Source organism: Marmota marmota, unplaced genomic scaffold, assembly GCF_001458135.2.
Source record: "Marmota marmota marmota unplaced genomic scaffold, marMar, whole genome shotgun sequence".
Lineage (NCBI taxonomy): Eukaryota > Metazoa > Chordata > Mammalia > Rodentia > Sciuridae > Marmota > Marmota marmota.
In genome coordinates this window covers 34,663,420-34,788,392 of record NW_025999900.1, presented here as the reverse complement: position 1 = coordinate 34,788,392, position 124,973 = coordinate 34,663,420, and the positions used below count along the sequence as shown (strand labels likewise).

The 124,973-nt window shown below is 45.8% G+C and overlaps 5 protein-coding genes across 15 annotated transcripts; 2 read left to right on the top strand and 3 right to left on the bottom strand.

Annotated features, from left to right (window-relative positions):
• The first annotated feature begins 15,580 nt into the window (after positions 1-15,580).
• Positions 15,581-24,557, top strand: Ngdn (neuroguidin). Of its 4 annotated transcripts, none has more exons than XM_015492561.2 (11): positions 15,581-15,674; positions 16,221-16,280; positions 16,994-17,065; positions 21,022-21,159; positions 21,521-21,605; positions 21,688-21,740; positions 21,981-22,104; positions 22,200-22,368; positions 23,469-23,625; positions 23,765-23,822; positions 24,398-24,557. In XM_015492561.2, the coding sequence occupies exons 1-11, from the start codon at positions 15,615-15,617 to the stop codon at positions 24,415-24,417; spliced, it is 996 nt and encodes a 331-aa protein (XP_015348047.2). In that variant the 5' UTR covers positions 15,581-15,614; the 3' UTR covers positions 24,418-24,557. The 4 variants fall into 4 exon arrangements, with proteins under 4 accessions (XP_015348047.2, XP_048654759.1, XP_015348053.1 ...); XM_048798802.1 differs by having other exon boundaries at positions 15,648-15,683; XM_015492567.2 differs by lacking the exon at positions 15,581-15,674 and adding an exon at positions 15,752-15,917.
• A 27,176-nt stretch (positions 24,558-51,733) lies between these two features.
• Positions 51,734-100,554, top strand: Thtpa (thiamine triphosphatase). Of its 7 annotated transcripts, XM_048798799.1 has the most exons (7): positions 52,671-53,506; positions 53,682-54,371; positions 55,177-55,296; positions 60,080-60,279; positions 93,513-93,607; positions 94,435-94,986; positions 96,537-100,554. In XM_048798799.1, exons 6-7 carry the CDS (start codon positions 94,440-94,442, stop codon positions 96,644-96,646), a joined length of 657 nt encoding a protein of 218 aa, XP_048654756.1. In that variant the 5' UTR covers positions 52,671-53,506; positions 53,682-54,371; positions 55,177-55,296; positions 60,080-60,279; positions 93,513-93,607; positions 94,435-94,439; the 3' UTR covers positions 96,647-100,554. The 7 variants fall into 7 exon arrangements, with proteins under 7 accessions (XP_048654754.1, XP_048654756.1, XP_048654757.1 ...); XM_048798797.1 differs by lacking the exons at positions 53,682-54,371; positions 55,177-55,296; positions 60,080-60,279 and adding exons at positions 51,734-51,964; positions 52,313-52,430 and having other exon boundaries at positions 53,347-53,506; XM_048798800.1 differs by lacking the exon at positions 60,080-60,279.
• On the bottom strand, positions 61,161-91,573 carry Zfhx2 (zinc finger homeobox 2). Its single transcript, XM_015492550.2, has 10 exons — positions 91,495-91,573; positions 72,224-74,304; positions 71,512-72,029; positions 70,746-70,986; positions 69,411-69,485; positions 68,960-69,018; positions 67,272-67,472; positions 66,616-66,742; positions 62,971-66,441; positions 61,161-62,712 (listed from the first exon to the last, which is right to left on the bottom strand). The coding sequence occupies exons 2-10, from the start codon at positions 74,253-74,255 to the stop codon at positions 61,733-61,735; spliced, it is 7,704 nt and encodes a 2,567-aa protein (XP_015348036.1). The 5' UTR covers positions 74,256-74,304; positions 91,495-91,573; the 3' UTR covers positions 61,161-61,732.
• On the bottom strand, positions 97,365-105,177 carry Ap1g2 (adaptor related protein complex 1 subunit gamma 2). 2 transcript variants are annotated; one of them, XM_015492525.2, is made up of 22 exons: positions 105,066-105,177; positions 104,460-104,664; positions 103,891-104,015; positions 103,610-103,751; positions 103,369-103,465; positions 103,121-103,197; positions 102,901-102,996; positions 102,414-102,494; positions 102,003-102,101; positions 101,779-101,834; positions 101,514-101,627; positions 101,193-101,333; positions 101,052-101,106; positions 100,850-100,972; positions 100,055-100,144; positions 99,837-99,964; positions 99,498-99,602; positions 99,059-99,185; positions 98,843-98,978; positions 98,049-98,212; positions 97,743-97,841; positions 97,365-97,654 (listed from the first exon to the last, which is right to left on the bottom strand). In XM_015492525.2, the coding sequence occupies exons 2-22, from the start codon at positions 104,661-104,663 to the stop codon at positions 97,553-97,555; spliced, it is 2,361 nt and encodes a 786-aa protein (XP_015348011.1). In that variant the 5' UTR covers position 104,664; positions 105,066-105,177; the 3' UTR covers positions 97,365-97,552. The 2 variants fall into 2 exon arrangements, with proteins under 2 accessions (XP_015348011.1, XP_048654753.1); XM_048798796.1 differs by lacking the exons at positions 103,121-103,197; positions 104,460-104,664 and having other exon boundaries at positions 103,838-104,015; positions 105,066-105,167.
• Positions 105,178-105,377: 200 nt separating this feature from the next.
• On the bottom strand, positions 105,378-115,996 carry Jph4 (junctophilin 4). Its single transcript, XM_015492516.2, has 6 exons — positions 115,018-115,996; positions 113,946-114,495; positions 112,456-113,227; positions 109,045-109,163; positions 108,193-108,725; positions 105,378-107,026 (listed from the first exon to the last, which is right to left on the bottom strand). The coding sequence occupies exons 2-6, from the start codon at positions 114,322-114,324 to the stop codon at positions 106,943-106,945; spliced, it is 1,887 nt and encodes a 628-aa protein (XP_015348002.1). The 5' UTR covers positions 114,325-114,495; positions 115,018-115,996; the 3' UTR covers positions 105,378-106,942.
• Between the last annotated feature and the right edge of the window lie 8,977 nt (positions 115,997-124,973).

The window sequence follows — 124,973 nt, the reverse complement described above, 5'->3', positions numbered from 1 at the left end:
CCCCAAATCTGGCCTAAATGTTTTAGGGGAAGGAAGGAAGACAGAGGTAAAAGAAGACAAATCTGGATCCTACAGCAGAAGACAGCAAGACTCCTAGCAAGAGACGGGGTGGACAAAGGCACCAGGAAGGGCCAGAGGTGGACAAAGAAAATCCTTCGTTGAAGGACATTGTAGGAAGTGGTGGGAAAAAGTGGATCAAGGCAGAGAGGTAGGGCGATGGGTGCAAGGGACCAGAACACAGAGAGAAAGGGATGAGGAATTGGGTGGGGGACAGAAGGAAGGTAAAGGAATGGATGAAGGTTGACAGAAAAGCAGAGGAAGGAGGGAAGAGAGAGAAGGAGTGAAAGACAGGACTACTCTTGCAGCCACAGGGGCAGGGCGGTGGCACAGCTCTTGGAAAAGCTTGGGAGAAGTCTCTCCAGCAAGCGCCATTCCTGTGAGATAACAATGCAATTCAAATCCCTCCCTAATCTCCTCTCCTATTATTAGCCCTGCCTCCTCTCAGTGGAGAGGCCACAGGTGCTGGGGCCCTGTCCTTTCCCCCATGCCCTTGGCTAGAATTAAACAGTCACAGTCATGCCTGCATGGTCATCTGCTAAGCATGGTCCTTCTGGCTTCTGGGCAATGTCACTAGAGAAGGGTGTCAAGAGATGACAGAAAGGGGATGGAAGGTCACTGGACACCCTCTGTGGATGAAGCAGTACCCAGATACCCCAGTGGGGTAAAGAGGCCTGGCACAGCCTGTGCTCAAAGTTTTCAGATCAATAAAATAGACACAAGACCAACACCATAACAAGGTCCAGGAACAGTTAACACGTGGAAAATAACTGAAAAAATGAGCACATAGACATGAACACAGAAGCCCTGTTGCTAAAGGACAGAGCAGAGAGGGAGGGTTCCTAGGCAGGTAAGTTTGGCCATGGGTCTTGAAAAATTTGACCTTGAGGATTCATGTCCTCAGCTGCTGGCCAGTGCTGTGCACATTCTGGAGGGAATGAGGGAGACCCTGAGGCAGTGATTTCTGTGTCTACTTCTCTGGCCTAGCCTCTAGAGGACAAGGTTGCTGTAGCAGAAACAGGATGGAGCGGAATCCTGGGATTTCTAAGGACTGGGACTTACTGCCCTTTCCTCGAGACTGCTGTTTTTTTTTTCTTGCCCAATTTTTTATTTTTATGTTTTCCCTCTTGTCTTCAGTCTCCCCAAAATAATGTTCATTGTTTTTATTTATTTTTTATGTTGGTAGTGTTGGGGATTGAATCAAGGGTGCTCTACCATTGAGCAACATCCCAAGCCCTTTGTAGTTTTTATATTAAGACAGGGTCTTATTAAGTTGCCTAGGTTGACCTAGAATTTGAGATCCTCCTGCCTCAGCCTCCCGAGTAGCTGGGATTACAGGCATGTGCCACCATGCCCAGTGATTGCTTTGATTTTTCAAATGGCCAAAAGTTATTGTGTGTATTTTTATCTTGAGCTCTCTTGACTCTGACAAATCTCATAAAATAAATGGATGATGAATAATGCACCAAAGAGAGTGAACAGCTGCTGTTTCTATGAGGGCTCCAATTGCTCCTGCAGGACAGGACATAGATGAAATTCCCTGGGTCTTATTCAGGCAGAGGGTGGAGGAGGGTGGACACAGCCTTGCTTTCTCTCTCTCTCTCTCTCTCTCTCTCTCCATCTATATTTCCATCTCTCCTTCTCAAATCTCTTTCTCCCTCCTTCTCCATTCCTCCTTCTTTATCACAAATCATAAAAGTAATGCTCATTACCTTAAAAATTCAAGCGCATTTTGCCTTGTAGGAGGTAAAAGATACAAAGCCCTTCCCGCTATGCAATCTCATCCTAAAGATAACTATAGTTAATAGCTGAAGTGTATCCCTCTGGAGTCTTTTATGTATATGTAAAAAAAAAAAAATACATGTTGTGAGAGTTTTTTTTTGTTTGTTTTGGACTGAGGTATTGGTATGTTGCCCAGGCTGGCCATGAACTCCTGGGCTCAAGTGATCCTCCTGCCTCAGCTTCCCAAGTGGCTTAGACTGCAGGCATGCACCACTGTGCCTGGTATGAAATTGAAAAACAACAACAACAACAACAACAACAAAACAACAAAACTGGATTTTATATAAAAATTAAATGTTTATAGCCTTTGGAAGTTTCTCATGTCATGGATGATCCTAGCAGGGACTCTTCATTTGGACTTGCATTTGACAGTCACCAGCAGATAGAGGGGCTCAACAGTAATCAGGTCTCAAAAAGGAATCAAAATGAATTTTAAAATGAATCAAAGAGGCAAAGGAAGGATAAGTAAATAAGAGGATGTCAACAGTTCCCTTTCTGCATCAGCTCTTCTTTTGCCCCCAGACGTTCCTCCTCTTGATGGAGGAGGTCTCTTGGACAAAGAGACCCTGCTTGGGGCAGAAGTGACAGTAGGCATATGGTGGGGTCCTAGGTCATGGTAGAGAGGTTATTACCTATCTCTGCCTGTGAAAAAGACTTTTTTTTCCCACAACAGTAACTTGGATATAATTTCTTTTGTAATGTTACTTTGGAAATGTCATTTTTTTTTTTATGGTAAGAAATTTATTTGATCACTTTCTCTTTTGAACACTGTAACTTATGCCAACATTTGTACCTGTTCTTGGTAATGGAAATACTGAAGTGGACTTTAGCCAAAAGTCAATCAAAAGTTCCGACCAAGAGCCTAATATAGTCACTGACTCTGAAGCAGCTCTTGAGCTGACAGCTGGTGTAGCGAGGACAGCTGGACTCCTGATGTGAAAAAGCATGGGACAAGAACCGTCAGAAACACCCAGCTCTCCACTCTCCTGCTCTGTGCTCCTCCTGGCTGCATACTCCATACAGAGCCAATAATAGCTCCCCTGCACCTTCCCAGAGACCTACCCTATGCCCTGGCCAATCAAAGGGAACAAAACAGACTGGGAAAAAAGATAGAAAAACATAAGGCAATTATTATGGATCCTGAGAGTGCTTAATCAACAGAATAAGGGTCTGAAACTTAGACCCATCCTGTTCTGCAATGAGGGAGCATGCAAACAGAGGACTGAGGGTGGGAGGGAATCAAGAGAATGGAGGATGGAAAAGGGGAGTGCAGGAAGTGGGGTCTACAGCCCCAGAGGATACTACTGAGCCTTACAAAAGGCCTCACCTCTCTGGGCAGCGCCAAGGATCCCGGGGAGAAGAATATGAAGTAGTCACACTCTCAACCCCTGTGTCCTTTTCTCCCATGTTCATTGCAACTTTAGGGCTAGTCCTGCTCTGGTCACTGGCACCATTTCAGGATCTAGGAGGGATCCAACCAGCTCTGGCCCACACCTGGAAATTCAGCTTCGGTCTTGTTCCTAAGACTTGGGCCCCACCCTGTGCCACAGTCTGGTAACTGAGCTCTAGTCTTATTCCCTGTCAGAGGACCTGTCTTGGTAACCCTTTTAGTATTTTTACTTCATGTCTATTTCCCAGAGATTTGAATTTTCTTTTAAACCCCAGCCTGGAAGCTGGGGGTCCTGTTCCCTTCTAGGAGAAGGAGACAGCATATTTAATGCCTAAGAGCACAGGTTTTGGAGTCAAACAGACATGGATTCAAGAATCCTGGTTTTACCATGGACCAGCTATGTGACATAGGTATACCACTTAAACTCTGAAGAAAAAAGTGAAGTATCAGGGCTGGGGTTGTGGCTCAGTGGTAGAGCACTTGTCTCACATGTGTGAGGCACTGGGTTCAGTTCTCAGCACCGTACATAAATAAATGAATAAAATATAGGTCCATAAACAACTAAAAAATATTTTTTAAAAAATGAAATATCATATATAGTCTCATGACTCAAAATACATTCCATGAACTGGCAGCATCAACATTAGCAGGAGTTTGTTAGAACTGTAGAACCTGTGGCTCTTGCCTAGGTCTATTGCAATATTAACATTTTAAAGAGACCTCCAGATGATTTCATGCACATTAAAGTTTGAGAAGCACTAATGTAGAGGGAAGAGCACAGCTTTTAATCATGAAGATCTTGCTTTATATCCCAGCTCTAAACCTCAGTCTTATCTGTAAAATGTGCCTGGTTATACCTACCTCATATACTTATCTTGAGAATCAGTAACTGATCTTGAAGTTACAGATACAACCCCTCAACAAAAAGTAAGTGCTGAATAAGTAGTATTTATTATTATCTATTACTGCCACTTGCCTGCTAGGCCTTCCAAACTTATTCCAGGGCCCTCTTGTAGAACATCTTCCTATCTTCCTTTTTTTTTTTTTTTTGTATCAGGGATTGGACTCAGGGGCACTTAACCACTGAGCCACATCCCGAGCCCCTTTTTTGTATCTGTTTAGAGACAGGGTCTCAGTAAGTTGCTTAGGCTGGCTTTGAACACATGATCCTCCTGACTCAGCCACCTGAGCTGCTGGGATTACAGGCCTGCACCACCACACCCACACATTTTCCTGATTCTGACTGCTTTAATAGACTAACTCTTTTTATCTGTCATCAGGTTGGTCTGGATGTCCTTCCAACCTCTGCACTGAGAATATTCTCTAGGAACTGCCCCATAGTAGTGGGAGGACCCACTACCTACCCCCTGTCTAGTTCTAGATCACTGCTCCACCCAGGCTGACTGTTCAGCTAGAGTTAATGGGCATAACAGTTAACAGGAACATCGCCCACCACAGCCCAGGAATTGATTCCACCAATATTGATTGATCAAGCACCAAATTTGTGGCAGGCACAAATTCTGACTTTAGAAGCTCACAGAGCTTACTATTGTTAGAAAGGTAAATAGAAGCTCAATAAAATTTTAATGAGCTTTTCTGAATAAACACTGATTCATAAATCAGGCAGCTCCAAACCAGAAATTGTTTGGGAACTGCATAGCTGAGGGAGTGCAAGGGGAGGCTTTTATGGGATGAGGATGGAAGTAAAGCAAAAAAAAATATTTGATTGGCTACAGGTATATAATTGCCATATTTGTTTTTTCCCACTGTCTCTAATGCAATAACTTGTTGGCTGCTTCTGATTGGTTGAGTTTATGTTCTGTTTTTCAAGGGATAGCTCATATTAAGTTTTGCTTATGTTTGCAAATTGAGCAAGGTTAAGGTTACTTAATAGGCCTAACTAACTTCGTCTGCTCATGGATCCTTCAGGTCCGGTTTCCATTATAATTTCTGTTCCATCATAGAGGAGCAGACAGGCAGAGAGGCAGTGGCAATGTAGTGCAACAGGTCCTATGAAGGCTGAAGTACCAAGTGCTATGACACGAGAAATCCTGCATGTCCTGGGAGCAGGATGCAAGGTCACTTTATCTGAAGTAGGGATCAAGGAAGGCTCCCTGGAGGAGACTACACTTACCTGAAATCTTCTAGAGGGACTGGAGTTCATTAGGAAAAGGAGGAGGTAAATGGTGAGACCAGCATATCCAAAGGCCTGAGAGGAGCTGAAATTAATTCCCTGTGGCTAAAATGGGAGTAATCAAGGAAAATACGGTAAGAGAAGGGCCTAGAAGGCAGGAGGCGTCTGGTCATGAAGGACTTTGTGAAGCATGTAAGGGAGTCATGACTTGAACTTATAGTCACCAAGCAGAGGGATGTGTGTGTGTGTGTGTGTGTGTGTGTATGTAGTTTTATTTTTTTTGGGGGGTGTTGGGGGTGGAACTCAGGGCCTTTTGCATGCTAGGGAAGTGCTGTACCCTTGAGCTACATTTCCAGCTCTACTGTGTTTTTTTTTTTTTTAAGAGAGAGAAAGAGAATTTTATTTTTAATATTTATTTATTTTTATTTTTTTTGTTTTCGGCGGACACAACATCTTTGTTTGTATGTGGTGCTGAGGATCCAACCCGGGCCACACGCATACCAGGCAAGCGTGCTACCACTTGAGCCACATCCCCAGCTCTCTACTGTGTTTAAGAGGGAGAAGTGACATTAACTGATTTTATAGGATATGTGCTAAAAACAGTCATTCTTTGAAAAAATAGCATTTAGTTTTATAATACATTTGCATAAGGGATTCCAAATTTGTGGTCACAGGTAAATGAAGAAAACAACCTGCTTAGAGAAATTGGGCATTAGAGAAGAGATGGGGAAAAGGCCCATGGAGAAAGGCACTTCTCATGGTTTCTACTATACTGTAGATCCACCTTAAAATATTTTTGTGTTCCCTTATTTTCCACTCCTAAAAACACTATGCAAGACCCCCTTTAATGCTTGCATATTTGCAATGGCAATTTAACTTAGTCCTCCAGCTGCTCATTTTATCAAATGGCCAGCAGACTTAATTTCTTTAAGTGCCTCTTCTTACATATGTCATTCATATAACTCACTGGGCTCCCAGTTGTCTCCAAGACAAATCCTGGACTCCTATCTGGTGTTTAAAGCCACTTCATGACCTGGCTGATTGCCCCATCTTATTCTGTCACCATCTTTCTCCTCCAGATCTCATTGATCTACAACAGCACCTTCACCCCAGCTTGGGCTTTTCCATTCCCTGACTTTGGTGGGGCTTCTCCTGCCTGCCTTTCCAGGTACAACTCAGTGTCTCTTCCATGAAAGCTGATCTGATACAGAATAAAAACAGACAAAACTTTGTTGAAACTCTATAAGTGCAAAGATGACACCCAAGGTGAGTTCTCCTACACAATCTCTCACTATTCTCATTTCACCCATTCTTTCCAAGGTATGTGTGTGTGTGTGTGTGTGGGGGAATCATATATCTTTCTTTTAATGGCTGATATTTTTAAATTTTTATGTACATAATCTTATTATCAATCCAAATTATATATTTTTAGAACTTCACAATTTTTATAACTTTAGATATTGCACTAATATATATAAAATGGAGGATAATAAGAAGGGGGTATTGTATGATTTTGATTTGTATGATTTTTGATCAGGATACAGAAAAAAAAGCAGAGATCGGGAGACTCTAAACCCTGCTATATGTTATCTACAAGAAACCTATTTTAAATATAGAAAGACAGAGACATTAAAAGTAAAAAGATGCAGAAAGATAAACCATGCTAACACTGATCAAAAGAAAGTTGCAATAACTACATTAATTTTAGACAAGACCTCAGAGAAGCAAAATTATTAGGGACGCAGAGGGGCATTGTGTAATGACAAAGAGGTCAATTCTCCAATAAGATTTGACAATCCTTAGTGTATAGGCACCTAATAATAGAGGTCAAAATACATAAGGCAAAGACTGAAAGGAGATGAGAAATAAACTATCATAGTTGAAGACTTCAACATGGCTCTATCAGTAAATGACAGATCTAGCAGGTAGAAAATCAGTGAAGACATAGTTGACCTGAACAGCCATTAATCAATTGGATCTAATGTATAAAATACTTCATCCAGTGACAGCAGAAGAAACATTTTACTCATGCTCACATGAAACATTACTCAAGAGAGTCCGCATTCTGGGCCATAAACACACCTGAACAGGGCTGGGGTTGTGGCTCAGTGGTAGAGCACTCACCTGGTATGTGCAAGGCCCTGGGTTCGATCCTCAGCACCACATAAAAATAAATAAATAAAATAAAGATATTATGCCCAACTACAACTGAAAAAAAAAATAAAAAAAAACACACCTGAAAAAATTTAGAAGAAAATGCATCATAGAAAGTGTGATCTTGGATCACAGAGGAATTAAAATAGCAATCAATAGCAGAAAAGAGAATGTAAAATTTCAAAAATATTTGTAGATTAAACAACATACTTCTAAATAACATATAGGTTAAAGAATAACTCTCAAAGACAAATTAAAAATTATTTTATAATAAATCAAAACAAAAATACAACTTATCAAAATTTGTGAATTCAGTGGAGATTCAGAAGTTAGTATCACTACAGAAATAGTAAAGAAAAAAATAGTAAAGAAAAAATAGTAAAGAAAAAGTTTGTTGTTTCACTTTGAATAACAATAGCCATTTGCTACTTGCTGTGTGACAAAATTTTAAGAAAGTAAAATGTCTTAGTAAGACATTTTTAATACATGGTGATCTTGATAACAAGTTTCCACTCAACAGTAAAAAAGAATTGATGAAATTAGTTTTGAAATAAAAATTAAATGTCCAAATTTATGGAAAAATATGTTTAAACAGAATCTGAGCTTGTAATTTTGTCCAGCGATAAAATGGCTTAGATTATTGAGCTGGGGATATAGGTCACTTAGCAAACATGGGCCCTGGGGTCAATCCCCAACACTGCAAAACAAAACAAAACAAAAATCCAAACAAATTCATTTTCTAGATGGTATAAGTAAAATAAACTATTATTTCAGATATGAAAATTTTGTCAGAAAGTCATGAGGAAAATGCTAAAAAAGACATACTTTTAAGATGAAATGTTTTAAATTTGAGCTATTAAACTATTGCCCATAGAACTCAGGACATTTCTCACAATACAAAGTTCACTTGGTTGGAAATTTCAAAAATTACAAGTGCCCTTTCTTTCTTTTCTCTTTCTTTATCTTTTGATACTGGGGATTGAACCAAGGGGCCTTGTATCCACTGAATCTCATCCCCAGTTCTTTTTAGTTTTTGTTTTGAGACCCTGTCTTGCTAAGTTGCTGAGGCTGGCCTGAAATTTGCCATCCTTCTGCCTCATCCTCCAGAGTCGCTGGGGATTACAGGCTAGCGTCACCACACCCAGCTCTTTCATTTTTTGGTATTGGCGACTGAACCCAGGGGAGCTTTACCATTAAGCTACATTCCCAGGCCTCTTTTGAATTTTTTTAAAATTTTGAAACAGGGCCTTGCTAAGTTGCTGAGGTTGGCCTTGAACTTTCAATCCTCCTGCCTCAGCCTCCTTAGACTTTAGCTTTAGATGAGTCCTGCAATTTAAGAGACACTGCCCAATTAATAGATTGCTGTTTCTTTTTTGTGTCAAAGGACTTCTAAATTTATAAAGAAATGCTGTCAGGATGTAAGGGTGAGCTGGCTGCAACATCTGTCATCCATTGATCACCAGGGTTGATTTGGCTGATCTGGCTGGCTAGGGGGGTGTCCCCTTCCTCCCTCACTGCTCCACGTGTGTCCCTCCTGAAGACATGCACTGGGTTAAAGAGGAGGACCTTCCTGATCAAGGGTATAAAGTAGTTGCACTCCCCTGCTAGAACCTCCAGTTCTCAAGAAGTGCTCTCAGTTTGTGGCTCTCTCCCACTAAAATCAAACTCATGGCATTAAAAAAAAAATTGTAACATAAAAAATTTAGTTTCTATCAAAATGGATGGTGCTCTAGTCATGTTGTAATGGAAAGCTTGATCCTTGTCCTTGAAGCCAATCCAATAACAAAGACAAGGTCTTGATGTTGCCGAAAGCTTGGTCCTTGCTCCAGATGCCAATCCAATAACTAGGACATGATTTTGAGAAAAAGGAAAAAGAAAGTTTATTGCTTTGCTAGTAAAGGAGAAGAGAAGCACAGGAGACTCCTGTCCCAAAGGCTGTGATTCTGCCCATCAGCAGGAATAGGGGGCTTTTATAGAGATGAGAGAAAATGAGATTAGGGAGGAGAGATCAGGAAGGAGAAGATCATGGAAAAGATCAAGGAGGAGAAATTTAGGGAAAAGAAGATCAGGGAGGAGTTTAGGGAGAAGATAAAGAAACAAACAAACAAACAGGGGGCTGGGATATAGCTCAGTTGGTAGAGTCTTGCCTTGCATGCACAAGGCCCTGGGTTCAATCCCCAGCACCACCACTTAGAAAAAAAAAAAAAAGATATATTAAAAAAGAAAAAGAAAAAACGTGTAAATTTCAAAGCCACAAGGGATATAGTTAAAGCATCAAGTGAAACCCTGTTACATTGAGAAAAAGGAGAAAGGTTTATTGCTTTGCTAGCAAAGGAGAAAAGTGGGGGACTCCTGTCCCAAAGATTCTGTGATTCTGACTATCAGCAGGAACAGAGTTACACAGATGAGTCAGAGAAAAAGAGGTTAGGGAGGGGAGATAAGAAAGGAGAAGTTTAGGGAAAAGAAGATTGGGAAAAAGAAAAAAAAAAGTACCTTTCAAAGCTACAAGGGATATAGTCAAACATCAAAGTGAACCCCTGTTACAATAGTAGGTTAAAAGTATAAATTTACTGGAATTTTAAAACAAGAAACTGGCTGGGTCTGGTGGCACATGCCTGTAATTCCAGTAATCCCAGAGGCTGAGGCAGGAAAATTGCAAGTTCAAAGCCAGCCTCAGTAAGGCCCTGAGTAACTAAATGAGAACCTGTCTCTAAATAAAAAAATTGAAAAAGGGCTGGGGATGTAGCTCAGTGGTTTAGTCCCTAATACCAAAAACAACAATAACAAAACAAAGGCAGAGCTGCATGTGGTGATACATGCCCATATTCCCAGAAACTTGAGTGGTTGAGGCAGGAGGAGGATCACATGTTTAAGGCCAGCCTCAGGCAGTTTAGAAAGACCTTCTCTCAAAATAAAAATTAAAAAGGGCTGGGGGTATAGCTCAGTGGTATAATACCTCTGGATTCAATTCCCAGTAACACAGAAAAACAAAATAACAACAAAAAGCACCAGAGGCAGAGATTTGTCAACACAGAGGAGAAGGCAGTGTTGTTGCCAAAAGCTCTGCCCTTGTTCCTGATGCCAATCCAATAACAAGGACACAGTTTGGAGAAAAAGGGAAAAGACAGTTTATGGCTTTGCAAAGGAGAAACATAGGGGACTCCTGTCCCAAAGGTTGTGATTCTGGCCATCCCCCAGGAACAGGGGGCTTTAAAAAAAATTTATTTGTTCTAAAACAGGGCGTTTTTAAAGAGGTGATTCAAAGGCTACCTTTCATGTGTTCTCTGTCTGAGTTGTAATTCACTTGCTAATTTGGGAGAGTCATTTCTGAGATCATCTGGTACCATCTCCAAAGTCTGGATTATTTTGACCCTATGGTGGATGTGTACTTAGGGACAGATAAATCTGCGTAGGATGGGGAAGAAAGGTAATCCTATTTCCTCTGAGATTAGGGAGGGGGAGAGATTAGGGAGGAACAGGGAGAGAGGAAGAGAAAAAAATATGTCCATTTTAAAAATAAATTGCAGTGGCAGAACATCAACTTATATTCAAAGCATAAAGTGGACCACTGTTACACTATTTATTTATTTAGTTATTGGTTGATCTGTTTATTTATTTTTATGGTACTGGGACTTGAACCCAGGGATGCTGTACTGCTGAACTACATCCACAGCCCTTTTACCTGATTTTTTTCGTTTATGGTTGTCTTTGTTTTTCATACTAAGGATTGAACCCAGATGTGATTTGCCACTGAGCTCCACCCCCATTCCTTTTCATTTTAATTTTTATTTTGAGACAAGAGTTTTGCTGAGTTGCTCAGGGCCTTGCTAAATTGCTGAGGCTGGCCTTGAACTTGGGATCCTCCTGCCTCAGTCTCCTGAGTCACTGGCATTACTGGTGTGCACCACTATGCCCAGCTAGTTACAAACGTACAGAAACTAAGATAGTGTGCTATTGGTATGAGGAAAGAAATATAGATCAATGAAATAGAATATAGAATCCAGATATAAATTTGTACATATACGGTCACTTGAGTTTGCGGAGAGGTGCCAAGGCAATTTCAATGGGGAAAGAATAGTCTATTCAACAACTGGGACAACTGGATATGAACATGCAAAGGAGTGAGGGTGAACTACATCACACAGTGCATAAAATTTATCTCAAAATGAATCAAATACTAAGTGTAAAACCTCAGTTTTTAGAAGAAAACATAAGCACAAATTTTCATGAACTTGTAGCAGGTAACATTCTCTTAGATGTGACATTAAAACACAAGCAACGGGCTGGGGATGTGGCTCAAGCGGTAGCGCGCTCGCCTGGCATGCGTGCGGCCCGGGTTCGATCCTCAGCACCACATACAAACAAAGATGTTGTGTCCGCCGAAAACAAAAAAAAAATAAATATTAAAAATTCTCTCTCTTTAAAAAAAAAAAAAAAAAAAAAAAAGCACAAGCAACTCAAAAAAAAATAATTTTTCACCAATATGAAAAATGAAAAACTTTTCTGTTTCAAATAATACCATTAAGTACAAAGACAACCCACAAGAAAAATATTTGCAGATCATTTGTTTATGAAGAGATTTGCATCCAGAACATATAAAAAAACAATGATAAAATAATAAAATTATAAATAACTTAATTAAAAATGGAAAAATGACCTGACTATACATTTTTTTCAAAGACATGCAAGAGGCCCATCAACACATGAAAATATGTTCAGCATTGTTTACCAATGGAGAAATACAAACCAAATCCACAGACTACTTCATACTCACCATGGTAGCTATGATTTAGAAGGTAGATTATAACAAGTGTTGGCAAGGGCTGGGGACAGAGCTCAGTTGATAGAGTGCTTGCCTCACTTGCACAATGCCCTGGGTTCAATCCCCAGGACCACACAACAAAAACAAAAACAAGTGTTGGCAAGGAAAATTGGAGTCCTTTTATTGCTGGTGAAAGTGTAAAATGGTGCAGTTCTGTTTTAGTCTGTCTGTTCTAAATGGTTATAGAGTTACCATATGATTTAGCAACTCCACCCCTATTATTTACTTAGAATTTTTAATTTTTAAAAAAACTTTGTGTTTTTTAGTTATATATGACATTAGAATGTATTTTGACATATCATACATACTCTGAGTAAGTATAACTTCCCATTTTTATGGTTAGTACATGATGTGGAATTTCAATGGTTGTGTATTCATATAAGAACATAGAAAAGTTACGTCCAATTCATCTACTCTTTCCTATTCCCATCCTCCCTCCCTTCCCTTCATTTCCCTTTGTCTAATCCAGTGAATTTCTATTTTTCCCTCTCACCCCACTCCTGTCCGCTTATTGTGATTCAGCATCTGCACATCAAAGAGAACATTCAGCCTTTGGTTTTTTTGGGATTGGCTTATTTCACTTAGTATGATAGTCTCCAGTTCCATCCATTTACCAGCAAAAGCCATAATTTCATTCTTCTTTATGGCTAAGTCATATTCCATTGTGTATATGTAACACATTTTCTTTAACCATTCATCTGTTGAAGGTTGACTAGGTTGATTCCATAGTTTAGCTATTGTGAATTGAGCTGCTATAAACACTGATATGGCTGTGTCACTGTAGTATGCTGATTTTAAGTCCTTTGAGTATATGCTGAGGTCTACTCCTATCTATATACTCAAAATATACTCAAAAGAAACATGTCCCTACAAAAACTTATATACAATTGCCATAGCAGAACTAGTCATGATAGTGAAAATATTCATATTCTTCTCTCCAATACCATCTTGGAAGCAACCAAAATGTCCATCAAGTGATGAATTGGATAATCAAATGTGGTATATCCATACAATAAAAAATTATTCAGTAATAAAAAAGGAATAACATTCTGATATGTGCTTCAATATGAGTGAACCTTGAAAATATGCTAAGTGAAAGTAGCCAGTCACAAAGACTTTATATTGCACAATTTCATGTTAAAGAAATGTCCAGAATAGGTAGGTCTATAGCAAAACCAAGTAGATTAGTGGTTGTTCAGAGCTGGCATGGGAAGGGGTGGGGAAAAAGGAGGGGTGACTACTAGTGGGTACTGGTTTCTTCTGGAGTGGTAAAATACTCTATAATTGATTATGGTTATATATCTGCACAACTCTGTGAATATAGGAAAAACCTCTTAACTGTATCCTTTAAATGGTAAATTTTGTGATGTGTGTATTAAATCTCAAAAAAGCTATTAAACTTGCTCAGGCTGGGATGTGCCTATAGTCCTAGCAGTGGGAAAGTTGAGAGGAGGCTCACTTGAGCCTAAAAGTTTGAGGCCAGTCTGGGTAGCAGTGAGAACCCCATTTAAAAAAAAAAAAAGTTTTTTTTTTTGTCCAGGATATTGATATATGTACTTGTAAATGTTATGAATGATGGTCACTTTATGGAACTTTTGAAAGAAATAGAAGACAAATAAAATGATCTCGCATTCATTGCTTGTTGGTTTAATCTGCAAGAGCTTTGCTGAGATTTAGTTTATTCTTAACTCCAAGATTTTCTTATAACATTAGGTATGGTTGATAAGCATTTCATAATAGAAAAACAAAGCAGTAGCTGGTGCGGTGGGGCATGCCTGTGCCTGTAATCCCAGCGGCTCAGGAGGCTGAGGCAGGAGGATCTGGAGTTCAAAGCCAGCCTCAGCACAAAGCAAGGCGCAGGCTGGGGATGTACCTCAGTTGGTAGGTAAAGTGCTTGCCTCACATGCACAAGGCCCTGGGTTCAATCCCCAGCACCCACACACAAAAGTGGGGTGCTAAGCAACTCAGTGAGACCTTGCTTCTAAATAAAATATTAAATGGGGCTGAGAATGTGGCTCTGGGGTGGACTGCCCCGGAGTTCAATCCTCCGTACGCCTCCACCCCAAACAAACAAGAAAACAAGGCAGTGAAATTCGTATTTCTCACTAATACTCATAATGCATATAAACAAAATTTCAAGTTCTAAGGAGAGGAAAAGCTTATTTTTCATTTTGCTAGATGGGATTGAGGAATTGTCAAAATAGAAACTGTTCATAATACAAAAGCTGTTGGTTACTGACTACGCTATTAGGGCACCCCAAGCTTCTGAGCTGGAGACACAGAGACTATTAACCCACCATGGCCTTCCGGAGCCCAGCAAGCTCAGAAAACAGAACTTCCCCCACCGGGTTGCCTAGATACGGGGCTCGTCCTTCCTCAATTCCAGAAGACAGCTCCAAGTCAGATCTGATTCTATTGCTAGGTCGGCTACACTGTCGCTATGGGAAAAAACTCAGGGCCATCATCTGCTCTTTTAATGCTTTATTTCTCAATGCAGATGATGGGACTTCACGATCCCGCCAGAAGCGAGTGAGCTGGGAAATACTGAGAAAAGATGAGGGGCATAGGAAATATGCACAGCCTAGGTTTGAAGCGAGTTCTGCCGCGTACCCGTAGGACAGGGGGAAATTACGTAGGTATGAACTGTTTCCTTGTTTGTGGAACGTATTCCTCCTCCTGTGGGCCCTGGCATCTTCCCTCTGCGCTCCCGGGCCCCCACGAGGGGGGCAGGCGAGTGTCCGTGCAGTCGGCTTCTCTGGTCCAACTCTCCTATTTACACATGAAAAAGACTCTTAGAGACCGAGTGACCTTTCCATTATCACACAATGACTGTCTCTAGGGAGTGCAGCAGGCAATGGCGGCTCCGCAACGTGAATTCCTCAGAGCAAAGCCGTGTCCCGCCACCTAGCAGCCAGTCCTGGCACTACAAGAAAAGTGCCATGAAAAAGACTGGTACTGCGGCATCGGCGAGCCAATACACTCTCAGCTCGCTCAGTTGACTCCTTTATCCTATTGGGAGCTTTAAACTTTCAATCAATCACTAAGGCGGTCTTTATTGGTTTGGTTTCAATCATTCGCCACAATTTACCAATCACATTCCTCTTCCCAAGACCATCTTTAGGTCGGTAGATTACCTCCCGAGTCTGACGAATTTAGTCAGTTCCTTTACTCCATTGGCTACATCAGGCCCTGCCTCTCTCCCATCCTGTTCAGGACGGAAGTGAGAGAACGCCTATTCCTATTGGCTGCGGTTGTCCATCGGGTCTAGGAAACCGATGTTAGAGCTCAGGAAATACGACGCCGGAAGGGGTGGGCTCGCAAAGATGGCGGCGCCGGTGAGTGTGGTGTGTTCTTTTACTCGAGCGGCTATTGCGGACTTCTTTCTTTTTAATGGCTCAAAACAAACTGTTGGCACCAGGAAAGGGTGGTGATGAAAGTTGCTTCAGGGAAATGGCCTCTCTGGAGCAGCTAAGCAACAGTAGGGAGACTTAGGGCCGGAGTTACTGCTCCTTTCCAGCAACATGAAGGATTTGCTTTCAGGAGAGGCTGCCGGTGCACCGGGTGAAAAGGCCCAAAGTGTAAGGTGTTCGAAGGAGAGGGGAAGTTTCTTACCCCAGATGTTCGTTTTTTTTTTTTTTCTGGTACCGGGGATTGAACTCAGGGGCACACGACCACTGAGCCCCATCCCTAGCCCTATTTTGTATTTTATTTAGAGACAGGGAGGGTCTCACTGAGTTGCTTAGCGCCTCGCCTTTTCAGAGGCTGGCTTTGAACTCGCGGTCCCCCTGTCTCAGCCTCCCAAGCCGCTGGGATTATAGGCGTGCGCCGGCGCCTTGCTTCCTTCCTCTTAAATAAATATGATTTTTTACTCTCTTCTCTAGGAGGTGCTGGAGTCAGACGTGCCAAGTGCCGTGACACTCTTGAAAAATCTCCAGGAACAGGTGAGCAGGTGTCGTCCCTTTGGAATAGATTAGTCACGAATTGGCTTTGGCTTTGTGTGCCTCACCTCCAAACTTTGGTGTTTTAGGAGCAGATATTTGGATGCTCCCAAATACCCTAAAGGTAAAATAATTTAACAAAACCCTTTTCAGTCAAAGTAATCGATTTCTGCACCCAAAGAAATACATAAAACTTCAAAAAGAAGCCATCACAGTCAGTTCCTTTTATTATTAAAGGTAAGAAAACTGGAATGTGACATGATTTGCACATTGGGTGCCCACCTAACATTCATTTGTATAGTTCAGTCAGGACATGTAAAGTCATAGTCCCTCCATTACCACTGTTCCAGTTCTCATCCCCTCCAGCATTGTTTGATAAAGATGCTCCCCCACCCCCCAATTTTAAGAAATGTCTACCTGTTTTTTTTTTTTTAATTTTTAGTTGAAGATGGACACAGTACCTTTATTTTATTTATTTATTTTTATGTGGTGGTGAGTATCGAACTCAGTGCCTTGCATACTAGTTAGGCAAGCACCCGTCCACTGAGCCACAACCCTAGCCTTTTGAAGAACTGTCAGAACCATCTTTCCTGTTCTTTCCCAGAACTAGGGAGAAAATAGTACTGTCGTTTAAACAGTGTTTCAGATAATTTTTAGGTGGTTGTTTAGACATGACTTGATGTAGCCTAGTCATCTGTTTTATGGTCTAATTTCAGGTGGTGGCTGTAACTGCACAAGTACAAGCACTGACCAAAAAAGTTCGAGCTGGAGCTTATCCTACAGAGAAGGTAAGATGTGTTTAAAGAGTAAACATCTCCTGACTTGATTTTCTCAATAATTCATTCATCATACAATTATTGTTTGTTTTATATCCTGAGTGCTAGAGCTTCAAAGATGGGTAAAATCCAATTTCTGTGCTGGAATCTCATGGGAAAGATGAATTAAAGCAATAGATGTGAGAAGTAGCATTTATATTGCAATGTTATGAGAAGTGAGGTGCCAGCCAAGGAGTGAGAACTTCCAGAAGAGCAGAGGGAGTCAATCAAGGAAGGCTTCTCAGAGGAGGTATCAGACTTTTGAGAAGTAAATAGGAGTCAGAGAAAATATATACAAAGGCACAGAGGTCTGAAAGCATGGTGATGTTCTGGGGGAGGAGGTAAGTAATTTTTGTGGATGAACATACATTTCATGTGTTGTATGTGTGATGGGGATAAGAAGTAAGCCTGGAAAAGTGGTCATTCTGAAGACCCTTATAGGCCAGTGAAGGGGTTACTGTTTGTTTCATCTGATCAAAGATGCTATTAATTAGGGTCGACTACTTAATTTTATATATGGTAGTCCCCTTGTCTGAATTTCACTCTGAAATTTTAGTTACCTAAGGTCAGTTGTGGTCTGAAAATATTAAATGAAAAATTTCTGACATGGGGCTGGGATTGTGACTCAGTGGTAGAGTGCTAATGTAGTGTGGGTGAGGATTGGGTTTGATCCTCAGCACCACATAAAAATAAATAAAAATAAAGGCATTGTTCCCATCTGCAACTAAAAAAATATTTTAAAAAAATTCTGACATAACTTATACCTTTTAAATAACTTTTATTGGGCTGGGGATGTGGCTCAAGTGGTAGCGCGCTCGCCTGTCATGCGTGCGGCCCGGGTTCGATCCTCAGCACCACATACAAACAAAGATGTTGTGTCTGCCAATAACTAACTAACTAAATAAATATTTAAAAATAAATAAATAACTTTTATTATAGTGTGATTATAATTGTTCTATCTTATTAATTGTTGTTAATTTCTGATCGTGCCAAAGTTATAAATTAAAATTTTTCATTGGTGTGTGTGCATAGGATTTAGTATTATCCTCATTGGAGATATTCACTGGGGATTTTGGAATATATCACCTGTGGATAAGGGGAGATTATCTTCTTAAGAAAGAATATTAATCTGTAACAATGCTAAGATACTATTGACTGAAAGATGCATCCAAATTTTAGGGATGTTAAAATATGAAAATGGCGCATCTGAAAATTCAAGTATAATAGTTTTCAAATTAGAGTCAGGTAGAACCTATTTAGGTTCTTGGTATTAGGTCACTGTGGGAGGACAACTCTGGAATTCTTGTTTTACATATTGAGCTTTTGACCTAAAATTATATTTAAGCAAAATATTTCATAGATAACTAAAAACACAAAAGTCATTGTAGTAAGTCAGTAAGAATCATTGAAAAAATTTTGAGCATGAGAGTTACAGCAGACCTGTATTTTTAGGAAGATAAAGACTTTTCTTTCTCATTGTTCACTTTTGTTTTTATTGCATATCTTTATTTTCTCTGATGTGCTCATAACCCCAGTTTGAACTTGACAGTGCCAATGCCCAAGCATTGTCAAAAGAGCCTGTTTCTCAAATTTTACCCATTTATGTCCTGGGTACCTTGCTTTGATAATTTTAGTGCTGGGCTGTCAGCATACCTCTTAGATTAATCAGTATTTGTTTATTCATTGAACAAATATTTATTTTCTTTTATGAGCAAAGAGTGTTACAAGGATCAAAGGTGCTTAATAGGGTTCAAATTTCTTTTCTGTTATTTGTGTCTTGTTATGATTATTTGGACAGGAAATATAGATGAGAAGTCTGAGGTCACCAGGTTAAGTGACTTACCCAATATTTAATTACCAAATGCCTAATTCAGAATTTAAACTCAACTTGTCTTTAAATCCTTTACTCATGCTCCAGAACCACGTTGGGGCTAATAATAAGAATTAGTTATGTTAATTTAAAGATACCCAAGGCCCAGGTAAGTCAAACTGAGTTTGAATTTCACCTGTGATCCTATTTAAGTATTTAACCTGTCTAAAACAGGCTTGCTTTTTAAAAAAATATATACATATTTTTAGTTGTTGGTAGACCTTTATTATTTTTTTATTTATTTATGTGTGGTACTGAGAATCAAACCCCATGCCTCACATATACCAGGCAAGTGTGCTACCGCTGAGCCCCAGCCCTAAAACAGGCTTTCTTAAGGCTGTGGACTTTGTCAGTTTTCATTTTATGCAGTCACAAGACTCATTTGTCTTATTTAATAACCATAACTTAAGTCATGCTCACATGTATTGCATTATTTTGTTTGCATCTTCTGCCTATATACACTTTATTTATTGTTGATGGTATAGATCTAACCCTCATGTGTGCTGGGAAGCACTCTACCACTGAGCTACACCTCAACCCTATAATACAATTTTAATTTTGGATAGTTTGGGAGATACATAAAACCATAAAGAAGAAAATGAAAAGTCATTTTAATCATACTTTGAGATAACATTCTTTTTGAGATTTTTTGTTTGTTTTAATTTTTATTGTAAGGGTGATGTATGTGCTGGGTGCATGGTTGTGTGCACCTGTAATCCCAGTGGCTTAGGAGGCTGAGGCAGTGGAATAATGAGTTCAAAGCCAGCCTCAGCTGGGCTGGGGTTGTGGCTTAGTGGTAGAGCACTCACCTAGCAGCATAACACTGGTTCTAGCCTCAGCAACACATAAAAATAAATAAAGATATTGTATCCACCTACAACTAAAATAAATAAATAAATATATGTGTGTGTGTGTGTGTATGAAAAAAAAAAAAAGCCAGCCTCAGCAGTTTAGTGTAGCCCTAAGCAACTTAGTGAGACTCTGTCTCAAAAATAAAGAATGAAAACAGGCTGAGGATGTGGCTCAGTGATTGAACACCCCTGGATTTAATACTGGTACAGAAAAAAAAAAATCAGGACTTATTTTAATTAAGAATAAGTTAATTTAAAAATTGGCAACACATTTGATTTTACAGTTGGCAACATTTTTGATTGTTACAACTTTGGGAAAGGGCATCAATGAGTTGAGGCCAAGGACAGTTTCTGGAAACCTGCAATAACAGCACAGCCTCCATAACAAAGAATTAACTGACTCCAAATATCAATAGCTCTGAGATGAGAAACTTTGTTACAGCCTTTTTAGAGGGATACTGTATTGATTTTCCTGCTTTTGTTCTAGTAGTTCTCTGAGCTTTGCTTCTCTTGTGTTAGCATAATTTTCTCTGTTGGCAATTTTAGGTATAGCTCCTTCTTCAGCTATGATAATCCCTCCATATCCTTCAGGATATGTTTTGAGAACTCCTGGCAGATACTCTAAACTTTGGATAGTACCAAGTCCTGTGTATACTTTGCTTTCCCCTATGGGCCTCACAGTGTTGCCACATAGTTACAGAGTTAATCTGTCCTTCTACATTTTGTGCCTGATGCCCCCTTTTCATCATTATTCTTGCATGTGGAGGTTGTGAGAAGGGTTACTTGAACAAAAGCTCTGTGATGTTATGGCAGTTGATCTGATAACTGAGGTTACTACCAAGTGACTAATAGGCAAGTAGCACAGACTAAATACTGTAAATACACTAGACCAAGGAATAACTCAACATCCCAGGTAGGATGGAGTAAGATGGCACCAGATTTCAGTATACTACACACAATAGTGGACTATTTAAGACATAAATTTTAAAACATGAATTTTACCTTTATGGAATTTCTACTTAGTATTTTTGGACTGTGATTGGTTGTGAATAACTGAAACTGTAGAAAGCAAGACCACAGTTAAGGAGGGATTACTGTACTCCAGATACTTTATATGAACTGATGGAGGAAAAACTTGAACTTGGAAATCATTATCTTGCTTGCCCTAAGTGCTCCTCCTGATTCTCTTACTGTTTTGTTCAACTCAGGGTCTCAGCTTCTTGGAAGTGAAAGATCAGCTGCTGCTTATGTACCTTATGGATTTGAGCCACCTCATCCTGGACAAAGCCTCAGGAGGATCTCTTCAGGGACATGCTGCAGTTTTGAGACTAGTAGAAATTCGCACGGTATGAGGCCTTTGCTTCTTGGAAATGTAGGTTTCTAAATCCTAAATTCTAAAGTTTAACATAGTATCTCTCATTTAAGTGGTTGTTCTCTCTTTAAGTAAGGAAACCACATTTTAAAAAAATATATATTTATGGGGTTGGGGCTGGGGCTCAGCGGTAGAGAGCTCACCTAGCACATGCGAGGTTCAATTCTCAGCTCCACATAAAAATAAATAAATAAAATAAAGATATTGTGTCCAATTACAACTAAAACAAAAATATTTAAAAAATAAATAAAGTATTTTTCTCCCAACACAAGGGACTCTGGTATGTGCTTGATTTGGGGAAAAGAATGTAATCCTTTTTAACTATTGCATTATAGGTATTGGAAAAGCTCCGCCCTTTGGACCAAAAACTGAAGTATCAAATTGACAAACTGGTTAAGACTGCAGTGACAGGCAGTCTCAGTAAGTGAGAGGACCAGCATAACATCGTGGGGATCATCATAAAATTCCAAATCTTTTAAATCTCTGGGGTTTTGTATTTCAGGTGAAAATGACCCACTTCGCTTTAAGCCTCATCCCAGCAATATGATAAGCAAGGTAAAGGGTTGTATTATCCTCCTAATTTTTCTGAAGGAGCTATATATACATGAACCTTGTGGTGATCACCTGTGACTTGATTTTCTGGTGTTTACCTTAGAATGTTTCAGTATGAGGTTCCTTTTTCCCCTTGTGTTTGTAGTCATCTCCTAAGGGTACTACTACAGCTTTGGGGGGGAGCGTTTCTTCTCACTTGTCTATGAATTCTTCCTAAATTAGCAGACATTGTTTCTTCTGTAGTTGAGCTCTGAGGATGAAGAGGAAGATGAAACAGAGGATGGCCAGTCTGAGGCTTCAGGAAAGAAAGCTACAAAAGGAGTATCCAAGAAATACGTACCACCACGCTTGGTTCCAGTTCATTATGGTATGAATTGTGGCTGCTGCCTTCTTGGAATGAGTTGTGTTCCTCTTTTGCCTTTCTCTGTTTTGGGATAACACCTGTGGATTTTTATCAAATAGATGAAACAGAAGCTGAGCGGGAGAAAAAGCGTCTGGAACGAGCCAAGAGACGGGCATTGAGCAGTTCTGTCATTCGTGAACTTAAGGAGCAGTACTCAGATGCTCCAGAGGAAATCCGAGATGCTCGCCATCCTCATGTCACTCGCCAGAGTCAAGAGGACCAACATAGGTCTGAGCTCTTTAAATTAGAAGTTATTTCCACTTTAGAGACCTGTTCTCAAACTTAGGGTAAATTCTGGTTAATTCTGGTACCAAGACAAACAATATCATATAGAAAGTGGAGTGGAAAATTTGGGATGATAGAAGTTTGAAGTATGGGATAAGAAGTAGAAAATAATTTTTTTTTTTTCCTCCCCAATTCTGTTTAGGCTCAAGCAAATGCTATATGGAGAGGAATAAATGTAGTTCCATGTAGGGCTTTAATAGCCTGTATTTCACTGTCAAAATTCTTACTTTTTCAATGAAGAAAGTAAAAGCAGGTTTTTATAGTGGCATTAAGAATGCTATATAAATTCAGGGAAGAAAAGTAGAAAAGCAGTTGTAACTTTAATACAGGCTCATCAACTTTGCTCGTGTAAGACTCTACATTGAAAGATGTGCATGAAAGGGCCCATTCATGCAATGAATCCTACTTATAGAGCTAAAATAAGGGAATTTTCTTGATTCAGGAGGCTGAGGCAGGAGGATTGCAAGTTTGAATCCAGCCTCAGCAATTTAGTGAAGGCCTCACCAACTTAATGAGACCCCCCTTCTCAAAATTAATATTAAAAAAGGGCTGAGAGCTGGGGATTTGGCTCAGCGGTAGTGCACTTGCCTGGCATGTGTGAAGCACTGGGTTCAGTTCTTAGCACTGCAAAAAAAAAAAAAAAAAAAAAGAGNCCCTTAGGTTCAATCCCCAGTACCAAAATTCTATCACAGACAACATTTCATTCGTATTGAACATTCTGTATGACTTTAGTAAATACTGTGTTGATCTGCTGTGAAATTTCCTCACTACTGTTAAGCTAGGATTGTTAAATGCTCAGGCCCAGGGTTTTCGTGTTGTTGTTGTTTTTTTTTTTTTTTTTTTTTTAATATTTTTTAGTTGTAGTTGACACAATACCTTTATTTTTATGTGGTGCTGAGGATAGAACACAGGGCCTCGCATGTGTTAGGCGAGTGCTCATACTGCTAAACCACAACCCAGCCACTAGGCTCAGGTTTTGGGCTAGAGCTTTCCACTACCATGGTTTGAGTCTGTAGGGATCAGTGTCTGATTTTCTGTGACAGGATTAACTATGAAGAAAGCATGATGGTGCGTTTAAGTGTCAGTAAGCGCGAGAGAGGACGGCGAAAACGAGCAAATGTCATGAGCTCCCAGCTTCATTCCCTCACGCACTTCAGTGACATCAGTGCATTGACAGGAGGAACTGCTCATCTTGATGAGGTGAGATTGAGGTACAGTTGTAGGAGGCAGCTGTCATTCTTTCAGCCAAATATATTTGGAAATTATTACCATAAGGAACTTGGGGAGGGATTCTGGCACTTGGAAATACACTGCCTTTCCTTTGCTTCTCTGTCTCCAGGATCAGAATCCTGTTAAGAAGCGAAAGAAGATACCCAAGAAAGGTCGGAAGAAAAAAGGTCAGTGTAGTACTAGTACTTACGTGATCAAGTACAAGGTAGGGAATGGAAATTGGGATGCCACCCCTCAGGATTTGCCATCCTGATCTCACCAACCCCCATAGTGTCCCTTCCATAATCTCTTAGTGAGGCTTTTCTTTTTCTTCTTTCCCAAGCTGGAACTCCACATCATTCCAAAAGGGATTTCTAGATTCCATCTCTAAGGTCCCATACTCTTATTAGATTTCCATACTATAGGGTCACTTGAGGGAGCTGTTATCCCATTTTAGTTTCATTCTTCTAGTCTTTCTAGTCTTTTGTCCTGGGAAGAAGATACAGAATACTAACCTAAGAACCCCTCCCCTTTAAAATATTTATTTTTTAGTTATAGTTGGACACAATACCTTCATTTATTTTTATGTGGTGCTGAGGATTGAACCAGGGCCTCGCACATGTAGGCGAGTGTTCTACTTCTGAGTCACAACCCCAGCCCCAAGAACCCACCCCTTTTGAACCCTCTCTAAATGTTCTTTTGTTCCTGTCCTTCAGCTTTTCCAACTGTCCTTTGCCTCATTCTTGGTTTCCCTTCCTTTTAGGTTTTCGGAGGCGGCGGTGATTATGGGTGTACATGTTTTATGTATTTTTTGTCATCCTGGGATACGTCTATTTTCACTGTATGTAGGTCTTTTCCTTGGAATTCATTGTTTGCTTTGGACATGTGGAAAGATCTTTAATAAAATTGATTTTACACCTGAATTAAAGCCCCTTTTGCACATGTATTGAGTGATGGAATTGTTGGGTATGTGGGGTATTTTTGTTGAATGGGTGGTGGAAAGGGAAAGATGAAATTTTTCTTGGAGTTTCAAGAAATTTGACTTTATTAATTTTCTTTGATCAGTATTTCCCCCAGAAACTGGAAATTGTTTATTATTTTTTTAAAAATTGACAATATAGAGTAGAATATCAACTGTTTCCAGCCCATGTATGACTTCTACCGTGGGTACAATATCTGAAATATGTGGATCTTATATTTCCTTAATGTATCTAGCCTGGCCACCAGGTGGCATTAGTAGTTCAGGAAACCATTGGTGCTTGACTATAATTGAAAACAAGATAGAACATTTCCACATCAGCAAGAGTTATTTTTGTTTCTGCTACTCTGTTTCTGAAATAACATGAACATAGAGCTGATTTTTGATCAGTTACTGATAGTTTGTAGAGAATAGTGGAATGAATGAGTTGACTAGAGCAAAGAGTTATGTAATCTTGTTTTTCAGTCACCTTAACCTACCCTCATCCAAGGCCTCAGTTACCAGAATCAGTAAAGACCAACTGTTTTACAGAGAACTGCCAAAGGGTACCAGAAAGCTGGCAGACAGAAAATTCTTAGCTTGACAGAGCAAAGAATGTAAGTTCCACAGAAATATTAGTCAAGCTCCAGTCAGGAGACCAGTGGGTTACATATCTGAGATGTTCTATTCTATTTGAAGAATACCTGTGTTTATGAGAGAAAGTGAAAGAAGGGCAAAAAAGAGGAGTTGAGTATACAGAATTAATTCATTCGATTTATTTTTTAAAGGATTTATGTCTCATGAATATCTGGTTTTAGTGTCTGGTTTCCCTGTGCAGTATTATGGACAGGAATATAGTTTGGGGTCATTATATCACTAAAATTTTTGTTTTATTCTAAATTCTGTGAATTTTGGTCATATATACTGGTTTGCCTGATTGAGGCAAGAGTTTATTTTCAGTCAGTGGCCTGCTAGAAATCAGAAAATGAATTTGCAGCCATCTTTTACTAATTCTATGATCTTGGACAAATCATTTAACATCTCTGGCCTTTAATTTTCGTCAGCTGAGAATGAATACATTTGAATTTCTGGGATTCCTTCCAAATCAAGGAGCCTAGAGCATGTATGGATGATGGCAAGATGAGCCTGCTTCTGTGAACTCTAACTTAGTCTGGTAGATCTGAGGGAATCTGACATGTCCTAGGCTCATACTTTTGTTTCTTCAAGTGAATTGAAACAAAGAGCCCAAGAATAGATTTAGAGATTCTTTTCCTTTCTGAATGAATTAATTGGACAAGTGGCTCAGCTAAAAAATGCTTTGATTAGAATCACCACATTCATTTCTTAGGACTACTGTTACTTGTTTCTAATTTATTAAGATTTTTTTGTTTAAAATATTTTTTTAGATGTTGATGAATCTTCATTTATTTATATGAGAATCAAGCCCAGATTGATTCTGGGCTTGCTAGGCAAGTGTTCCACCACTGAACCACACCCCAGCCCTTATTAAGATTTTTTGATTAGGGAATTTCTTTTTATTTTTTTGAAAAGATTTAAGTTTTGTTACCTACTTACCTAAGTGCTTTACACTTAATCTTTACAAAATGTATGACATCTCCATTTTGCTGTTGTGGAAACTGAGACCCTTAGGTTGAACAGTCTGTTGAAGATCTCTTGTCTAGTAAACTGGAGAACCTGTTCCAGAGAAACATGGGAAATGGAGAACTTCAAGTGCCCTGTAATTCTTGAAAGTCTTCAGTGTTTGTGTAGGCAATTTATAATCTCCAACTCCTCCCCATCCCTATTTCTCCATTTCTGTTAGAGGACTGGCCTTCAAATAAACCACAAGCTCCAGACACTATACTGGCCTCTCGGTGGCATAGCAAGTTACAAAACAGATAAAATCCCTGCCTCTGTGAAGAACCTTATGTTAATTTAATTGAGTTTTTAACTCTAAGATATCTTGCTTGCCCTGACCTTTCAACAGGATTAACAATTATTACAGTAATGGTTATAATTATTATTTCTGGGGAATATTGGCACCCAAATCATCAAACAATATTTAGAGTATATTGTTTGATAGAATTTTATGTAGTTTCTTGGTATGTGAAACAGGAATGACTGAGGTTAACTTTGGTTGAAATAGGAATGAAAAGTCTTGGATCTCCAAGGAACCTTTAGAATTCCATAGAACACAGTTTGAGAACTACTGTTAGTATAGTAAAGCAAGAAAACCAAGAATTTTAGGGTTTATGGCTCTTCTGTTGTTCACTCTTCTTCTTTCTCTTACTTGGATTCTGTTCTCTGATACTTCAGAACACATGAATATCAAAAAATAACAGATTATTTCCAGTGTTCACTGTAATGTCATTAGTGCACATGAGCACCTGTTCATTGTTACCACATGATGGTGAGAGAGTCATGGCTTTATTCTAAGCAAGTAATTTAGCATCTCTGTCTTGGCTTTTCATCTTAGGCAGTGGGTAAGGAAGATTGACAAAGGCCTGTTTTTGCCTCAAAAACTTTTGTTTTGTAGGATTTTATGAGGGCTGGGGAAATGTCTGTCAGAAGTTCACAACAATCTTCATGAATACTTTGATGACCTGATTGCAGTTAATCAGTTTTTCAGCACCACGGAGAGTTCATGCTCACATCTCATTTCTTATCTTGGGTTGGTGGAACACACATACTAAACATCCCAATAGAACTCCGTGGTATAAATCTGTCCTTGGAGCCTAGTTTCTTTCTCAGTCCTGATTGGTACAGATTGAGAATTGGCACAGTCTTCAGTGTCCCTCATCTTCCCTGCGATCAGCTAGCTCTGTAAACACCAGTGCAACCCAAGTATTTGGCCAACTTTTTGAAGGCATATGAATGAAATCTGCCTTCTACTGTTCTGGAAATGCTTCACTCATTGTGATGCACAAGATTTTTACCAGTGCTTGGGAAAAATTTTTATCCCCTTTTCTCTTTGCTTGCAGACCCTAGAGGAGGCATAAATTTCCTTTTTCATTGCTTGGGCCTCTTTTTCTGCCTTTGCATAGAGAAAGGCATCATTGCTTTGGCTCTCTGCCCAGTCTTGCTTTTGTATTTCTTTGATCTCATTGTTCAGAGGGTCTCAGAGAAGCCCCAAGAGCCATGCCTTTGCATGTTTAAGCTATTGATGCTTTTGAAATAACAGAGCGTCACTGTGTAAGAAGTGTATTAAAGGTCTATCTTGAACAAATTTGGGTCAATAGGTGGCAGTAGTCACTGAGTCCTGAGGTCTTGCCACCCCCTAAACACAAGCACATTTGATGGCCATTATATTTAAGGGTATGAGAGAGGAGGTCACATTGAGATAAAAATGGGAAAAGGCGTCACTTTTGGTGGAATCCAGGAAATGCTGAGATGTGCTGGACTTCTGTGGAGGGTTTTATGTGGGGAGGTTGCCATTCAGCTAGTGAAGGTCACTGATGGGAAAGAGTGAGGTCTTAGGAGTGGGGGTCAGACCTAATACAGGGCTTCTTCGAGCTAGGGTAAGGCTGTGTTAAATGAGGACTAGTGCTGATACAGATAGGGCTGGGGGAGTAGAGAGAGAAGTGGGGGAGGGAGGGGCAGAGCTGTGTGAAGGGACCATAGAAAGGGTGGGCTGTGAAGGGGAGGACTGCGGTTAGAGGGGGAGGGGAAGGCTGCTGTGATATTGAGCCTATCTAATGGGGGATGGGAGGGGGAGATATTAGTCTGCACTGCAGCTGCATTGGCTCCCCTCCCCCACCCTTCCCAAGGAGCCTGAGCAGTGCTAGCAAATCTGTCTTCATGTATTTATTATTATTAAAAATGTGACAGATTCTTCCTCCCTGGAAGCACAACAAATACTACTGATCACATTTCCCTCTCCCTTCCCTCTGCAGAGCTTTTGCATTCTCTCTTTCATTTTCACTACCCTGTCCTCCCCCTTGGGCTGTTTGACTGGTGGGGGGGAACCCTTTCCTTCCTTTATTTCTCAAGCTTGTTGGCTCCCTGGGGCTTTCTAATGGTGGTTGGGAGTTTCAAGGCTATGCTGGGAGGAAGCAGCTGACTGAGGGGCATCCATTGCCCCAGGGAGGGAGCTGTACTCTCCAACATCCAGTGGGGAAAGGAAATCACTTGGAAATAAAGACAAAATCCTTTCTCTAGCAAATGAAAGAAGAAGCAGACACTTACATTCTTTTCAGTCCCTGGCATTCCTCCCTTCTCATGCCCTTCTCTTTTCTACTCCTGAATTCTGAGGGGGAAACCCCCTTAGAATGGAAAAAGCCAGGAGTCCTCTCTCCTCCCTCCCTTACCTTGTTAAGTCCCTCTCTTCCCAGGAGAGCCATATACAATTTATTCTAGACTGCATGTTGTATTATTGAGAGGTTTGAAGGGCAGAAGCCATGGCTTCTCCTTCCTTATCTGCGTCCCAGACTCTCATGCCCAAGCAGGGGCCTCTTTGTTGCTGTCTGTAACCCTTCACCATACCCATAGGTGGTGCTGATGTTGCTCTGCAGGCTAGGCCCTCCTCCCCAACATCATTCCTTCCCACCCTGTTGCCCTCCCCCTTTCTCCTGCCTGATTGTTATTCCACCAACGTCTCGTCTACTGTTCCCTTCCTCAAATTAATTTTGTGGTGTCCTCCCCCCCCCTTGCAATGCCATCTTCTTCCCCTCCCCCTGCTCCCACTCTTGCTTTCTCTGTTTCTCTTTCTGCATGATCTCTATCCCACTCCCCTACCTAGAATTTATACTGTACCTTAGTACCCACCCCTCCCCCCACTTTTTTTTTTTCAATCTTTTTCACCCTTGGCATTTTCCAGATGGCTCTCCTACTATAAGAGGGCTGTAGGTGAAAGTGGTTTAGAAGAGAATGGGGTGAGGAAAACTGAAGAGGCCAGTATTGAAGACTGGTTGGGAGAATCACGAGACTGTACAGAAAATGGGTGGAAATGTGAGAGGATAGGTATTCTTTGCTATCCATTACCTATTCAGTTCTTGGATTTGGATAGTGAGAGTCTAGCTGGCAGGGATTCTGTGTTATGTGAGTCTACACAATTTGGTTCCACATACTGGGCAAATGAGAATAGCAATAATTCAGATATTAAGGGCCTTATCGAAACTTTTGATTTAGATTGCCAAGGATAGTTGTACCTATGTTATCCTGTAATTTGAAGACTGGAGGAACACTATGCAATTAAAACCTGTTGGTCCCTTAGGAGATATCCTATTATTGATCTTTTGAGTCCTCAAAAGGTCCTTGCTAGAGCAACTGTGACACCTGCATGGGCACCCTAGCTGATTGGTCATTGCTGAGCATGATTCTGTCTTTAAGACCTTGGCTCACTCTTATAGTCTGCTTTCTCTTTTCTCTTTTTATATCTCTCCTTTATCTCAGCTGAATTTACATGGTTTTCCCACTCAGCCTATAGTTCTCTTTATTATTTGGTCTTTCCAGAATATAGCCCAAACTCATCAGATAATTACCTCAATTCTTACTTTACTGTACCTCATAACTTTATCTGGAGACTTCTCATTGAATGACCATTACCCTAGACTCCTCAGCTAATTCAGCAATGTTGTTGATTGAAAAGCTATCCAGTTTCTAAGATGGCTTATTCTCTTATCAAATTATTCTTTATAAATTAATAGATCCCAGTAACTCCCTGAATAGTAGTGCTGAGTCTTTTCCTTGTGTATGTCCTGGGAATTGTCCACAATGTGGACAGTGTGGCTTCTTGTCTGCTGGTGGGAGGAGATTTTCCTTAACTTTAGTGGCAGTCCCAGAATGCGTGACTTCCATTATTCTAGCATATGTGAGACAAAGCTGACTCTCGGACTAAGGAGAGAGTTAAGAGTTTGCCAGAACCCTGGAAAGAGCCAGAGTGAAGAGTATGCTTGAGCACATGTGCTTTGCTTTACAAGCTGAGACTTGAAGGTGCCAGTGGAAATCTATCTCCTGTCTGCCTGCCTTTCTTGCATTCATAAGGAGTATATTTTGGTGGAGTCAGATGGGCCAGTGGCCTCTTCATTTCCTCAGCTGATTTTCTTGCTGCCCTTCTTACTCATCTTTCATGTCCTATTTAGGGGACTCTAGTTAGGGTCTTGTTTCTTGTGTAATATAGATCTCTGTTCTCTGTTAAGAACCCTCTCTTAAAGGCTAGGCTCAGTAAATATTTGTTGTAATGAATGATAGAGACGTTTTAGTTTTAGAATCCTTTGGAATAGTAATAAACTATTCTCTAGGTGCTGAACGCATTATAGCTAAAATGGGTAGATTTTTGTTTTCTTCCACTCACAGGTGCTATAGGGAGAAATGGTTTGTCTTAAGACCATACAAATAATCGTTATTGGAGTTGGCATTAGAACCTATGCCCTCTGACATCTAAGTCTGACTTTTTCTTCATTACCTCTTGGAAACCAATGTTCCCATTTCATTCCTAGGGTCACAGACAGTCTTAAAGTCAGAAGCATGGTCAGGTTGACGATAGTGTGCAGGCCTGGCAGGCAAGAGGCCTGTCTCACCAGGAAGGGGCCAGAATTTCCTGGGCCTTCTACAACCCAGCCTATTAGAGGGACTTTGAGAGAACCAAGGCAGGGGATGAATTCCCTTTTCAGATTGAATTTGACCTTCCAGCTGACTGATATGCCCCTTCTTTTAAGCCTTCTTCCCTAAATGCCTAAGAACTAGGTGGAACTTGTGGATGCTAGAACTCTGGAAACTCCATTCTTTTTTGTTGTTCATTTAGCAAATTCTTCAGTACCAGGACCACTTAAATAATGTAAGATTATCTGAACCACCTCCTCCTTCCCACGAGCTAGCCTTAACTCTTGTAGAATTTCTCTCTTGTGTCAAACCATCATTGTGATTACATTAGTAAATGTTATCATTTCTTATTGTTAATTAAAACCTAGACTAGAAAACAGGCTTAGGAAGCATTTGTATTTTATGCATTGAACCTATGGCAACTTACACTGAGAACTGCTTTGTTTCATCTACCAGTCTTGGTTTTAGCCCGACGGGTGGGCTCTGGAGAATATAGAGTCCTTGAGTTTCTACTGCCTCTCTCCCAATTTTGATGCACTTACTGCTGGCTCTTACAGGAAGCCCTAGGTGGTAAAGAGATCAAATCAGAATTCCTAGCCCAGAAAACCTTGTCTCTTAGCTACAGTGACCCTCCTCTGCCACTGCATTCAGCTCTATGGCAGTTAACACCAGAAAACCTTCATCTGGCTTTACACCCTCCTTCTCAGTTTCTTTCAATTAAATCTTAAATAATCTGTCTCTGATGGCAGGCCTTCTTGCCCTCTTTAGTTAGCCCCTCCCAAGACTTTAAGCCCCAAAGCTTCCTAGATCTAGCCTCCCGCTAGAGGGATGCTTTCTGAAGTAAAGCCTTTTTACTCTTTCTTACTCCTTAAATCCTCAAATCAGTCCCTTAAAGGATGTATTTCCCCTCAGAGCATCAGATGACACTCTTAAAGAGCCAGCTGGGTGCTGCTAAAAAAATCCCATTCCTCACCCATCTCCCTGCTGGAGCTCCTGGAATCCAATTCTGCAGCCTCCTGTCATTCTAGCCTCCTTTTGTGTTCATTTGGAAGCTTTTCTCCATTGCCTTTGATAAATTCCTGGTTTGGCAGAAATATCCAGTATTTAGGTAGGTCCTGCAGGATGAGTTCCCTGTCTGCCGTAGCTTGGTTGATCCACAGAAGGATCTGTTCCTGCCCTCTCTCTGTAGTTCTGCCCTTCCCACTATCTGGCCTTGACTGGGCGGGATCAATAGATGCAAGTCCTCTGCATGAACATCCCATCCTTCTTTATCCATCTTGGCAAACAAAAAAAGCATGCCTCTGTCCCTGACCTTCTCTTCCTTCTCCTCCATTACTTATTTCTTCTTTGCCTTCCCTCACTTCTCCCTTCTCATATGTACCCTTCATTCTTCTTCCTTTATATCTCCCTCTTGTCCATCTGCTCAGCATTGCCCATCTGTGCCCACTCCCTCTTCCCGACCTGTCTTTCATTCTCAATAGCTATGTTCCTTCTCGCCTGCTCATGCTGAGGAGACAGCATGGTATGGGGAGAATGGCAGCAGAGGAACTCCCTGGTTGCCAGAGTGAGCTATCCCTTTTTCTCTAGAGGTTCAGTGGCTATGTTTTTCCATCTTGTCCTCAGTAGTCCTTGGGAGCCAGAGAACCCCATGCAGTCTCTTGGGATGAACAGCTCTGTTCTTGGCTTCTTCCAGTGTGAAGAAGGGAGGAATTACTCGGTTTGTCAGTTTGATGCCCTCTTCTTCAGCTCTTCCTGGTGTGGGTCTGTCCAAGTCTGTCTCTCCCATTCTCTTGTTTTCTTCTTCTCTGTCTCTCCTAACACAAAGCAGCGGCAGGACTGAAGGAGCCTGTCTAGAGACTCTGCCAGCCTATGCCCCTCACTTTTGCCCCTCCCCTCACTGTGCATGCAGGGGGAGTTGGGGGCGGTGGCATGGTGCCAGCCAACCCAGAACCATCTTCGGTGCCTTCTGCACTGAAGCAGTCTCTGTGTCTCCCGCCCTCCTCCTCTCCCACTCTTTCTCTCCCATTTTTAATTAGCTGCTGAATTAATTAAATCCTACATGCTAATTAACATTCCTACAGGGAAGAATGCCAGGACAGAAAAACGGGGGTACTTAAAGCAAGGCTCTGTCCATTCAGGCAAGGAGATTTTAGGAATGGGAAGATAGGGGAAGGGAAATAAGGGGCAAATGAGGAAAGAACAGTCAAAGGGTAGAAAGAAACCTGAGAGAAGAGACATGAAGAAGGGAAATTATGGAACCTATTCAAAAGGAAAATAATTAGAATTATTAACACTGGAGAAATGAATGTCTCTTGAAACCTCGAAAGGGTAGGAGGTAGAGCTGTGAGTCTCAAACATTAGCATGCATGAGTAACCTGAGAATTAATGATACAGAGAATGCTGATTTGCTACTTTCACTGTCTTCTAAAGAAATAAATTTTAATTTTAATAGGAGTGCTTTAGGTTAGAAATGAAGGAGAACTTCCTCCTTGCAAGGCAGTGGATGCTTTACTGAAAGAATTCTTTAGGGGATAGATTTTTATCTGTTAGAATTGGTTCAAGTTTGCCCAAAACCAGGGGAGGTGATGAATTTTGAAAGTTTTGTTCCCCTAGATAGAAAACAATATTAATCCTGTAGTGTGTACTGTGTCCTAGAGGGGAAAAAAAAAAAAATCAGGGTAGGAAATTCAGGATCAGGATTTGATTTCAGTTCTTTCTCTTCATTCTATCCAGGGTGAACTTAGAGTTTGCTTGCTAATTAAATTTTGAGGGATGAACTTTTCTTCAAATCAGATTATTGCTTCCCTGGTAGGTTTAGAGTACTGGTTCCTAGCATGGAATTCAGAAAGATGACTTTTATGACTAGCATGGCTTCTGTCCTTGACTGAAGGATGGGGAGAAAGGAGAATGGCTGGAGTCCACATGGGGCAGGGAAGGGAAGAGGGGATATGGACTGACAGGGCTGTGGCAGGCACAGAGGACTCCACTATGGTCACTATTGTTGTTCAACCTGAAAAAAGTAGGTACAGCTTACTTGTCCTTGCTTTTCTCCTCTGAGAAGCAAAGAAAACTGTATTCAGTACAGAGTTAAGTTTCTCCTCTGCCTGGCCTACCTTCCACCAAGAACTGAAATCTGGAGCCCAACCCAGTGATGCTCACCTGTAATCCTAGCAGCTATGGAGGGTGAGGCAGGAGGATCGAAAGTTCAAAGTCAGCCTCAGCAATTTAGCCAAATCTGTCTCAAAATAAAAAGGGCTGCAGATGTGGCTCAATGGTTAAGTGCCCCTGGGTTCAATTCCTGGTACCAAAAACCAAAATAACTCCCCTCCCCCGAAATCTGGGAGGCCTCTAGCAGGTTAGCAGAGCCTCCCAGTGGCTGCCACTCCAAACTGTTTCAGCCCAAAGAACACCAGGGGCAAAACTACCTTAACTAATTCTGTAACCATCATTCACTTATATCCGCCCCCCTATTATCCCTGCTATCATAATTTACTCAAATATTTGCATATTCACTACAGAGCCTAGAGTGTCTTGATTTATTAAGCACCTACTATCTATCATTAGGCATTATGGTTAGATATAAAAACAAGGAATAAGAGAACTACATCTAATGGGTTTATATTCTAGTTCAAGCGGGGCAATGAAGTACTGAAGCAGGAGTTCACTCTGTATGTATACACATGAATGTGAACTTCCATAGCATTGGTTGCCTATATTTCTTTTGTGTCATCTTATGTTGTTATTTATTCTTTCTCATATTCACAAAGTAGGGTGGCTCCTTGAGATCAGAAACCTAGGACTGGGCTTGCCTGGCATGTGTGAGGCAGTGGGTTTGATTTCAGCACACATAAAATAAATAAATTAATTAGTAGATAGATAGATAAAATAAAGGTATGGTGTCCATCTACAACTAAAAAAATATACTAAGAAAAAAGAAGAAACCTGGGACTTTAGAATGAGGTCCAAGTAGCACTAACTAAAAATCATACATACATTAGTAGCCATTCAGTAAATGTGTTGATTAACATACAACCATGTATCAAGATGGAATCTTTGCTTTCAGGTCTATGGTATACCTACTTGTGGCAATTATTTGTCCTCTGAAGGGATCTCTTCTCCCCCCACCCTCTAACCCAGGACCTTGTGCATGCGAAGCTGGCTCTCTGCCTCTGAGTTTTATCCTCCCCTAAACCTACCAGTTTTTTTGTGGTGCTCTTACTTTTTACAAATTGGCAAAAGGGGCATGCCTGAGGAGCAGCCATGTGAGAGGGTAGATAAAAGGGTAGAAGTGCTGTCTATAGGTGCAGCATTTCCTTTTTTTTTGAGATGAGGTCTTACAGTGTTGGCCAGGCTGGTCTACTGGATTTGCTTCAGCCTTCTAAGTAGCTGAGTCTATAAGTATTCCACACCTTGACCACTTTTCCTTTTCCCTTTTTTTTGGTGAGTGAATGAGTGTGTGGTGTGTGTGTGTGTGTGTGTGTGTGTGTTACTGGGGATTGAACCCAGGGGTACTCTACCACTGAGCTACACTTCAGTCCCTTTTTATTTTTTATTTTGAGACAGGGCCTTGCTTGTGATCCTTCTGCCTTAGCCTCCTGAGTCACTGAGATTGTAGGCATGTGCCACCACACCAAGTGTTAGGTGAACTTTTGAGATACATTTTCCAGTGCTAAAATTTAATGACCAAAACTCACAGAATTGGTAATTTAAAAAAGAGAAATGACTAATATAAAGACTAAATTTAAAAAAGACTAAATCATAATCCATTATATTGATGATTCTCTTTGAAATGATCTTAGGGATTTAATTTTAACACTGAAATTATTATTTTAACACAAATAGCAGCTATCATTTTTTGAATGCTTATCTATGGTGGACTTTGTGGAAAGTACTTTGTATGTTCTCACTTAAACCTCACAGTACCCCGTGAACCAGGTAGAAAGTTCTTAAATTAGGGTTTTGGAGAGATTAAATAGTGTGCGTGTTCACTGGACCTGTGAGTGGCAGGTCGATATCTGAAGTCATGTCTCTGACTCCAAGCTGATGCTTTATCCATCCATTTCTCCTGCTTCCAACCATGAGATTGATTATACTATGCCTGGTATTGGAATGTCTTGAACATCTTTCATTTCATATAGAAAGGTGGCCCTTATATTTTAGTTCATTTTAAACTTTGTGATTATTCACTGTACGTGAATACATTTTCTAAATGAATTTCAGATAATACAGGTAAGAGAAGACCCCCCCTCTGCCAACCTCACCCTTTGATCTTTATTTCCCTCATTTTTTTAAAACCATTGTTCTCTGATTAGAATATGTCCTGTCTAGACTGTTCAGTGAATTTATGTGTGTAAAGGAAAATATGGTTTTGTAAGGTGTTTGGTATTTGTTTTATTTTTACATAAATGGGAGCACCCTATAAATAGAGTTCTATAACTTGCTTTTTAAAAATAATATACATTGAAAATCTATTTCACTACCTAAAGTTCTTACTCTGTTTTTTAACTGGTATAAAATGTCTATAGTTCATGTTTCTATTCCCTAGTGATGGGAATTATAAACATGTTATTATAATGAATGTTGAGCTGGGCACAGTGGTGCCATACCTGTAATCCCTGCTAGCTGGGAGCTCAGTGGTAGACCACCCCTGGGTTCAATCCCCAGTACTACAATAAATAAATAAATACATTAAAAAATATATTTTTAAAAAAGGCCTGGGGATGTAAGCTCAGGGATAAAGCACCCTTCGGTTCAATCCCCAGTACCAAAATAAATAAATAAACAAGCAAATTAATTTTGTTTTTTCAAAATGAAATTTTTAAAAGTGCTGGGGATGTATGTAGTTTAATGCTCGAGTATTTGCCTAGCATATGTGAGTACTTAAAAAAACGAGAATGTTGAATTATTTCTCTACACAATGCCTAGAAATAGAGTTGCTAGATAGAAATTTTAAATGTTAATAGAGATGGAAGTTGTTCTCCAAAAGTCTAAACCAGTTTATATTTCTACTCGCAGCATGTAAGAGTACTATTTCCCTTGCCAGCATGGGACAAACTGCAGCTCTTACCTGAATTTGCTTTATGTTAATTGCTTCTACTGGATGTCTCTTACAGAAAAAGCCAAATATTGACAGATCTCCTTTGATTAAACTCTAGGGTAACTTTCCCCTATTATTTCTAACCTCTACCTGGGCTGTTCTCTGAGTTACATAGTCTTTTTTTTGAGTCTAAGTGTCCAAATCTGTGCTTTTTCTGGAACATCTTCAATGCCTATCTGCATCTCCCTTTGGATAACCTAGAATGGTTTAGACATAGCTCTATAGAGTCAGAGCAACTTCTCTCAATAATCTATTTGGTATGGGGAAAGGCAAGTTGAAAAATTATAAAATGCTTTAACAATTTGCTTATTTTCTGTTTTAATACTTTGTTTGCTAACTATTATTTTGCCCCTTTAGAATGTTGAATCACGCTACCTTGGAGATGAAGCCATTAAGAGTAGAATCAGAGTACATCATGTGCTCATCAGTTCGGCAAAAAGCCTCTTGATTATAGGGCAGCACTGGCTAGTGCACAGTGAAAAAGGGCCTGCCTAGTGATGAGGGGCACAGATAAATTCAATCCCTGCTGACTTTTGGATTACACATATATAAATAAATAAATAATACTAAAAAGGCTTACATATGAGTTTGAGAAGCCTTCTATTCCCTAAAGTTATCTCCTGTGAGTAATGACAAGAGTAAATATGAGGAGTTAGAAGCCTCTTCTAGCCCCAGGGATCTAATGGACCCTTGAATGATTTTAAGTGCCTACTTCAGTGACCTAAAAAAGTGCAAATTGAGCCTGACACTGTGGCACATGCCTGTAATCCCAGCTACTTGGGAAGATGGGAACTAAGAGGCCTGCTTTGGCAAGTTAGTGAGAACTTGTCTCAAAAATAAAAAGGATTGGGGGTATAGATCAGTGGTAGAGTGCCTCAGGTTCAATCCCCAGTACTGGAAAAATAAAAAAAGTACAAATTAGGCAATTGTGCTTCTAGATCTTGATGATGCTATAAACAGATCAATGGAGAAAAACTGAAGTTGAGGGATCATTGAAGAAATTCCAGAATATTCTATCTGAAAGGGCGTTTCTATTATTTTTTTTGTGGGGAGGGGAGGGAGCTACTTGGGATTTCACCCAGTGATACTCTACTACTGAATTACATTTTAGCCCTGTTTATTGTCCACGTTTTCTTTTCTTTTCTTTTTTTTTTTTGGTGCTGGTGATTGAACCCAGGGCCTTGTACCTGTGAGGCAAGCACTCTACCAACTGAGCTATATCCCCAGCCCCTTTATCTATTTTGAGACAGGAACTTACTGAGGCTTACCTTGAACTCAGAATCCTCCTGCCTTATCCTCCAGTGTTGCAGGGATTATATTCATGCACTGCCCAGCTTTTAAAGGAAGTTTGGAGGTCATTTACAATGGCATATGGCTTTAATGGGTTTGGGATCTAAAAAAAAAAAAAAAAACTGACCTTGAAAGTCAGCTACTTAGTAGCTGTACAGCTTTTGGCAAGCCATTTGTCATCTCTGAACCTTAGTTTCTTCATTTGCAAAATGAAGGTAGTAACTACTTCATATAGCTAGGCTTGGTGGCACATACTTGTAATTCAACTACTCCCGAGGCTGAGGCAGGAAGATCACAAATTCTAGGCCAGCCTCAGCAATATGATGAGCCTCTGTCTCAAAACAAAAAATGTTGGGGTGTGGACAGGGTTGGGATGTAGCTCAATGACTCAGCGGTAGCACTTATCTAGCATGTGTTAGTCACCCTGGCTTCAGTCCCCAATATCATTAAAACAAAACAACCAACCAAAAACACTTCATAGGATTTTTATGAGTAATAGAAATAAATGTAAAAAGCTTTAAAGTATTTCTCAAAGTGCCTGGCATATGGAATACAGTATGTGTGGTTATCATTACATTTGGGTGGGGAAACTGGCTTGAGGAAATGAAGTGGCCAGCCTGAGATCACAGAGCTTTATGAGTAGCTAAGCCAGGCCTGGGATCTATATTTCTTTTAGTCTGATTTCCTTTCTGCCACCCCAAGAGGCAGTCTCTCTCTTTTTTTTCCCACTCATTTTTTACTTAAAAGGAAAAAAATTAAAAACATGCACACAGCACCACTACCCCTCCCACCCATACCCACCTTGTCTTTCTTTGTGTATAGGTAAATAATTGGGGCAGGAACCCTTCAAAGGTATAGGATAGAAGAAAGTATTCCTAGGGAAGACTTGGCTGACCAACGTATCAAAATCTGTTGTCAAGCTGACAATAAACCAGAGATCCTGGATCCAACTCTGGCTATAAGCAGTGAAATCCCTCATCTTCTCCCCCTTATTTCTTACTGTCCGTACAGGTTCTGGTTGGCTAAGACTTTCAAATGGATAAGGCTGATTTGAATCAGTATCCTATTGACTTCTTCTTCTTCTTCTTTTTTTTTTTTTTTTTGGTAGTTGTAGATGGACAGTTGTAGTTGTAATTGTATTTTATTTGTTTCATTTTTGTGTGGTGCTAAGGATCGAACCCAGTGCCTCACACATGCTAGGCAAATGCTCTGCCACTGAGCTACAGCATCAGCCCTTCCTATTGACTTCTAACAGGAGCTGCTGAGCGAGAATATAGCAGGTTAACTTTGGTTTTTTTTTTTTTTTTTTTCCCTGTAATCTGGAGGGAAGAAGGAAGAATAAAATAAACTGGAAGGTCCAAGACTGAGCGTCTAACCTCAGTAAAAAAATGCAAGTGCATCTGGGATCCTTGGCTCCCTTATTGATGAATTCTGTGCACAATTTGTTCTGGATGGATTAAGTTGTCAACACTTAACCATTCTCCTTTCAGAGTCAACTTCAGGGACTGTCGGTCCTGTGCTAACCAGCATGGCTGCCAGATTCCTCTTCACTGTGGCACCTGGTGCACTGGACTTTTACCTCCCTTTCTTGATCATATTTTTTTTCCCACTCCCATTCCCAAAGGGCTTTTTTTTTTTTTTTTTCTGTTCAGAGATGGTGAATAAATGACATCAGCTAATCATTGCTAATGAGTTTGATTGCTTATGGTATCCTTCCCAGGTGATTTAATGCCTTAACCTAGGTAAGAGGAGCACATCTGTCTGCAGAAGTCCCTAAGGGAATGACTAGGCATGGTAATTTGTATAGCATGGTGTCTGCAACAGGTAGCATTTGCCAGGCATGCAGTTTCTGAGAATACTTTTTGTATTAGGTACTGTGCTAGTTGCTGGGATAAGGCATGGACCCCCCCTCACAAAGGAATTACAATTTGGAAGGGAATTGGGCATGTTTAAATAGTTATTATGATATAGGTTGTCCTGGGGTGGCCCATTTGTGGAAGATAATATGTAATATCAACTGAACAGATTTGTTAGACATGTCAGATTTGAGGGTTTCAGTCCAGGCCTAGTGGTAGTGGTGGTGATCCTGGTGGTAGGGGCATACTTTAGCTGTCTGTTGACTCTTGGTACAGTGTTGGAGGAAGAACTCTTGAGGGGAGTTTATTGGAGCAGAAGCCTGCATAGCATTATTCAATTGCACCTGAGGGTAAGGATACACTTCACATGCTTTTATCTAGTCTGATGTGCTAAATCAGCAGGAACCCTGCTGGGGAATAATAAAACCTAAGTTCAAGTCCCAGTTCTCTTACCTAGAACTGTACTAGTTAATAACTTTATTGAGTATCTCCCATGTGCAAGAGGGGTATGAGAATCAAACAGAACTCCTTTTCTGACCTCAAGAACCCATGGTCAAAGTCCAGGACAGAGTTTATGGGAGTTAAAAAAGGATGAAAGATAAGCAATTTAGTAATTATTAGTAGAAAAACAGTGGCAGGAATTGAGATACCTATAATTATGTCTGTGCATCCCCCCCACCCCAGTAAGTACTTTATAGCTCCTTGCTTAGAGCTAGGTACTTAACAAAATCCTTGATAATATTTGTTGATTGACTAAGATTTGTCCCTGAGAGATAAGCCATTCTGAGGGCCTTGGTGAAATGATGTTGTAACATTAATGAGATAAAACTCCCTCAGCTCTTTTTTTTTTTTTTTAATATTTATTTTTTAGTTGTAGTTGGACACAATACCAACAGTGAAAATGGGCCTGCCTAGTGATGAGGGGTACAGATAACTTCAATCCCTGCTGACTTTTGGGTTACACATATATGAATAAATAAATAATACTAAAAAGGCTTACATATGAGTTTGAGAAGCCTTCTATTCCTGAAGAAGCTAACTCCCATAGAATTAAGGAAAGACCTGACAAGGTGTTTCCATCCCTGTCTGCATCCTCCTTCTAGATGCTTTCCCCTCTAGGTTCCCAGAGCCCTCATGCTGCACCTTTTATTTATTTATTTATTTTTATGTGGTGCTGAGGATCAAACCCAGGGCCTCATACATGTTGGGCGAGCGCCCTACCACTGAGCCACAACCCCAGCTCCTCCCTCAGCTCTTATGTATAGTGTGTTAAAATTCTTGGAAGGAAATATTGAACTAAATATGGAAATGCCATCATTAGTTTGGCCTATGCCAATGGGAAAACCATGTCCTGTTGTAAGATGTGAGCTGCTTAAGGATTTAGTGCAGGCCACGTAGTGTAAAGTGCCCCAGATAGTGAATCAGAAGACCTAGGTTTCCTCCTACTTCTGCTGCTTATTGACAGAGTTAAATATTGGGGAGTCATTTTGTCTTACATTCTTGTTTATGCGTGAATCATTCACCCTTCATTGATGTGCAGAAGAGGAAATTTTCAAGCACAGCTTAAAGTCTAATGTACTCTCATCTAAACACGCCTTCCTCAAAGGCATTTGTTCCCCTGTCTTTGGGTAGGATCTAAAGTATCTCTACTTCATAGGTAAAGTAACTGAGGCTTACAAAGGCTAAAATGACTCAGACTATGTTTTGAGTTGAATTTGCCTTTATGTCAAGAAAGATCTTTACTTAGTGTTATCTTCTCTATGACCAATCTATTTAAAAATGTCCCTTGTTGGGGCTGGGGATGTGGCTCAAGCGGCAGCGCGCTCGCCTGGCATGCGTGCGGCCCGGGTTCGATCCTCAGCGCCACATACAAACAAAGATGTTGTGTCTGCCGAGAACTGAAAAATAAATATTAAAAAATTCTCTCTCTCTCTCTCTTTTAAAAAAAAAAAATGTCCCTTGTCCCTCCCTGTTTATACGCCCCTACTCCCTTCCCTGCTTTGTTTTTCTCTACAGCATTATATCTAACCTACTGCATATATTTATCTACTGAACACTGCCTTATGGTACATTTTTAGCTGGCAAGTGAGCTCTGGATATTATATGTCTTGTGCCTTGTTTTCTGGGAGAGAAGGAATTCTGCCAAGTTAAAAAATCTTGGAAGGCAACTCAGCTGGCTTTAGCTTCAAGTCAAGGATAAAGCCAGTAGTAACTAATGTTTGGAGAAGAGATCTGGGAAAAAGGATCTTGGATTTCTATGTTGTGATGCTTGGTTACTGGTTCCGTCATGTTGGGGGAGGTTAAGAAGGTTCTGAGGATTCATATTCCCTACAGTGAATCCTCCACAGATTGGTCCAGTTACTAATAAGGCCATTGTATTAAAAATTGAGGTTTATGCAAAATATGGTGATTAATGAAAGAGGGGTTATTTACATATAAAAGGGTTTTGTGACATGTATGTGCTGTAAATGACAAAACGCTGCACTAAGATTTTTCAGCTTTGTGTTCCAATCTTGGTTGGTTTTGTAGCTGATTTTCTATGTGATTGTTGATAAGGCACTTAACTTCTCTGAAGCTGGATTTCCTCCTTTTCTCTCTGGTTGTAAGAATCACATGAGATCATTGGCTTAAAAAGAATGAACATATGTTAGCATTTATTGGGTGACTCTTGAGTGCCAAACATAATGGAAGATATTTTCATCAGCAAAATTAGCTCAGTTAGTCTTCACTTGGGCTTTTTTCTTCTTCTTCTTCTTCAGGGTGCCAGGGATCTAACCCAGGGCCTCGTAGGCAAGCCCCCTACTGTTGAGACTCATGACTAAACCCGTCAGGGCCACTCCAAGTGAATTTTGGCTGACCAAAGAAGACACAGACACAGAAAGTACCTTTTTGGGTTCAGTGATTGCTCCTCAGCCACAGCTCCCACAAGGGGGGGCAAGGCAGACAAGAAAGAGAAAGAACACGCTTCAAACCCGGGTTTTATTGGGGAGAAGCCATTCAAATGAGGCAGGTGTAGAGTTATAACAAACAAGTGGGTGTAATCCAATCCCATCAGCTCTTGGAGCTGTACCTTTTTATCCGAGTGGAAGTAAAGTCCAAATTATATTACAGGGTGCAATATCTGTTCAGTACCTCTTTACTCAGGACTTAAAGGTGTGTACGTAGCTCCTGTCCAGAGCGGCTCCTGATACTCTACCACTGAGCTATACCCTCAGCCCCACTTGGATCATTTTGCAACTCCCTTATAGATGTGGGAACTGAAGTTTAAGGGATTTGTCTTCAGAAAGTGAATAATTTTTTCAGGGTTTTGAGTTTGTTGCATGAACTCCTTCCTCAGTTGTGGGTCAGAAGACATTGCTCCAGTTGTCCTCTTGGTGGTATATTTGTGTGTGTGTGTGTGTGTTTGGCGGAAGTATTATGACATACACACTCTGTTTATCTTTGTATTTCTCTGTTCCTTCTTGGACTCTTTTGCTCAACTACCTTCTCTGTTTCTGGGTGATGTCATTCAAACCATAGTTTTAACAATATCAAGTTCTAATAATTGGCAAGTCTGTCATCATCCCAGAATTCTTCCTCAAGCTTCTAACTCCTATATTTACCTGCTTGACAGGTACTTTAAGTATAACTTAAAGTTAACACTTTAGCTTAACATTTCTAAAGCCAACTTCATCATTTTCCTGTTAAATTGGCTTTTAGTCACTTTCCCAGTAGGTGGATTTCATTATCTTTCTAATCCCCTGAGCATTTCTCTGGATTTTTTTTTTTTAATTTTTTATTTAGAGACCAGGGTCTCACTGAGTTGCTTAGGGCCTTGCCATTGCTGAAGCTGGCTTTGAACTCGTGATCCTCCTATCTCAGCCTCCTGAGCTGCTGGGATTATAGGTGTGTGTCACTGTGCCCGGCTAGATTTTTTTTTTTTTCTACTTATCCCTATATACCATCAGTTAAGGAAGGCTGATAATACTTCATGTTATCTATTACCATTGTTTTTGTTTACTTCAGAACTTCAACTAGCTACAACCTCCTCTTATTTCTGCCTCTGATTTTGTCCCCATTCAAATTTTTCTTCAAGTATCCACCAAAGTCATCTGTCTGCATAAATCTTATAGTACCATTACCCTCTTGCTCAAAATCTTTCACTTGCTTTCAGTAGCCTCTGAGTAACATGTAAGTATCTTAATGTGGCCTGTGCATAAGGCCCATTCTGACTTGTCTTATATACCTTTGCCTTGGATTTCCTACTGCATAGCAATGTCTGTTTCTAGTTCCTTGTGCTCACCATTACTCTTGCAGACCTAGCACAATCACTGGGATCAAGGTGCTCATTAGTTGTATGTTGAATGAGAATGAAATGTACAAATGTGAGACTCACTGGATTACAAGTATTCCAGGTTCAGAGCTTTAAGCATAGGCTCTTAAGAGTACCACCTTACCTAGGGAGCCTAATATTTCCCTGAGGGGGGATGTGAACCCTAGTGGCTTTATCTATAAAGATCATTTTTGCTCTTGATTTGACATTCGGGGACTCAAGTCTCAGCACTGTCCTGGAATTAGGAAGACTTAGAGCTAGTCTTGGATCTGTTACTTGGAGCAACTAAGATCCTATCTCTAGACTCAGAATCAGTTAAGTCTGAATGTACTTGAAATAGTGGGCTTGAGCTCAAGTAGCCTGCTTAGAATCCCAGCAGTTTTTCTCACTAGTGAACTTCTTGCCTCAATTTTTCCATTTTTCAAGTGGGTGTAATAATAGCCCCTGTTTCACAGAGCTGTGAAATTAGATGGTTTAATGTAGCACATGATATAAAGGAAATGCTGTGATGAAGTTGCTCGTTCCTATGATTGTTATCATTGAAGGAAATAAAGCTGGTTTTTGGAGACTTCCAGGTGACAGACTGTTAGGAGCTTAAACTAGTAGCATGAAAGAGAACCCAGGACTCCTTTTCAATCTCTAGCCCTGGGGTCTAATCTTGCTGTTTTACATCTGAGTGATTTAATCCCTGTCTGTGGAATGTGCAGGAATAATGCTTGCCTCTAATAAATTCCTGAAGAATGGAGGAGCTAAAGAGGATAGAATTAAGGAAAGACCTGACAAGGTGTTTCCATCCCTGTCTGCATCCTCCTTCTAGATGCTTTCCCCTCTAGGTTCCCAGAGCCCTCATGCTGCATCTTGGACCCTAGGACAGCCATGATTACCGTCTTGCCTCTGGCTTGTTTCCATCCTCTTAAGCCTCTTAGAGAATCCAGGAGCCTCTGCTACTGTCTGATTGATGCTCATTGTATAACCCTTTGAGGACATCTGCTTCCTGAAAAGGAACAGTTGCTTTAAAGAATAGTGCCCTCTGGGCTGGGGATGTGGCTCAAGCGGCATGCGTGGGGCCGGGGTTCAATCCTCAGCACCACATACAAAAACAAATAAATAAATAAATAAATATTTAAAAATTCTCTCTCTCTCTCTCTCTTTAAAAAAAAAAAAAAAAAAAAAAAAATAGTGCCTTCATTGTTGAGAATGTTGGGTCCTTTTCAGTTTGGTCCATTACAGCCTAATTGGGCAAGAGTCACTGTTGTGCCTGATATGTGGAGATACTCCAGCAGAGCACAGACCCAGGCCACTCCCCTGATTTATGCTGGATTTTTTCATATAAAATGGACAGAAGGAGCTAACTCCCATCGACCCAGACATGCTCATTTTATCTGCTTACTTTCCAAGATGATATATTTAAACTTAGTACCTAAGTGCTGAAAGAAGGCTGTGAAAAATATTTTATAGTATAGAGTTAAGATTCTCTAGCAACACATCCTTGATTGGCCTTGATTGGCATTTAAAAAAAAAAAAATTTTGTAGTTGTAGATGGAGAGAATGCCTTTATTTATTTTTATGTGGTGCTAAGGATCAAACCCAGTGCCTTACACATGCCATGCAAGCGCTCTGCCACTGAGCTACAGACTCAGCCCGATTGGCGTATTCTTGAGGCTGTTATGGAGACAGAAGTGGCTATGGGGTATTCACCAGCCATCTTGCCAGAAGATAGAGAACCCCAAAATGATGACACTTCACTTTGTGTCCCCACGCCCAAATGGTAAAATTAATCAGATGGGTCTGACCAAAGCATGTACACATGAACATGCTTTGTTCATTTAGTGAATATTTATTGAGTACCTCCTCTGTATCGGGCACTGTGTTAGTGTTGGGATACATTATTGAACAAAACAAAGATCCTTGCCCTTGTGAAGCTATATAAACAATAAACACAATAAATAAATTATATAGTATTTTAGAAGGTGATAAATGAATGCAACGTGAAAAAGCAAGAGTAGCTGGGGGTGGTGGAGCACGCCTGTAATCCCAGTGGCTTAGGAGGCTGAGGCAGCCAGCTTCAGCAATGGCAAGGCGCTAAGCAACTCAGTAAGACCCTGTCTCTAAATAAAATACAAAATAGGGCTGGGGATGTGGCTAAGTAGTTGAGTGCCCCTGAGTACAATCCCTAGTACCCTCCCTCCCCCAAAAAAGCAAGAGTAGAGTAGGATAAAAGATATAGGTAGAGGGCAAATTGTAGTATTAAATGGTGTTGTCAGGATAGGCTTCACTAAACAAAGAGCAGAGCAGGTAGCAGCTTTGCAGTTACCTGGGGCAATGCACTCTGAGTTCCAAAATAGCTAGTGCAAAAGCCCAAAGGTAAGGAGCACACCTGGGTCAAAGATCAAATTTGGCTAGTTCATCTGGGGAGGCTGTAGAAATGGTGGGCCCTGAGTCCTTTTTACTTCTCTGCATAGCTTCCCCTCTCCCCTCAGGGCCATCACTAACCAGTCTTTCCCCTTATTTGCTGCTAATGGCAGGAAGCTTAGAGAGTGGCTGTCAGGGAGAGTGATGATTCCAGAAGACAATATACAGTTTATCAATATTGAATTTTGTAGCTTGCCTCTGCCACCAATGTTGTAGGGAGCTGGCCAGGCTTGCAATGTTATTTGATAATACAGTAATCATCATTTATATCGCAGCTCTATAGTGCCTCTACTACTGATAATGGCTCAGTGCCTAGGTTAGAGAGAGGAAACAGGCTCTAGAAGGGAAAGTGAACCATGTTGAAATGCATGACTCTGGCAAGTTGGATTTTGGCCTCTCTCTCTCTCATTGAAAGAGGACAGTTTAGAAAAGATGCCAATCAAGAATAAAAGTAGCTCTGAAATGCTTTCTTTAAAAATATCTTGGTTTTGTCTCTTGCTATTTCTGGTTGGGAAATTGACTCTTCTTTGTCCCCTTTATCCTGTGGTCCTTCAGCTAAAACAGTGATTAGCAGATGGACAGTGGGTCACACTCTGAAGTTTCTCTGTCAGTCCAGTGCCAAGGGGAAAGAGGGAAGGAGGAGACAGTGTCAGTGGTGCATTCATAGACTTTTAGAGCTTGAAGGGACCTCATCACCTGGAAATGTGATGAAGATTTCTGGCAAATCAAATTGATTTAAAACCTATTCTCTCTTTAAAATGGTGTGGTGATCCAGGTACTATGGTATAAACCTGTAATCCCAGCAACTTGGGAGATTGTGGCCTCAAGTTTGAGGCCAGCCTGGGCAACTTAGGTAGACCCTGTTTCATAATAAAAAAGGAAAAGGGCGGGGATGTAGCTTAGTGATAACATGCCCCTGGGTTCAATACCCAGTACCAAAATGATGATGATGATGATGATGATGATGATGAAGAAGAAGAAGAATACCCAGTACCAAAATGATGATGATGACGATGATGATGATATAGTATGATGTATGTGATGATATCTTATGAAGAGATATATTCCCACTTGTTAAAGAATGTATGAAATAGAGCAGGCTCATACCATAGGATCCAAAAAGAAAAAGCAATTGGTTGTGGGAGTAGCACCTTGTGTTTGCTAGCTCTTTTTAAAATTTTATTATAAGACAGGGTCTCACTAAGTTGCTAAGTCTTGAACTTGCTGCCTTTCTGCCCCATCCTCCTTAGTAACTTGGATTACAGGTACATGCAACCACACCCAGTGCAAAAACAATTTAATAATGTTATGCAGCCTTTACAATGAGCCTAGTCTGTACCTATCACAAGTTTTCTCCAGCTCCACAAAGTGCCATGCAAGAAAAAATGAGCAGACATTGTGGCAAGAAGGAAGGGTGATGTTCAAAAGTTCAGCAGGGCCGACTGGGGGTCGGGGGGTGTCTCCTCATCCTAGTGAGTCAGGTGTCCCTTTGGGTTTAGGACAACCTATCTTCTTGAGGATTCTGAAGAAGTTAAATGACCTCAAGGACCCCAGATGCCAAAGTAAGAATAAAAAGGGGAAAATTGGGGCTGGGGATGTGGCTCAAGCGGTAGCACGCTCACCTGGCATGCGTGGGGCACTGGGTTCAATCCTCAGCACCACATAAAAATAAAATAAAGATGTTGTGTCCACCGAAAACTAAAAAATAAATATTAAAAAATTCTCTCTCTCTCTCTCTTAAAAAAAAAAGAAAGAAAGAAAAGGGGAAAATTGCTAGAAATATAGAAGAGAGGACAGAGATGGCTTAGAACTGAAGTTCTGACTTGAGGCTATCAAGAATACTTGGGACAATTTTGTACAACATAGATTTCTAGGCTTCTGCCCTCACATTCCCCCGTCTCACAGGGATACAGAATAGTCTCTAGGGGCAGGTAGATGCTTCAGGGTTCCAAATGTGGGGGTGAAGGTAAAGGGCAGGGGTGAAAAAGACCAGGCCCAAGCTTCAGTAAATGAAAGAGCGGGGCTGGGGTTGTAACTCAGTGGTAGAGCGCTTGCCTAGCACATGTGAGGCACTGGGTTCAATCCGCAGCACCACATAAAAAACAAATATATCAAATAAAGGTATTGTGTCCATCTACAACTAAAAAAATATATATTTAAAAAAATAATAAAAGGAAAGGGGGGTTCTGTGTGAGATTTTTTAAGAACTATATACAACTGATAAATCCCATGCTGGCCTGTTTTTTTTTTTTTTTTTTTTTCCAATAGGAAATGGGGAAACAGTGCTAGGCTAGAGGTCAAAAGATCTTGCTCTTAATGTCAGTGCTGTTATTCAGTGGCTTTGTGACCTTGGACAAATCACTTTACCTTTCTGAATCTCAGTTGCTTCTACTTTAACACTAAGAAGTTAGAATTGATGATTGCTAAGGTCTTTTTCCAGTTCTGAAAATGTGGGTCTGAGATTCAAAAGAGTGATTGGATTAATCCACTATGAGCTGTTTTGGTACCTTCCTGCATTACATTTGGAAGACAGCCTTTCTACTGGCCTTTTATTTAGGGCTAATCCATTTCCAGCTTCCAGGTCAGCACCTCCCCTGCTTACTTGAGTGTGTTTTCCTTAGAGCAGAATACTTCCTCTGTGGGAGTAGAATTAAAAATTAAGGGCTGGTGTGCATTTCAGTGGTAGAGCACTTATCTCTTATGCATTAGGCCCTGAGTTCAATCTCTAGAATGGGGTGGGGGAATTCAATTAAAAAGTAGGGGTCCCATGACCAGATGATCTTTGGGAATCAGTGGGTTAAATTGCTGTCAAGTCTCTCTCTCTCTCATTTTTTTTTTTTTTCCTTTTTTACAGACTTCTCAGAGCCTCTAACATAACAGGGTGCAATGGTGAATCCCCTAGGGGAATATACAGTATTTCCCAAACCAAAAAAAATTTTTTTTTCTTTTTTGGTGCTGGAGATCAAACTTGGCCTCACACTTGCACAGCAAGTGTTTTCCACTGAGTTATATCCCAGCTCTCAAACTAATTTATGGTGGGGGGGGGGTCTGGTCCCTTGCTTTTTTTGAGAGCATCTCATCAGATTAGTGCTTCATAGAGCAGCCCCGGAAAGAAGTTTCATTGTCTTTCTCTTTCTCTCTCCCTTTTTTTTTTTTTTTCAGTGTGGGGATTGAACCCAGGTCTTCACAAATGCTATGCAAACACTCTACCACTGAACTACATCCCCAGTCCTCTTTCTTTCTTTAAAAACAACAACTCAAAGTCAGATGGCCTTTTATTTGTTTTTTCCCAAATTCTTTTTTGATGTATTTGGCACTGGGGATTGAACCTGACAGCATTTCACCACAGCCTCAGCACTTTTTAAACTTTTTTGTTTTAAGACAGACTCTCACTAAGTTGCCCAGGCTGGCCTCCAACTTGCTATCTTCCTGCCACAGCCTCCCAAGTTGCTGTGTTCATTGTGCCTGGCTCTTTTCCCCAAATTCTTGACCTTCCAGATGGGTAGGGGTGACCACTTTTCCCCAAAGACAGGCGGTGTTTTGTCAGTCTTCCCAAGGCATTCTTGCAGAGAATCCTAGCCATTCTCTGCTAATTGCTGGGGAATTCCCATTGAATTGATACTATTGACAGGTAGAAAAGAGCAAGTAAATGGGCCCATTTGAACACAGAATCTTCTCTTGGTGACCTGGACTGGGGATCAGTATTGACAGATATTATCTGTTGTCTCTCTGGTTTGTGTTGGTTTTCTGTAAAGTGAAAGAAAAGCTGTCATCAGAGTCTCTCAGAGCTGGGCTAGGCTGGGACAAAGGTAAGCTTGCAGACAAGGAGTTGGCTATGTCTTATTTGGATGAGAAAGGCTGGATTGTACTCACTTGAACCTCAAGGCAGTTTTTACACCCCATTTTCCGTGTCCAGTCTCCTCCACCCCATGCACTGGCCTGTCCATTGCCACTCTGCCTTCTTTCTCTTTTATCCCTCTTTTGGGTTCCTTCTATCTCCCTGTGTTCTGTCCTTCCTTCTTCCCTCCCTCCCAATCTCCACTTATCTTCTCATCCCCTCTGCCCCCCAGCCTGGCAGCCTGCCCTGTAGGAATGTTAATTAGCATTCACGATTTAATTAATTCAGTAGCTAATTAATGATTAGGGTCTGGGGTGGGGAGCTTGGGTACAGGGGGGTTGGGGGCTGAAGGTGGCAAGGAGAAATAGCGGAGCCTGCAGAAGGCATTGCAGATGGCTGTGCACTGGCTGGCACGGTGCCCACCGCCATGGATGCAAACACACTCGCATACATACACACGTACACACACAGAGACACACAAAAACTGGAAAGGGTGATCGAGGAATAAAATCAAAAGCATGGAGAGAAGGGCACAGGGGCCCTGGGAACTGGGGCTGTGGGACTGGGGGTGGGGAAGGCTCTAGATCTATTTGAATCTGCTCCGGAAGTAGAAGAGCAAGGGAAAAAAAGAACCACAGGCGCAGAGAAAAGAGAGCTCTCCCGGTACCCCACCCTACCCCCACCCCATCCCAGCCACCCCTCCTCCCTGGCATGGGATTCATGGGCACCAGCTGAGGACAGGGTCCCCTCCTTCTGCCTGTCATAAATACTGGCACTGAAGACCCAGACTCCAAAAGACAGGATGTTCCAAAGAAAATAGTTTTTAAGTTGTTTTTTAAAAAATATATGTGTATACTCCCTCTCTCTCTCTCTCTCTCTCTTACACACACACACACACACACACACACACACACACACAAACGTATATTTTAAAATTGCACCCATTTTGGTGTGAGGGCGAAGGCGAGTGAAAGAAGGTGACCGAGCCAGGAGGAGAGCACAGATGGCTTGGTGGTGGTTTGGTATGGTGAGTTGTGGGGAGGAAGAGAGGGGGGTCTGCAGAGGTTGGGGGTGGATGGAATGAGGACCCTGTTTTCCTCTTTTCGTTTTGCTGTGGATGAAGGAGAGAGAGAGAAAGAGAGAAAGGGGGTGGGGAGAGAAGCGAGACAGATGGCAGAGTGGAGAGGCGGCAGCCAGTGCCGGCACTGCCCAGCCTGGGCGGACCCAGCCTCCCCCACCCCCCCGACTGCCAGCTCTCCAAATGCCACCCTTCCCCCATCCTCCCCTCTCCCCATCCCCCCAGCTTGGCACTGATCTCAGGGAGGGAGAGGGAGGGAGGCTGGGCAAAGAGCATCTGTTCCCTCCATTCTCCCAGCTCCATCGGCTGCCAACCTAGGGCCATCGTCTGCCTCCATCACCCCTCCGCCCGCCCGCCTACCCACCCAATCCCAAACGGGTGCTGGATCAGGTGCCGAATCCGGCTGCCTCCTCGGGTACCAGTCACTGTGCATTGCTGTGTGTCTGCCACCGCTGCCTGGCACTCATGGGGCCGTGTGTGTGTATGTGTGTGTGTGCGCGCGCATGTACATGTACTCATAAGTGTGTGCTGTATGTGAGCCTCCTGGGCATGGGTGGGGGTGGCATTGCGGTTGCCAATCTAGTGTCCAACCAGAAGGAAAGAGGGTTGGAGTAGAAGAAGGTGGGGAAGGGTGTAGGGCCTGGGAGGGGAGAAGAGGGTGCATGAGTTGTTTCATGCTGTCTGCTTACGGGCATTGGCACTGCAGCTGCCACCCTAGTGCCCACAGAGATGGGAGGAGGCGGATGGAGGGGGACAGCGGCAGGAGTCCCCATGCTCTGAGAGGAAGGCGCGGCACACAGGAGCTATTGGCATCACATCTGTCAGGCCGGTGCCCAGTGCTGGGGCAGTAGGGAATGGGGGACCCAGAAGGCAGGGAGGAGGAATGGGAATGTGTTGCTGATGTTGCTGTCCTTCTAGACGCTCAGCTCTGAAAAATGGGTGGACTCTGAAGTGGTTGGTTATCTTCCAGCCTGGGGAAGTGAAGTGGTGGACAGAGTAGACAGGGAAGTGCCAGGAATGTGTTCAAGAGCCATGGAGAAGGGTTTGTGCCACCACACGCAGGGAAAACAACTTTGGGATGGCAATATAACCTCTGGTCAGAACAACCTAGGGGACTGGGGCATGAGATGGGGCAATGGGGACACTGGCACTGTCTATGGAGCCTGGCTCAGGCTCTGACATTGTGTGCTACAGGGGAGGGTGATAGTTCCTCCTGCCAATCTGGTTTAGAGGGTTGTGCCAGATGTGAGAAGGAAGGAGGTAGGTGTGGAGGTCTTTATTTGGGAAAACAGACTTTTTTTCTGCCAGGAACTCCTTCTATTCCCTCTTAGGCATAGGGAGTGGAACTACAGATGGAGAGCAGTGTGAGACACAAAGGAGGAAGCACGCCATTCCTAAGACCCTAAGGAAGATGGGTGGAGAGAGGCTGGCAGTTCTGCCTGGCCTCCAGCCAGTTCCCGCTGAAGATGGTCATATCCTCTATCCTGGTCTGTATGTGTCACCATTGCAGGCGTAGGAGGGGAGGGAAGGACTTGATTGCTGAGGCGGGCTCTGGGATGGGAAGGGCACGTTTCTGCAGATCCCAGTTTGACTCTCCACTCTAACAAGTGAGGTGTCTCATTTTTCTCTTTGGTGTTTTTCTTTTCTCCCCCTCCCTTTGCCTCAGCCCTCTTTCATCTTTCCATCACCACCTGGGTCCTACTGCTTGGCATCCAACCAACTAGATGTCGCCACGCTTGGCAGTGCTGTATTGGCATGTGTACAGTGTCTCAGATCCTGGCACTGCGGCAAACCCAAAGCCGCCAAATGTGCTCACGACGCCACTTGGCGGCAGTGAGAGAGAGGGGGCCATGCACAATGGAGTGCCAGGCATTGGGTGGAGCTCTGTGCTGGGAAGTTGCACAAGAGGATGCCCTTAACAACTTGGCTGAGCCAGCACTTCCTAGACAACTCCAACTCTGCTGTCTCCCAACTGGACACTCACCTAGCTCCTGCCCTCACTGCTCTCAAGAAAAGGATTTGGCTGGTACTATACTCTGTTTGAATGGCTATGCAAAGTGAAACTAGAGCACAGAGGAGCAAGGATGCCAGGCCAGTGAACTTTCTAGGCAGCAAGGGCAGAAAAAAATCCTAGGAGAGTGAAAAGCGAGCCTGGAGAATGCCAGCTATATTGTCACCAAGATGGTACCAGAAGAGATTGGAAGGATGAAATGCGACTCAGTGTAGAACACTTGCCCAGCATGCATGAGACCCTCCCTGGGTTTGATCTCCAATACCACAAAAAAAAAAAAAAAAAAGAAAAGAAAAGAAAAAGAAAATAAATACTCTTCAAGAGAGATTGGAGAGGACAAAGTAGGTAGGCCTTACTGCTGTTGGGTAGTGGAGTGGGTTGCACCAATGTGTTGCCTAGTGCCGTATGATCAGTTGAGCTGTGGTTGAACCAAACCAGTTCTTTTTCCTTGGTTAAAATGTTCATATTTAAACTGGGTGTTGTGGCATATGCCTATAATCCTGGTGACTGGGGGGAGGGGGCGGGCAAGGTAGGAGGATTGAAAGGTTGAAGCTAGCCTCAGCAAGTTCGCAGGCCCTGTACATTTTAGCAAGACCCTGTCTGGGGATGGAGCTCATTGGTTAAGCACCTCTGAGTTCAATCCCCAAGAGCCTGCCCCACAAAAAAGTTCATATTCAATAACTCTCCTAGAAAGATGGAGAGGTTCTTTAGACTTAGAGAGGAAGGCAGGTGTTAGGAAAACAAAGCCACCTGGGACTTGTTCTTCCAGAAGCATTGCAAGATTTCGTATTTAGGAATTTCTCAAAGGTACCCCAAATGGAATTGGATAAATTTTGTATCTTTGAAATGTACTCCTGAAAATCAACAATGAACCCTGGTAGAGGGTAAAGCCCCTGGAGAAGAACACCTAGCATCTCTGGTAACACATACCAGCCCCTACAAACCTTAATCTTGAGCCACCCTCTATAAGAATATCCAGTAGAAATGGCTTTCTTTGCTTCTTGGGTAGCTGGAGGTCGGCTATAGGTCAGTGACTTGGAAGATGTGATAGAAAATTTGCTTCTGGGTGACTTCAAGGAGGAGGGTAGGTGGCTCTGGGAGATAAGATTGCCCAGAGGGAGGTATAGTCATCTGTTACCCATGCATGCAGGACTGGGCTGCTCAGGGCACGGGAGTTCTGATTTCAGCATCTCCAGAAGTGGATGAAAGCTTCATGAGAAGCAAGGTGATTTCCACAGAAGAGCAGAAAACAGGAGGCACTCAGCAAGGGGTGAGTGGACAATGTTTCTATCTTCTCCCCTGTTCAAGTGCAGCTATCATAAACAGAAAATACCATCAAACTTCTAGTCTATTGGAGGGTAAGAGGATGGGCGGGGGTTGATGTCAGGGTAATTTAGAAGACAGGTCTGAGGTGGGGAAAAAAGGAGGGGGTGTATCTCAGTGGTAGAGTACTTGCCTAGCATGTGTGAGGTCATGGGTTTCATCCTTAGCATAGGGTGCTGCTAGCCCCCTGTGTGGGAGATACTGGTGTAACAGGACTGGTGCTAGGTGCTAGGCACTGGGGCAACAGATATATATTGAGCTGGACTCTAGTCCAGAGAACATAGATCACTTCATCAGGAGTTTCTGGTTCAGTCACCCAAGGTGTGGTCCAGGAATGTGCATTTTAAACACACACTCAGGTGATGATGATATAGATGGATGAACTTTTGAAAAACACTGTATTAAGAGATGGCAGTCACTTTATAGGACAGTTGATCTAGTCTGGGTTCCCTTGCCTTTGTGTTTCTCTTCTTCCTCAGCCATATTTGTGTCCTTATGCTGTCATGGTCCATATATATACATATATGTGTTGTGGGATGTATGAATGTATGTGTTGGGTGAGGGCAGTAGGCAGAAAAGTAGGGATTGTGAAGTTTAATCAGGGACATAACTTATTCAAACTTATTCATTGGCATTAGTATAGCAGAAGAATCCCTTTGAAAACACTTTCAAATTCACTCTTCTTTTTACCCCCAGATGTTGATTGCCTGACTCCCCAGGTGTTTCTGAAATCTTATCACTGAGAACCACTAGTTTAAGAGCATTGCCACAAGATAGTTCATGGTTCAGTGAGATTTGTATGGATTTTGTATGTGATTTGTATGGTATAGGTCCTAGTCACACATCTGGATCCTGGTTAGTAAAGTAGGATAGGCAGAGTACAGGGCCAAGCCTACTGCTAACACCCTGCAAATTGCAGATGCTGTTGCTGCTTGAGCATTTGGTGGAGATACCCAGAAGTGAGCATAATCTGGGCATTCTTAAGTCCAATTGAGAAGACAAGGTAATATGGGAGAGGGGAGGATTGTAGATGTGGAGCAATGCTGAGCCCCTGCTGATTATTCATTTGAGAATTTTAGTCGTTGTTTAGTCATTGTATAAGAATGCGATATAGCTGGGTCAGCCTGTATTGCCTTTACCCCTTTCCTTGAATAGGTTCAGTTTCTTTCTGGTTCACCTATAAGCACTCATCCTACTTCCACTAGCTTCTAGCCAGGAATTTCTCTGTGGCTGGGGAACTGCAAGAAACACCAGGCTCAAACTGCAAATAGGGAATGACATTTATTCCATGTCTGTGCTTTGTATGGAAGGCTGGCTGGGTCCTCTATGTCAGGGAGAGTCACTGGGTGGTCATGCAATTGAGTCATCTAGTTTTTTTGCCCAGTGTTACATTCTTTCTGTAGTCTCCCAGGCAGGGCTTTTCCTCAGTACTACTTCCTATCTTTCCTCAAACTTCATAGTCTGTGATCTAGGTCTTTTACAAATGTTCTCTCTTGAATTTTATTTTGTCTGATCTTTTCATGTTATATTCAAACTGTAATCCTGTGGACCTGGTGCTGGGTCTTCTGTTTTTCTTGTAGCAAGCACTTCTTATTGGAATATTTCTTCCTAATTCAGTCCTCTAGACATGACACACACATGCCTATAAATTTCTGACTAATTTTTGAGAGAAATACCTCCCTATTATGGGGCTTTTTCAGTTTTCCCTCTTTCAGGATGATAAAAGTGTTTTCCCAAAATCTTCTTCCTACCTTGGTATGGTGGTGTACACCTATAATCCCAGTGACTTGAAAGGCTAAGGCAGGATTACAAGTTGGAGGCTAGTTTGGGCAACTTAGTGAGACCCTGTCTCAAAATAAAGAATAAAAAGGTACCAGGGGTTTAGCAGAATGGTAGAGTGTCCCTGGCTTCAATCTCCAGTACCACAAAACAAAAATAAAAACCCCAAAAGTTTACTCTCTTTTTTTTTTTTTTCTGGTACCAGGGATTGAATTACTCAGGGGCAGTCAACCACTGAGCTATATCCCCAGCCCTTTTTTGTATTTTACTTACAGACATGGTCTCACTGAGTTGCTTAGCACCTCACTGTTGCTCACAACCTTCCTGCCTCAACTTCCTGAGCTGCTTGTATTACAGGTTGTGAGACACCGCACCTGGCTTAAAGTTTACTCTTGATTTTTCCCTTAGCTCTCCCTTCTCTAGAGTTCAGTTATTTAAGGTCCTTTCCCATGGGTTAAAGTTCAACATTTGGTCTCTCTTCCTGCTAATGGTTACATTTTCCTCTTTCTGTTCATAAGGTTTCCCTACCTACTTTTGTGTGAGGAAAATTAGCATATATTGAAGAGTGTTTACACTTACAGGAGTGTGGTTATGATCTGGAGGCATGTTCCTTGTGCCTATGCATATTCCCAGGGTACCATCTTTCTTGCATTCGTGTGTATCCCCATAGATATCTTGGCTGGGGTTTGCTTCTCTTTTGGAGGCTGGACTTTCTTGTTTTACCAGTGCCATTATATACAGAGAGATCTCTGTTTCAGGTGTGTGAATATCTTGTGTGCATGTGTGTAGTACTGGGGATTGAACCCAGTAGTGTTCTGCCTCTAATCTACATCCCCAGCCTTTTTAAAAATTTTACTTTGAAACAGGGTTTCACTAAGTTGCCATGTTGGCCTAAAACTTGTGACCTCCTGCCTCCATAGTAGCTGGAACTAGAGGCATGTATCATTATGCCTGGCTCAGATATGGAACTGTATAGGGATGAATGATTGGATGAGTGAACATCTTAAAATAGATGAGGGTGGTGGTGATTTGGGGAATCAATGATCTATAAGCCTTGAAAGTGGATAAGGAATAAATAGAAGGGGGGTGCTATTATTCCAGGAAAAATTGGCTTTCTTGGTTTGTATATATGCTTCTGTAAGTACACTCCAGGGCTGGGGGTGGGGGTGGGTAAGAACAGTTTTCTTTTTGCAGTCCTGTTGTAGACACTGCCCCATTTGGCCACTAGTGCTTCATATGTTTTTTTTTTTTTTTAATATTCTTTCAGAAAACTTTGGTTTTTGTTCCTAGTTGACAAGTGGGCACCTTAAGCCATCTTCATATAGATTCTAGTTTAGAGCAAGGACAGCCAAGATCATTTATAGGTCCTTTCACCTCCTGCCTCCTAGTAATGATCCTGGTAGTAAGAAGAGACCTGAATTTGGGTACTTCCTTAGGACCTGTGTATGTTAGAAACTCCAAGCTGTGGAAGACCAGTCTTGATCCATCCATTCAGGCTTAACTTTATGGATTGCTGGGGTGATGCTATAGAATAGGTGTTGCTGTGTCAGATGTTTTGAGTTTGTCACTCCACAGGATCCTGGTGACTTAATGGTCACCTCTAGTATTCTGCATAGGACTTGGCCTTCTGTCTACCAGAATGGCCACCATTCATTTCTCTCTGGAGCAGAAGGGCTTCTACTAAGAATATCAGGTCTGAGACAGGGGCTGGGGAGGAATGCTTCCAGCCACTGGAAATGTCAAATATGTACCCTCAAGAAGCATGTTGATTGACGTGTCAGTAGAGTTAGCCAGACTATTTTGCCCCATAAATTCCAGGGTTCCAGGTAAGTACAGTGCTCAGTCAGTTCCTGTTATCATTGTGAAGGACCTGAATGTCTCCCAGCCTGGGGTTGGTTGGGTTTCAGGGGTGTTTGGTGTTGGAAGGCAAGAAGGGAAATTTATGGTTAAATCAAGTCTTAGTGAAAACATTCACAGTTCAAACTAAAGCCAACCTTTCCCAGCTGTAGGTCCCTAAAATGCATGACACCATACCTTGAATTCCATGTCAGGTGTTTGCTAAGGTTTTCTTTTAAAATGTTTCATTTTCTCATTTTTTTGGTCATTGTTTTCAGATTTTATATACAAGTCACATTCCCAGAAAGCACAGAGTGAAAAAGCTTCTTTTCTCATACACATGCTGCTAAGAAAATAGTTTTATACACAGAATTTCAACAGGAGAAAAAGATAGGGAGAGAGGGATGTGAGAGAGATGTTGAAAAGAAGGAAAGGAAGGGTTGAAGCAAGCGCTAGACTTCAGTGTGTTAGTTGTTCTTCCCTTCTAGTGCCTACATTTATGACTGACATTTTTGGTATCATCTGAATAACTAGTTCAGCCAATTGTAGCTTACCTGTAATTGGCTGAAGTTGGAGTTCTGGATTTTAAAACTGAATGGAACAGGATGTGAAATTCACAGAATACATGGGGACTAAGGACTAAGCTGGATTTTCTCTTCCTCAGTCCCCTCCCATGTTTTCTGCACTGCTACTACTACTACTTCAGTATAAACATGTTCAGAGAGCACAGTGTTTGAGAGACTGAAAAACTAAGTCCTGGAACTGGCTGACTTGTGAATATTAAATGGATAATGGTGGTGGAAGCAGTGTGAGGGAAGAGATCTTGGGGATAAGGGAGCAGGAGACATATCTGGAGGACATGGGAAATTTTGCAGGCTTTTCTTGCTAAAATAAAACATTTCATTTTCTACCCTGTGCCACTTTAGCTGGGTTTTGGGGTTGTCAGAATTACCCCCTGATGGTTACAGAGGAAATGAGGTTGGGGTGAGGAAGCTTCTTCTAGGTCATTACTCTTCTGTTGTTTCTCCTGGTGATAGTACCCATCAACTAACATCAGCTCTAGATCTTGAGATCTAGATCACAGATCTTGATTTCTTTGGAATTGTCTCCAGCAGCTGCTGCTTAATGGAGGAGGTGTGCCCTTCTAGGTCAGATGGAGCAGGAGCAAGGGCAGAGGACAAAGGGGAGGAAGGAACATGGGGAACAAAGAACCATGCAGAGGCAAAGGAGGTTCAAGAAATGTCTAAAAATGTGATGGCACCACAAAAGGAAGGAAACTATGTTTATGGAAAAAAGGAAATGAGAGGAAATGGAGGTAAGTGAAAGGGATTCATACCTTGATTTCAGAAACCAAACTTTCCCATCTACCCCTATTTTCCTGGGACTGCCAGGATAACTTCTGGCAATATTGACTTTCTGACAGCTAAAAATGAGGATATTACCTGTTCTGATAAATACTCAGTTCAGGGCACAGGGACATGTCTCCTCAGGGTCCAGGCCCTTTCCCCATTACCAGACCTCCCTCTGCACCTGGGCACTCACTGTAAGGGGAAGGCTGCACTGCTTCCAGTCCTGTGAGAATTGCCAGCCCCCAGAAAGGAATTAAAGCCATCTGGTCTTCCAGAGATGAGGTGGTCTAAAGAAACCCTTATGGGAGAGGGGGACACAAACAGGAAAAAACACTTGTTTGATGGGAGAGTTTTCTTTTTTTTTTTCTCTGTATTTTCCAAGTTTGTTTTTCTTTAGTTCATTCCACTGGTCTCTCCATCTCTCTTTTGTGAGCACGTGCACGCACTCTCGCTCTCGTTTTTTGGTTGTGTGTGTTTCAGTTTTTAAAAGAACTTTGGATTTGCCGTTGGTGGGCAGCGCCGGTCCCTGGAGGCTGGACCACCCCATGGCAGGGCTAGGACAAGGGGCAGGTCCACGGCTGCTGAGAGGATCTCTGTGTTTAAAGCCTTTGAGAATAAGTTACTGCAGTTCCCAGGGTGTGGGGTGGGGGTTGGCAGAGGGGTTCCTGTCGGCGGCTTCCCCTAGAGTCCAGGCCGCAGTAGACCCCATCAGGTGAGGAGAGGGTTTTGAGGGATGGGTTTGGGGAGAGTGAACTGGAAGCACTTCTCCCCCTGCCAACCTCCAGTTTGGTTTAGAGTTTTGTGGGCTCCCTGCCCATCCCAGGCTCCAACTTTGGGAGCCAATTGGGTTTTTGGAAAGAGTTTGAGAATGGTATGTCGCTCTAGACAAGGAGGGTAGGAAGAAGGGGGAGTGGCAGTTTATTTTCCATCCCCCTTCTTTGTCTTGGGTTTTCTTTTTCCTTCGTTCTTCTTCTTCGTCTTCTTCTTTTTTTTTTTTTCCTTTTTTGGTGTTTTCTCAGTTAGTGGAATATTATGGGATAGTCTGTGTTTATAGAAGTGGGAGGGGGGCTGGGAATTCATTGGGGAAATGGAAGGTGGAACCAAGAGAAGGTTTATGTATGATACACAGACAAGTATGAATAATCAAGATGCCAAGGGGTATGTGTCTGTCTGTCTATGAAAACATATGGGCAAGGGCTACATCTGCCAGGAGCTGAGGAAGAGGATCAAAGTGTGTCTGTGGGTGAGGGAGGAGGCAGGACTCTGCTGGAGGTGGGGTGTGTGAAGCCCACTGAGGGTGGGAATTGAAAGATCCCCATGAGGTGGGCAGAGCCAAAGGTTGGGGTGAGGGATTTGAGTTCCCACCAAACACCCCTTGGGGTAGAAGAGGGAGACCTCTCCCCATCTTGGTTAATCTGTTTATAAAGCTAGAAGTGTAGAGGTAGTAGTAGTTTTTGGGTTGGAGTCCGTGTGAGGTAATCTTGCTTCCTCTTTGGCAAAAGCCACAGCAGCTGGAGCAGCAGTGGTGGCGTTGGTGACTGTGATGGGTGGGCCCCCTGGGGGTGGGGCCGCCTTGCGCCTGTGGGCCGAGGAGCGCAGGTGGGAGGCCAGGGCTTCACGCCCACTCAGCAGCACCTCACATGCCAGGCAGTGGTAGGTGCAGATGGGCACTCGCAGTGGGGGGGGCATGGGACCCCCAGAACTCCGTCCAAAGAAGCAGAAGGATCTCTGGTGGGCAGTAGCTGGGGCCTCCCCTTCAAATGCCATCTTGCATTGGCGGCACAGGTAGCGATGAGTCACATCCACAGTGGAGATGCCAGTACTGCCTGTCAGCAGCTCATCAGCCTCCCCAGCTTCCCCCTCCCCAGGAGCAGGCAATTCAGGAGGCTTTGGAGGTGCTGTGGCTGTAGGCTCAGGGGGCTGGGGTGGTGGCTGGAGGAGGGCATTGGGGAGCAGCCCAATGAGGGTCTGAGGTATCACAGGGTTCATGGGAAATAGCCCCTTTTTCATGCCATAGAGCTGTTGAAAGTAGGCCCCCTGTAACTGGGGGCCAAAGACAGCTGGCGGTGATGTCCCTGCTGTGGGGGGTAATGGGAAGGGCAGGAATTGGCCCCCCAACAGGGCTGGGACAGTGGCCTTCAATGCTTTGAGGTTCTTGAGGGCATCAGTGGAGGGGTTGGTAGGGGCCACAACTGGCTTTCGCTCACCAGAGACCTTGTCCCCGGAGGGCTCGGTAAGTGGGCCCGGGACAGAGTCCGTGGTGCTTGCTGTGCAGGTGTCAGTTTGGTCGGGCACAGATCTCTGAGGCAAGGGGCGTCCGGGGCCAGCAGTCTGGACCACTGTGGTAGCAGGCAGGACTGAAGTGGCAAGGCCAAGGAGGCCTGAGGAGGCTGCAGGGCCTAGGAAGACGAAAAGAGGGATGAAGGGTTCATCACCTCTGCTCCCATTGACCTCTCTTCTCTCAACCATGGCCTTCTATAGTCACATTCCCACCACCCAGCTTCCAGCCCCCCTTCCCTCCTTTCTCCTAATAGCTGGAAGCAAAGGAGGACCATAGGGAAAGACTGGACCTGGGAAAGTAAAAAAGGCAACGGAAGGGCATGGCATTAAAGGGAGATGTTCTCAGAAGTCCAACTCCTCCCAGCCTTCCCACTCACCTGAGCTGAAAGGAGCTAAGCTGCTGAGTGGTGGCTGGGCCAGAGCTGGGCTGGACAAGAGCACTGGGGCCAGGCGAGGCAGGACTGGGGCAGCTCCAATGGGCACTGAAGCAGGTGTGGTGACAGGTGGGGCCTTGGGAGTTGGGGGGACCTCAGGTGCTGGGGCCAAGTCATAGCACTTGCTTTCATTCTTCAGCTGGGCTCGGACTGCCTCTTTGAGTTTGGCCAGGTGCTGGCGGGAAAAAAGATGGCCTCGGCAGGAAACATAGAAATCATACTTGACATCACAGTAAGGGCAGTCGGTGCGCTGGGCTGCCAAGGGGCCCTCGCTGTTGCCCCCACTACTCCCCACAACCACCCCCTGCAATTTGGCCTTCTTTTCCTTGGCTCGAGCATTCTGGAACCAGACCTGAATGACTCTCTTGGGCAGCCCAATCTCTTCCCCTAGCACCTCACACTCCTGCATGGTTGGGGTGCGGTAGGCTTCATAGCAAGCTTTCATGATCTTCAGCTGCAAGCTGCTCATCTGGGTCCTGTAGCGCCGCTGCCCCATTCCATCTTGAATCCCACTCCCACCTCCCAGCCCCCCACTGGTCCCTCCACTGGGGGACTCTGGTTCAGCTAGGCTGGAAGCAGATGAATCACTTAGGTCTCCTGCAGATGGACTGCAAGCCTCACTTTCTGGAGAAGCTTTAGATGGTTCCTCTGGTATCTCATCTTCACTTGGTGGAGGGGGTAGTGGGAGAGGTAACGGTGGTTCTGTTGATGTGATGGCCTCTTTCCCAGGTGGCAGGAAAGGCAGAGGTCCTGCAGTAGGGGTGACTGTAGGATAGGGAAAAGCAGGTGCTTCCCTCTTTGAGGCTTCTCTCCCAGTCCCATCATCCATCTTGCCCAATAGGAGGTTAAATTTAGGGAAAGGTGCAGGGGTGGGTGTGACAGTGGGTTTGCCTGATGGACTAGGCACCCCTCCAGGAGTGCTTCGAAACTGGCCTTTCCTTTCCCGGGCCCTGGTATTCTGGAACCAGACCTGTACCACTCTCTTTTTGAGCCCCACCTCTTCAGAGATGCAGTCAAGCATCTTGCGTGTTGGATTGGAGTCCTGCATGTACCACCGATACAGGATCTCCAGCTGCTCAGGCAGGATGGTAGTACGCAGGCGCTTGTCCCTGGGGGGCTCACCCTCCCCTCCACCCCCTACTTCACTGCCTGTGGGGGACAGGCTGCCCTCTTCATGCTTCCGTTTGAGGGGTGGGCCTGGCACTGGTGGGGTCCCTGCCACCAGAGGGTTTCGCTCCCCAAACACTAGCAAGGGTAGATCTAAGAGCTGAGGGGGAGCACTGGGTTGCACAGATGGCAGGATATGTAGTCGGCGGTGACTTGTCAGGAGGTCCTGGCTCGGAAAAGTGATGCCACATTGGTCACAGCTGTGAGCTGGGGAAGGTGAGGGAGGAGCCTTCCCTTCTGGCTCTTTGCCTCCTGGCTTTGTTGCCTCTGCCTGGCTCAGCTCCTCCATTTCTGGAGGTTCCGGTGATGGACCCACAGGCCCTGCTGGGGGCTCCAGACTCTGTTCCTCTTCTACTTCTTCCTCTTCTAACTCTTCCTCCTCTTCCCCTCTCTCTGCCTCTTCTTCCTCCTCTTCAGGGGTCTGGTCGTCATAGCATTTCTTGAGGTGCCGCACCAACTCAAAAACACAGGAAAAAGTGGTGTGGCAGCGCCTGCAGCCAGAAGCTCCCCCTGTGCCTCCTCCCGTGGGCACAGGCCCACTCTCGCAGGCATTTTTGCGTGCTTTTTGACGGGCATTCTGGAACCACACTACCACCACACGGCTAGCTAGACCCAAGAGACTTGCGAGCCGCTCCACCTCTCCGTCCTTGGGGTAGGCACTGGTCTCAAAGAAAGACTGCAGGGCCTGGGTCTGGAACTCCGTGAACTTGGTTCTGGAAAAGCGGCGGCCTGGAGGAACTAGGGGAGGAAGATTCCCTCTGGAGCTTTCTTCCTCCTCTAGGGGCCAGCGTCCTCCTGGCCGGCTTCGTTCTTCAGGAGCACGGGCCCCTCCTGCTTCAGGCTCTGGGACCAGGAAAGGTGGGCCCATTTGGGAAGCAGGTGGCTCTAGAGACCCATCAGGAGGCTTGGGAGGCTCCACAGGGGGTGGGTAAAGGCTATCATAGCTCTTTCGAAACTGAGCTGCATACCGGCTCAGAGCCTCAAAAGGCAGAAAGCGGCGATGGACATGCTCCTCATGTGTCTTGAGGATGAGCATATTGGAGAAGAGCTTTCCACAAGCTCCACAGGCCAGCTTGTCTCCACCCGCTAAGGCCTCTGGGGGAGGAGGCGTTGGGGGAGGGGGCACAGCCTGCTTTCCTTCATTATACTGAATCACCAGCTCAAAGCCAAAGTTTTCTAGAAGGGCTTTGGCTGCAGTACGGGCAGCCTCGTTGGGTGATGGGTGGGGTGGTGAGGAGGGCCCTGCCTCACTCCCCTCCTCTGCCAGGGGGGGCCGCTCCCATTCCTGCTCAGCTAGCTCAGCCTTGGGGGGTGGGGGTGGGGGAGGTGGAGTGGTAGCTGGCAGGGAAAGCATAGGTGCAGGCCCAGCCAGTGCCAGCTTGGGCCCCACCTTGAGGTCGTGGAGGTAGAAGGGCAGGAGCAGCTGCTGCTGTTGGAGTTTAAGCAGTGATTCGGGCACTAGAGGGAAGTGGGGTAGGACTGGTGGAGTGAAGAGAGGGGCTGGAAATCGGTGCAGGTCCAAGGGAGGGGGAGGTGGGGTTAGGAAGGGCAGTCCAGATATGAAACCACTGGGGTCAGGCCCCTTCTTTTCGGTGCCCACCTCCCCCTCTGTCTCTCCTTCCTTGGGCTCTTCTTGACTACGCTCTGGCCCCTCAGTCTTGGCATCAGTCTTGGCCCCCCGTGAGCGAGTCTGATGCAGAACTGATCGCATGTGGATCTCCAGGGTGGAGCTCTGGTTGTAGGAAACTCGGCAGACTGTGCATTTAAAGGGCTTGTCTGTGGTGGCAGCAGTGGTGGGTGGGGCACCAGCTTCTCCCCGACTAGGGCCAGAGGGGTCAATGGCTGCCTTCTTCATCTTATGAAGATGGGAGACAGAATTATAGTGAACCAAGAGGATATTCTTCTGGGTAAAGGACTCTTTACACACAGTACACTTATAGGGCCGGGCAGGATCAAGAAACTTGTCAAGGGCAAAGTTGGTGGTCTTCCGATAGGTCAGAGGGTGGCGAGAGTCAGCTGGGCCTAGCTCTGCAGAGCGGGGCTCCCCCACAGTCCCCTCTTCCTCCTCAGCCATTGTGGATGGAGGAGCCACTTCTTCAGCTTGGGTATCAGGCCGAAGGACAGGAGATGGGGCTGAAGAAGAGGGATGATCGGGGCTTCCCGAGGGCTTGTCTGGGACCTCAACCTGGGTCTGGGGAGGCTCAGGAAGAGGATCTGGGCTGGCTTCTGGGGTCAAGTTAGAGCCTTCTACAAGAAAGAAAACAGGATACGGTGAAAAAAGGCTACTTTGGTCATCCCTCCATCCCACCTCCCTGATCCCGGGTGACAGACCTGGCCTCAGTCATCTAGGACCTTCCTGGTGCATGAAGACCAGGTCCCCTTTCCTGTCAATTGGAGATGTGCTGCTGTCCCCTTCCTTACCTGCTGCCTGGTCTCTGCTGGGTGTGGGCTCTGGCCCAGGAGTGGGGGGTGCTGGGTCGTCCTCCAGAGGGCTTAGTATGGGCCCAGGTAGCACTTTGGTCATAAAGGTCATCTCTACAGTTGTGGCCTATAATGTGAGAAATCTGAGTAGCTTCATCACCATAACCTACCACCCCCTATACTACTCCAGAACCCTCTACACTGTATCTATACCTGAACTGTGCCAAGCTCTTTCCCCAGAGATTCCAACCTCATCTCTGGATAAAATGTCCACCTAATTGCTGCCTGGGGTCAGGCCCCTTCTTTTCGGTGTGGACTCCTGCCTCTCTTCTCTGGTTATCTCCTTCCCCAGGCTGAAAATCATCTTTTCTTGAAGCCACTTGGCCCTTGCAAGTCAGTGCCTGCTGTCACATAACTGTTCTCAGGACTTAATGGAAGTGAGGGAAAAGCTGTTTTCTCATGCAGAAGCAGAGGCAGCTAGATAAGCTCAATGCTGAGCATCCCCCAACTCCAGAATCCCGCTTAAAACCTATGAAATGCTACTTTCTTCAATACCAACACATAGGTTTGCCTGAATACACCTGCCTCTTCCTCTCCTCCTGAACAGCCCTGATAGGCTCTACTACACCACCTTCACCCAGCCCATCCATACTCACCACAAGAAGCAGCTTTTCCACACACTCAGGCACCACATTGTGAAGGTGGCTGAGGTGGAAGTGCAAGGCAGGCCGGCCTACCAGCTGCTCCTGGCACAGTGGGCACCTGTATTTAGGCTGCACTGCATGCTGAGAGAGAGTATGAGCCTTGACCTGGTCAGACTCTGGGCTCAGGAAGCTGCAGTATGGACAGCAGTATACCTGGAGAGCACAGATGGGCAAAAGAGGAGGTGTCAGGCAAGGGGGAATTCACCATGACACAGTGCTTCAGGTTTTTCAATGTAGCACTGCCCCCAACTCCTTACGTAGCCAGGTAGGAAGGCATAGCAGCCACCCAGCCTCTGCTGAAAGTCCTGAAAGCTGTCTCCTCCCTTGTCTCCCTGGGCCTAACCAAGGCTCCTATCTTGCTTTCCTTTTTTCTCTGGCCCTTTCCCACCATTCTGGCTTCTATCGTTATTTTAATTTTTTTTTTTTAAATTTGTGTGTTTGTGTCTTTCCCTTACTCTGAAGCCCTATTACAATTCTCCAGCTTATAGATAGCCCTGTACCTGCCTCTACCTTGGACTTAAGTTTTCTTTCACACATCCATCTTGTTTCTTCTCTGTGAGATGCCTCCATTTCTTCTGGGTACTTTCAGGACCCAGGGGTCCCTTGTTCCTTCCTGCTTTGCCTCTCCATATTCCCTGACTTTCTCCTGTAGAGGGGCCCTACCTGTCTGCTAGGAAGCAGCTTTCTCCCTCTTGCTCAGCAGGCCACCCACACAGGCACCTTTCTTAAGATAAACAAACACCACAGCTCCCCTAGTGGCCCAGGAAAATTCTGGCCTGGCCTTGTCAGCACAGTCTCACTCCACACCTCAGAGGGTGGAGCCCTGAGAGGCTGATGTCGCCTGACTGCCTGAACATCCTGCATTTTGCATGCCACCTCAGATCAGGCTTGTCTCTGGCTCACTTACTTTCCTGTCATCTGTCATTGGTCTAGGCCTGCGTGTCAGGAAGGGGTGGTTACAAAGGAAGGGGATCCATGTGCTCATCTAAGTGCACCTGCTAGCTCTGCAAGTGGGAACAGGAGTTGGGAAGAGGAGGAGCTGAGGACCCAGGCATCTGCATGCTTCCCTCCAATTTGGAAATGGCAGGGTGCAGGTTGGCTTCCTGAGACCAGAGGCTGGGAATCCCCTCAGACTCAACATTTACAGGCCAAGAGCTCAACTACTCCTGGGTCTTGCCTAAGCCCAAATCCTGGGAATTTATAGGTCTGTGGGACTTGCTATGAGGGTGAATCACTTGGCTGGTGCCTGTACCATCAAGGGAGTGCCAGGACAGTTCTGTCTGGGCTCAGGGATTCTTTTCTATGCAGCATGAATATCGATGTCTAGTTCCTTCTGCAGCAGGTCTTTTATTTTTGCCTCTCTCTTCCAACTACTTTCAATTTTTTCTACCCTCAATTCCATTCCTCTCTTCACTTTTCCCTCAAATTCCTGTTGTCCCTTCCTATCATCTCCTACCCTGTTTCATCCCTTGGGACCAGCTCTGCCTGGCATGTGTTGAACATATGAATTCCTGGCTGGAATTTCTCACATGTTGTATTCTGAATGAAATTAGTGATAAGCATGATAAAAGCCTTTAGAATATGAGCAGATCTCAGTAGAACCCCCCCCCTCCACTTGTCCTAGTTACCCCAGTTCTGACCGTGGTCTGGTTGGCACTGTCTCTGGAAGGCCCAGTCCTATTCTCTGCCTCTTCAGAAGCTGAGGATGAAAAGAAAAGAGATTAAGCCCTTCCTCTTCCTTTCACAGATCCCCCCAGCCCTTAAGATGATTTATAGCAAAGAGCTTTCAGGGTAGGGGGTGGACTCTAGAAAAAGGGAGAAAGGGCAAGAGTAGCCAGAAGCCAGGTGAGGCCTTCTGGGACCAATTCCAGGTTAGCACAATGGTCAGGTTTGTGTCTTCAGAAAGGGTGGAAGCACCTACACCTCTATGGCTCAGTCTCCCTTCCCTCTGATGAGCACTTTCTTTGATCAGTTTTGCTCCTTAATGCAGGAGAACTTGCTGGATGCTTGAATTTCTATAAGGCCCATGAGCATCTCAGGATGTATGAGGATGGGGAAAGGGAAGGAAAGTGGATCAGAGGAGTAACTCACCCAACTGCTCTGTCTTGTTCTGGGCATCTTTCTCAGGGGTGGGTGGCTCAGCTAAGGAGGTGACAGGAGCCTTCCCTGTGTAAGATAGGGAGAGTCAGCTTAAAGAAGTGAAGCATCAGGGAAGGGAGGGCAGAGGAAGCAGGATAAGCAGCCACTCAAGGAAGAAGAAAAGGATGATGAATCTACCAAAAAGAAACACTCATACAGAGGGCCAAGGGAAAAATTACAGAGTCAGAACTAGTAGGGCCTAAGAAATCATCTTGTGTGAGTCCAGCCCACTGCGCTTTTATAGAAACAAGCCCAACAGTAGGCATCAGAAACTGGACTAAACTTGGCTCCACACCTTGACTGACCCTGGAAGCAGGGAGCCCCAAGACTGTAATGGGAGAGGAACTCAAAAAGGAAGCTGAGGTTGAATGGCAGCAGCGGCTATGGTGAGCTGGAGGCCGCAGGTCTAGCTGGGAGAGGAGATTACCACTCAAGTAAGAATTGACAGATGTGTAGGAATTTATTTTCGGTGGCAGCCTAATTAAAGTGTTAAAAGTTCCTTAACTCCATTCAGCCCTGCGCCAGGATCGTTAGCTATTGATCTGGGCCCCTCCAGCACTTAACTCCAGCCAGCATATTGGCAATTCAATTAGCACCAGTCAATGCTTCCTGTTCCTGGTTCCTTCTGCCCGTGCCCTCACCTTCGCCCACCACTGGCCTCTCCAAATCTCAGAAACCCATGCCCACCTCTGACAGCTCCTCCAGGCTCGTCTCCTGTACCCTCTGGATCAATGGCACCTGGCTGGTTGTTACCAGCCTCTGCCCGTACCACCTCAACTGCCTAAGGGGGACTCTAAGCCCAGCCTTAGAGCTGAAGACTTCATAGAAACAGGAAGAGTCTAGAAAGCTTGTCAGGACCTCTTCCTATCCCTGCTGCCTTTGGACCATGCCTACAGCTCCCATCTCTTTCCAAATCTTGGCCCAGCACAAGTCAGGTTCTATCCTTTTCTTTTTTCTATCTTTTGTTTCCCTCTTGACCAGCTCCAGCCTGCCGCCTCTTATACTCAGTGGTGCTAGGATGCTAGTCACTGCTCAGAATCACGGGGTGATTCCTCCTCACCTCCCTTCCTATTCTTTTCTCTACCCAGCAAAGTCCCTGTCCTTCTCTGCTCTCCTGCAACAGCCTGTTGTTCCTTCTCATTGCTGGGCAGCCCCATGTTTCTGAAGCCCACATCACCTATTTTCATCCTCTCACAGCTCCTTTCTACTTCTACTGGTGGCCCACAGACCCATTATGTGTCTGTCAGGTCCCTATACCCTGATGCCCTCCAGTCCCCACTTTCTCACCAGGAGTTTGGAGCGGCCCATGGCTGAAGCTCAGGATGCTTTGAAGACCTGAGAGTCCTTCCTCTGCTGTCGGGCCATTCTGTAGCAGCTGTAGACGCCTCTGGGCCTGGGCATCACGGTGGGCAGGGGCACGCAGGTGTTGCAGCACAGCCAAGCGGGAGGGTGTCTCCCAGGCACAGAGCAGGCAGCGGTAAAGCCCTGGCTCTGTGCCCACCTCTGCTCCCTCCATTTCCAGCAGAAACTAGAAACATGGGAAGATGCTGGCATAGGCCCAGAAGGGACACCTCCAGACCTCAAGGGACTTGTTTGCCTCCCCTAATGGAGCCTGACTAGCAGGACCTCCCCACCCCATTCAACCTTCCATCCTCTGGACCCTTTTTCCTTTTTATGGCCACCTGAATACTACTGTTTTTTTCACCAAATTTCTTTCTCTTACTCCTACCAATCCTGGACTCCTTCCTAGTATGTGAATGGAATCTTATTCCATCCTCTTGAATTTCTGGTGATGTGAAGGACTGAGCTAACATGGATCCCTCCCTCCAGTCCCAGATATCAGAAGAGCTGAATAAAGTCTATTTCACTTCATCATGATCCACTACTCTTTGGTGTCTTTCTTCAGGTCTGCCCAAACGGTTTATAACTCTGGTGCATACTTCTTCATTTCTGTCACCCTGAGTTTTTCCATCACTTCCCTACTCTGCGTCTCTCCCCTCCACCCCCACCCTTTTTCCCTTATCTTTCCTGCCTCCTCCTGCCCCAGCCTCACCTTGTAGATCTGGCTGTTCTCTTCATGGGCTGACCCCCGGGCATGCAGCTGCATCTTCTCCTTGCTGTTGGACTCAAAGTCACAGATGTTGCAGCGCAAGTGCAGTGGGGAGACAGACCCGTAAGGAGTCCCATCCCCCAGGGGGACTGGGGAAGGGGTGCCCATGGCCCCACCCCCCTCCCGAAGGTGGGCTGCCAGCTGATACTTCTGAGCATGTTTGTCAGTCTTGAGGTGGAGCTGGAAGTTGGCCTTGAGCTGGGTGCCATAGCAGCAGAGCTTGCAGCGGTGGGTGTCACCAGCCACCTCCTTCCATTCAGCTTCTGGGAGGCTCCGGCCTACACTGCAGTGGTAGAGCAGCAGCTCCAGGCTGTCTGTGCTAAAGGCCTGGCACACTAGGCAGCGGAACACCTTTGGGGACGGGCTATCATCTGGGGGTGGTGAGGCGGGTAGGCCGTCTGACGAGGAGCCCAGGAGCTGACTTGGAGGCAGATGGGTCTCTGGGGAAAGGTTGCCAGGGGCTAGAAGACAGAGATAAGATTAGTGCCCAAGGAAGAGATGGTGCAGGTTCAGTTTGCTAGGCAGGGAGGCCAATTAATGAGTAGGAGAGTGCTCAGAGGGAGTTGTGGTTACCTAAGTGGGGAGCTGGCCTTGGAAGAAAGCAGAGAATAATTTGGCTTGGGTAGGGGAGAACAGTAGAGTTCAGGGAGCTTACCAGGTGTTGGGAACTTGCGGGCAGGTGCTCCAAGGTGGTGGAAACCATTGAGAAGTAGCTGGGCTTCCAAGGGCTTGTCTGGCCTCAGCCCAGGGCCAGGCATGGAAGTCTGAGGCTGCCCTAGGACCTGGGGCCCAAAGTACTGGAAGAGTTCAGGGGGGTTGTTGGGGGCAGCTCCTGGTGGGGGAGGAGGTCCTGGCCCTACCAGCCCAGGTGGCAGGCCCAGCGGCAGTCCCTGGTGCAGCATTAATACATTCTGCATGTGCTTCTCAGAGGTCATATGGATGCGTAGGTTGCGGGAGATGTTTGTCTCATAGCTGCACACCTTGCACTGCCAGGACGATTTGGTCTTGGGCTCTTTGTCACCCGTGGAGGGTGGGAGTGATGCCTCTGGGGGACTTCCCTGTCCTCCCGGCCCTGCCTGGAAGCCCTGCAGGTTGGCGAGGTGCTTGTCAGACTGCATGTGGATGCTGAGGTTGCCTTTGGTGGTGGTAGAGTAGTTGCAGACATCACAGCGATAGGGCTTATAGCCGCAGTTGTAGCTCTCTCCACGAGCAAGACGGGGGTGGGCTCCCCCGGCGCTGCAATAGCTACAGTGACTGTTGCTCTCAGGGTGCTTTTCCCTCATGTGCACATCCAGAGTCTGCTGGTACTTGTAGTGCCAGTTGCACTTGGGACACTTGAGTGTCTTGCAGGAGTTGCGTGAATGTAGCAGGGACATGTGGCTGGATAGGCTGAGGCCCTGGAAGGCTGCAGGGGCTGGGGTGTAGTCATCAGCCAGGCGGTAGGGCTGGGGTGGGTCGTTGGGGTCTTCAGGGGAGCCCACTGGAACAGGAAGAGTTGCCCCCTCCTTGGAGGTGGGTGAGCTTTGGTTGAGTGGGGGACAGAGCCCTACATCCTCTTCTTGCCCCTCAGGGAACCAATCTGGCCCTTCCTCGCCTGCTGCTACTGGCGATTCTTTGGCTTGGGTTGGGCTGGGGTCCCAGGTGGTTAGGGTTGCAGGTGGGGAGGGTGGGCTGAGAGCCATGACTTCTTCAGCAGGGAGGACAAGGCCCTGGACTTCTGCCTCAGGAGGGCCATCCTTGGTTTGGGCTACATTCTCCTCCATGTTTGCTGTGCTACTGTCGTCAAGGGGCTTTTCAAGAGAGGGGCAAGTGAGGGATTTTGGTTCCAGAAAGCTTATGAGGGCCATGCAGCCTTCTTCCCCCTCCTGGAGCACAGCTGGGCTACACAGCAGGCCCTGGTGTTGGGCAAGAGTTAGCTTCACCCCATGAGACTGTGTATGCCCCATAAAGGCCTGGGGCCTGCTGAAACCCAGGCGGCACAGAAGGCAGAGCCAGAAAAATGCCCTGTGGTCTTCCCCTTTGCTCCCTATGGGGCCATCTTTGGGATCTCCGGGTGGGTTTGGAGCCAACTGGTAGCTCCAGAAGGCTCCATCCCTTCCCTCACAGGCAGCCGGAGATGGCGCTGAGGTATCATGGGACAGAATTTGGTCAGAAGAGCTAAAGCCTTGGATTGGGTCAAAGCCATGTTGAATGTGAAGGGCAGTAAGATGTGCAGGGGGTGGATTGGCAAGGAGGGGCAGGCTGGGCTCTTTTTTGATGCCTGCCTCACCCCAGGGGAAGCCCTTTGGTAACAGGAATTCACTGCTGCCTGCCAGGGATAGCGTGGCTACTAGGTAGGCCTCGCCACCAGCTGTGAAGAATAAGTGGTTTTTTAGGTCCATGGGAGGGAGCCCTTCCTCCTCCTGTTCCTTGTCTTTTCCCACCCCCACATCCTTTGGTGGGAAGTGACCATAGCCAGGCTCTTCTTGGGGCTCCTTTGGTGGAACAAGGCCACAGCCTGACTCCAGAGGCTGTCCCCCTGGCTCTGAGGGCCTCATGCTCTCAGAGGTGGAGGGGGCAGCAGGGGGATCTTTGGTGACAGGATCAGAGGGGGTGCTGGAGGAGGAGGTGTCCGGAGGTGGGGACAGGGCATTGTGCCCAGGGGAGGGGGTGGTGCCAGTGGTAGAGGCTGAATTAAGGGTAGCCATGGTAGACGGAGACGTGCTGGGGGTTCATTTCAGCGTGCCAGCCAGTACCCTGCAGGAAACATGGAGAGACAGAGCTGTGAGGCCACAGGGACCCCAGCCAGGCTAAATCTCTGGATACTTTAGCCTCATCCTCTTCCGTAAACACCAGACTCAGACACCTGCCTGCCAACTTTGAAGCTTTACTCAGTGTCTAACAGACTTTGAAATTAACATGTCCAAAGTCAGAATTCATTATTTCTCCCTCAACCTGCTCCTCTTGCCTATCTCAAAATGGTACCTTTATCTAGTTGCTTAGACTAACAGCATAAAGTTTTTTTTTTTTCTTTTTTTCTCTCTTGCCTTTCCCTGTGTCCATTTCTATAGCAACCTCTAGAATGTGTCAAACCCTGCATTGATCATCTTTGCTACTAGCATTAGCCTGGTCCAGGTCATTATCATTTCTGAACTAAAGCAACAGACACATCCACATTAACCTCCCATTTCTACTACTGCCCCTTCCCATCTAGTCTTCCTTCACCCAGCAGCCAGAGTGATCTTTTATTTAATTCTCAATTATGAAAAGTGCCAAACATTTATAGTACACCAAATTATATGAAACAGCCTTTTTTTTTTTTTAAACCCATCATTCAGCTTCATCAACCATCCACTCATGACCTGCCTATTTTCTCTGTGTCCCCACCCACTTGCCCACCTTTTCATGTATCATTTTATTTTTATTTTTTGGTACCAGGGATTAAACCCAGAGGTACTTAACCACTGAGCCATGTCCTCAGCCCTTTTTATTTTTTGAGACAGGGTCTTGCTGAATTGCTGAGGCTGGCTTTAAACTTGTGATCCTCCTGCTTCAGCTTCCCAAACTGCTAAGATTACAGGTGTGCGCCAATCATGCCCAGCTCATAATTCGTAATTGTCTTTTCTAACATGTAAATTATACTATATTCTTAAATGCTTAGAACCCATCAAGGTTTTCTCATTGCATTGTGATTAAAATCCAGACTCCTGTACCTGACCTATAGAAGGGCCTGCCTGCAAAGGTACATTTTTTTTTTTTTCCCTAGTACTGGGGATTGAACGTGGGATGCTTATCCATTGAGCCACATCACCAGCCCTTTTTATTTATTTATTTAAATTTTGAGTGAGGGTTTCACTAAGTTGTTTAGGGGCTTGCTAAATTGCCTAGGCTACCCTCAAACTTGTGATCCTCTAGCCTTAGCACCAGGTCACTCCAAGGTGAATTTTAACATACTCCATGCTGCCTTGCTCTAGCCCACTGGCCTTTTCCTTTTGGTCTTTCTGTTACTCAAACATGCCAAGTTCATTCCCACCTTGGGGCTCTTGCCCAAGTGTTTAGTCCCCCTGGAAAACTCTCCCCGCACAGCTTGCACAGTTCAACACCTTGACATTCAGTTCTCTGCTTAATATCCTCCAGCAGGCCTGCCCTCTCTACAGAGCTAAAACAGCCCCCAGGGTTACTTTCTTCAGAGTTTTTCTGCCACCTGACATTTCCTGGCTTACTTATCTCCTCCCAGTAGAAGGTAAGTTGCATGTCAGCAGGGTCTCCCTTGTTCTAGCTGTTCTATTACTAGTACAGAGAATGGTGCCTGTTTTTTTTTTTTTCCTCCAGTACTGGAGATTGAATCCAGGGGGCATTTTATCACTGAGCTATACCCCCAATCCCTCCCTTTTAAATTTTTTTTATTTTGAGACAGGTTCTCACTAAATTACTTAGGGCCTCACTAAGTTGCCAAGGCTGGCTTTGAACTTGTGATCCTCCTGCCTCAGCCTCCAGGTAGCTGTGTGCCACCACACCCAACTAGCCAGTGTCTTTTGAATGAATGAACTTTGGAGAAGACCCTTAGATTTTCCAAGCCCTGAAGAGATAAATTTCCTAAATCAAGGTTTTCTTGCCAGAAACAGGCTGCAATTGCACACAGGCATTGTGCTGCTCTCTGATGATTTCAGATCCATCTCTGGTCAGCAATAGGTGGGAGTTTCCCTGTCCAACTGAAGGACAACTCCTATGTTACTCCCTCTCTGAAGAGATGAAAAATAATACGTCATAGAAATGTTACTAAAAGCTATTAAAGTACATGTACCATGGTCCTGGCACTATGCTAAATGCTTTTCAGGTAGCCCATTTAATCTCATAGCAGCTTGATGGTCACCAGGCTCCAAGGTGATAAAATTAGAAAAGGATATAAGACAGGCAAAATGTGCCTCCAAAGAACTAGAAATCAGGAATCCTCAGCTGCCTTTAGCTTACTAGGCCCATCAACACTCCCAACATTTAAACCATGATCTTCCCCTCAAATTGACTAACCTTTCATACCTCTTCCATCCCTTACTTCACCGTGTCCCAAGCACCCATCTACATCTGGTCCCACTATCCCTATCAGCAGATCTCTAATTATTACATTTCTAACACTCAGGCCATATGTTTCAGGGAGGGCTTAAGAAGGATGACCTTTTTCCTTGGGCCACCTCTAACCCTCACCTCCAAATTCCTAGATTTGAATATCTTTGGTCTGGCCCCATCCAGCTAGCAGACCCCAATTCTCACTTCATTCCCCTTCCAAAGGGGATCCAGCCAGGCGTGAAGTCAGAGCCATTAAGGAGCTGGAGAGGGGCTGGATTAGCATGCTAATGAAAATGCAAATCAGTACCTGGGAAAGGGGTGAAGGGGAAGGGAGGGGGCCAGTGTTAGAAAGCCAAAACACAAGTGAAGGGATTGGACTGAAGGGAGTAGATTCCTATATAAGCCAAAAGTTGTTGGAGGTTCTTTCTACATATCCTTGATCGGGGTGGAGTGGGGGATAGTGTGCTGGCTTGTAAGGATCTGACATGCGCATCAACCCCAACTGCTGGGCTCTACCACCCTTTATTACTCCACCAGGTAGGAAGAGCCAAGCCCCCTGCTGCTGAGGGCAGAGTGTGGTGGGTGCTATCTTCCAGCTGGTCCAACCAAAGGAACCTTCTTGCCCACTCTGATGGCTCCTTCCTGGCCCAGTCTTACAATTCTGCATCACAGCTCAGAGGAGACCTAAGTAGACCAAAACCCCAGATCCCATGGGTATTCCAAGCCTCATTCTCCTAAGAGTCTAGTTCTCAGGCCTGGAAAAAGTGCTGATTCTTGGCTGGAAACCAAGGGAGCTAAGCTTCCAGCTAGCTTGTGGGTGATACCCAGATCTACCCAGGGTAGGTTGACAGCTGTTTAAAATTGCAAATCCTTTCCCCCACCTCCCAATCTACCCCTCCTCCTCGTCAGGAAAGAATTTCAATTGCAAATTTGTCTCTGCCTCAGTGCATCGCCCGCGCCCCGCCACTGCCACCAACTCCCCCTATCCCTTTCTTCTCAGTGCTTCTCTCATCACCCACTATTTATTACAAACCTCTAGCTGCAGGGGTTTTTTTTTGTTTGTTTGTTTGTTTTTCAGTTTTCTTCCTCCTTCTGTTTACCTCCTCTTCCATCTTTTCTTCCTTCCCTCTCTGAATCTCCATGTCCCTTCCTTTGCCTTTCCTACCTGGACTTGGAGATGACACAGAAAGACAGGCCTAAAAGTCATCTCTACCAGCCTACCATCTCCAGGCTGAGATTCTTGTTCACCCTCGGACCTTCCTTTAGGTCCTGCCTTGCATAAGTGCATCTTTTCTCCCCTGGGACATGTCTCAGATGTTAGTAAAAGACAACCGGCACAGGTCCTGGCATTCCTGCCTTGGAAGGAGGAAGCAGGCAGGTTTGGAAGAGTGGAAGTAGGGGACAGCCCAAAGGAAAGACCTGAGTAGAGGAGAGGGCTGGGGGCCTCTGTGGAAGAAAGGGGTTAGGGGAGCTGAGCAGGCAGTGGCAGCAGTGTGATTAGAGTGGAGATTGATGTGAAGGGGCGCCACAGCCGGCAGAGAGAGTCAATAAAACGAGAGGATCACATTAGAGGCGACAGAGAGAGCTTTAAATTACAAGGCTGCTGCCACCGAGGGGGATGGGAGGAGTGAGGCCTGGAGCCTAGGGAGGGTGGAGAGTTCTGAGGGTGTAGTTGTCCCCAGAGATGAATCTGCTAGCTCCAAAATGGCCCTGGTCTCCAATGCTCCCTTGCATTCCATCCTCCCTCTCTAACACTTCATTTTCTCAGAGGGTGAGGTGGGGAGGGAGGGGGAGATGAGAGAAACACAAAAGAATTTTTTTCTTTTTCGGTGTTGCCTTCTTTCTCCTTCCACACCTGAATTATTGGTTATTCCTCAGAGTAGGGAAGGATGGAAGTTACTTTCATAGCTCAGCAGGAGTTAATGCTCTACAAACAAATGGAGGTAATTATTAAACTGCAAGAGGTGGGTGGAGATTCAGTACTTAGAAAAGGAAGACACCAGGGAGTCAGGACGCAGCAAGACATAACATAGGTCAGAGAGCGACAGACGTCTTGACACCGAGACTGAAAAGAGCAGGCAGGCTTGGACGTGAAATTGCAGAAACAAGTTGAAAGCTTATAAGGCAGGCTCTGAGCCCCAGCAAGACGAGAAAACAAGTGCTATTTAACCAGAATCATGGGGGCAAAGGAAAGACCAACAAATAGTCTGAAAAAGGAGAGAATTTGCCCCTCCCTGACAAGGAGCCCCAGGGCAGGTGCTGTGGCTGGCTGGTTAAAGTGAAGGGAAATGGACCAGGGGCACTTCTATGAATGTGCAGCAAGACCAGGACTCCCTGCCCTACCTAACACCCACCAGGAGAAGGAAAAAAACACTACTGCTCCCTGGTGGTTATAGAGAGAACATAACTGGGAAGAGGGTAAGCCAGTTGGAGGCCATACTGGCTTTCTCCTGTCCAATTCCTCTCCAAAAAACACAAAGCAAAATCCATCTCTCCTTTCCTCCAAAACCAGCTAACTACAGGGCAAAAGGTTTTGCATCCAAGTCTATTAGAAGGCAGCAACACATTTGCTTAAAATTTGCATATGATAATTTCTACTTCATAACCTTCCAAAGGTTTTTTGCCTTCCATTTTTCTTTTTAAAAAAATACCTTTATTTTATTTATTTATTTTTACGTGGTGCTGAGGAGCAAACACACTGCCTCACTCGTGCTAGTTGAGCACTCTACCGCTGAGCCACAACCTCAGCCCCTGCCTTCCACTTTTCTAATGGTTTGACCAACTTGTCCCTACTCCGAGCCAGTTTGTAAGACTTTTTCTTTCTTTCTTCTTTCCTTCTGCAAGCTTGCCTAGCATTGCTGTCTTCACTTTCATTTTGCCCTTGCCTTTCTGCCCTTTTTGTCTCAACCTGTTGCTTTCAAGAGGAAGCCACCATGGAGAGAAAAGAGAGAGACAGACGGAATAAATGTGCCTATCTAATGGGGATTAATGGAATAAACAGCAAATAAACTAGTTGAGCTTTCTTTTTCTTTCTTTTTTTGATGGTAGTGGGGAATACAACTCAGGGCCACATGCATGCTAGGCAAGCACTCTCCCACTGAGCTACATCTCTAGCTCCCAGTTTCATTTATTTATTTATTTGCAGTACTGGGGATTTAACCCAGGGTTAACTCATCCTTTTTAAATTTTTAAACAGAGTCTAAGTTGCCCAGGCTGGTCTTGAATTTGGGATCCTCCTATCTTTGTCTCCTGCATAATCTCCAGAGTGGCTGGGATTACAGGCATGTGCCACCATACCTGCTCCCGAGAATCAAGCCCAGTGCCTCACACATGCTAGGCAAGCACTCTACCACTGAGCTACAGCCCCAGCCCCATGAGCTTTATTTCTTTGTTTTTTTTTTTTTTAATATTTATTTTTTAGTTGTAATTGGACACAATACCTTTGTTTCAATTATTTATTTTTATGTGGTGTTGAGGATCAAACCCAGGGTCCCGCACGTGCGAGGCGAGCGCTCTACCGCTAAGCTTTATTTCTTAAGAAGTAGAAGAGGGGCTGGGGTTGTGGTAGAGCGCTTGCCCAGCATGTGTGAGGCACTGGGTTCGATTCTCAGCACCACATACAAATAAATAAAAATAAAGGTCCACTGATAACCAAAAAATATATATTAAAAAAAATTTTTTTAAAAAAGATAGTAGAAGAATATGGACCTTGGATCCATGCAGACCCAGGTTCCATCCCAGCTCTACCATTCACTAGCTGTCAACTTTGGAAGTTACCTCAGTTACCTATCTAGAAAAATGGGAATAATAATACCTTTCTTCCTCAGTTGTCCATACCAGAATAAGTAACATGTGAAAAGTGCATATATTGGGCATCAGTGAAGTGGGTTATTTTCCTCTTCTCCTAGCTGGCTGGCTTCTTCTCTGGAGTGGGGCAAGGTATTTGCACAGAGGCTGTTGCCCACCCCCCACCTTTTCTGGGTACTAGGAAATGAACTTAGAGGTGCTATACCATTGAGCTACATCCCCAGCCCTTTTTATTTTTTATTTTCACACAGGGTCATGCTAAGTTGCTTGGAGTCTCACTAAGTAGCCAAGGCTGGTCTCGAACTTGAGAGCCTCCAAGTCATTGGGATTACAGGCATGTGCCACTTTGTCCATTTCTTGATGAACCAAACCATCCTCTGATCTCTGCCCTTTTCAACTGAGGGCAGAATAATAGGTACACAGGATTTAAATCTAGTCTTTCCAGCAGCAGAATTCATGTAATTATTGGTTCCTGGGCTGAAAGACACCCAAAAGAGTGGAAGCTTTGTTCAGGCTCACACTTGAACTGGGTGCAGCAGCAGCTAATGCCTGGATCAAAACTATCATGAGCTGGGTGTGGTGGCCCATGCCTGTAATCCCAGCACCCTGGTAGGCTGAGGCAGGAGGATTGTGAGTTTAAAGCCAGCCTCAGCAACTTAGTGAGGCCCTAAGCAATGTAGTGAGACCCTGTCTCAAAATAAAAAAAATAAAAAGGGCTGGGGATGTAGCTCAGGGGTAGAAAGCCCCAGGTTTTGATCCCCAGTACAAAAACAAATAAAAAAACTATTGTGGCTTCTCCTTGCATTTAAAACTATCATTTTTTTCTCTAAATCTTACCCTCTCTATTTAAAACAAAACAGTAATCCTACTTCTTATACTTAAGATAATAGGAGAACATGAAAAAGGCTGAGTCAATTCTCTGACTCTTCTTTTTCCCCTATCCCCCATAAATATTTAAAGAATGCTTACTTTGTATAAGATTGGTTTTGTCCAAAAGAGAGAGAGTTTGAGTATGGCAGGAAATGAAATAGACAAGCAGGAGAGGTGTCACAGAAGGTAAAGAGACAGTTAAAGCAGATACCAGAAGGGAAGGAGAGATGGAAAGGTAGGGAAGTAAGGGGGGTAAAGCTGGATCTTGGTCTGAATATGTAAACATTGGATCTCTTCCAGGCCTCCCAGCTCAGGCACCAACCAGATTGGAAGGTAGACTCTCCCCAGTCGAGAGAGACAGCAAGGAGGCTGTGTTATACTTTGCAAATGCTTAAGGTGCACATGAGGGAATCCAGTAAGATGCGAGAAAGAGGCTCAGAAGAAGACAGTGGTGGTTAGGGAGTAGACAGGTAGAAGGGAAGCAGTGGGCTGAAACCACACACAACCACTTGTGCATAGATTTGTTGAGGTGTGCTGTACCATGTGCTGCTGGTAGGGGTGGGTGTGTCCAGAAAAGGAATCTCTTGCCTAGGCATCTACCTCTGGGACTTGATGTGTTAGATGTTTTAGGACAGCAGTGTGGAGCTGCTATGTTGCACAGACCTGTGTGATCTCATAGTAAATACATTGGAGGGACTGATGTTCTACATGCCTCAGGCTTAGACAACCACATGAAGCCAGCTTGGAGCCCTTCTTCTGCACGAGCACCACAGGACAGAAGGGGTAGGGGGTTATGTGTGCCCTTGAATTCAGACTCAGGATCCTGTCTGATCCTGGCATAGGGGACCTCCATAGAAGACTTTGATATCCCTGAGCTTAGAAGAAATTGCAGGCAACTTTTCTATAATTATGTGGAATACTATTATACATGCCTCTTTCTCTGGTTCTTTGATTCCATGTGAACCTGTGTGATGTAATGAATCAATTTAAATACTATTACAACAACTACTACAGGTTGAATGTCCCTAATCTGAAAACTCAAAACCCAAAAACTTGGGTTTAGGGTATAGCTCAATGGTAGAGCCCTGGCCTAGCATGTATAAGGCCCTTGTTTTGATCCTCAGCACTGCAAGGAAAAAAAGTCTCAGATTTTGGACTTATGGATCAGCCCCAGGGTTTCATGCATGCTAGGCAGGTGATAGAGTTTACACACTCTACCACTGAATTATATCTCTAGCAATTCTTAAAAGTTACTTTGAGACAGGCTCTCACTAAATTGCCCAGCCTGGTTTAAATTTGTGATCCTCCTGCCTCAGCCTCGCAAGTAGCTAGGATTATGGATGTGTGCCACTGTGCTTAGTCAAAATCTGCAACTTTTTTAGTATGAACATGGTGCCAGTGTCATAAGTAGAAAATTCCACATCTGTCTACAGTTGTAGACAAAACACAGTTGCTTCTGAAAATACATATAAAATTACTTTCAGGCCATATGTATAAGGTGTATATGAAATATAAATGAATTTCACAATGAGAATAGGGTCTCCTTCCAAAGATATCTCATTATATAATGTATACATATTACTAAATCCCCAAACCCCCAAATCCAAAACACATCTGATCTCAAGTATTTAGGATAAGGGCTACTACTGAACCTCCAGTTAGTTGTCATAATAAAATAATAGACAATTCCTTTAAATGTTTACCATGTATCATTGTGCTAAGCCCTTGACAAGCATCACATCAATAATTCTCTATTACAATCTGATGCAATACATACAGTTATTCATTTCCAGTTTACAAATGTGAAAAAAGACTAAGCGGGGCTGGGGATGTGGCTCAAGCGGTAGTGCGCTCGTCTGGCATGAGTGCGGCCCGGGTTCGATCCTCAGCACCACATACAAACAAAGATGTTGTGTCTGCTGAAAACTAAAAAATAAATATTAAAAAAAAAAAAAAAGACTAAGTGGATTACATGATTTTTAAGGTCTCCCAATTAGAAAGCAGAAATGACTTTAGAGGCTGAGGCAGGAGGATCACAAGTTGGAGGCCAGTCTTAGCAACTAAATGAAGCCCTAAGCAACTTAGTGAGACCATGTCTCAAAATAAAAATTAAAATGAAAAGGGCTGGGGCTGTGATTCAATGATTAAGTGTCCCTGGTTTCAATCCCTAGTACAAAAGAAAAGGAAAGTAGAAATGAAACTGGAACTCGGGGGAGCTGGGGTTGTGGCTCAGGGGTAGAGCGCTCGCCCAGCATGCGTGAGGCACTGGGTTCCATCCTCAGCACCACATAGAAATAAAATAAAGATACCGTGTCCACCAATATCTAAAAAATAAAATATTTATTTAAAAAAAATTAAAAAAAAAAAAAAGAAACTGGAACTCAGGTAGGCTGAATGTACGGCCTCCGTTCTTGGGTTAATTTGTAAACTTCTGAACTGTGGCTGGTGTGCATTTTGAGTGAGATTTTTGAGTGTGTTACCCTGTCCTGTGTTTGTCACCTTGAGCATATATGCTGTCATCCTCTCTCAGCTTGAAGGTGCTGGATGCGCCATCTTCAAATTCCTTTGTTTCTTGGTATAAGGGCAGAACAAAACTAGTGCTCTGTGCAACTCCAGGGGCACCCATTCCTTTTGCAGTCTATAGAGGGCTACTGGCCCCTAGGTGGGCATGTATTTGTGGGGAGAGAGAAGAGAGACAGAGAAAGAGGGAGGAAGACCAGGTAGGGTTATTTGGATGATCAGTGTGCATCATTTGTGATAATGTCTTAAAAGCTAAAAGTCTATATGTGTACCTCATATTAGCATATGAACTTCATCAGATAAGCAGTCTGGTATTATTTAAAGACAGACTTGGGCTACATGTGGTGGTGCAGGCCTAAAATCCCAGCTACTCAGGAGGCTGAGCAGGAGGATCACAAGTTAGAAGACAGCAATGTAGCAAGACCCTACAAGACAAAAAGGTGTGGGGATGTTGCTCATTGGTAAGGACCACTGTTTTCAAGTTCCAGTACTGCAAAACACAACAAAACAAAACACAGCCTTAGCTGGGAAGGTAGCCCTGTGGTAAAATCTGTGCATAGCACTGCATTTAGGAGGCCACTTGGGTTCAATTCCTAGCACCAAAACAAACCAAAAAAATCCATAACATTTAGAGACAGACCTAGAATCAGATTTTAGTTCTATTCCTTAATATGTAAATGACCTCAGCTCATTAACCACATCCCCAGCCTCAGCCTTTTTCATTTTAATTTTTATTTTGGGACAGGGCCTCACTAAGTTGCTGAGGCTGGCCTCCAACTTGTGATCCTCCTGCCTCAGCCTTCCAAGTCACTCCCGAGTCATTAAAGCCTCAATTCAGTTTTCCATAAAGAATGGGAAATAGGGGCTGGGGATGTGGCTTAAGCTGTAGCGCGCTCGCCTGGCATGCGTGCAGCCCGGGTTCGATCCTCAGCACCACATACCAACAAAGATGTTGTGGCCGCCGAGAATTGAAAAATAAATATTAAAAAAATTCTTTAAAAAAAAAAAAAAAAGAATGGGAAATAGTACCTGCTAGGGTTGTGTCCACTGAAACAATCATTTTGGGGAATGGCACTTTGGATGTGATCAATACATGAAAATAATTATCCATCCACATGCCTTATCTCCTGAGTTGGCGGGAATGTGTATATTTATTGCTCTTTGTGTGTTGGGGGGTGCTGATAGCCAGGGTGTACCTCTCTGTCCAAACATCTCTTTGGGGTTAGTGAAGGTGCTTGCTCTAGCTAGCCATGGAGGGCTGGTTTCCCCCAGGCTTTCTGGTCACACCTGTATGGGCTCTGTGCTTTCCATTCAGCATCAGGGTGTCCTGTGCTGTGTGTTGCTATATGCCTATATGTGCTTGGTGGCCGGCTGGCACAGGCGTGTTTGGGGTGGTGGTAATTACTGGGATGGCCTGGCCCTAATGAGTGTGATCTCGTTACACTCTCGCCGCCTCTAATGGAGCTAACCTCATTTCACAGCCATTAGAGATGGAGATGAGGCCCCGCCCACAGGCCCCACCAGCTGCAGCTTTCACAGCCTTGGCTACGTTCTCTTCCTCTGGCTCCCCACTGCTCCATTCCAGCTCTCCATCTCCCTCCAGGTTTCCCTGTTCCCCATTGTTCTTTCCCTTATCTTGTCTTTCTGCTTCTCTTTTTACCTTCTCTTTTCATGTCTCCCTTTGTCTCCTCTCTCTTCCATTCTTGGGTTCCTTTTCCCTCATTTAGCACCTTCCCCTTTCTCCCTCCACTGATTTATCCTCCACATTTCCATTTCTCCATCCTCTTTTCCACTCCCCCTCCCTGCCCTTCACTGCTGCTATCCCTCCCCTCCCCCACATTGCCCTGTCTGGCCAAAGGACAAATCTCAAGGGGAAACCAGCAAAGACAAACAAGGAGCAGTGACTTCATTATCATCATTAATTTGCCACTTCAGTTCCTCCCACAAGGGTCAAAGCCAGCATGGCTTGAACTCAGGACTGTCAGGGAGGCTGAGGCAGCAGCTTGGCTGTTCAGCTCTGTCTCACCAACCACTCCCTGCCCCCACTCCTCCTTAGCAGTCTTTATATCCCTGTGGAGGGGTCAGGCTCCCTGCTTTCTTGCCAAGTTTTTTCCTAGTCTTTACAGCCTCCTGCCCTCCTTCATTTAATTGTGGCCATCTCTTGGGCTTCCTCCCATCTCCAAGTCACATTCCCCTCTTCTCCCTACTCCTCCCTGCCCAGTCTATTCTGAACCTTCCTTCCCTGCTCTTCTCTCTTCCTAACCTCTAGTGCATTTCTTTCTCTAAAGCACCAGGATGTATCTCTAGGTTTTGGAAACTATGCAGCCTGAAGAAGGTGAAGCTGTGGAGGCAGAAGAAAGGCATTTGTGGTCCAAGCAGGCCAGTGATACTAAACACAGGATGGAGACAACCATCAAAGAGGCAGGAGAGGTTGGAGGCGGCAGTGGCAGAAAAACCTAGACTCACACCCAAGGCCCAAGAAAATGGAATGGAAGACAGAGGCAGAGGGCTTGGGCTTCTTCCTCCCTCAAAACAAGTACTGAAAAAATTAAGGAGGGAAATGGCTCTACTCCATCAGTTCCTCTAGGGAAACAATCCAACAATCCTGTCCCACCCTCTGCCCTCCTTCATTGAGAAGCCAAATAACTGGTAATTGACTCTTGACCTTTAGCCCAAGCCCAGCCCCAAAGGGAGAGGTGGAGGTATTTGGCTGTGACTGCAAGAGGCACTGGGGAAAGGCCTACACATGAAGTAAAAATTTCCTGCCCCACCAACTTTGCACTTTAACATGCTACACAGGACGAGACGGTACATGCTGTGCCTTCTTCTCACTACAAAAGGCTATTGCATACCCTGAGCCAGTCATGTCCTGAATGCACAGGTCACCATGCACACACCATTACAGTTGATGGCCCTGCTGTGAATTCCAAGGCCTGAACTTTAGCTTTGATATAATCCCATATTGCTGCCCAAACACAGGAAGGCTCTCATTTTCGCATTTAACTTTTGGGAGGAAAATGTTCAGGGATGCAGAACTGTCTTGGTAGGAATTAGAAAAAATTGTCTTCCTCCAGGTATACGTAGCCCCCACACCACTGGTATAGTTTGGCTACCACAGCATGGGCAGATTTCAGCCCCTTGAAATTTATCTCCAAATCTTTCACCCCTGCCTCACTGGCCTGGGGCAAAGGAGGCATGCATAAGCAGTTAGTTCCTTGGGGCTTTCCCCAGAGAGGCAAGGGGCTCTGGGAAAATGGGTGGTGGGAAGACTGAGCTGTATGAGAAGCCTGAAAAGAAAGATGGAAAAATCAATGAAATGAGTTTCTAACGGTGAGGTAAAGGACCGCTGTGTCGACAGCCTGTCGCCTGCTGCAAAATATGAGCTGCCCAAGTCTGTGGCGCTGCTGACAGTGCATATAGCCACCACTGTCCTCCCTTCAGGCACCTGCCCCTAGCCTCTTCTGCTGCCCTGGCCTTTCTTATTATAGCCAGACTCTCCCCTCTGTCTTCTTTCCCCTATTTCTTCAGGGTCTTTCTTGGCCCTTTACTGAAACAACAGGACAAGTGGGCTATAATCCCTGATGGGGTACACCTTTCTCTTCTAAGGCTTTTGTGTTTGGCTCTGATTTTGTTTTGCGAGCTGTGGTAAGTTCTGTATCTTGCCTCCCCCTCTTCTAGATGCTTCTAGATTCTATCAACAATGGCAGTCAGATGTCAAGGTGATCCTTCACAGGGTTCTTCTCAGCTTTAGTAACCCCTCCCTCCTCCTGCCTTTTGGTCCACGTGGCCAATGCTGACTTCCTTGTAAACACCTGGGTTTACAAGTTGAACAGGTGTTCAGAAAGGGTCTGGTATTGATTTGTGAATTCTTTGTGACCACTGTGCATTTGTGTGTGTATATGACTGATGCAATTATTTCATGATTGAGAATGGGGTGGGGATACTACTTTCAATTCAAATTTGTCTAAGGAAAAAACTGAACCTTTTCTGGATACCATCTTTTCTCTATCTTCTTCCATATTTTTGTCTTGGACTCATTTTTTCTGCCCATTATCTCTATATAGAATTCCCAGGTCAAACCTCCAAGAGTGTTTCTAACCCAGTCTCTCCTTTCTGCCTCATATTTCACTATTGCAATTTTATATTCTTCCAGTTTCTGATTTCCCAATTTTCCCATTTATGCAGACTCAGATTTAGGAGTTTGAGTGAGAACTGGGAGGGCAACTTTTAAGTCCCTATGAACATTTGCTGGATAAATATTTATTAAGCCTGTTCTGAGTAACAGACACAGCCCCTTCTCAGAATGACATTGTATCTCCCACCTGATGCTTAGTTTTTTGGCTTAAAGGGACCTTCTTTCCTTCCTCTATAGCTAAATTCCACTCTGCTCTCTAGCATTTCAGAACCCTCCCTTTTCTCTATTCAGGCATCAGTTTGTACTCTACCACAGCTCTGATCCCCTCTCTTGTGCATTTCCAGCTTTAGCTTCCATTCCTAAACCCAAAGTCAGATTCATCTGACATTTTCAACTATCCACCCTCCTCCATTTCCTTTCCTGTTCTGGAATTGCCATTTCTAGTTCTCCTCCTTCTTAGCCTGCATTTCAGTATCACCACCCTAACCCCAATGCCCCCTGTCTCCGGAGGTCCCTTGTCTTGCTTCAGTAGGCTCTAGGAAACCTCGGACACTCAAACAATAGTGGTTTGTGTCAACTGTTGTTCTGAGCTACAAACGGCTCCAAGGATGCAAGATCAAACTACCAGTGCCAGGAATCCTACAGATTTGCCTCTACCCAGGGCCCCGGCCCACATATCATACAGCTCCCCAGCAAAGCAGCAAGTTGTTCCTGCATGGGTCTCAAGGTAACACAGCTCCCTCTGACATCATGGAGGGAGGAATCCTGTAAGGTTGCCAAGGCAACACCAACAATTTATGACATCAGAGGTTTGAGGTCTTTGGTTCTCAGGGGACTAGGAAGATTCAAGTTCCTGTCAGTTGAAGTAAATGGGAATTCTACTTTTTCATCTCATTGCTTGTGTTCTCCTGCCTTGGGAATGAAATGTAAAGGCCTTTGGTAGGGTAGTGAGTGATGAGGCCAATGGAATGAATGCTCACGAGGTTTTCTCTTCCTCTCTCTCCACTAGATCTCTCTGTTCTTTCAATCCCTGCCTGGGCAGCTCTCTGTTTTAGGGCCTGTGGTATTTCTGCTATCCTTTTTTTCCAAATCACCCCCTCCCCGAAGCGAACTGTTTGCATCCTTCCTGCTGTGTCCTCCTTACACCAGAGGTATTTGTTTCCTTTGAGACCTCATCATCTCTTCCTTTCCCCCACCAAGCTCTGTGAAGCTCTGATCTGCTTCAGCACTCCTGCATTTGCCATCCATTTACTTTCTTTGTACCATATATTCTTTTCCCACCTCCTCCTATTCATCAATTCCTCCCTTACACCACTTTGCCATTGTATCCATTTCATATAGCTTTTTTGTTGTTCTCCTTTTTTAGGAATATTCTAAAAAGGAGATATTTTCTTCCCTCTGTGTAACTATTAACTATTTATTTCATTCTCTCAATTTGTCATTAATCACCCTTTGGTTCCTCCTCTTCCCCCCATTCCGCATAGATTTTCCTCACTTCCTTTGCACATCCCCATGTCATACATTTTTCTACCCCATGTGTTTACTGCACCAGGCCTCCCCTTCCCTTCTATAATTCTGTTCACCTCTGAAATCTTCCATATCTGCCCATATCTGCTTCCTCTTTTTACCCTCCCAAGCTCCTGAGTTCTGGAAAAACAATGATGGGCTTAAAACCAAGATAAACTACAGATCTTTTATCCACCTTTACCATTCTTTAGGTTGGATAAATCTGGTCCTTTGCATCTCCCACAATAATAAAAACTGCCTCATAAAAAATGGTGCTGAATCCAAATAAAATAATAGTAGCGGTCCAGGAGGAAAATGAATTAAAAAGTGAAGAAAAAGCCACTAATTTCTAGAATGAACTGAGGATGGAGGCTAACCAGGCAGGGTGGAGCTTAGAGTCCTAGAGAACGTCCCCTTATGAAATCAAAGTTGACAGTTAACTGACATAATGGCACTGATTGATGAAGGGGTTATATGCCCCTGGAAGCCCATTAAATTGATTTCTTGGCCTATTTATGTGCCTTCACAAACCATATCCCCCACCTCTCCCAGCCCCTTGCTTGTGGTTTCTTCTGCTGCTGAGGTTAAATGTTGGGTAAGGGGAAAAGAGATAAAAGAAACAGTGACTAGGAGAAAAGGTAGAAAGAAGGCAGATTACTGGAACAAAGATGGTGAATAAATAAGGGAGATCATGGCATTCAAGGATAGAAAAAAAGGTATGAAATAAAATGGGGAAATGAAAAAATATATACAATGGTAAAGTGGGGGAAGGGAGAAAAATGAAGTCAGCAGGGAAGAGGTTTGTGGTGGAAAGCTCCTGGAAAGACAGATGATACACAGTGAAGACCAGATCGTGAGATCCTGATGGGGGAGACAGGCACATGGCAAAGGAGACAGTCAACAATGCTAGGAAGTTCCAAAGCTTCCCTGGTGAAGGTGGAACAGAAGGCTCTCCTGGCAATGCTGAAAGGGCACATGAGTCTGGGGGAAGACATATCTGCTCCATCCCCCTACTTTTCAGACCCCTGACCAATGACTATCATAATTCTGGTCAATAAGCTAACTCCAAAGTAGTATGAAAAGGCCACAGTCATTGAGATGGACCCTGAAGGAGAGGGTATGGAGTCCTAGACGGCAGAACAGTCAGGCAGCCAAGGCGTGACACATAGTGAAAGGGACACATAGGGAGATCACTCAGATGGGAAGGGTCACAGCAGAGACAGTGACACACAGAACTGGTGACGAATGAAGTGGGGAGACATGGTGAAGAATGGCAAAACCAAGAGGAAGGGACATATGGACAGAGATCAGGGGAACTACAGGCACAGCTGAAGCATGGCCCAGTGCTCCAAAATCATAGGGCTACTCAGACAGGGGTAGACAAGAGCTGATGTGGGGCAGGGGTAACAGGACAGACATGCTTCATCTTCAATGGGGCAGTGAGGCTTCCCCTCACCTACTCACACCTTTTCAAAAAGAAGAGCGGGGGCGGGGGGGGGTGCTCAACTTCAGGCAAAATGAAGACGTCCCTCCCATCTTGCACCCTAGCGCGCTAACCCATCCATCAGCCCTCCCGCCGCGGTTCCTCCCCCATCCCTCAGCCGGCGGGGGGCCGCCAAGACCCAGGCCCCTCCAGGCTGACAGCCCTGAGCCCTCGAACTCACCCGGCCTCCCCTTCCCTCCGGGAACCCCGCTCCCCGTACAGCTCGGCGCGGTCCGTCTAGGCTTTCGTTACCCTCCGTCTGTCCCGCTGGACCCTGCTTCTCCCTCCCCAGTCTCTCCCTCCACCCCCTACATATTTCTCTCCCTACATACGCCCTCTCTCCCACACCCCGGCTCCCCTTCTCCCCGGGCTCTGGCTGTCAGTCCGTCCGTGTCCCCTCCCCCAGCCCCTTCCCATCCCTCTCCGTCCCTCCAGCGGCAGTCTCCGAACGCCTCCTCTCCCCTCGTCTCGAGCTTCCAAAGAGCAAGGAAGGGAAGAAGAGCGAGAGGGAGAGGAGAAAAAAAAAAACCAACCCAGCAGCATCGGAAATCGATGCACTTACACCTCAGCTGGAAGCAGGGACGGGAGTCGAACCACGGCCGCCGAGCAGCGCGAGGCGGGGAGGGGAGGGGGCGGCTCTTNGGCTGGAGCCGAAGCGTCCCACACAATGGAATAATCAATACCCAGGCGCCCGGGGCGGCCCCACTGAGCAGGTGCAGCGGCCCGCCCGCCGCGGCGCATGCCGGGACTTGTAGTCCGTCGCCTCCGCCCTCCAACCCGCAAGCGCAGTGTCCGCACTCCTCCCTAGACGCTGGAACCCTACCCTGCCCAGGGGCGGGCTCGATGGGGCCAGCCAGTCCATCCTGTCGCCTCCTTGACTCAGGCGCCAGGTCCTCCCGGTGCCTGCAAGAGGGCATGTCCCTAAACTCTTTCCCGTCCCCTCCTTTTCCTTTTGCCTACAGAAAACATGCATGTGTTTTGTTGTTTTGTTTCAGATCAGCTCTAGAACAAGCTCTGGCGTTTACCAGCTTGCCAGAGCTGTCTTTCTTTTTTCACTCCCTTCTTGCTTCCTTATCTCCCCTTCTTTCCGATTGAAAACCTTCTCTCACAGCAATTACTCTGAAGTCTCTGAGTTTCTGCTTCCTCCCTGCGGTCACACAGTCCTTTGAATTGGGGAGGGGTGGTTCGGTTTTATCTGCTCATAAGCCCACTATATTGTAGTAACAATAATTTATAACATTTATTGAGTATATAGGGACAGTCCCAATCACTTTTACATATATTAGTTTATTTAATACAACTGTATAAGTCAGATACCTTAATTCCTTTTACAGGTGACAAAATTAAGGCACGAACCAGCCCACGGTTGCATGGTCAAAAAGCAACAGCAGCAGGGTTAAACCTCAGTAGTTTTGTTCCAGAGATCACACTGGATGCTAAAACCTAGTTTTAAATAACAACAACAACAAAGTAAAACCTCCTGAAGTTCTGGGGGGGGGGGGAACTAGTATTTTGGGTTTCTACCAAATGACAGTTTGTTACTGAATCCTCATATAATTGTGAGGCAGTTCACAATTTATCAATAAAAAAGCAGAGTCTTAGGTACAGTAGCCTGTCCAAGGCCAACCATATAGAAAGTGAAACTCAGTCAATTCCAGGTCTGTAGCTGAAATCTAGGCTTTCCATTCCATTAAGCTGCTGCCTCTACCCCATTGGGGTGGACATTAAACATAAAAATACTAGGACTTCTTCCTGGGTCAATAAAACTTTGGGGGATGGGGGCGGGGACTGCAAAGGATGAAGGAAATGCAGGCCCTCCCAGTCCAGTGGTGCTTGACATGGGGTAGGGGTAAGGATACATCCAAGACATCCCAAGTTTTACCACCGTTTTACTTCACTTGGGTTTCCAGACACATACAAGGGATAGACTGGTGTGGAGAACCTGGCACTTTTTTCACTAATTTCAGAAGCAAGCCTAGGCATTGACAATATCCTCACCCAGAGAGTAAGATACAAAGTTTATAGATAATATAAACTCTCAGAGGGAGTATGGAGGCATTTTCTCTATAGAGTCTTCTAAAGCAGCCAGAGGGTCATCTCTCCTCCATATGTCTTGTATTTTAAATGAACACTGAATATTTTTCCTACTCCTAACAAACCTTGCTCAGGGTCTGCTGGAATTGACAGACTCCTCAGTCTGGCACTCACTCAAGGCCTTTTCCAACTTGCCCCTCAATTGTATTTCCAGCCCCATCTTTATTCTCATACAGGCCAGGTACTTTTCAGTATCTGGGTCTTTGCTCATGTTAGGTCTCCACCTAGGTTTTACCCGTTGAAATCCCACATCTGTAGTTCATTCAAAATTTCACTTTCTCCTCTAACAGAAAGTCTTTTGCTCACTCATACTCTTAACATTCTTACCAGAATGTGTTTGATCCCCTCCAAAACTCCAGAAGAGCTATATTGGACTTAATTGCCTTTCCTTCTTCCCAGCCCATTGCCACTGGCCTGCGGTAAATAGGCCACCATAATAGTTAAATATGTGCCAGACAGCGTCTGAATGAGTGACTTGTGTTTCAGGCCCACTGCCAAGTTCGGGAGGGGTTGGAGAGTGCAGTCTCAAGTTCGTTGCCCACGACTCTCCCCACAGAGCTGCAACCCCAGTTCAGCTTTAGGTAAGTCCCCAGAGCACTAATTGCAGCTTTCAGGTCACCACAGCAATGGGTGGGGCGAAATGGCTAAGATTCCCCCCTCCTCCGAACTACATCTCCCATCATCCACCCGGCTCAGGAAGCCACGCTCAACCAGAGGCCTGGGACCACTATCGACCCCCCAGACGCCAGGAGGCATAGGGGTTACGCTGCAGGGCACCTGGGGACGGTCTCGCTCCTCTGCCCTAACGGGAGTCGCGGTCCGCCATAACCTAACAGGTCTCTCGGGCCGGTCTGCCCTCGGCACTGCTACCATGGGCCTAATATGGCCGCTGGTGCTCGTACTCTCCTGTCACGCAGTTGAGCTGGGCTGAGGTCCGAGACCTGGGACTCCTCCCGGCATTCCTCGCGGGTGTGGTGTGGACTCCCTCCCCCCATCTCCTGGTCCTGCGAGAGGGAGACCCTTGGGTTTGAGGTGAGACCCGAGGCAAAGCTGGCGGGTGCTGTCGCTGCGAATGGCAGGTCATCCCAGGTAGCAGCTCCTGGCCTCCTGGGGTAGCAAGTTGTAGTGTGGGGTGTTGAGACGAAATTTGCTGCATGACCTGCTTTCTAGGGACATCTTTGGGTTGAGAACGTCATCAATAGTGGAATGGATTTAACTGGAGACCAATCACTGTAGCAGAACATTTAAAATCTCGCAGACAGAGCCCTGTATCGCTGAGCCAAAGATCTGCGAGTCTGTATGCATCTCAGTAAATTCATCCAGAGCTAGAGTCTCTGCTTAGCCGTTGCCCAGCAGGCTGAACACCTTTGGGCGCTAAGAAAATGTTTGTTGCAAATGATCCTTGCAGATAGCATGGCCCAGGGCTTGATTGAGGTGGAGCGAAAGTTCATTCCAGGGCCTGGCATAGAGGAACGACTGCAGGAGTTGGGGGGCATCCTAGAGCACCGGATCACCTTCCGAGACACCTACTATGACACCCCTGAGCTGAGCCTGATGCGGTCTAACCACTGGCTGCGACAACGAGAGGGTAGTGGATGGGAGCTCAAATACCCTGGAGCATCAGGTATCTCAGGACCCCACACCGAGTACAAGGAACTTACATCTGAATCTGCAGTTGTGGCCCAGCTCTGTGAGGTGCTGGGAGCTAAGGGTCTGGGGGATGGAACTATGGCTGCTGTGCTGGGTCCACTAGGGCTGCAGGAAGTAGCTAGTTTTGTGACTAAACGGAGTTCCTGGAAGCTGGTATTCCCTGGAGTCAATGAGGAGGAGCCGGTGCTTAAGGTGGACCTGGATACAGCGGACTTTGGCTATGCTGTGGGTGAAGTAGAGGCCCTGGTACAGGAGGAGGCTGAAGTACCAACTGCTCTAAAGAAGATCAATAGCCTCAGCAGCATGCTCGGTGAGGGGGACAGGACCTTCTGTGTTTTCCTGATCCCCACTTTCCTTTCCTGGCTTTTTAATCTTTTTGTAGTGTTGGGATTGAGCCTAGGGCCTCCTAATCATGTTAGGCAAGCACTCACCACTAAGCCACACTTTCCTTTTCTGGAGCACTGGCTGTGTTGGTGGGAGTTGGACTATATAATGGGGGAGGGTCTCTGGATTATTTCTTTAACAGTAATTATTTTAGCAATTTTCTAGAGGACCCAGTTTTGCCCACAGTTCTATCAAGTTTTCTCTTTTACAGTTGCTGTCTGACTTGGATTTAAGCCTTTCATAAGTCTCTATTCTTCATCCCAGCCATTATGTCTCATTTAATTCTCATTCCTCTGGCCAAATTTCTTTCAGTTCTATTTGTCAGTTCTCTGCTTTAACCCTTCCTTCCCCTAATCTTTTTTTTTTTGCCCATGCTGGGGATCAGATATCCTTTTGTTTTTATGGTTTCTTAGAGTTCATTTAATTCAACGTCTTGGCTTTCAGTGAAAGGCAAGAACATTGCATTTATGAGAGACGGTTGGGGGAGCATTGGCAAATTTGGTTTCTTTTTTTTTTTTTTTAATATTTTATTTAGAGACAGGGTCTCACTGAGTTGCTTAGGGCCTCGCTAAGTTGCTGAGGCTGGCTTTGAACTCACTGAGGCTGGCTTTGAACTTGTGATCCTTCTGCCTCAGCCTCTGGAGCTGCTGGGATTATAGGCATGCACCACTGTGTCTGGCTCAGATTTGGTTTTCTGTTCCCATGCTCAGTTTTCTAGTAGACAGCCCATCCACTAGTTTGGGGTTGTGCACGCCGTGGGGCCTGACAGCCCTGGGATGCTGTTTCAGCCTCCTTAGCAACTATACATCCTGTTTCCTGCTGTATGCTCAGTATGCTGCTGGGCACTAACAATGGAAACTGGCAGTGGCAGTTCTAGAGAAAATTCTTGCTTTTTTGTAGGAGGCAGGGAGGGAGTTGGTTTGCTGGGGATTGAACCTAGGGCCTTGAGCATGCTAAGCAAGCACTCCAGTATTGAGCTATATCCCCAGCTCCAGAGGGGAGAATTCTATGTGAATCCCACCCCATAGCTAAAACTTCTTTTCCTTTTCTTTCCACAGCCTTTGGTTTCTCTCCTATGTGTAAATCTCTGTATGTGCTTCATTACCAAGCTAATGAGCTTTTGCCTGCCTAGATGGGTTTTCATCTTGATTGGGGGACAGGGGTAATAACTAGAGTGAGTACATATTGAAGGATCCTCTGTCTTCATGGCACCTGGGTGCTTCTTCACCATTTCCCCTGGTTGGAGAAGAGGCTCATGTGTGGCTCCCCAGCATTCCTGAGTCTGAAGTGGCTCTTGGGTCCCACTTCTAGAGTCCAGTGAGGTAGAGGGCAGATTACAGAAGCTAGTTGGATGACAATCAGAATCTCAGTGCTACCTTCAACAACTTGGGGGTCCTGGCTGGGTGGTCAGGGAGGAAAGTTAAAGCATGTATGGCAGTTCTGTCTGCTTCTTTCCTCACTGTCCTTTGTCTATAGGTGTGCCAGCACAGGAGAGGGCACCTGGCAAGCTCATCGTGTACCTACAGCATTTCCGTCCTCAGGACTATCGGCGCCTGCTAGAAGTAAACAGCTCCACAGAGGACTAAACATCCTGACAGCAGCCTGGGCTAGGGGTGTCACTTCCTAGAAGAGAAAGGGAACTCTTGGTCCAGCAGGGGCCACACCTGGCCTCACTGTGCCTCTTCCCTCCCACCTCCTCTCCCTATACCTCTGCCTGTTCTTTCGCCCTGTTCTCAACAACCCATTCCTTGAGCCCTCCCTGGTTGCCTCCTCTCTCTCATCAGTCAGATGCAATCTGTGGGCCGCCCCTCTCCCCTGGCCGCTAAGCAGCCTCCATTGATTTCCGCTCGTGTTTATAGGATTTCCACTTAGCCGTGATCAGTAGTTAAGCACAGGAAAATCCCTTGCCACCCCCCCTCCCTTGGTCGATGCCATTGATTCTGCCAGCGGCTCCGAAACCGCCTTACAGCTGAGTTAGAGATGAGGGGAGGCTGCAGGGATTTCCCTGCTTTGGGGTGTGGGGAATAGCAGGGTGGGGAAGTGGTTGGGAATTCCTGTTAGAAATCCAGAAATTCTGCTTTGATTTTGCCACTGTGTCCAGCTCTGGCCCAGAGAGTAGAGTGCTTCCTGTGACAGCTTAGCGGCAAATTTGCTCCCTAACCTTGAGGGGCAGAAGAAAACCCTGGTGTGCTTGAGACTGATTCTCAAGGTTCCCAGAAAGATTCCTGGGACCCTTCCTGTGTGAGAAGCCTCTTCCCTTGCTGTTATTTAAACATTTTTTTTTTTACCTCAAACATACCCAGATTATGGCTTTATGCCCCCCTCGGGCTTTATTTGGCTGCCATTATTTGTGGGGGAGGGGAGCAGACCCACAGTTTTGCAGTGATTAATGCAGAACCAGGGTGCCATCTGCTGGTAGCCCTCAGAGTTGGTTCCCCACTGCTAGGACCACAGGCTTTGGGATGCAGGAGGATTTCAGGCAGAGTGAAGAGTTATTGCCACGTTTCCACAGGCAAGTTGTTCACCTCAAAGATCTCTTGCACCGATTGGCCCAAGTGGTTGTAGGTCAGGCGCAGCTTTAGCCGCAAGGGGGCCTAGAAATGGGAGAGTGGAGACCAGAGTTAGTGCCTATGACTTCTCCCTTCCCTAGGTCTTTCTTACCTATAGGGCCCTGGAACTGACCTTGTTAGGATTGAGGATTCTGAAGAGCTGGGTGATGGGGAGGCCGCCCCAAGCTGGAACTGTGTTCCCACTGGGGGCCTGCAGCTGCAGCTGGAAACTCTGAACATGGGATTTGGGCAGAACACAGTAAGGCAGCTGGCCGGGCTCAGCAACCCCTCCACACTCAGTGGTGCCAAACTCTCTTCCCATCAACTCCCCAGGTACCTGTCTCTGCTGTCACTCCCTTCCCGTCTCATCCTGTCTCCCACCCACCTCTATTCCTTCCTGGAGTGCCTAGGCCACCTCTGAATCCTGGTATTTACAAACCTTGGGCACAGCTGCCTGGCAGATGAAGTGGGTGACATCACCCTTTGAGGAGTTGGTGGTGGTGACGGTGACTAAAAGCAAAGCAGGGGATCCAGGTGGTCGAGTGAAAGACAGATTGAGCTGTACTCCCTCACGCTCAAACACTTTGAGATTTGGAATGGGAGCTATATAGCAGGGAAAGAGAGGCAGCTCAGTGTGTAGGCACGAAATAACACGTTCATTCAACAAAAAAACAGTGAGCACCTCTTGTCCCTGTACTGCCCAAGATGCTTGAGAAGTAGACAACTGACAGTATAGTGCAGGGAGAGAAGCAATAACAGAGAAAATAAGCAAGATAATCAGGCTGGAATGGGTACTATGAGGGAAATAAATTAGCCAGAGTAACTGGGAAGAACTAATTTAAATGGGAGTGGCAGGGAAAGGCATTTGACATTTCAGGCTGGAGTGCCTTCCCCAACCAAGCCAGTCACTTGATGTGCCAAGGAAATAACATTTTGTGTAAAAAGAGCATGAAATGCCACGGCTTAAGACGGGAGGGTTTGAGGGGCCAGTGGGATGAGATGGGGTGGGGAGGAAGCAGGGCCCTGCTGGCCAGGGCTAGAAGTCTAGAACAAAGAAGACACTGCAGCCAGGAGAGGACTGGCATGACTGAGTGAACCCCTTTACCTACCAAAAAGGGGATGGGATATGGGCACACAGGAGGGAAAGGGTTTATGAGCTTCACTCAGCACAGAAGCAGAGATGGCACATTCTCACCTACCTTCTCTAAGACTAGACTCTTTCCTGAGGCTTACCTGGAGGTGGCAATGCACAGGGAAGGTCAAGGAGGTGTACTAAGGTGCCTCCTGGGGATGGATCCAGAGGGGGAGGATGCTGGGCATCCTCAGAAGTGTCATCCAGGAGATCTAACAGGTCCAAGAGCTTTGAGGCCTAGGGGAAAGGGCAGAAGGGTCAGAACTTGGCATGGAAGCCCAAGCCAGTCCTCATCCCAAGGCTTCCAGTCTCCTCACCTGGGGCTCTGTGGGGATAGGGGCTGCTGCCTTTGAAACCTGGACTGCTTCTTTGCTTTCCTTTGCCTCCTCATCAACCTGAGGGCCACCTCGCTCCACAAGAGGCATCTTCTCAAGGATGGCAGCCCTGAGGATGGAATGTAGGTGTTTTTCTAGGTAGACCCTTTGCCTCTCACAAGAGACATCTACAAATAGTGCTCAGAACATGGAGATGCCGGGCACATAGTGGATCAGAAGTGTCCTTCTGATAAGATGGCATACTGTTGCTGGTTTTCAGATGAGCAGGGAGGGTTAGGAGGCAGCTTGCTTCAGTGAACTGGGTGGAAAGCTCTTGCAGTGGACAACAACACAGGAGAGGATGAGACCGCTGAGGCTATAAGGGGGCATTTGGGAGAGGGCAGGGATCTGGGTCCCACACTGGAGCCGATGTTTGACATACCTCATGTGGTCATACTTCCAGAAGAGTGTGTTATATTCTACAGCCCGCTGCTGCAGCTCCACATCTAAGCAACTCCCGTAGATAGACACCACCTGGCGGATGCGGCTGGGCCACAGAGTTGTGTGAGTTGCAATGGCAATTTGTCCTGCCCTTCTGCTTCAGTATATGGCAGAGAAGGGAGCAGTCCCACAGAGTGAGGAGACACCCAAGATATGTAGCTCTAAAGCAAGTCCCAAGATTGGGGGTAAGAGAGGCGAGGGATAGTGCAGCTATCTGGAGAGCTTAGAAATGGTATGCAAGTGAGGAGACATTTTTCTCTGGGCTGAGACCGCTTCTTACTTGTTGTCCCCTCGAAGCCGGGTGCTGAGCTTCATGAGGGCTGTGAGTGCATATCCTCTGGTGGCTGGCAGGGACATTTGGGACTGCAGCACCTTTTCCAGGAGTGCTAACACCTCCTCTTCTTCCACCTTCAGGTGTGGGTACAAGTAGTGACCTGGGATCTAACCCTATCTCCCTTGACAAGTCCATCCTTAGTGTGTCCACCATGTAGGCCTTACCTGAAGGGGTTCTACTTCTTCACAGCTCCCCTCCATCAGGAGGTCCCCATACTCTCCAATGCACCAGGCTGCCACTTGCACCAGTGGCTGCTGTATGGGAGAATCACATCTATGTCAGTGTTTGGGGTTCCCTCCTCTTTTCCACACTCTGAAACATCCCCTTATGCAGCACAAATATGGTGGGGCAGGGAAGGAAATTTGTGAGCAGTTTCTGTCTTGATGCCTGGGCTCCCACTGCCCTCTGGTGGCCCAGATTCAGAAGTACATGGCCTGGCCACATGATGGAAGTGTGAGAGGGTCCCACCCTTGAGGAAGAGCAGGGTGATGGTTTCTGCTCATCCTACTAAAGAGGAAAATGGAGAGTATGCCATGAATATATAAAAATACATTCTACTGTCATGTATAACTAAAAAAAAATTTAAAAGGGGCAGTTTAATATTGGGTGGCACCTTTGGCACTCAGCATTTGAAATAATAATAAAGTATAATATATGCATAAAACTTGTATCTATCTCATTTGATTATAAAAACAGCCCTGGGAGATAGGCAGGATAGAAAGCTGAGTACATGGAGCCTAACGGAAGTTAAATTAGTCATCTGGGATTACATAGCCAGTAGGTACCAGGGCCAGAACAGCAGCCCTGGTGTTCTAAAAGGCAAGCTCTGTTCTTAAGGATCTCCTGCACTAAGTAGACAGCTGTGAGCCTAAGGGGAAAACAGTTCAGAGTCCAGTGAAGAAGGGAAGCCCAGAAAGAGATAGGAGGCAGCCCTGGGCTTGGGGAGGTGGGAATGGCACCTGGGAGATGTCTTCTGCCAGGGCACTATAGAGTCGGCACACAGAGTAGGCATGTAGCTCCTGGGCACCCCCAATCAACTGCGTCAGGTTGGCTACTGCATCATCCCGCACATGGGCTCCTGCCTGGAAAGGGTGGACATTGTCAAGTCAGTGTGATTAACTCTGTCCACTACTGCCCAACTCTCCAACTAGCCCATCTCACCGTTATCAGCACATGAAGGATGGTGTCTATGTGCCATCGCTTGGTTGGAGCAAACCTAGGGACATGGCTTATCAGTCCTGGCACTGTCCCTGTCCCTCCCCAGACTGTACCCTCGCCATTTCTGGGAACCTGTTCCCTCACCTCTCTGCAGCCAGCAGAATGCCTGAGGCACAATCAGCCCGTAAATCAAGGGGGCAGGACTCCAGAAAGGCCTGCAACTCCTGTGTCATGGCTCGCACATTGGAGCTATTCACCAGAGCCAGGCTCAGTTCCAGGGCTCTCCTGGAAGGAGAAAAGGGTCCATGCAGGTGGCCCAGATCACCCAACTCCATGCCTCTGGCCTGCCCCATCCCCAGGATCTGCTCCTACAGTCCTCTTACTCGAGCTGCTCTGAGCTGGTTTGGGTCTTGGCCACTAGTCATTGTATCCTCTACCCTGTCCTCTTGTTCCCTTTATGCTCACCGGCTGAGGGAGGCATCAGTTTCTCGCAGACATTCCACCACAGTGGGCCGATGCCGCTGCACAGCACTGTGATCAGACTGCACCAGGCGTAGTAAGGACGTCAGGGCTACATACCTGGTCAGAGTGGGAAAGGCCCTATCATGCTGTGGCCATTAGCCTTGCCCTGGGTACAGGGGTAAGAGGTAAGTGGATCAGGAGGTTCTGGAGGGAAGAGTACAGAGGGTCAGGGCTCAGTGGCAGAGTATAGCCACACACAAGTCATTACCTAATGTTCTTATCACTGTTGAGCAGGAAGCGGCCAAGAATGTTGACAGCTAGAACCTGTGGGAGAAAGAGGGTGGGCACTCAGGCAGTAGCAGCCTATTCACTCAAGAGTGGGGACCATATGACACAGGATGACAGGTGTTGGGGAAAGGCCAGTGAAGAGAGCCCTGCTGGCTGGCTGGGAGTGGAGGGTAGGCCACAGTGGGAGAGCATATGGGAAGATACCCGTAGGCCGGCTGCAGAGCGGATGTCCATGATGGTAAGCACTGCCTCAAATAGGACCGCGTTGCCTGCATTTCGACTGGTGTCTGTGTTGGTGGCTACCTGAGTGGATGGGAGAGGAGATACATCCACAATGGCTTCTCTCCTCACTAGGATCTCTGGAAGCTCTCCACTATCCATCCATTCCTCAACCAGCCAACAAAGTTTCCCAAACCCCACTATGTGCCTGGGCCAGCTTGGACACTGGGACATTAATACTGCAACATACTGTGTCCCTCCTTCATGTAGTTCATTGGCTAGAGGGGACAGAGGAGTGATTACATAGCTGCTACATGGTGAAAAATCCTGTAACAGCTTCCCAGGACTGGTAGATCCCAGAGCAACATACCTAAGCAATGTCCCCCCAACCCACACCTGTGCTAGCAAGTCATTCATGGTCTCACTGCTTTCCTCATGGTTCCGGCCCAGGATCCGAAGCAGACGAAGGATCTGGACCTGTGGTTGGGTTAAAGATTGAAAGATGGAGAGATTCACAGGATAAGGACTTGTAGGGCTGAGGAGAAAAATCCAACACTGAGGACAGCATTCATTGTAAGGGACCTGGTTAGACCCTAGAGCCTCCCATCCTTCATCACCTCCATAGGTCCTGGTGGCCCTGGGAGGGGATCAGAAGTGTATGAAGCCAAGGGAGTTTAGGACAGTTTTTTTGTTGTTGTCGTTATTACCAAACTGGATTTCCGACCTTCAGTCACATCCTCTCCCCGTCTTTGTCCTGGAATGACCAGGGCAATCAGTCTGCTACCCTCTTGCCCAAGGCTCTGACTAAGCCAGAGTATACTACAGGAATCTCACTGCTAAGCCTTCTTTCCTCCAGGGATACTTGAGGGAAAGGTCAGCCCACCTGCAGGAAGGGGTCGCTGACTCCAGATATGCTGTGCTCTGTGGAGTATCCTGTTGTCACCAGCATCCGGAGGATCTGTACCAGCTGGGGTACGACCTGGAGGGAGGGCACAATGTTGCCTGTGCATTCCGTCCTTATCCTTGTACTCTCAGCTTTAGCCCCATTCTGCCCCCACTGCCCCTCTTTGCCAGGGCCAGGGCCTACCCCTTCACCAGCCCACCTTACGAAAATGCCTGAGGGCTGCAGGGCTTCGTTCGCAGAGCTCCATGATCAGCGTGATGGTGCCCAGCAGGATGCCTGGGGTCAGGGTAGGGAAGTGAATGGTGGGCCAGGGCATGAGAGAATCTACTGTGAGCATGTCTGTGTGTATGTACTACTATTGTTCTATGAACTGGTGTTTCTCTCCTGTTTTTCATTTCCATTCATAGCCAGACCAGACACAGAGGATGGGGAGCCTTTTGGTCTTACCATGGTGGCGCTCATGAAGCAGTTTGGCACAAGGTGGGAGGAAGATGTCAGAGAGCTCAGGGACCTTCCGGATCATGTGTACCGCAGTCAGAATAGCCTGTGGAGGTCAGGGGCCTCAGATAGGCAAGTATCTACAAGGATGGAATCTACACACACACACACACACACACACACACACTTCTACTGCATGGCAGATGAGGGACAGTTTCTGAAGGGGCAAGTGCTAAGTTCTTCATCTCACCTTCTTGCGCACATAGGGGCTGGGCTGCAGGAGCAGCTTCTCCACCTCGGTGGCCAGGTCCCGGCACATCTCAGCAGAACCCATGGTGCTCAGAGTGCACAGAGCCAGGCCTTGTACCGGCTGAATCCCCTGACTCAAGTCACTGCAGGGTTGGGAGGATGATTAGTCAAGCCTCTGAGGAAACCAGTCCTTCCCAGTAACTACATCAGGCAGCCCCCTGGAATTTACCAGTTCCCCACTCTCCCATCTCCCTGATTTGCAGTTCCCCCAGAACTTCTCACTTCTTGATGCTGTTGGTAATGAGCAGGTGGGCATCGTGCCTCTCATCCAATAGAAGCATGGCCCCCAGGTAGCCCACCCTCTTGTCTGTGAATCTGGGGGATGCAATCAGTTTCAGGCACTCCATCTACAGGGAAGAGGGCAGATCCGAAGGGCAGGGGTGAAACAAGAGGGTTCCATGCTACTCCTTCACCTCTCTGCCAGTGGCACACATATCTATATGTTCAGCTGGGCTTTTCTTATCATTAGATTAACTTCTGGGGCATCATATCCCATCATCCTCTCTTCAACCAAAGAGGCTTAGGAGGGTCAGGTATTAGTGTGCAGATTAAAGAACATAGGAGTGGAGGAGGCTGGAAGAAAAGAAGAGGAGGTGCCCTGAATGGGTTGGCCAGAGAATGAAGGGTTCACCCCAGCTGAGGACTAGTGGGGTAATGGGAAAAGTTTTTTCCAGTGCATGGTGAGATGATTCAGAAACCAGAGAATGAAAACAGTCGGGGCACAAATAAATGAAGAGATCCACGACCCTGTCCCAACAGCTTTCCTCTTCAAACTCTGGAGGCAGATATACCTGTCCAAAGTGGGCAGGGTAGCCCAACATGTGGACATAGAGCAGTTTGGCCAGCTGGCGGTGCCTCTGCAGGGGGTCTCCATCTCGGAAGGAGGCCCGGATGTGGGCGCATTCCTTTTGGATCACCTCCCGCTCCTGGGCCTGAGTCTTGGCCCTGCGAATCTCCTCGATTAGGTCCTGAAGCTTCAGCAAGGGCACCACCATCCTGGGGGGCAGAGCCCGGGAGTGGGGAAGTCTTTAATTAATTTTCTAGCCGGCAGCCAGGTTTGCCCTGCTCCAAGATCCTAATGGCCTGGGTCTTACATCTATCCTAAACCTTACTCCAGTTACCTTTCCCCACCTGGGTCCCCAAAGCCCACCCCCATCGCGCCGTCTAAGGAGATTCCCCACTACGCATGCGTCCCTGCCCCACCCCGCACCTGTTCCTACGGAGCATGCGCCAGAGCCCCGCCCATCTCCCCTTTTTCTAGTCCACCTGGTATGCCATTCCTAGCTTGGCCATTCCTTTCCATTCAGGGTCCTGCACTGTTGTTTTTTCGCGAGATTCCTTCCCGCATTCCCATCTCTGGCGGCTTCAGCTTCCCTGCCCCAAGACGCCAGCCTCACCTGCCTTCAGTCAATTGTCCTCCTCTCCCCCCCAGACGCTTCCTGGTATAGGGCCGAACCGGGGTTGGTGCCTGGTCGGGTCCTTCCCTCTCCCCGCCTCCACCACGGGACCCCGCCCTCCTGGGCCGCCCGAGAGCCTTCTGGAGTTTTCTGACCTCGGCGTGTAGGGGAAGGAGCTCTTACCAGCTAGGACAGCTAGGCAGTAAGCTGGGCCGAGGTTCCCCAAGAGGCTTCCTTCTACCTGTCACCTCAGGAGAGCCTCAGAGAGTTTGGGTTTGCAGCCATCGCACCCCAAAGGAGATGACAATCCCCCCCCTTTTTTGAACTTTTTTATTAATATATTTTTTTTTGTTAAATTTCTTTGTATTTTTTTCCTGCAAGACTTGGTGTTGGCGGCACTGTTGTATAACTTCAATCCCAAATTCCATGAAATAGAAATCAGAAGTAAAGGTTGAGAGGGGAGGAAGGAGGGAGGCAGGCCAAGGAGTAAACAGAGTTTGACTAGAAAAAAGAAGAGGGTATATGTGGTGGGCATTCCCGGGCAAGGCCATTTCTCAAGGGAGGGGGTTGGCAGGCAGCTTGTCTCTGCCTCATGCAGGGGAGGGAGGAAAAATCCCCTGGGGACCCCACATTCCCCTCTTCCTAGGGCTTCCTACCCCCAGGGGGAAAGCTAGTACCAGGGATCAGCCACAACCTCAAACAGGTCTCTCCACCCACCTCTCACCCTGGATTTGACTCCCACCTCTGCCCTGCCTGGGAAGTGTGGGAGAGATCAGCTTCCTTGGATCCCCTCCTTCTGTTGTTTTCTCATTTCAGGAGATTCTGATGTGATGGGGGAAGGGACAAAACCCACGGGGCCTACTAGACTGTCACAGCTTCTACTGCCCTGTGAGCTCTTGTTTCCATCCCCCAGAAGTGCCTCCCCCCACCACAATTGTCAGAGTTGGGGAGTGGTATCCTTGCTCAAATGCCTCTAGCACTCTGCAGTAGAAGTGTCTTCTTTTAGGCCCCTTAGGAATTTAATCAAAGGCCACAAGTGAGTCCAGACCAACCAAATAAACTTTTAGGGGAACACAGAAGGGTAGAGAGGGTAGTAGTAAGGTCTGAGAGGGGTGGGCTTGGCTGCATTGGATAGTTTTTGTTCCTTTACACATTGTTCTTGGCATGGCATGGCATGGCATGCCATTACAGGGGGTTGGAAGATAGGCTGGCTGTTGAGGAAAGAAAGAGGGAGATCTAGGGAGTTATTCTATTGTTCACTTTCCTTTTTCTCCCTCTGGGAAGGATCAGTGAGCCAAGAACCTAACTGGGTGCTGGGAGGGGAGACACTATTCTCCAAGGTGACAGGTGGAGGTGGCACCTCCTTCAGCCTTTTCAGCTTGGGCCAGGAAGCCACAGTGGCTCAGCCAGCACCCTGACCAGCATTTAATCACTCCCTTCTCCATTGTTTTCCTCCTCTGCACTCAGCTTTTAGGAGACTCCTCAGGACACCAAACCCCCACCCTTGGTGAAATTTAGGTTTAAAGAAAAGGTGGAAAGGGTGTGGGGGCAATGGTCTGACTTAGATTTATGTGTCTCAGAGAAGACAGCAACTCTGAGAGAGAAAAGCCCTTCATATGTAAACAATCTAGAGAAAGAGGAGGTTGAGGTGGGGAAGGGAGTGAGGAAGACAGACACAGATCTAGAGTAAATGAGATAAGCTGAAAGAAGAGAGGGAAGGAAAAAGCAAGAAACAAAAATAAAGTAGGACAGAAGAGAAAGGAAAAGGAGAAGGAAATATAGGAACAAAAACAACGAGGGGGAGGAAAAGAGAAAAAGGCAGGTCAAAGGGGTGAAGAGGCAGGCAACCAAAGCCAGTGCTTGGCCAGGAAGTAGCCTCAAGTGAGGAGCTGGGAGAACAGGAACGCCAGGCTGAGGTCCAGGAGGGCTACGGCTCCCACCACCAGGGGGTTGGCAGCTCCCTAGAGAGACAGAGCGGGAAGCAAGCTCAGTCCCTGAATACCAAGTCCAGTGTTGATCCCACCTCCCTGCCCTCCCTTTAGGTGGCAAAGCCAAGGGTCCCAGCCACCTCCCTACACAGGGCGGAGCATGGGGATGTCTAGCCTTTCTGTCTTGTGTTGCAAAACACCCTTCTTCTCCCAGCCCCACCTTTGCTCTGGCACTCTTGAGACAGGAACAGCCCCGCCCCCCTCCTCGCTCTCCTTCCCTCCCCTCCCACCAGTATATCATATGGCCCAGGCAGAAGGTGCCTGGCCTTAGTAGCAGAAATTGGCAGTAGCAGCCAGTACTGCAGTAGGGCAAAGGGATGAAGGGGTGAGGATGTGGTTGCTAGGAAACAGGAGAAGGCCTGGAATCCAATCAGAGCAGAGGGTTCTGGGGAAACTCCACCTCTCCCAGTTTTTTGCTTTTTTTTTTTTTTTCTATTTCCCTTCTTCCCAGGAGAGGGAGGGAGAATGAGGGTAGGGAGGGAACAATTTTTTCTTTTTTTATTTCTGGGCACCAAAGAGAGAAAGTGCGGAGGTGGGGCTGGGGGTGGAGTAGGAAACTGGGAGCTGGAAATGATATGGAAGGAGAACAGGAAAAAATGTTCTGGTTCTACCATTAATTATTAGTTTGTAACACTGGGAAGTTACTTTAAGTGTTCTGGGCCTCAGTTCCCCCAATTGTCAAATGAGGGAGTTCGACTTAAAGGTCTCTGAGGCTCTTATCTGTTTGAAAGTTACCTTTTTTTTTTTTTGGTACCCGGGATTGAACTCAGGACACTCGACTACAGATCCACATCCCCAGCCCTATTTTGTATTTTATTTAGAGACAGGGTCTCACTGAATTGCTAAGCACCTTGCCATTGCTGAGGCTGGCTTTGAACTCGAGATCCTTGAGATCCTGGCTCAGCCTCCTGAGCCACTGGGATTACAAGTGTGTGTCGCCCGCCTGACTGAAAGTTACCTATTTTTTTTTGTTTGTTTGTTTGAGGTGAGATATGGTCCAAGACTGGCTAGGCAGAAAGAAAGCTGAGTTGAAATCAAAACCCCTCAGGGAATCAGACAGAGGTCTGGAAAGGGGTGGGACAAAACAAAGCTTTAAAAAGAAGAGGGCATTAAGTGGGTGGGAACAGAGGATGTCTCACCGGCTGGACAGGCCTGTCAGTCGCAGCAGGCTCTTCAAACTCTTCCATCAGGCACCCGGCATCAGGACCCCTCGAAGATGGGCCCCTCAGGACCGGCATGGTAACAGGGTCAGGCTCCGAGCCTCCTGGGGCCCTCAGCTGGGGCATGGGCTCTTCATCTTCCCCTTCTTCCTCTCGAAGACTTCCTGAACTGTCACTGCAGCCTCCGAGGAGTGGTGAACCGTCTCTGGGCCCTGGGCCCTGCATCCCAGCCTCATCCTCAGCCTCATAACCAGCCAGTTCCTCTGCCTGCTCACCTGGCCCCCCCCATTCCTCAGGCCAAGCTTTGGGGCTGGAGAAGGGACCCCAGTCCCCTCTAGGAGGCAGTGGGCTCTGGCAGGCAGGGTGTCGCCAGGGTTGGCGGGAGGAGGCAGGACTGCTGGGCAGCTCAGGAGAGCCTTCTGAAGGGGTCAGTCCATTCTCACACACCCCAGGGCTGTCCTCATCCAAGGGCTCTGTGTCGGAACCTTCCGAATCCTGCCTGGGTCTGCGACCTGGGCAGGGATAGCTGAGAATCAGTGGAGTCTAACTGGCTATTGGCTGGAGCCCCTGACTGGCACTTCCTGGGACATTGATATCCCCAGGCTCTTAGCTTCTCACCAGTAGATCCCAAACCTCTTGTTACTGTACCTCATAAATTCCCAATCCCACTCCCCAGACAAATGGGCCTGGTCCCTATCATCTATGCCCTTGGCTTGTACTTTGGCTTTCCCATTTCCAGATCCTGTGGGCTTCCCACCCCCTTTTCCCATATCTGAGCTCTCTAGCTCCCCAAAGGGCTCCTTCCCCTCCCTGAGGATGCCCACATCTCACCTGGGGCCTCCAGCATGGGTTGAAGGTCCTGGGCTATCAGTTTCGCCATCTGCGCTGCCTCCACAGCCTTCTCTGCGACACTGCTGGCTGCCACTGCCTTTAGAAGGGCATCTGCTGCCCTGTTGGGTCCCAGGGATGGGGACTTAGCAGGCCTTCCTCCACTTCAAATTAGCCCCTGCTCAGATTCTCCATCCACCTCATCATGTCCCCACCATATCACATCCTCATCTGAGCTCCCCTCGGGAGTTTCACCCTTCCTCTTACTGCCAGCTGCTCCCCTTCTTGGGCAGGTCAGGGCAGCTTCCTGCTTTGGTTTCCTCTCCTGGCCCTGGGGTGTTTGCTGTTATCACACTCTCCTGCTCCTCTCACACCCTTCTATCCTTGTGTCCTGTAGTAACACTTCCTCCTTCCAGCTGCAGGGGCCTGGCCCTCCCCAAACTCTGTTATTCCATCTCTCTCTTGCTCCCTACCCCAGTGACAACTGAGCCTTCCCTTTCTTACACATCCTCTGCGGTCCTGTTTGGTGCTTACCAACTAGCCTAATGCCCTCTTGGCAGTTTGTACCTCCTGTTGTTATCAACCCCTCTCATACCTCCTGGTGTGTGACAATTTGTTCCCAGCCACCCCTTCCCTTTGCCTTGAATCCCCTTCCCACCGTCAGACCTCCTTATTATTTCATCCTCTTCCAGTGCAGAGTTCCTGGCATGAGAATTTTCCATCTTGCTTTTCTTTAGCCTCTTTTTTTTTTTTTTTTTTTTTTTTAAATCACAATGTCTTCCCTTTCTGTCAATGCCACTCTCCCCCTGCCCTGCCTCTCAGCTTTGGAACCAGAATAAGGGTGTGTCTCCCCTTTCTGCTATGATCACATCCCTTCTCCTGCCAATATGCACATTTTTTCACAACGGCAATTATACTTTCTGGGTAAGCTTAGTCTCCCTTCCATACTCCATCCCATCCTGTCTGCTCCCTAGGTACCGGCCACCTTGAAGCATTATTAATCCTTGCCCCACTGTTGTTTCTCAGTTTTCCCTCTAATGTAGATGTTTCTTCAAGTTCCCCTTCCTTTTCACTGTCTGCTATTAATTGTAGATGCCTTGTAATCACAAAATTAGTTTGGTAATCTTAAGGAGAGGCACAAGGGGGCAGAGATGGAGGTAATCACCTGTACTTGCCATGGGCTCAAACAGATCAACACCATGACTCCTGTTTATGATAGGCCTATTTTCTCTGGCTTAGAAAGGCAACCTGGGTATGGGGGATGGTGACGTCCACTGTAGTCTTAGTCTTTACCTCTTATTTATCTACTTTGGGATATATGGCCAGTCTCCTTCCTTTAAACCTGGCGAATCAAGGATCTTTGCAGCCTACTTGGAGGGATTTCAGACAACCCTGTCTTTTGTGTTAGGGCTTTTAGACTATATATGATTAAATTTGTCCTGAAGCTGAGCTTGTCTCGGGGTTTGGAACAAGGTATGAGGAGCACAGTCTTGGGTTGCACTGAGTTCTATTGATGGCCACGAAACTGACAAGGACCTGTGTTTTTGTATATGGAGGGCATGGATAATCAAGTCTAAGTGTCTACTGAGGCATCAGGTTGGGCTCAGGCTACCTGTCAGAGGCACCTGCTGCTGAGGCTCTGCTGTTTCCATGGCAGCCAGCAGCCAATCAGGGTTGCTAGGCCTGTTGCTGGGGAGACCAACCAGCCTCCTCCCACTGCCTAATCCTCTAGTTACTGAGATCAGTTTTTTTCCTGCACATGCCTCCACCCTATCTAGCCCAAAATGTTCCCTGGTGCTCTGCCCTCCCCCTTTTCTGGCTTCAGGCCCTGAATTCTAACATCTAGACACTCAGATACATCTACAGATGCACATTCTCTGGCTCAGGCATCTGTTCGGTATTTGACATGTTTCTACTCATGCATGTGCACGCACGCATGCACACACACACACACACAAAAAAAAAAAACCTGTCACCAATTATTCAAATTCACTGAAGCATATTTGGAGATATCCTGATTGTTGACCTTCTGAAATAGTTTCAAATTTCAACAAAATCCCTCAACTATATCTCCACCCATTTAAAAGAAAATTCAATATATAAAAATTCAAATATGTAAGTTCTATAAATCAGAAGCCTGTATATCTTGCTACAAAATGATCTTTGGCTTTATTTTTAAAATACATTTATTTTTTGTGGTACCAGAGATTGAACTCAGGGGTACTCTACCACTGAGCTACATCCCAAGTCCTTTCTATTTTTTGAGACAAGGTCTCATTAAGTTGTCTGGGTGGTCTTAAACTTGTGGTTCTTCTGCCTTAGCCTCTCCAGTTGCTGGGATTATCATCGTGGACCACTCAGCCCAGCTGCTTTTTGGCTTTTTTCATATCTGTGCTAAGTCACTAGTCATAAATGACTATTGGGTACTTGAAATGTGGCTAATCTGAATCAAAATGATGTGCTACAAGTATAAAATACACTCTAGATTTCAGAGACTAAGTCCAATATCTCAATAAGTTTATATTGATTATGATTTGAAATTATATTTTGGCTGCATTGATTTAGATTCAAGTATATTATTAAAATTCTTTTCACCTGTTTCTTTTTGTTTTTAATGTATCTGTTAAAAGATTTTAAGTGGCTTGCATTATATTCTTATTGTACTGTGCTGTTTTACATAGCAAGGTTCCTGATGTATGGAAATGTAATCTGATTTACAGAAAGAAAATTTCCCCCAAAACCTTTACCAGTTGGGTAAGAGGAGGTGGAGGAGGCTAAGCTGGGAGAGACTAGCTTTTCAGCTGACAGACCAGCTGTACAAACTAGACCTATCCAAGGCCCAAAGGTAAAATGGTGTCTAGCCAGGACCAGTCAGGAAGGGACTACTCCCTGTTCTGCCTATGGCTCATGCTCCCAGCCTGAGGACTGATGGCTGAAAGGGCTGCTAGAGGAAGATTAGGGAGTATCTGAGTTCCAAGAGGCTTGTGGGCCTGCACAAAGCTACCCTTATCCTACTCCCACACACAGCAATGGATTCCATAGATACACATCTCCACACAAAAGACACCAAGACACACTTACAGTCTTACACCACCTCCCTCAAATACCCAGCCACCTACAGTTACACCCACATCCACCTGTAGCTTCAAATATAAACACCCCAAATCCCAGACCTACAGCTGCCTAACCTTTAGCTTGCTTTTTCCAATAGGTTATAGGCCTTGGGTCTTGGCCCTCCTATAGGCTTCTCCTCCCTTCTCCCTGAGCTCACAGCACCCTCTTCTCTTTGTGGTGCTGAGGATTGAACCCAGGGCCTTGTCCATGTGAGGCAAGCACTCTGACAACTGAGCTATATCCCCAGCCCTAGAAACCTCTTCTTTTAGCCCAGCATTGGTTTCTGCACTGGACACCCACCTGGCAGCGGCGATCTCCTGACGCTGGCGGGCAGCACTCACGGCTCGACGGGCGCCCTCAACAGCCCTGTCCACCTTCTCCTTGACTTTGCCCCGCCGCAGGGCCAGAGGCAGGAGGCTGCGAACACGGCCCCCGTGCACCAGCCGATTGCGCTTGTACTTGCCCTCCTCACGGGAGCCGTCGGGGCGAGTGGTACGCCCGTAGCCGTGCCGCCGGTTACCCAGCCACTCGCCCTCGTAGCGCAGCCCGTTGGAGCGTTGGCTCACGCCATAGCCGCTGCGCCGGTCAGCACGCCATTCGCCTGCATACACTTCAGTGGCCGAGCCCTCGATGAGGGCAGGAGGTGCTGGGACTGGGGGCCCACTGGCCTCGGAGCCTTGGGGTCCTGTGCTGCCCACCTCGCTGCTCACTTCGCTTCGAAGGGAACCCCGCTTGCTGCCCAGGGAGCTGCGCCGCCCGCCCGCCCGGAGCCCACTGAGCAGCAGTGATCGGCGGAAGAATCCACCAGTCGCAGGTGTGCGCTTTCGGGAGGACGCGCCGTCGGTGTCCCCCGGCCCGGCCAGCACGAAGCCACCCCGGGAGCCCGAGGCTGGGCTGCCTCCCTCGTCGCCAGGTAGGGGCAGGGGTGGGGGCGGCGTCGGGGGGTCGCTGTGGCCCGAGTCCAGGGAGGTGCGGCGGGGCGAGCGCAGCAGCGCCGCCTGATGGTAGGGCACACTCTGTCGTACCCCGTAGCCGTGGCGCTTCCCAGCCTGCCACTGGCCCTGGTAGGTGCCTGCGGGCGGAGTAAGGTTGGGAGAAAGTCAGAACCCGCCACTACGCTCCTTCCACCCCACGCCCCGAAAAGTCCTTGAATGTCCAAGTGTCAGGTGGGAGAGGTGGAGGCAGATGGCATGGAGGCCTGGGAAGAGCATTAAGGGCTAGGGGTGTGGAAGGCAGAAGGAAAACTGGCAGAAGCAGGAGATAATGTGAATTTTGGTATTGTGGGTAGACAGGGCGAAAGGAGAGTTACAGGCAAGCTGGGAGTGTGTGAAAGACTGGCGGGCGACCCAAGCTCAGAGGGTGAGGGACTGGTTGATGGGGGTGGGGTGGGGTATAAAATAGGCATTTGACAGGCAAACAGGACTGCGAGGGATGAAAACATGAGCAAACAGGCAGCGATTTTAGAGACCGTCAGGTAGAGGGGAGGTGGGAGGGACAGACCAATTGGTGAAGGTGAAGCAGGCAGGAGAAAAATAAGAAAGGTATGATTTTGGTTGGTGGTGAACGAGGCAATAAGATGGGGTTGGGGTCATAGGACCGGGCATGGTATGAGGGACAGACGGGAACATGAGGAACAGAAGGATGGGCACAGGGGGCACATATGGCTAGGGAAGGCGTATGGGGAATAGCAGGGCGTGGAGGGCATATGGCTGGGGAAGGCACACGCAGGGCAGACCGGCGGGAGGCGCAAGCGGATGAGCAGACAGACAGTAGTGGGCCGGGCCCCGCACCTCCGTCGGAGTAGGTCTCGGTGCCGTAGCCGTCCTGGAAGCCGTCCTTCCAGAGCCCGGCGTAGCGCAGGCCGGACACGCTCTCCCACACGCCGCTGCGCCCCTTCAGCCCGCCCAGCCACTCGCCGCGGTACGTCCAGCGGCTTTTGCGCTCCACGCCCAGCCCTTCGCGCTTGCCCTGTTGCCAGTGGCCCTGGTAGCTGTGTCCGCCGGGCCCGGTGAAGACGCCCAATGATTCGAAGCCGTGCGCCCAGCAGCCGCTGTACTCTCCCTGGGCGCCAGGCCCGGTGCACACGCCGTAGCCATGTGCCCGCCCCGCCTCCCAGCCCCCCACGTAGCAGCCCCCGTCGTCAAAGTCGAACTTGCCCCCGGGGGACATGCATGTAGTTGGCGCGGCCTCAGCCCCCCAGCGGCTCAGCGCATCCTGGGGCTGGAGAACCGGCTGGGGGCTTGGGGGCCGGGCGAGGCCTGGGGGCGGGGGCAGTTAGACCGGGGCTGGGCGGAGGGGCCCCAGCGCGGGCAGGCAGGGCCGGACCCTCATCCTGAGTGGCTGCGGAGAAAGAGGGGGCAAATGGAGAACGAGGCCCCTCCTCCTTTGCCCGCCGCTCCCTGGCCCGGTGGCTCCCGGGCATCAGCACCGCCTCCCGCCCCCCTCCCTTCAGCAGCATCTTCCAGCAACTCCCAAGCTTTGGGGGCACGGGGGCTTCTCTATTCCTTCCAACTTGTAGAGGAAACCTCCCAGTACTTGGGGCCCCCACCCTAAGCGGGAGTCCCACTTCTCCAACCTATAACCCTAAAGCGCCTAATATGGGTGGCAATTTGGGGGTCCTGGGAGGGGCCTGGGCAGAGTGGTAGGCCACTAGCTTTCCTGGCTGCTATCAGGACCCTTCTGCCCTCGTTCTTTAGCTTCCCCAGCAAACCCGGGGGAGGGAGGTAAAAATAAAACGGGGGACGGGATCCAGGTGGGCAAATGGTTTGTCGGGGGAAAGGATGGGGATGGGGGAAGCTCTGTAGGGGAAAGATGAGGGTGGGGATGGGCAGATGGACGAAAGGGAGGGGGCAGGTTACTCACCATGTGAGCTGGGGCTCAGGCTGCCTCCCAGGCACAGCATCCATGGCAGGATACCTCCACTCCCACCTCACCCGGACAAGCCAAGCCCCCTCCTCTTCCGGAGAGACTGCTCCAACCCAGAGAAGGAAAGTGGAGGAGCTGTGGGAGAGTCCCCTCTCTCCCCAGCTGGAAGAGCAGGCTAGTGGGGTGGGGACTGAGGTAGTGGCAGGGGTGGGGGGAGATTAGAATAGTGTAAGGGGGAAAAAATCCTGTCTTGGATGGAGATGGAGAAGAGGAGCTGGGAGCTGGATGAGAAGGGGGAGGGGGCTATCAAGAGGAGATGTTTTTATTATTTTTTTCTTCTTATGGTTGGGAGAGGAAAAAAAAAATCAAAATTCCGATTCCATCCCAGCACAAATCAATGTTTGCTCCATCCCAGCATCACGGGGGAGGCTGGGCCAGGCAGATTTAAAGGGGCAGAGAGAAGAGAGAGGAGAGGGTGGGGAGAGGAGGGGACAGATAAGAAGAATAAGTGGTGAAGATGGGGGTGGCGGTGGGGATGCCCGAGCGGAAAAGGTTGGGTACCCGCTAACTCTGCGGTGAGGGAGGAGGCAGGTGGAGAGAAATGAGAGGTACAGAGAAGACCCCCAGGGTGGAAAGAAACCCCAGCCTGCAGGCGGGGAGTGGGGTGAGGCGAAGGGGAGGGGAGAGGAGCTAGGGGGAGGAGACTGAGCTGAAGATGGGGAGGCAGGGGGAGGCCGGAGCCAGGCGGGGGAGGAGAGATGCTCGCGAGGCCGAGAGAGGGCGTGAGGAATACAAAGAAAGAGGCGCAGGGGTGAGAACTAAGGAGGTGGGGAGATGCAGCCGGTGAGGGAGGAAGCGGGGGACACCCATTCTGGGGCTGGTGAGGGATAGCAAGGAGGGGAGAAACAGGGGAGGAGAAAAAAAAGAGGAAATTCAGAAACAGATATGGAGATCGAGAGTGAAATAAGGGTTGTGATGGGAGGGAGAAAGCTCTGCAGAGAGAAGGGCTGGCGTGGGTATAGAAATCCAGGCAGGAAGAACCCAAACTGAGGCAGGAGAGCCGGAAGTGGTGTTTGTGGAGGCCATGGGGAGAGAGATGAACCTGCCAGCTGCTTGAACTGTAGCCAGGAAGCATTTGGGCATGGATGCTTGTGTGTCATTGAATCCTCTGTCCTCCCTGGGAAAGTGCAGAGGGGACCAGGAGGCTCACCCACTGGCACTTTCTGAGGAAGCTCGAAATTGGTCCCTGCCAGGAAGCCTGGCTCCACTAATGCTTTTCCAGGACTCGCTCTCCACCTCACTTTTTCTGCCTGGATCAACCCTCTGAAGGGGCTGGGAGGATGTCAGGCCTGGTGAGGCCATGAAGATGTGGGACTTTGGAGTCTTGTCTTGCAAACCTACAAGCAAAGACACATAGGTAGGGCTGGGGATGTAGCTCAATGGTAGAGCACTTGTCTAGCAAGCATGAGGCCCTGGGTTCCATCACCAGTACTGCAAAGCAACAAAGACACAAACCAAAAATACATAGACAGGCCCCTATTGTGGCAAGGCTCTCCCCAACTTGCCACCCCTCTGTCCTTGTCCACTAGCCAGAGGTGCAGCACCTGTGGGCCTTAACTTCTTACAGACATAAGTAGGCACGATACTTCTTCCCTCCCTCCTCAGTTTTATAACATCTAGTTGTACCTTGCCTCTAAGCATCTGGGAAGGAGGACACTGTCCACTTACATACAAAAAGAGTCAATAGTTACATGCATTTGATTGCTTTTATTTTCATACGAGGTACCTGTCCTGAGCCCCTGCCCTAATTAAGGTCAGAAGGGGAAGTCACAGGGGCTGGGGCTGTAGCTCAGTGGTAAAGCACTTGCCTTGCATGTGTGAGGCACTGGGTTCAATCCTTAGCACCCCATAAAATAAGATACTGTGTGTTCATCTACAACTAAATAAATATTAAAAAAAAAAAGAAGGGGAAGTCACTGGTGAAAGGTCACACAGTAGAGGTGCAAGAGCTAGGATTAGAACACAAGATTCTCTTTTTGGTGCTGGGGATCAAACCCAGAACCTTGAGAATGCTAAACACATGTTCTACCACTAACCTATACCCACCCACAGAGGACTTCAGACCTTTTGACCCCTGTAATTCCTCCCATGGTTTCATGTGCTTGGAAAACTTCCTTTGGACTCAAAGATTCCATTTTGAGTACTTTTGTGGGAAAACAAACAAACATGAAGTTTGAAATAAACAGAAATTTCCCTTTTATTGTGTTTTTTTCTAAAAGTTTACATGAGGAGAAATCTGTAAATTTTAAGCCTCCAGGAAAGGGACCATATATTTTAAGTGCTGGTACAGAACAAGACAGCTATGGGTCCACTTGGGACATGTCTGTTGTTGGAGAGTTCATTTATTTCTCTGTTCATCAAATGTGTACATAGTTATTGTGTACCAGGTATGTTGCCAGGAGCTAGAGACCTAGTGATGAACACCCAGTGCCTCCCTCATGGAGTTTCCTATCTAGTAGAGAAGACAGACAACTATCTTCAAGAAATTCTACTGTGGTCAGTGCCATGACAACTTTATAGGGTAAGAATAGTAAATACCAATGGAACTTAAACTGGCTCCCTAGGGAAAGAGGCATAAAATAAATCCACAAGAGACTTCTGGGGCAGGTCCAGCTGCATCATCCGCACCTAGTCCTCTTTCTTGCACAGTGTCTTGTCCCTAAGATTTCCATTTTCTTCAAGAAATTGGGAAAATAATAAAAGAAAAAAAAAACAATCTATGGATATGGGAGAATTACTGTGCCCTGTTCTTAAGGGAGAAAGGATGACTGGGGTAAGAGGAAGTGGGAATGGATGACTCTTAACTGTATATTGAGTTGCAAATTAAGGTGCAGGGTCTGATGGAGTCCCGAGGAAATCTTGGATAGGAGTACCCTGAAATATATGGAACAAGTGTATCTCCCTGAATGACCAGCTTTCCAGCCCCCTTTTTGGTCTATCCCTAACAGGTCCTGCAGACCCTTCTTTTAGAGCATGAAGACTTTTTTTTTTTTCAATTTTTTTTTTTTTTTTTTTTAGTGCTCTGTTACATTTTGCCACAATTCCTCTGCCTTTGGTATCACAGAGAAAGAGCTAGCATCAAGTGGAAGAGCAGCTCTGCTTGGAGACAGGTACTGTGCTTGGCACTCCATCTGTATTGCCTCATTCAAGCCTTGCACCAAAACTGTAATTGTGAGCAGTCCAGGCTGGAGGCCAAGAGCTGGACTTCCAAAGATGGACAAACCTGAGCACATTACCTAATTTTTCTGAGCTGCAGTTGGTGAACCTCTAAAATGGGAATATTATAACTTACTCTATAGCTTATTGTGAGATTAAAATGGTCATATATGAATTATATGTTTGATAATGTATGGAAGGAAAACCACTTTGGGCACAGTGCCAACTACATAGTAGATATCAAGTAAATGGTGGCTTGAAAAATAGCTTGGCATTATTCCAATTTTATAGGTGCTGAATCTGGGACTCAGAAGTTAATTAATCTGCTCAATGTTGCACAGCTAATATATAGCAGCCCTTGGAGCCCAATATACATCACTTCTGTTTGTATGCTCTAATAAATGTATTTTGGGGGGACATTTATAAAAGTAAAACTCATTGTAGAATTAGGAAAATACAACACAATATCAAGAAGAAAAACAAATCACCATAGTCTCACTGTATAACAGACACTTTAGTGTATTTTCATGCCTCTTTTCTGCATTTTTTATGTAACACAATTAGTTAAATGTTGCACATATAATTTTGTATCCTACTTATTCACTTAGCTTTACATTGTAAGCATTTTTCTTTTTCATTAAAACATCCTTGAATCTTTGATGGCTGCATAATATTCAGCTGTTTGGATGCACCATAATTTGTTGAACTATTCTAGCATAGCATTTTTATACTGTTTGCACGTTTTTGCCATTAAAATTAATGTTTGTAATAAATCTTTGCTTCTCTGAGGTTTTCTTTAAAAATATTTTAACATGGAAAATTTCAAACATATATCAAAGTAGAAATATATCAAAATAGAATAGAATAAAAGAAGCTCCATGTACCCTTACCCAGCTTCAGAAAATTTTGCTCTTGTCTAATCTTATTTTCTGCTCCCCATTTATTTCAAATTCTAGATATTCCCCTTCCTTCCTTCCTTCCTTCCTTCCTTCCTTCCTTCCTTCCTTCCTTCCCATACTGGTGATTGAGCCAAGGGGCATTCTACCACTGAGCTACACGCCCAGCCCTTTTTACTTTTTTAGAATTTTGGGACAGGATCTTCCTAAGTTGCCCAAGCTGGCCTCAGACTTTTGGTCCTCCACCCTCAGCCTCTGGAATCTCTGAGATTTACAGGCTTATAACACTATGGCCAGCTAGCCTATTGATTTTTCAAAGTTGAATTCATAACTGTAATTAGAATTACTGGGTCCCAGGATAAAAACACTTTTTTAAAGATTTTCACTTTATTTTGCCATTGTCACTCCTAGAAAGATCATACAAATTTATACTCTCAACAATTGTGTATAAGCGCAGGTCTTATTGCACCCTGACCTGACCCGTACTGATCTTTAGTTGTAATACACACACACACACACACACACTGCCAACATTACAGGTGGAAAGGACTTTCTTTATATTTTGTTGGAGTGATTGTCAGGCTTATATAGAGAGGGTATCTGGTAACTCCAGTGGAGCAAACCCTCCTGAAGAAGACTTAGGAAACACGCTATCACTGGGAGTCCTGACTAAGGTTCTTGGGGTAGAATAGTGGTCTGTCTTTCCTGCAGAACTGAGCCCAGCTGGCTACGCCCTGTCCCTAGAGCATGGAGGTGCTTGGAAAGCTCTTTTGCTTCATCTAATGGGCAGCCACCAGGGGTCAGGATGAGCCCAGTGATCCTGCTTTAGTGGGAGAGGGTAGGAATGGCCAGCAGCCAGACACTGCATTTCCTCTGTCTGGCCACTGCTGGCTGGACGCACAGCTTCCCTCTGCTCAGCAGATCACAGATCTAGAATGTTCTATAAGGCTGTCCTTCCCTGCCTGACTTTCCCCGCCTCTCACTGATTGCTGCTAAGGGAAACGGGCTGGCAGAAACCACACTAGATGTACCAGTACTGGATTTTCTTCTTTTCTCCACATGTCTCTGTGGGACTGGGTTAACCATGGAACACACACACACACACACACACACACACACACACACACTCTGAGGATTGAACTTGACCACTGAGCTCCCATCCCCAATCCCAGGTTCCTCCTTTTAAATTTTGAGTCAGGGTCTCTCTAAGTTGCTCAGTTTGGCTTCAAACTTGCCATCCTCCAGCCTCAGCATCCTGAGTAGCTGGGATTACAGGTGTGCATCACCATATCCAGCCTTGGAATAGAAATATTTAACCCAAGGACAGTCCTTAGGACTATGAACCCTCTGTAATTGGGCAATGGGGCATACATATTCTTTTTTTTTTTTTTTAACCTCTGGGAGGTTTTTGTGAGATTTGTTTTGCCCCAAAGTCCGACATCTTCTGGTACCCCATCCTCCTTCCTAAATCCACTTGCTTCCTTGGATAGTTGCGAAGAGAACAGGTATAATAAATAGGGGTATTCTTGGGGGTCAGGCTAAGGGGTTGGATCTTCATCATCTAATGGAACTGAGAGCAGAGGCTGGATATTCTCTGGGATGGGATGGAGAGAAGGGGAGGTGGGCAATATTCTAATAACCACTAGGACACTCTATGGGAACTATGCTGAATTTGAGTACCCTGTCTCACATTGAGGTGCACATCTTTGTGTACTTTAAATGACTGTGGGGGCAGCAGAGGATCAGGGAAGGAGGGTTGATCCCAGGCTAGTGGTCTTAGAGCCCTTGCCTTTGAGCCCTGGGTGGTGGCATGGATAAGATGCCCAAGAAGTAGCAACCGGCTGGATTGCTTATTCCTAGGGCACAGCTTTAGGTCTTATTTCATTATTATTTGTTCTAAGCACTACTACTTGTGTAAGCATTGGTGGAAAGTAAGACTAGGACCCATGAGATTCTCAGAGTAATTCAGGCTTGTGGTGCAGCAGAAAGAGGATCTGGGGACCCAGAGAAGCTGAGGGCCAAGGCCAGAGTTCAGCACAACTGATATGAAGAAAAAAGCCTCCAGCATTTCTAAGTTCCTTACCCATGCTTCTTTTTATCTAATAATAGTGGTTTGTATTTGTACAGAATGATAAACTAAAGATACATCAAATTATGATCATTACTCAAATTCCTGTTTGGCAGCTGTATGAAGAGGAGGAGGCAGCCAGAAGAGGCTTGGTGGTTAAACTACAATTGTACATGTGTGGAACAGGAAATCCAGCTTCAGACTTCCGCATTCTGAGTTTTTGATGCTTCTTGTAGGCTCATAGTTCCTCTGTGTTACTTCGCAGGGTGGAATTTCACCTTCTACAGCTGTAACTGCTGCTTCTCACAGAACTTCCTTATTAAATAGGAAATAAGCAGGTGTTAAGACTGATTAACATCTTGTTGACGCTCTCTGATGAAAATAGAAAAATTGAAAAAAAAATATTTTAAAGGTGACATCTTCGAAGAAAAATGGGAACAACCATTTGAAATGATATGCCATGAATAATTACAGGAGATTTCAGTATTTGTGAAATCCATTTCCAGGTAAAGAAGCTTCCCCTTCTGTTCCTGGGGTCCAGTGGGTGCCCCACTCCTTTCTTCCCCTTGCTCTTGTGTGATGCTTTCTTTTGGACTTGGTGACCACAGACTCAGTTCCTGCTGCTTATACTCTAGGTCCTCTTGGGAAAGGCTGCTCTTGACCAGAATTGCACTTGCACAAGTGTAAGGGCATTCGCACTGTGAGGTTAGCCTCTGTCCCCACATTTCCTTAATGAATTCTCTGCATAAGCACATGGACCCTTCCTGTTCTTCGATCACATAGCTTTCTAACAACCCTGGAATGAGTAGTGGTGCATGCTGACCATATGAGGTACATGGAGAAGTTGAGGTCAATTTCATCCTTTGGTGAGGACTGAGAAGCCAGCATCCCTTCTGTTCTATGGTGTAGGAGATACAGGAGGCTTTATACCTAATAGTTATTGATTCATACAGCTATCAGCTCCAGGGCCTCCACCAGGGGCACCTTACAGCAGCTCAGCAATCCCTCCTCCACAGTGAATGCCTGCTATGTGAGGGGAAGGTATACCTGGCATCTTTCTGTCAGTGCCATGGATTCTTAACAGATAACATTGACCAGGTGTTCCAGGAATAGGGCACCATGAGGCCTTGGATTCTTTCTGTTTTTCAGATTAGGTAGGAGATAAAAATAATTGACACTCACTGAAGTTTTCCATGAACCAACCCATGTGCCAAGTTCCAAACTTGTATCTCATTTAACCACATGAGATAGACATTATTATTAATTCCCATGTTACAGGGGAGAACATTAGATTCACCTGTAGAGCTGGTTATAACAGTGCCAGGATGTGAATCAGTGGTCAATGATGGAACCCAAGAATCTGCAGTCCTAATAGGTTCCCAGGGGAGGCAATTGCTCCTGGACCAAAGACCACATTTCCCCACTCACAGCCACGGTGCTGGGGATCGAACCCATGGGCTGGTGCATGCTAGGCAAACACTCTTCCACTGAGCTACTTCCCTAGGCCCCAAGGACCACACTTGGAGAACCTCCAAGTTATTTTTGTGATGCTAGGAATTGGATCCAAAGCCTCACACATGCTAGGAAAACACTTTGCCACTGATCAACATCCCTGGCCCTAGTTCCTTTTGTCTCTAAAGTCTGTGCTTTTAAAACTACAGCATACACTGCCTTGTTGGGGACTTTTCCATGAGATACTCCCAAACCTGATCTTTGGGTGATGAACTGGGTGGAGCAGGCAGCAAGCCTCATCCACTTACTCTGCTCACACCCATAGCTGCCTCCCCATCTAGAAAAACCTGTCCCAGCCTCTCAGAGCTTTCTCCTTGTAGCTCTGTGCCATGGTCTCAATGTTTGTGTCCCCCCAAATTCATGTTGAAACCTAATCCCCAATGTGAAGGCATTAGTAGGTGAGCTTGTGGGAAGTAATTAGGTCAAAAAGGTAGAGCCATCATGAATGGGATTAGTGTCCTCTTAAAAGGGAGAGAGCTACCCTGCCTCTTGGAGCCTCTTGAAGCCACCATGTGAGGATACAAGTAACTAGGTGCTATCTATGAGCCAGAAAGTGGGTCCTCACCAGATCTCAAGTTTGCCAGCATCCTGATCTTAAACTTCCAGTCTTCAGAACTGTGAGAAATAAATTTCTGTGGTTCACAAGCCACCCGGCCCACAGTACTTTGTTACAACAGTTTGAACAGTCAAAATGCACTGTTACCCTGTCAGGGATGTCTTCTTAATGGCACATTTCACCCTCTCCTCCATCCTTGATTCTGGGAACCATTCTGGTTCTGACCAGCATATGGGAGTAGCCCGTGGCAGTAGCTTGGCTTCAGACCATGTGGCTGCTAGCATTCATACCTCTAGATCTGACCTTGTGGCTTCATGCTATAGACCATATAGTGACTGAGGCTCTTTTCCCTGGTCCCTGACATTGATAGCTTGACCTCTATTGCATTGACCTCTTCTCACTGGCATTTGATAGATCTCGTCCTGCTGGTTGACACCCAGATTATGCTGGGGCAGAAGTTATCCGGAATATGTTCAGAATGACCATGGGCATTCACCCCTTGGGGTACATGTCTAGTGTCACTGTCCTGTCTTTGGAGTTGGGCTTCTCTTCACCTCCAAACACCACCAGGTTCTCTTGCCAAAAAGCTGTAGAAAAAAAGAGAGTGATATCACTTAGATTGAACTAATAATTAATGGTGATTCCACTGTTTTTCCCTTGCCAGAGGAAAATCTCAGGGCTTCATGGAGGGGTACCATGACCCTGTTTTCTAGCAGAAAACACTGTGCAGCCGTAACATGAAGGTTGGGACCCTGACAGCACATCCAGCAGCTCCAGTGTCTAGTGAGGCTCCCACCACAAAGGCCACTGTTTCATCTTTAATAAATTAAGCATTAGATTAAGCATATTAGAAGGCCAAGTGACTCATTTCTATTTCAGGCCTTCAGACATCAGTGACAGCAGTGACCTCAGACTCTGGACGGGAAGGATGATTTGAGAGTTGACAGCAGTGGGATGGGCCCCAACCCCCCTCAGGAGACCCCTGAACAACTTCAGAAGGACTTCTGGCAGTTTCCCCCTTGACTGATGACACATCAGGCCCTCTTGCCCTTGGTTCACTTTGGCTTCTAGGCTTTGTCTCCATGAACTTACCCTTGAACACTACCTTTTCTCATCACAGGCTCACTAATTTTTTTTTCTTTTTTTTTTTTAAACTGGGGATTGAACCCAGGGCCTTGCACATGTCAGGCAAGCATTCTGCCATTGAGCTACATCCCCAGCCACCTTTCACAGATTTCTGAATTACATTCCAAGCAGAACAAGTGGCTCTCCCCTCTGATATCCTGTAAAATGGAGTTCCTACTGCAGTTCAGAAGTTTTGAACATTGTATAATATGGGGTCAGGCTGCCCCACTCCCACCCATAGTCCCTAGAGGGCAGGGTACGAATTTCCAGAGCTAATCCAATGCTGACAACAATGAATCAAAGGCTGAAGGCTCTCACACAACCCTGAGGGACTTAAGCTCCTCCCCAGCCCCACTGGGTTGCCAGAGACCAGGTATAGTAGCCTTGGTGTTCTTGATTTTTTTCTGAAATTCAAAGCCCGAGCAACTCTAACTAAATCATCACACTGGGAGGCAAGCAGGCAGAGGGGAAATGGGTGTGTGAGGGCTCTGTAGAACTGTGATGGGAGCTTGGTTCTGGCACAGGGAACCTGGGTAGAAAGGAAGGAAAATGTTGAAGGGAGGTGGCCGGTGGAGGGAGG

What these genes read in the sequence shown, in the direction of transcription:
- Thtpa (XM_048798797.1), top strand. Translation starts at nt 53,427, where the DNA reads ATGGGTGGAGAGAGGCTGGCAGTTCTGCCTGGCCTCCAGCCAGTTCCC. An exon ending in CATATCCTCTATCCTGGTCT is followed by an intron (nt 53,507 to 93,512) that starts GTATGTGTCACC and finishes CTTGTGTTTCAG; the next exon opens with GCCCACTGCCAAGTTCGGGA. An exon ending in TAGCCTCAGCAGCATGCTCG is followed by an intron (nt 94,987 to 96,536) that starts GTGAGGGGGACA and finishes CTTTGTCTATAG; the next exon opens with GTGTGCCAGCACAGGAGAGG.
- Jph4 (XM_015492516.2), bottom strand. Translation starts at nt 114,324, where the DNA reads ATGTCCCCCGGGGGCAAGTTCGACTTTGACGACGGGGGCTGCTACGTG. An exon ending in CGAGACCTACTCCGACGGAG is followed by an intron (nt 113,228 to 113,945) that starts GTGCGGGGCCCG and finishes CTCCGCCCGCAG; the next exon opens with GCACCTACCAGGGCCAGTGG. An exon ending in CTGACAGGCCTGTCCAGCCG is followed by an intron (nt 107,027 to 108,192) that starts GTGAGACATCCT and finishes CTGTCTCTCTAG; the next exon opens with GGAGCTGCCAACCCCCTGGT.
- Ap1g2 (XM_015492525.2), bottom strand. Translation starts at nt 104,663, where the DNA reads ATGGTGGTGCCCTTGCTGAAGCTTCAGGACCTAATCGAGGAGATTCGC. An exon ending in TGAATGACTTGCTAGCACAG is followed by an intron (nt 102,102 to 102,413) that starts GTGTGGGTTGGG and finishes CCATCCACTCAG; the next exon opens with GTAGCCACCAACACAGACAC. An exon ending in AAGAAGTAGAACCCCTTCAG is followed by an intron (nt 99,965 to 100,054) that starts GTAAGGCCTACA and finishes CCACACCTGAAG; the next exon opens with GTGGAAGAAGAGGAGGTGTT.
- Ngdn (XM_015492561.2), top strand. Translation starts at nt 15,615, where the DNA reads ATGTTAGAGCTCAGGAAATACGACGCCGGAAGGGGTGGGCTCGCAAAG. An exon ending in TCGCAAAGATGGCGGCGCCG is followed by an intron (nt 15,675 to 16,220) that starts GTGAGTGTGGTG and finishes TCTCTTCTCTAG; the next exon opens with GAGGTGCTGGAGTCAGACGT. An exon ending in TGCAGTGACAGGCAGTCTCA is followed by an intron (nt 21,606 to 21,687) that starts GTAAGTGAGAGG and finishes TTTGTATTTCAG; the next exon opens with GTGAAAATGACCCACTTCGC.
- Zfhx2 (XM_015492550.2), bottom strand. Translation starts at nt 74,255, where the DNA reads ATGGCTACCCTTAATTCAGCCTCTACCACTGGCACCACCCCCTCCCCT. An exon ending in CCGCAAGTTCCCAACACCTG is followed by an intron (nt 72,030 to 72,223) that starts GTAAGCTCCCTG and finishes TCTGTCTTCTAG; the next exon opens with CCCCTGGCAACCTTTCCCCA. An exon ending in TGGGCCGCTCCAAACTCCTG is followed by an intron (nt 69,486 to 70,745) that starts GTGAGAAAGTGG and finishes TATCTTACACAG; the next exon opens with GGAAGGCTCCTGTCACCTCC.